General features: G+C 45.3%; 1 protein-coding gene across 4 annotated transcripts; it reads right to left on the bottom strand.

The window, feature by feature from the left end:
* Positions 1-1,390: 1,390 nt before the first annotated feature.
* Positions 1,391-102,396, bottom strand: TLL2 (tolloid like 2). 4 transcript variants are annotated; one of them, XM_042802391.1, is made up of 21 exons: positions 102,243-102,396; positions 66,510-66,620; positions 46,214-46,288; positions 41,357-41,527; positions 39,218-39,335; positions 38,625-38,803; positions 38,245-38,350; positions 32,949-33,073; positions 27,267-27,382; positions 25,260-25,362; positions 22,071-22,187; positions 18,266-18,411; positions 17,123-17,318; positions 12,918-13,043; positions 11,016-11,176; positions 10,070-10,250; positions 8,644-8,769; positions 7,663-7,790; positions 6,673-6,886; positions 5,367-5,617; positions 1,391-4,223 (listed from the first exon to the last, which is right to left on the bottom strand). In XM_042802391.1, exons 1-21 carry the CDS (start codon positions 102,394-102,396, stop codon positions 4,089-4,091), a joined length of 3,039 nt encoding a protein of 1,012 aa, XP_042658325.1. In that variant the 3' UTR covers positions 1,391-4,088. The 4 variants fall into 4 exon arrangements, with proteins under 4 accessions (XP_042658325.1, XP_042658381.1, XP_042658422.1 ...); XM_042802447.1 differs by lacking the exons at positions 32,949-33,073; positions 38,245-38,350 and having other exon boundaries at positions 102,243-102,341; XM_042802488.1 differs by lacking the exons at positions 41,357-41,527; positions 46,214-46,288 and having other exon boundaries at positions 102,243-102,341.
* Between the last annotated feature and the right edge of the window lie 2,332 nt (positions 102,397-104,728).

The following is a 104,728-nucleotide window of genomic DNA, read 5'->3' as shown; positions in this document are numbered from 1 at the left end:
GACAGAGTGGAGGATTTCTGTTGGATTGGTGCTGAGACTAACAAACCTGTCTGTCTGAGGAATTGTTCTTTGTCTGAAGTGTGCTGTATCACTGTGTACTTGTGCTTTTAAAAGATGAAGAATTTCCTATCAGACAAACGATACTCCCTTCAGCTTCTCACAAGTGGTGACTGGATGGTCCTTGGGTGCTTTCAGGAAAATGAAGACCCGTTTCTAGAAATAAGCAGAAAAAATGAGGACTGGCCACCTCACACAGCACTGGTAGCAGGCAGTCAGTGTGGGAAGAGACATTAAGGGAACGTGGTAGTTAAACAGCAGGGAGGATATAAGCTTGCAAAAGATCTTTACACATAAAACAGATAGTCTGTGCACACACTAAGAACCTATCTGACTCCAATTCCAAGTGTCTGTGTGTTTCTCTAACAGCTATGACTCCATTTCATATTCTACCTTCTATTTTACCTCCTATTTCCCACCAGCTTCACTTGGGCTACATCATTTATAATATTTCAACATTGCTTTGGACTGTAACTCTCTGTGTGACTGAAGGCTTCTGGCTCTCACTTTTGAAATTATGTCCACCAGGTGATTTGCCAGTTTTCAGGCTCATACCAGCAATATACTGTGCCATGATACTCTGGTGCAGGAGGCTACATGGGAATGCTTATTCCTTACTTCATCTCCAATGCTGCTTTGCCTTTGGGAATGGCTGGCAGGAAATTCATCAGCACAAAGGTTTGAGTGGCCATGTCAGATGCCACGGGAAAAGTTCTGGGTGATGGGATATGCATGAACTGGGTATGTGGTGGGGAAAGAACACAGACATGATCCCTAGAAAGTAGACATCAAGCAGTGGACAAAAAGAAGAAAAGCATTTTACGTGCTGCCTAGCTACTGAACACTTTTCTGCCACAGTGAGAGTGCAGACCACAACTTTTCAGTAAGGAACATCTGCCTCATGTTCACCCTGCTGTCCTTTGCACAGAAGTTTCATGTCCCAGGGTCTTTGGGACCTGCTGCTGAAGGCCATACCCTGTAGTGTAGTGAATGAGCTTCCTCTTCTGAAGTCTACTTAAGGACCAATTCCTGGATCCCTAATGTTTATCACTGCAGATGTGCATCTCAGCCCACTAGAGCATGAGCACAGAACATGAAACACAATGATGTAGCCCTTTGGCTGACCAACTTGTTCCTCTGTCCCACTTCTTAAATGATCAAAAAATGATGCAAAAACCAAGACAAAGCTAAAAGCTTGAGGGAATATTGCTTCCTGCAGAGAGTAAATCCCACCCGCTATTAGCAGTAGACACAAACAGTTGGCAGAACAAGGAATGTATTAAGGAATTTCCTCCTCTTGAGGAAGTAGTAAATGCATGCATACAACAGAACGTGCAACTGAATCCACAGTCTTTAATGAATGCAGAGACTCGATTTGGGCACAGGTACATTTCTGATTGCCCCCACTTCCTTCCCTCCTTCCCCTCTTAAAAAATTATTTTAGTTAGTGAAATGTAAAACCACACAAAGACCAGAATACATATACACACCTTAGAGAGTCAGACATTTTTTTCTTAAGAAACGTTCACACATTTAGAATTATTGACTGTTAAGACCAGTCAGTACAGCAGAAATGTTCTACATAGATCATTGGTTGAAATGCACAGTACAACAGGTGTGAGCAACACCGTCACAAGAGACACCTGCATGAATGTTAACAAGTGTAGTAGATCCATCAAACCACATTGCAAGCATCTGTAACAAACCAGTCTGTGGAAGATGGGAAATTACCAAAATGTGGAACAGAGATATTAAAGTACACGGGAAGCTCCTACAGTTACTTCTTTCCAGAGTCAATGCTCTTATTAGAGAGTCAGGAAACCTGAACTGCTGCTTGCCACCTGAAACTTTCCTTCTGTTTCACAGGGATCAGTGTCACACTTTCATTTCCAGACCTGAGTCACTGTGATTTTGCTTGAATTGGGGGCAAGGAAGAGAAGGACAACTGCAGACCCCATCTAGCAGAGCTCACTTCCTCAGGTCTGCGTGGTCAAACAGCTTGAGATGAGAGGTCTTGCCTGTAAAAAGGCCACAAAATTTGAAGCAGAATAAAACAGAGCTAAAAAACCAAAACAGAAATAACATGGTTTTATACAGCCTGCAACAAAGCTATAGTCAACGGTACAGTATTGTTCACATGACACTTATTAAGGCTTTGACTACTGGTTTTCTACATGCACATTTTATATACATATAACCTTGTGTGTGTGTGTATAAATTAATTTATTATTTTTGTTCTAAGCAAGAAAATATTTTCATGCATATGCTTCTCCTAGTATTCACAATACTTGGACCATATTCTGTTCAAGGACTTCTGGAGGAGGCGGGGTCTATTTATTATCCATCTGGAAATGCCCTCATCTCCAGGGATGTCGTCTGTGCCTGACAGTGGCGTTGGCCCCACACTTCTCCACAGTCATACACCAGAGAGGAGGTTTCACCCCGGACCCTGACAGTACATTCGTTATGTAAACATAGTAATCCTTGGATTATAAATATTTTATTAAAGCTAGCATACCTCAGCTTTTAGCTCATAATTGCCCATGAGTGCCTTAATGAAATATCATTCAAAATAAAGTTTTTTCTTCTTTCTTTTTTTCTTCCCATATTAACAGCTCAATTACAGTGGTTTCCCCAAATGCACAGTTTTCCCTAATTTTTCCCAAAGAAGTGCCAAGCTACCTGTTAGTTCTGCAAGTCCATGGCTCAGCAGCTTCCATGTACATAAATAACTGCAACACAGAGCATGTCTGAGCCTTATAGCTCAAAGTGCTTAAGTCACCGTCTCGCTTGCACCCCTGCCATGAAGTTAAGAGACTAGGCCATAGGCCAGCGAGGAACAGGGAGGAAGCAGAAACCGGCAGAGCTCTCCCGTTCCTAGGCCCATGCCTGGAGCTTGAACGTGTTTCACAGATTCCCAGAGCTCACCAGAGCTGACCTGTTGTATGGCCTGTGTCCCTCTGCCTCAGGGACACCCTGATTATCTGTGGCCCAGCATTTCCTTCAGTGAGACGCTCAGGCTAGCTGATGTTGCAGAGCACTAGGTTGTGGTGGGGAGCCCTGGGGAGAGCAGCTCAGCTGTGAAAAGGAAGTGCTCGCATGGGAGTGGTACTAAGGAAAGGAAGCAGCGTAAAGAAGACTGAGAAAGCAAACGTGTGGAGCGAGGAGAGGTTCCTTATTTAAGATATGGCCTGGACTGCTGCCACCGCGCTCTGAGCTGCCTTGCCTGGTGGTGTAATTGGAGCATTCTGTCAGCGCTCCAGTTGTTAAGCTCTCCCACCATTACATGGCATCATGCCTTGCACCCCACCGCAGCACTACCCTGTCAGCTACCACCTCTCCCTTGGCCACTGCATCAAAGTACTTCCATGCCACATATACCATGACAAGTACTGCAGATCAGGCTTGGGGCCTTCTTGTTCACTGTGATCCAAGTAGCTAGCAGCCCTAAAGAGACTGTTCCTGTGCCTCTGCCTACTTTTCAACCCACAATAACCAAGACAATAAATAGATGGGACAGAGGGAGTGATGGAGTCCCAGCCATCTGGTTGTTCACTTATTGCACAGAGTATTTTGGGCTGGTAGAGCAGAGTGGGCAGCTCCCAAGGTCCTCTGAGAAAATCCTACTGGGTAGCTGTCTACATCATCTACTCCAGAAAATGTGTTCAGACAGTTCATGTGTACAGGATGTTTAGGAAATGTCACCTAGAAACAGGATATGCAAGAGATGAAGGCTTTTCTCAGTTCAACCTATGTCTTCACTCAGCCCCATGGCAAGCTGTGCAAAATACAATGTTTATGCCCTGGCAGGTATGATTAGAAGACAGTTTTTGGTCCTGGGTATGTTAACAAGAAAGGGTGATGCTAATAACTTTAGAGGCAAACCTTTGAGACTGGATTTAGTTTTAGTTACAGAAAATACTGGACACTGATTTTGGCCAGGTGCACAGAAGCTTAAAAAAAAAAAAAGACAAAGATCACAGTTAAATGTCTCAATCTTCAGATGGAAATGTCTGTGAGGAGCAGTAAAACTACTTTCTCATGTGCAATGCATCCTGAAATTTGGTACTTATGTATTGGGCATGAAAGCCTTTCTTGTTGATGGTGTCGTCTGTGTGGAATCGAATCATGATGGAATCCCCTGCAGAGTAGATTTCTTCCAGAGGCTGCAGAAAAGTAAAGAAGACATCATGGAATGGTCAAGTCTGGAGGCTAAGTAACTGTCTGCACTATGATGCTAGGGCCAGTAAACACAAACATTGAGCTCTCAGTACCTCCTGCACTCCTGAACATATTCCCTTGCTCTTTGCATGCTTGTCCTTTATATCTGAAGACTGATGCCAGCCCACTCTACAATCTCAGTTCTTCCAGTTGCTTTTTGTAGGTCACATTCACAGGACTTTCTGGATGTTCTTGTTCCAGTCTTCTGAATTTTCTATAATTTGTCATTATCTTTTCGCAGGAAATGACACAACCCAAACTGGACCCTATTTGGTAGCTGAGGCCCTCCCAGGGTTCATTAGGAGCAAAATAACTTAGCCGCATACCATACACGATAACTCTGGTTATTTCCCCCACTGCTGTGACCTGCTACAACCTCCCTGTGCTTCTCTGCAGGACCAACATTTTCCCAGCCATTCTCCATTTGTCATTGTGCAAGTAGGTAGATTACTACCCTGCTGCCCTGAACTTCTTCACACCAAGCTGCTATGCCTTTGTTTATTTTCCAGACCATTTCCCCAGTTTGCAAGGACTGCTCTGGCACACCTGCTCCTTGGATGTCTTTCTTTAAATGCAATAAGCACTTCTCCATTTAATTGCTGAAGTCCTAGATAAATTAAACATAGTCCCTCTGGTTTTAAATACCACCCACTATTGTTCACGCTAACAGAGTCACTCCTCTTAATGGGGATACAGATAACACTTGAGGAGACAGCATGCCACCCTGGAGTCAACAAGCAGCTCTGCAAGTCCTTTCACCCTCACCATAGCATGGCCTCAGTGTGACTTGGCTTCAGGCAGGGAGTGACTGAGGGTGAAATTGACCTTTGGAAACTGTTTCCAACACTTTTGTGGCAGAGTTGGGGCACAGCAGTGTGGCAGTCCCATTCTGCTGCCCATGGCCTTGGGCTAACAAGGGAAAGTCAGTCAGCAAGGTTTTCAGACCAACCCTGCGCATCAGATAAAACGGCTGTGATCTCTAGCAACAGGAGAAGCAGCAACACCTGCCCCTCTCCAAAAAGGTTATGCAAGTACCCTTCTTTGCCACCCTCAGTTATGTCTATGAAATCCCTGCCACCACAGCTTACCCCTGAGCCACAGAAGCGTCCCAGGCGGGGTGCAGTGCTGTCGTAACCATCATAAATCTCCATGTAGTCATATCCACAGTCGGCCTCCTCCTCAATCTCAAATGTCTGGAATATCAGCTCCACCCCATAACCATCTTCGGCTACAATCACCCATTCACAGTTCACTTGACCTGGGTAGTTGTTGTCCCCAAACTGAGCATGGGAATACAGCTCCTTAGTTCGTACTTCAGCCTTTAGGAGCCCACCACACTCTGGAGGAAGAAAAGAGCACAAAACAGAGTCTAATCAAAGGCCCTACCTCACAACAAAGAGTCACCATCCCAACTTTGGGCCAACTGCAGCGAGAGAAGACCTCCAGCATGAAGTGCACGTGCAACAGAGAATGTAATTAATCACTGCAGCAAACTACTGCAAACCAATGAATTCTCCAGTCACCCATAAATCCATTGACTAACACAGTATAGAGAAACTTGGTTCTTTTGGTACAGAACATGAAGGGAGAGAGACTATCAGTTAAAACTAGCAGGATGGGATTCCTGCCACATAATTCTCTGGAAAATGTATTATTTTACAAAGCAGTTGCTTAAAAGGAAGACTTAACATGTTCTTTGCATTTGTCCTGCAGCTGGAATTCTGACTCTAAGTATTTTACCAACAATAAGTTGAAACACATTAAAAATCTGGGGATCAAAATAATTCTTTTCTGCCCACACATTGCACAAAAGTAGCCCCATGCTTGTGAAAAATGTGTGCTTTGGTGCAGTTTCCCTGCAGCCCATCAGGAAGATGCCTCCTTACCAGTCTCTCATGCACTGCTTCTCAGAGCATCTTTCATCTACAGTGGCAGGGATTTTAAAAAAAGTGAACTTTGGTACATCACACCCACCTCTGGGCTGCCTCAGATAGAAGATCAAGCTTGCTGTATCTGTCCACAGCACATCTCTGCTTCCACCATAACCAGGCTGTTCCGTGTGTGGGCCAATACATGGGCTAAGTTGCATCACCTCATTTTCTGAGGGTGGATGAGGAACAGAATGGTTTGCTATTCAACCAAACACCTCCAATTTAAACAAAAGAACTGAGCAGGAATGTCTGACATCAAGAGACCTCTGAGCTGATAAAGAAGCTGGCATTTATGGTATGGTGCCAATAATGGTCTGGGAATTGGTTACCACAATTTAAAACCACTTAAAATTCAGGCTAAGCTTCTGTGGGAGAAAAGCACGTCTTGTTTTGCCTGGTAAACAATGCAGTGAGATTTGATGACATCTTATAGCACTGGAGTACTGGCAAGCAACCATCTTACCTGTGCTGTGCTTTGCCTGGAAACCTTTTCTTTGCACAGAGGCATCAGAGTAAAACCTGAGGAACATCTTGTTGGTAGAAGCCACTACAGGGTCTGGTTTCTTGCTGCCACAGAAGCGGCCAAGGATAGGTGACTTGCTGTTGGGCCCATCATACATTTCCAAGTGGTCATAGGCACATTCTTGGTGCTGTTCAATCTCAAACTCATTGAAGGTCTACAGTACAAATAAGGAGAATAAAGACAGACATTTGTAAATGTGAGTACGCAATTTAGCAGAGGATGAAATGCCAAATGAGAAACAGGTCAAATGGTATGCCTGTTTCACTCATCCCACAAATTAGAAAAGAATAGTGCACTTTCAAGTGCAGAGTGGCAAAGCTCAGAAGTTCATATGAATGTTCTGTGTAGGCTTAGGTTTGTTGCCTCACATGGGTGCACAACAACAGTTTTCAACTGCAAGCCTTATATACTTTTATTTTTCTGCCAGGAACCCTGCCTAGCACACCAAATGGGCAGTTCTTCAATACTACTTCCACTGAGCACAGGGGTCCAGACATTATTTCCTGCAGTGAATGGGCCATCTGCACAGCTTTGGGCATGTCCTGCCATAAACATCAGGCCATGCTGTAAAATGGGCCTGATGCTTCTCCCTCAGAGGGTTTGGGGACTGGTCCTCCCACCACTTTATGCAGAGATGGTACCAACAGAGCAGGTCACCAGGAGGGGTATGGGTGGGAAAGCATGTTATACCTTCTGCTAACAGAGAGAGCAATGCTCCACAGTTGTCATCTGCTGAAGTCTCCTCCAAGCTGCCCCTCCTCAGCCTTTTGCAGGCCAAGGGCAGCCTCCTGGGACACCCTCCTCTGAGCAACCCAACACAGGACCTATGGGGATCAACCTCCCACTCACACAGTGGCAGGGGAAAGTCACTTCAGGTCCTCACAATCCAGCCTGCTTCTCCCCTCATGCTCCCACTCACTGGTTACTCACTACTTTCACTCGGTGGCCAGGCATTGCAGAGATGTCCCAGGTGCACTCTTTCCGGCTAGGGTACTTGTCGGGCCAGTTTGGACTGCTCATCACTCCCTCTGCACCACTCAGCTTGTGCTCGCAACCAGCTTGAGAGAGAGATCACAAGATGGAGGCATCGAGGCAGGTCTCACATGGGAACCACGTAACATCCTACATGCTCCTCTCTGCCCACTGAAACCCTCAACAGGGCAGAAACAGGGAAGGCTTCAGTCACTGAACAAGACTTTTTAGTACTACTGTGTATTTCTGGTGGGTTTGTCCTATACTTTTTTGGGCTAACATGGCAGCTGGTGAAATGGACCATCTTATTCCCCTGGGCCTCATCAACCTCATCCACCTCCTCACTCCCAAATATATTCTCCTGCTCCTCCATCTCATCTGCCCAGTTCTCAGTGACATGGTATCCAACGCCTCCACTGTGTTGACTGTGGTGCTATCTCAGCCTTGAGTTGTTTTGCCAATTTGAAAGCTGAATCAGCTCATGGAGAGATCAGACAAGGACCAGAGACCATACACAGGAAGGCCACAGCAGCACACGGCACGGGTAGGACTGCAGGAAGAAAGGTAACTTTGGTAGTAGCAAGCAGCTAGATCAGCTCACCCTTTCTCTTCTGACTCAAATCCAATAATTAAATGAAGCAGCAGTGACTAGTCTAATGGCCATGTCCCACAACTGTTCCTTTCACTAACCCAACTTCTTGCCCCGACTCTGTCCATCCCCCATGGCCATACAGAAGGCCAGACTGGGGAATGGATCCAGATGAAAACAAGACCTCTACTTCCTTTTTCTAGGTAGCTTTCCAGCTAGCTGAGGCTTTTTCAGTGCCCTAGTCTGATATACTGTACAAACATTCTTCCAACACTGGGCAGGAAGCACCCTGGCTCAAACTGTGTTTGAAGTACCTTGTCTTTCCTGAGGGTAGGGAGTGGGGACCTTACCTTCTTTACAATCATGGCCATTTTCATGCAGCATGAAGCCATTTCTACACTGGCATATGTAGCTCCCAAAGGTGTTGATACAGTCGTGCTGGCAACCACCATTGTCTTTGGAGCATTCATCCTTGTCTGGGCAGGATCAAACCAACAAACATTGAGTTGACAGTGAGAAACAGACTACCACAGTCACCAGTCGGGAGTCCCATACCCCGACTAGCAGATACTAGTGCAAACCTCCAACCTCTGCTGCTGGATTAGTCCTGTCAGCTTTTTAGCCCAGATACATTCTCTTCAACTATCTTTCATTCTGTAAAATCCATTACAAATGTGTTTCATTATGTAATGTAGGTTTTGAATGGTTAAAGAGTCATATTTAGAAGAAACCCATAGCAATGACTCATTGTTTTAGAATAGAGCCCAGGAAAAGTATCACACAAATTCACTAGCCTAGGCAGAAATCTACTGGCCAGTCTATACTTTCAAGTTCCTACATGCTCTGATGAGCCTCCATCTTTAAATAGCTCTGTTCAAGAGAACAAGCAGCCAGGTGGAGAAGAGGATCTAAGCTATAAGCTGCTCCCTGAAGCTGAAATATGACCCAGTTCATTCCTGTGTGTCCAGGACTATGCATTCTTGAATCTCACTGTTCTGAGCACAGGATCTGCTCATGGTTTCCAGTCCAATTTAATTTATGAGCAGTCTATCTCCACTTTTTCTTGGGCCAGTGGCCTCCCTGGACCTCATTAACCTCATCTGTCTCCTCATTCCCAAATGTATTTCTAGATTAAACATACCCCACCTCATCCTTCCTCTTGCTTGATTTAATAAGCCAAACCCCTAACCCTGATTCTACTCTGCAACTGTCTTAATTCAAGGCCATTTTGCCTGATCATCCTTCTCAAAAACATTAATACTCCTTTGTCTCTGCTGAAAACCCAGCATGAAATTGAATTTCCACTCCCATATGATGTACAGTTAACCTCCAGAACTGCCTGACAACAAGGTACATCACTGACACCAAGAACTACAAAGAATTCAGAGCAGAGGTTTAGCAACTTCCACTAGCATGCACTGCTTTGATGGGAAATTTTCTAATTCCTAGAGTTTCAGAGGAAAAAGCTTTTATTTCTGTCCCTGGAGTCATTAAAGAACTTCCAGGATTGGGCTCCCCATTGCTTCCTGCTATGGGAGTACTGGAGGCACTGATGAAATCCATGCATCTTGCTGACACTGCGCTATGAAACTGGACCATATGCTGCACTGAGAAACCAAGATGAAAGGTGACATAGCACAAAGAAACCATGCTTTTTTGATGTAACTGACCATGTTAGATTGTGCCTGATTTGACAGGAAGTTGAAGAAAATTCACCAAAGACAAGAGGTTCAGTCAGAGGAGACAGCTAAGCAAGTGAAGAATGCAGCCACGTACCAGAGAAGTAGTGAACTTTAAATCCTTTCTTGGAGACTGTGTTGTCTGATTTGAACTCCAGTCTCATGTTGTTGCCATACGATGTGATTACTTCAGGCTTGTCTGAGCCACAGAACTTGCCATGCAGCTTGGAGTCAGAAGCCAACCCACTACGAACCTCAACATAGTCATATTTACAGACCTGCCAAGAGAGGAGGAGATTTCTCAGCTCCATGGACTTGGAACAGAGCATTTCAGAGGAAGGGGACAGAGGCTTGGCTGAGAGGGAACAGAAACAGCCTTACACTCAAACACACTCCTAAATTCCCCAAATTCTCCTCCGTCAGTGTTCTCACTCCATTCCCTTGCTGCCCTGGTCTTAAAGCATGGGTGTGTTTATCAGAATAGCAAAGGTCCCATTTAATTTAGCTAAAATAATTACTCGCATCTTCTCCAAGAACCTGACAGTGTTGAAAGAACTTCAGCAGCCTGCTGAATTAAGGAAGAGCCACTACTCTCATTTACAGTGGGGAAAGCAAGACCAGAATGCTTTGTTCAAATTCCACCCTGGCAGGGCAGAGAACAAACTCTTTTACTGGTTATTTTGTTTATCCTTGAGGAACTCTACTTCCCTGTTCATATCCAATTATTTTCCTGCAAAGGCAGCTCTGGGGAAGGTGGGGGATGGACACCTATTACGGATGGGAAACACCTACAATTATGCAAAACTGGTAGAGAAAAGAAGCCTGTTTATAACAGAACAGCTTTAATCCTTCTATTCCATAGAGAAAGCAGATCCAGACTTCAAAGAGAACAATCACTGTTATTGGTTTATTATATCAAGGGTGGGGAAACAACCAGAAGCTCCACCAGTAAGACAGTCTCCTCTTCCTTGTACCCCAAGGATTCATCCAGTTCTGAGTTAGCCAACAGTCACACCTCTGAGATGCAGGTACTGGTTACGTACATCATTGCCTTCCAGCTCAAACACTTCGAACTGCAGAGAGATCCGGTACTGGGCTGGAGCTACCACCTGCCAGACGCAGTTTTTGTTAGTAGGATATTCCTTGGGCCATCCAGGGCTAGTAATGGTCCCATTGAGCTTGGTGATGAAGCCCCCACAGGCAGCTGGAGAGGCAATAAATGAACACAAGTTTTACTTGGTTCTGTTCAGACACACAAATTGGGCCACACTGTTAGTCAGGAAATTAATTGGATCCTGGTTGGTGGCACATTTAAAATCCTGACCTCCAGAACAGGTTTTAAATGCTGGGAGCTGCAAAGAAGACAGAAACTTCACCTGTTGTAAGACACCAGTGAAACACACCCTGCCAGGCTATGGCTCTGAGAGCTGTTTAAACAGTGTAAGACTGCTCTCCTTTTTACTCTCTAGCCTTGGGCTTCCTATGGATCAGTTGACTTGACATGCACAATACAGTTGTAAAGGCCAGCTTGGTAAAATCACACACACTCAGTCCTACAAACCTTACTATTTCAAGTTTATCAGCAATGGAATATTAGAAGATAATGCAATTCTAGGGAAGACACCCCTGTCAATTCTTCAGTGGCTTAGTATACGTGGACTGCATCTTCTCTAGGGAAAATTGAAAACAAAGCCAAGGACTTAGCTTTATTATCCCATTTCCTTCAAAAATGTAGGACATCTCAGCTTCATCCTCTTGTGGGAGGGCATGGATTTTACCTCAATGGAATTGACCTCAGTATACTCTCTTGCTGCAAAATTCTATTTGCAGTGAAGCAATTTTTTCTTGCTGTTTCTTGGGAGTAATGAGATACATCCAGATCTTCAGAACACAGGGATAAAATCTGCCTGCGTCTTGTTCCCAGCATTATTTTGCATAAAGAGAACTAACCCAGGGGAACAGCTTCGATACAAAAACTGTAGCAAGTGTGTCTGGAGAAACAAAAGCAATTCACTCTGATGTGCATCACTACAATTTCAAAGACTATCCTTCCTGTATTGCCCACAAATTAAGTTTAAAACAGAAGGTTAAGAGTGTTCAAAAAAACACTTGCCAAGTTATGCCAACTGGCTTGCTCAAAATTGCAAGAAATTATTTAAAAAAAAAAAAAAAAAAAAAAGTAAAGCTTCCAAAAGCCTTTTACACACAGCTAACTGCCCTCACCAAGTCGATCGCAGCCCTCCCCAAACAGTTTGGCAAAAGTAGAAGTCAGGGCAAATGGGGTGACATTGAGAGCACCACTCACAGCATGTAGAGCTCCCTATGGGTCTCAGCTGAAAGGCAGAGCTATGAGACAAGAACAATGGGTAGACTCTCACCACACCAACAGCTGTATTGTTGGTGGGAGCAAACACTTGTTGCAAGAGATTAACTGCATAAATAGAAAGCTGACAGCAACTGTTCCTATCTAAGACATGGGTTTTTTCCCCCATAACAAAAGAAGGGAATTTGCTCCTCAGTATGGATAATGTCTGTTTTGCATGCGTGCAAAACATTTATATTTTATTCTACGAAATAAATTTATTAAAAAAAAATAAATTCAGCCTTAGATTGAAATACTTTTGGGGTACTCAATGGTTAGGTTGTAATGCCTACCCTTCCTTTTATGCTGCACTGTAGGAAATCTGGTCTGAACAGGGATCTCTGGTCATGAAGAACAACTGGTTTTCAAGATGTTTGGCAATAGAGAATCAGAGTATTTTCAGTTTTTCAACCAAAACTTGATTTTCAATGGAAGATGTTGACAAAAAGAAATTAGTGGGGGAAGATAAACAGAAACAAAGAGGATGTAGGGGCAAGGAAAATAACCTCCAAGATGGTTCAATTTCATTATTAGCTGTAATATCCATCCTATAGACAGATGCCTCAATCTGTATGTTACTCACCTTCACAGCTCTTTTTATCAGCTGTCAGCTCATAGCCAGGCTCACAGGTGCATTTGTAACTGCCCAGTGTGTTCTCACAGTGCTGCTCACACCCACCATTGTCCGGCAGAGAACATTCATCCATCTCTGTCAGGAGAAAACCAGAACAAGTCACCCTTTCCTGACCACCCAAACCCCCTCACATTCCTCATGCAACAGTTCTGGACAGAAGGACCAGAGCACCAGCCGATGAGCCAAGCCCACAGAGTATTCACCGCAGCAAGCCTCACAAGTGCTAAAGCAATTCTACCACCAAAATCATAAAGGACTACAACTACTGTCACTAGTCAAGAGTGCTTCTTCTGGACAGGAGCAGGAAAACATAGCCTCCTGTAAAGAATTAATTGCTTTTTGTTCTCATTTGCCCCTGTTTTTTCGTTTTGTCTTTTAAATCCCTCATGCTCTCGAGTGACTTGAGCTACCAGGAACCAGCCCATTATGGTTCCCACAGTAATGGAGCTGCAGGAGGCCATACCCCCTGAATGGGGTGCAGCAAAGGAGATGAGAAGACACACAAGTAGTTCTTCCTTTTCATAGACACATGAAGTCTTGCTACCCTAGACTTTGACATCAGGTTCTTCCAATCACATCTCAACAACCTGAACTGACATTTTAATATACAGATAGCCAGATGTACTGGCTTCTCACCCTGATCCCTGATTCCATGTGCATCCCTTAACAGATGGTTTTATTAACATGGTTGTGGTGGGTTGGCCTCAGCTAGCAGCCAAATTCCCACCCAGCTGCTTGCTCACTCCCCAGCCCGTCACTCCAGTGGACGGGGGTAGAAAATAGGAAAAACAGGAGCAAGAAAGCTCCTGGGTTGAGACAGGGAAATTACCTACCAATTACTGTTGTGGGCAAAACACTCAACTTTGAGGAATTGAACTTCATTTATTGCCAACTAATATAAATATTTGAGTACTGATTCAGGTATGGGGAAACAAAAACTGAAAATAAAATCAATAAATGTGAAAACACTTAGGGAAAACCTTTCCACCCCCTTTTGCAGTCTCAACTTCACTCCAGACTCCTCTCTCCATGCCTTGTATCACCACAACTTATACTCAGTCCCTTCAGCAAAGCCACGATCAGGCAAAGGCAGGAGGGGATGGGAAGCTGCAGTCCGTACATGACTCTACTTATCCTCTCTTCTCATACTTCACCCCTGCTCCAGCATATGTCCTCCCACAGGCTTCAGGGAATATCTGCTCTGTCATGGAGCACCTCTAACTTCTCCTCTGATCTTGGTGCTACCTCTGCTGTTTCACTTTTTGTTCCCTCCTCCTCTCTCTCCTCATCATTTCTGACCTTTTCTTAAACATGTTTTCACAGAATTTCTCAGCTGATGGGCTCAGCTGTGTCCTGCAGTGGGTCCACTGTGGAGCCAGCTTGAACCTGGCATGGCGCAGCCCCTGCAGCCTCCAACTGCCAACACCTTGATACCTACACCCAATATAATGTTCCAGTAACAGTTACTTCTACATAGATCAAATAGGAACAGACTTGACTAGATGATCATTGTAAGTCTCTTCTAACAGAAATATCCTATTCTCTTCTATTGATAACACTGTGTTCCTGAAGAGCCTTCTCACAGTCAGGAACCCCCACTGCAACAGTTTCAGTCCAAACAGATTTTATTTTCTGGTTTCTGTTTGTGGATTCACTATGAAGAAAGTAGAGTATTTCTTTGCTGCTCCATGCTTGGGTACAGGTTCACAAGCTTCTAATACGGCTGTTAAATCCCTTGCTTGAGAGAAGAGAGAGGCTGCAACTCCTACAGATCATCAAAAACTCCTGTGATCAGTCTTCACCATGGGAAGGACACGTCCTGACTATGAGCAGGTATATATCAAGAAGAAAAGCCCAACAATGTGAGTCTAAGACAAGCATATCACTACTAACACTTCATATACAAAATAGGCTTCAGTGGTACAAACAATTTGATACAAAAATAAAGATAAATAATAAAGAATAATCCTAGCACTTTCCCTTGAGATATACATGATCGGATGGCCATGACGTAATTGCTCTTCGTATCTTCCTGACACTGTCTCTTGGATGTGACCAATTGCTTACCCTCTCTGAGCTGTCTTACTTTCTCTGAGCTGTTTGCAGGTTTATTTTCTCTGAAAAGTTAGAAGTTACCACTGAAAGTTTTCATAAAGCACAACATCCAATTCTATCCTTAACTCTTGGGATTTTTTTAAGATGAGTTATTTTCTTTCAATGTTGTAAGACACGTAATTGAAGCGCTATTCCTTTCATAATTCATTAAGGCAAAGCTGACCCATTGCTTAATGAACTGTGAGTGGCAGTCTGAAGAGTGCCTGCACAGCCATTTAATCTGCTCATTTATTTTGCTCATGGAATAGCTGGTAGTCAAAATCCCTCTGGATATGGAGGTACAGGCTGTAGACTTCAGATCCCAGCTTGAAACTCCACATGTTGCCTGCAGGTATGTCTACCCAGCTTTTGAAAACTGACATCAGCTGTGCCCACAATGCAAGCTAGCTAGAAGTTGTGTAGCTATGGTTACTGTGCTGCTTGATCCAAGCAAATACACTTTACTCCTCAGCTGGAATTACTGGCATGGATTTAGCAACAGCCTAACTGTGCACAAGTTACGTGGTTTCTGCTTCAAATATTTGAAGTCTGAGCAGACACTCCAAACTCTAGCCTGCCAACAAAAACTCCACAGACAATACCTGTGTCTGCAATTGTACGAGCAGTGTAAGTTTATGCATTTTTACATAAAAAAGAAATAAATTTATTTCTGACTATCTGTATCATAAGGAAAGCATCCCAGGTTCAGGTGTGTAACTTTCTTCCCCAACAAACTTGCAGGAGAACCTCAAATTCTAGAGAATGACATGCTGCAGGCCAAGAAGTCTCCATGTAGTGCTAATCCCTGGAAGATATCTCTGTCACAGTCAGCCTGCACTATCAGCTCATGAAAGAAGCCAAAATGGGTTTAGGGAGAAGTATTCTCTGTGTTTTTATGGAACCTGAGAAATTTAAACAAGGAAGTTTAGGCACTGTGAGAGTCGTTTAGGGACTCAAATTAAACATCACCCTATTTGCCAGTGATCTTGCAATCGTCCTTTGTCATGGTCTATTAAGATCTCTCAAATTTACAGGACAATGTACCCTGTGAACTAAACTTTATTTAACTAATTGTTTTCTTTGTGCATAAGTGCAGAGATTAAGAATTATGGGTTATAAGTTATGAAACCTTATGATTTGCATGGTGAATAAGTGAATTCATGTGATAGACTAGTCTGAGCAAAGGGGATTGAACCCTGCTGTGTTTGTTTGTTGTACTTCTTAATGAGTTCATGAAATAAAGCCTAATTCACAGAGTACATTGTCCTGTAAATTTCAGAGATCCAAATGGACCATGACATACTTAACGCAAGACAAAAGTTAAAGTAGACATAAATAAAGGACTTATGCAATCCAAATACTGACATTTCTGTCCAGCTGTTGTATATTATTTCTGTACAACTGTCACTGACCCTAAGAGAAACATGACTATCTACCTTGAAGCAGCTCCACAGGTATTTTCCCAAGTGGTTAGTTATTTGGTTCTTGTCTCTATCAAGTCACCAGGTCTGGTAAAGGACCATGTATTGCGTCCAGCTTTTAAGACAAATCTTAGTCTTATTCACATCTTCCTGAAGAGGATCTCAGTTCAGGAACACATTTGTCTCCTAAAGCACTCAGAATTTTCCCATGGGATTCTACTTGCATTCAAATTTACCCTCTCTCCAGAGGTTTCTTTTGGAATAGAACTTAAGCAGAGAGTTGTTTTTAACACTCTCTGTGCAGTACTAGTACCTTCTTTGAAAATGTCGATGTCTCCTGGCATGAATACACGGAGGTCATATTTTGTAGAGCTGTGCAACATGGAGCGTTTGTTCCTGTGCTGGTACTGACCTAGCAGGCTTGCTTTCTGTCTTAATCAGGTGTTCATGCTTCAGCATCAAACCCCAGTACACTCTCAAAGCAATTTGAATATAAACTTGGTATTGGTGGTTGTACAGACAAGTCTAACAGCTCTTAACTACAAGTAGATACAATGGTAACTGAGCACTTTGGGATGGCAGTAGATGAAGAGATGAATGGTCCCCAGCTTTGACCTTGAGAGGCACTAGATCACATACCTTTAAAGAAATTTGCTGCAAAGCCTGCTTTATTGATGGTTGCATCAGATGCAAACTTCATCCATACTTTATTTGAACTGGATTTGATATCTTCTGGCTTCTCGTAGCCACAGAAGTGACCGATCAGTGGGCTGTATTCAGTGAGGCCGTCTCGGATCTCCAAGTAGTCATAAGAACATGCATCGTGCCATTCAATCTGCAGTGGGAAAAGGGTGTGCCCGTAGCTCACTAGTCAGACTCGCTACCCAGTTAGACTTTGGCCAGAGATCAACTTCCAAAGCAGCATCCCAAACAACTGGTCCCAACTAGGTACTTGCCTCCTGGCTGCCACTGAACTCTCCTGCAGTTGAAATCTCATTCAAGCCCAGGCACATCTCAGTCCTACTGCTATTTCATGGCTACTCTCTGGTGAAACCCAGTCCCTGACTATCTACAAGCTGGTTTTCCATGAGAAGCTGTAAGAAACAGAGCAGAACAACTACAAACAAAAAGGTTCAAGGAATAGCTGTGGGATCACAGCTAGGAGGTAGTGATGTCAGCCCTTTCCAGGACAAGCACAGTAAGTGTGCACAAGCCACAGAAACCTATGGGATAGATGGGACATATGCACCAACTCGGGTTCTGTCCATTCCTGTCTGTGACTTATACATCAGTAGTCAGAAACAGATCACTGGGCATCTAGCTAGGAGTGTAAGACATCCTATAACCAGTTAGAGGAAACTTTTTCTGAGCTCTTCAAAGACTGTCTGCCATCTGGGAGCATGATGTTTCTTTCAACAGTCACAAACACCCTGCAATCTGCCAAGCCCCGGTGACACCAAAAGAAGTTTTTTGCTTGGATTGTGACCATTCGATTTCATTTGACCATAGTGAAAAGGACTCATGAGTCCCTACTTAACATCATCAACAGTTTGGTGCCCCTTCTAATTCTTTCTGCCTAGAGTAACAGTTTTTGAAAATTTGTCATATTTAAAAGTTCTCTTCAAAATCTCTGAGCAAACTTCTGGTGAGGAGAAAGGATATTCTGAAGTATTAAGAAGATTTTATTTAAAAATTATTATTTACATTACAGTCTTCTTACTTTTAAAGAATCTACAGAGGCAAAATAATATCCATAATATAATATATAATGACAGTTCTCACCTCAAAAGCTTGGAACGTGATTCCTATGTGAAAGCCCTCAGAAACTGTGATCTTCCAGATGCACTCTTTGGAAGGTCTGTAGTCATCTGGGTAATTGGGAGATTGGATCTGGCCAGAATTTTTGTGAATTTCTCCACCGCAAATAGCTTAATAAAAAACAAACAGCAAAACCACGAGATTGCAGGTTTTTCTTTAGGTAAAGCCTGCTCCATACATAGCCTTCTTCCTCATTCAAATCTGTATCAATACCATTTGCTACACAAAGGCAACACACAAGTCATGAAGTTTTCACAAATCTAACACTTTGTCTTAGTGACAGTGTCTCCTGTCTTGCTGTGCCAACCTCCTTAGAAGATTAACTCACTGGGATAGAGAATTTTTACAGATTAGTGTGTTTCACACTCCCAGTCACCTTCATGACTGCTTAAAACCTGCTACCAGCACTAAGAACCAAGAGAAGTTAGCAAAAAAAATCCAAATAAAAAACAGTTGCAAATCTAATCCAGCCACATGATGGCAATATTAACAAGCATGAGTTGAGCTGTTCACCAGGAGACCATCAGGCTGACTGCTGTGCGTGAAAAATTAAGTTTTGTGCTAAATGTAAAAATGAGTAAGTTTAAAGACCAAGAACAGAAAATTTAATGAAAATCTAGTTTAATACAAAACTAACAGAGACCTCAAAGACAATAGCAGTTCAGCATAATTGTCTGTAAGACTATACAACAAATTAAAGATACAACAAATTAAAGTAAGATCATAGGCTAAAACCAGTGTTACCCCATGATACACGACACATATGTCTAAAGAAGGCATGCGAATCTTTGGCTGTGTTTAAAGCCAAGCAAACAAAAACCACAGACATTAAGCACAAGAGAGATGGCACTGCAATGACACCTACCAGACATCAACCACCTTCACCCTCAGGGTCTCTCCACAACACACTGCATTAGCAGTTCAGATGTGGGTCTCCCTATAGTGTCCTGGAAATTGCTTGCATTGGTAACATTGTCTTGGTTTTGCTTTGTAAGCTGCTAATTTTTAACTGCAACCTAGTTAAAAGCACTGTTTCACTACCGCAGTGCTAACTTATTTCTTAAGAGAATCGGTTCTAAGGCACAACCAAATAGTTGCATGCAAAATTCAGCTGCAGAGCACAATTTAGGTTATAGTTTGATTTCATATATTCAGAGCTACAAGTGGGGCTAGAGAGAACCTCTGAGGGACATTTTAGAGAACTGTCTCCTTCACCTATTAGAAAGAAGACTACAAGAGCAGAGAACTAACAGATTTTTTTTAACAGACATAAATTGTCAGCCAGCAAACTATTTTCTCTATCCACTGCAGTAGTTCACACCAGAATTCATCTGAGAACTAAGTATATTGGAAGAGCTTTACTGCAAAATGGAAAGAACATCTGCTGATAGAGCCTGAGAAGGCAATAACAATGACAAATCTGAGGTTGCCAGCAGTGCTGTAGGGCAAAACAATCAGCATCTTCCCATCTTGAATCTCATGGAAGAAAAGGAACAATATGACTGAACCATGAGGACATTTTCACTACATTAACTGTCATTTAGTATCAAGCAATTCTTCCATCATGTGGCTACATACTTCCGTCTCTTTCCTCCTATCTAACTGAAAACTTTAGGGCCAGAACCTGGAGGAATCCAAATCCAAAACTCAGTCCTCACCTACAGAGCTCCCAGCAGAGTTAAGATGCACGAGCGTTTACATGCACTCTCACTAAAGCAGATGACAGAGAAGCAGTGCTAAAGCCCACCTTGGCTTTTCAGTATGTGAGGGATAAGAGTTCAACAGAAAAAGAGGAACTAACAGCAAAACAGAGAGCTTTTGGAAAAAAAAATGGATAGAAAATTAAACATTTAAGGGTAATCCCTCTTGAAAATAAAAATTATCCTTATTGCTTAGACACAGAAGTCCCAAAACAGTTGAGCAAGCTACCTGACAACAGAGGAAAGAAATGAGCCCTTAGCAGAGCTTGCATCAGGGGGAAATAGGGATTAAGGAACATTTTTGGAAACTCTCTCATTTCAGCAAATAAATTATGGAGAGAGATGTAGATAATCTCACTACCTGCTGCTCTGACAAGAGGAGGCTGAGCTAAGAAAAGAACTATGCAATGGGCCATCACAATTTCTGCGGTACAAGCTGGCTTTCACCAATCATACTCTGCTTGCTCTCAGGCTTAGCCATAGATTTCATACCTTTCCAAAGGGAAATGTCTTGCAGGAAAGGGTTAAATAAAAAAACAGAGTTTTGAAGAAGCAGGAAAATATGAACAGTCAGAAAGATGCAAAGTCTGACCACTAGATGCACATTCCACTTTCATTTGCTCTCCTCAAAAGACAAGTGAAGCAAGTATCGTTCATGTTTACTGAACCATTAGGAGTCATTTATTAATCAACAGGAAATATAGATAATTGTAAAGAGAAGATTAAGTTTTGCAAAGTGACTTTGGCATGTAGTCAATGTAAAAATTTTTTTCTTTCAATACCATTTAGCAATATGAAGTATGATGCCATATTAACACACATGATGAAGAACAGAGAAGTTGCTTACCCAAAACAATCCACACCTTGCTTTTTTTTTCTTTTTCTTTTAAAGTTGAAGCAGATATCACTGGTGAATAACCCACTGTAAGAATTAAGCTGACTAGCCCACTAAAGTAATAAGCCAAAATAAAACATCTATTACAGACACACTAGTTTGATCACTTCTAATTCCAAACTACCATAAAAGGGATGTTACAAACCACATGGTTCATGCAACAGCTGCTTCTCAAGAGAGATGTAAAAAAAAAAAAAAAAAAAAAAAAATCAGGCAAGCTACCTCTGTCTCTGGGGCAACAATGCCTGCAGAAAGCAGATATTTCTCCTGTGAAACAGATTTGTTAGCCCCACACTGCTGTGAAATCCTCATATGATTTATTTGCACTTCCCCAACAGTCCCATGTTTTCTTCACTTCCCTCTGTTAGTATCATTATTCATTAATATATTGGACAATTGGGCACTGGGCTTCCAATGTCATGCTTGTTCCTATGGCTGCAGAAAGAAGATGATGCAACGTTGAATACCAATACAGTCAACTTCAATGCTGTTGACAACACCAGTACTTCTAATAAAATTCCTGCTGCTCAGAGAACAACGAAGGCTTTTAATACATTTTAGAATCATTATTGTAAAAATTAAGCATATACGGAGAAGGGATACTACTGATTTGTTAGTGGCTTTGATAGTATTGTTCCTCCTCTGAAGTAGTTTCAGCATCCCAGTGCCATGCAAGTCTCCAAAGTACCTGACCTGCAGAAGATCTGACATGCTAATTTCTAATCTTCTGCAAATAAAGCATACAAGGGAGAAATCAAAGAACAATCTTTGCGTTTGAGGAAAAAACCCTCCAAAATAAGATGCATTAAATGATATAAAATGTAAGAGCCAAAAAAGAACTCTGCCTGTTAAATTACTGGAAAGAACTCCTGCTATACCCAGCACTGTTGATTTCTGGGGCTAGTCAGAGCAACCAGAATCTGGCCTATGAACAGAAGCTATTGCTCTCTGCAGCCAATCTGTTGCCCCCCCAAAAACGTGATGATCTAGTTGGAAGATCCATGTCTTGTCTGCTGAAATAGCCCACAAAATCTGCCAATTCCCATGAAAACAAGAGCAGGGGCTGTATCTAAGCATGCAGTGAAGCAGAATTCCTGCTGATCTCATAAATCTCTGTATCCTGTTCTGGCTGCTCCATGCAACACGACAGATGACTTCTAGCAAAGGGCTGTACCTTCATAGACCACAAAGAAGCCTTTGCCCAGGATGTTACTGCTGCTCCGGAACTCGATCCACAGCCTGCTGTCCGTGGAGATTACTGGTTCAGGGATCTTGTCACCACAGAATCTACCTAGAAGGCAGGAAAGAGATGATAGCACCACGTAGCAGGCACCTGTGGCTCCAGGAAGCAAAGAGCCTGTGGTTAAAGGAGCTGTGCTTGTGTAAAACACCCTTTCACTCCCACCACTTGTGCTTTTGAATGATTTTCTGTTCACCACCACCACCATTAATTCATATTCTCTTCAATTATTAAATTAATAAAGGTTTTCTGCTGGGAGAAGAATCCAGTAGTCACAGACGCAGACTCTATTGCCCTGGTAAATTCAAAAGGTCTCTTGTTTTGACCATATAATCAGGCAAACGAGCTGGAAGGGTGAGGAACCATCCCCTATCCTTCTAGAGATGTGACATTAGGGAACATCCTTTCCATGTGCTAGGGCTTGGAAACTCCTTCAGCATTTTGCACCCAAGAGCAAGTTGTCCAAGTCAAATTGAGGGCAGGATGTGGCCATGCTGATGAGAAAACACCCCTTATCTCATCCTCTGCTCTCACCTCCTCCCAGTTAAGCCTCTGCAGTCATTCACTCTCAAGAGAAAGAGACCAAGAGCCTTTTTGCTCCATGGTTCACTCAGCTCTGAGCTCTCTGGCATGCACCAGCACTGGTAAACACCCAAGTCCTGCCAGCAAGGATGAATCCTGAAGCAGAACAACTGCAGATGGCATCTGCAGCCCAAAAAAAACTCAACAACCCTAACTTGGTGCTCCTCTACCTGTTCCAGCCAGAATGTCCTCAGAGAAACAGAGCAAACACCAAACATTCATGAAAGCACTCAGTGCAAACATAGTTTTTCACTTCAGCTGACACCAGAAGAGCTTTATATTGAATTCAAAAGGGCCTTGGAATCCTGTTCAACTGAATCCCCAGTAGGAATTTGACACAGGCAGAGAGCAGTTTCTCAGGTTGAATTCAGTCAGGACAGTGGTGATAGGGATCCTGGCCTTGCAACACCAGGCAAACGCTTCTTTGAACAACCTTCACCAGGTAAAAACCTGTTTTATGCCTTACCTGCAAGATAGCACCTTAGTTCCCATTAGCAGGCTGTATTGGTGGTTCCCTACACTGAATAAGGAGACAGATAGTTCAAGACTTGTTGGCTGGCAGGCAGAGAAGGCTGTTGTTGCTTTTCCTATGTATGGGAAACAGAGTATTTGGCATGAATCCTGTGCATTAAAAGCCTAAGGGCCCCCTGCTTAGTCAGCTGCCCAGTCATCTACTGCCACGTTTGGCTCTGCCTGACTCACCTTCACCACTCGGCAGCCTTGGGAAGGCTGTGACCTTCAAGGATGCAAGAGCTATGCCACTGTGACAGGCCAGTCAGTACAAATCAGAAGGTGAGTTGCAAATTTTGTTTCTCTTCAACAGCAGTTTCACCACTGATTTTTTCTCTCGTGGAGTCACTCATCCAAATACTACCTCAGACCCTAGTCTTATCTGGCTACTCAATTCTGAGCCCCTGTGCCCCCCAAGCTGCCCAGCACTGTTGGGGCAGTGTGACAGCCTGCAGCATACCAATAGCATCTTCTATCTCCACCCCCACAGTGGATGCTAACAAACAGCATCAGTGCTGCAGAGCTCTTTCCTCTAGGGTCACTGAGCAACTGCCTCCTGGATTTAGACTTGGAGTTTAACAAGGGTGTCAAGGAAAGGAAACGCAGATGAGGAACGAGAATGAGCAAACTCCTCGGAGTGTGATAAAGGGCCCATTCATAAAAAGTTATACACCATTTAAAGGCTGGGTTTTCACACACTTCCCTGGGAAAATATGCAGCGCACATGTATTTCTTCTCCCTGCAAGAAGCCCATGCTTTCACAATTCACACTAATCCCCCTCCCCGCCCCCTGCTGAATTGCCGTCTGTCTGCCTCTTCCGAGCTAATTTCATGGGCTCAACTCCTTGCGGGAGCTGTGGCCACTCATGCAGCGTCTCCTTCCAGATGGAAACACTCATGAGTCCACCTGCGGGATGGGGAGATGCTTGGCTTCTGAAATACCTTTAAATTACTCGGCAGAAAAAATAAATAACAAGGAGCTAAGTTGCAGCTGCTAGAGAAATGTTACCTGATGCATGTGCAGCAGAAAACAATAAATGCTGCCAACCCCAAAACAGGCAGGAAGCAGTAAAACCAGCTGCCAACTCTGCACTGAAAGGGAGGCCCACAGAAACCTCTGGAGAGCAGCACAGCTTCAGCCCCAGCACCTCGCCTGGTACCTGCACTGGGATGTCCAGTGGGGCCAAGGAGAGCACCCAGACCTCCTTAAGCCCACTGACCACATGCTGACTAGCCCAGTCCTGTGCTGAAGCACAGGACACAGCACCTCTAACACAGCTGGTGATGCTACACAACCTGATTCCTTTCAGGCAGAAAGGGATGTTTGCAGTGCAACATTTTACACATTGGGAGACTGAGGTTAGGGGATGGAGTCAGGATCAGAGCCAGCAGCAAAGCAGGTGGGACTCCTGAGTGCCCACTCAGGGTGACAGAAGACTTACAGTTATGATAGCAGGAGGCAGAGGAATAGAGAGGACACAGAGGAGCTGAATTTCCTTGAGATCTCTGGGAGCGGGAGCAGAGTAGAGCCCTTACACAGTTTGACATCTTAGGCATGGTCTAGCAAGTTCCCTGCTAGAACTACAGACGCTCAAAGTACATACTACTGTGTGTTTGTAAACACCAACACTTGAGAAATAATGGCAGTAGGCTGGCCCAGGACCTGCATGACTGCTTCACACTGACTGCCGACAGTTCCACTCCAGTCTTAGGAAAAAGCGATAATAAAACTCCAGTGACAACATTTTTAGTCCCAGTCATGCCCCTGGCTCACTTCCCTCTCTGCCTCACTTGTCAATCTGGAAAAGGAAGGAATAAAATCTTTGCTACCAAAGGCCTTGGAGCATGGATCATTTGGTGTGAATACAGCACTCTGACATCTCTGGAGACATTAATGGCTGGCCAGTGCACTGGCCAGATGTAGGCTCCTTCCAGGTAAAGGAAGGTTTGTTTCTGTTTATCTTCCCCATCCACCACTCTAAGCATCAAGAACACCACACGAAATGCAATTAAAATGAAACTGCTACTCACCCAGTAATGGAGCTTTCCTCCAGTAGCCGTCGCGTACCTCCACATAATCATACCAGCAAAGGCGACTTTTAAACAGGTCCATTGATGTGAAGTTTAACATAATCTGAAAGGAGAGAATACACACTTCTCTTTGGGAATGGAGCTACTTTAAAGTGAAGACCCTACAGATTATGTGCTTCACCTCTGCTACAGTGCTGCCTAAGTGAGTATGCAGGAACAGACAGTTGGACGGTTGGCTGGATTTTTTATCAGATTTCCTCAAAAAAGAAAGGCTTCTCGAGGTATTTTTATTAAACCATGAAAGTAAATGATACCAGACAGCACTTTACTATCCATTCTGTAATTCACAGACACTGCTCCTCAGTTACTAAAATGCCACTTAAAAAAAGTCCAGTATGGGTTTTTTAAAATTAAAAAGTGAATCTTTGGCTTTGATTAATGTGATCAACATAGAGAAACATATTGCCCCAAAACACAGATGTTTGGGGTCTATACACTTATATAAACTATGCTTGTAAGATATAGCTAATTTTGCTGACAAGTTCCACATTCTGACAATTACACTCACACCATCACCGCGTGTTCAGTGGCTTTGCAAAGCAGAGTTTAGCATTAAAATTTTATCCCTTTGGTCTCCTTCCTCTGTATCACAGACTACGGGCCTTGCTCTGGGCCTACAAAAGGCACCAATGAGGTGTACTGGTGGCATTTTTGTCCTTGCAAGATTTGACCCATGTATTAATTTACATCTGTAGTTTGCCACAGAAACATCATTAGATTAAAATAGATACTCTCCCTCAAAGTCCTGTCTGGATGTGCAGAGTGCAGTCTGTAATGATGTCACTTACTTTGTTCATACTTTTGCAGTTTTCTGACTTTGGATAGCAAAATAAGATTCATCTGTTTCTATGCAGATGAATACTAGAAGCCCAATATCTGTTCTAAGCTAATGCCTTGGTGCTATGATGCTATTTTGTACCAGTTTCTGCATTTGATTAAACAGATAAACTGAAGCATTTAATCTGAACTTGATTTTTAACATTAGTGGTTCAGCACTTATATGCTTGACCCTGTCTGACACAACTCTTCTAAAAAGGCTGAGAGACAAAGGGAGAGTTTACAGCAAGATTTACACTGCAAAACTCCCAAGTGCCATAGTTTCAAAACCTGGATGGTTCTTGGCACCTCTGCCCCTGGCGAAACTCTCTCTGCAGCTAATGGTGGAAGCTCAGCACTGCATGGGACTGGGCTTGCAGGTGACAGAACCAGGTCCCAGAGCAAGATGGCTGCTGCAAAACGAGTGAGCTCTGCTCTTCTTTGTTCAAGTCTGAGTCTTAAGTGCATCTCAAGGGTGGTCCTCAGCAAAGCCACTCTGCCGAGGAGCTCCCAAGCTGGGCTGCACATGAAAGGCCTGAAGGGCTGGTGATAGTGGATTAAGGAAAGATTTAATTTCCACAGGAAGATCAATAAAACAAAAGGAGCAAGGAAGAAAGTGGATAGGGTGGGTGACTGATGCGCAGCAGGGCTCGGCAGTTCAAGGCAGGAAGAGAGAGTGTCCTGACAGGGACATTATGCCTGTGTGACAGGGGCAGGCCACTGATGTCACTCATGGCTCCTCAGCTCCCTTCAGGACCCCAGCTTGCTGGCACACTTTATCTAACTCATCTGACTGACATCTGGCTTTGAAAGGTGAGCTTGGCTGGAGCCAGTGGGTGGCAGGAAAAGGCTATGTAGGGTTCAGTCTCAAATTGACGGGAAGGATCAAAGAACAACACACATCCCAGACCAGAGGGGGCTCTGCTCCAGCATTACCTCTTCCTGTCTCAGGACCATGTATTCCTGATCCCATCTCTGGGAGGACAGTGATGGTGCTCAGGAGCCTTTCCAGGCTCCATCCTTGCACTTCAGGCATGCAGAGATCTTTTGGCAGCTGCTAACAATGTCCTCACAGGCAAAACCACATCCAAGAGAAGTGCAGAATACACCTTGTGCTACTGTGGCACTTACCTTCTCCCCTGGGGTCACTGAGATCCTCCAGACACAGTGAGAATAGGAGGGGTAGCCATTTGGAAATCCAGGGGCTGAGAAATTCCCTGATGAGTCTTGCAAGGTCTCTCCACAAGCTGCAGGAGAAGGAGAAAAAAAAAGAAAACAGCAACAAGGAGTGACACTCTGAAAGACATTAGAGGCTACCAAAATGTTTGCACATGGTTGCTGTGTGCAGGCTGGTGGCTGGTACTCTAAGATTGTTCATTTGTGATACTGCCCAAAGGATACTGACCACCTGAGACCTTGCCAAAGGGGTTATGTGAAATTTGTCAGAATTCCCAAGGTAGAAGATGAGCAGTGCAAGGACACAGGGGAAACAGCTTTTAGAGGCACCTGTCTTCCTTCATCTTCCTTCCACACACCAGTACTTTCAGGTTTCAACCCTGCTGAGGAATATCTCATGCACTAATCAAATGCAAAATATTAACCCCGCCCCACCTTACAATCCCAAGACTGCTGCCAACAAATCTGTTTTCCCTTCATTACAAGCTGCTCAGTGAAGTTCTCCTTAGTTACCATTGTTAAGTGACTTTTTTGGGGGGTTAAAATACCCTAACAAAAGCAGGGTGAGCTCCACTGCCCTCATGCTTTGGCTGTCTTGCACCTACCCTGCTGTCACATGTGCAGGTTAAAACGTGAGCACTGCAGCTCACTCTGCTCTCTACCTTCCCATTTTTGTGATCTGCTGCAGTTGATGAAATGTAGATCCCAGAGCGACTTTTGGGAAGCAAGTAATAAGAACACACATATGCTCTTTTAGGGAACCACAGCTTCCAACATCTGTGAAAGCCTTAACTACTGTAGTTCCTGCTCTTTGAGCGAGGACTGAGCTGGAACAAGGAGTGACCATCTACATCTGCAGAGCAGCTGACTGGCTAGGTGGGAGGATCACAAATATCAAAGCTCTTATTTACTTTAGAGTGCTCGCTAGACACATGCAAATACCTATCACAAGGAACTGGGACCTTGGCTTGCCTGCTTTCCAGTTTTTTTCCGATTTCATAACCCACTGACGTTATAAAGCTGCTCTTGACCTGCAGCTTGGTTTCCTCAGTGACGACAAGACAGCTCCCAAAAATCCCTCGTTAAGCAGCAGTGCTTTGAAGATCTGACAAGTCCGAACATCTGGCTCCCTTTCTCATGGAAATGCTGAGGGATGCTTCTCTGCCTGATGCTGCTATCACACACTCACTAATTTTTCAGCCATGATTACATTTAGATAGGTGGGTCGGAAGTTGGAGGTGAAAAGAGGCTGGTCCCATTCACAAAGTTTAATATCTTCAAAAAGGGCAGAGGGGGTCACCTAGACCAGAATTTCTCAATTCCTCTGGAGCAGTTTGATCCACAGCTTGACAGATCAGACTACATACACAATAGACAGGGACACAAAAAGGGGCTTTGCCCAACCAAACAGCTCATAGGAGTGCTCTGGAAGGTGGAATCAGTCCTAGGAACAGGTTGCACATATTTCAAAGCACAGGTCAGTATGGGATCTGGCAAAGTGATTCCTGTCAGGAAAGCCAAAGGTATTTTGAAATGCTAGAAAAAAGCACCACTGAGCAAAACAGGCAGGTAAATTCACACACCTGCCCCAGAGGAATGAAGAAAATAAATGAAACATCAAAGCGTCTACACTGCTTCTTCCTTCTCGAGCAGTTTTGAGCCCTGAGAACTTCCCTTACTATAATGCAACTACAAAGGAACATTGCACAGCAAGTTTTAGTTTAAATTCCACAGAAATAGCTAATAACCTCTCCCAAAATGTTTGGTAGGTGATGCTGTCTGTATTCTTCAGGTGGACCGAGAGAGACACTTGTAAAAGGTGATAACCTGCATGAAGTGGAGAAGAAATTTGGACTTCTAATTGCAGAATAAATACACTTTCTTCCTTTCTACCTCTGGCAAAGATATCTTGCCTTGTTATCTGTGTCAGAATCTGTTAGGCTAATTCCAGCTCCCAGGATGCTCCTAGGACCCTCAACCAGGAAATGCATGCTGCCCCAGCAGACGAACATCTCAAAGAAGCTGAGTTCCAGCCATACTTATTCTGAAGAGAGCAAACCATTCTCCAGCTGATCATCTGGCATGACCATTGGTCAATGCATGGTCTGGAGTGGCCATCACCTTAGGATGGCTCTAGGAATGCCAACATCTGACAAGGTGTCCCAGTGAAGAGGGGATTCCAATCCATAACTCACCAAGATAAATAAATGTTCTTTTTCTCTGGTCAAAAATCCATTTAAACAAATATGAAATGATAAAGAGAGCTCTAAATCACTGGGAATGCATACTACATGACCATAATGACACAGGACTGAGGATTACTGCCCTCAGCTGTAACACAGTGAAGGTTTCTGACAGCCCAGGTTTAATTCTCCTAAGTGTAATTACACAGTGAGGAAACTCACCAGACACACTGGGAGAGGCTGGCCTTTCAGCTCAGAGGAAAGCGACTGCTTGCACGTGCTGGGGAAGCACAATAATAATGAGCAATGTATATTTGTGTGTAGAGCACAATCTCCTGCAGAGCACACCAAAAAGCAATACAACTGTACTCCACCTAGTAGTAAAGAAGCCAAAAGGTCCAATAAGACTATTGTTTGGTACTTCTGAGATCCAAGAAACTGAGCTGAGGTGGTTTTCGCCCATCATGAAGGGGCTATTGCATGTTAAAGCAGCTAGAAAGGAACAGAGGCAAAAAGCAAAATAGAAAAGGTGAATGCCTCAGAAGTCATTTGTAAATTAAGTAGTTCAGTGACAGGCACTTACTGCTCATCAGCTGGTTACTGGTACACTATATTTTTTTGAAAATGCACGGAGAATTGGATGGGATGATATAATGCAGGACGATTCTCAATTTATAGCTTAACCATTTCTACATAGCATAGACACACAGGCCTGTCTCCTTTAGCACAACACAAGACAGCAGGATGTGCTGTTTTAAAGCATTTTGTAGTGACTGTACTCATCAAATCCTCAACTATGCAGCCATATCAAATCTAGCATTTACTACTACATAGCAGAATGCAACTTGCCTTCCAGAAATTCCTTCAGCAAATTTCATTTGGTTTCACCTGGCTTGGCACTAACTTTAACCCAGCAGGTATAAGATTTGGGGAATTAAGAGCAATTTAAAACAGCAGGGTTTTAGAATGGAAAAGCTAAGCCAGCCCTAACTGTAGCAGCTACAAGAGCTCTAGTCTAATGAGTTGGAGAGCCCTGTTTCTTACAATAGATACAGCAGACATTCTCATTCATACCAGTGCATGCTTGTAACTTATCCTCCACCATGCTAGATCTTTTTTGGGGGATTTTCTCAGGCATTCTCAGATGGAGATGCTCTTTCTAAAAGGGAAACCACCTGTCTTTCAACTTCTGGATTATGTTGTTGCATTTTACCTAAAAATTCTCAGCTTGACTACTGAACAAAGTTGTCCTCAACCTAAAGACTCATTTAGACCCTGCTTGAACATACAACTGACATCCTTTGAATCCTGTGCTTTGCATTTTTCAAAGGAAGAGAACTTTTCAAGCTACATATTCAAATGGCAGCTGAAGCTGTTAGTGCGCCCCTTCTCTTCATATGCAACCCGTGTATAACTGTTGATAACTGTAAATAAAAAAAAAAAGAAAATTAAACCAAAACAATAGATATTTGAAGAAAATGTGTTTATTAGGCTTAAAGCTCTAATAATTCTGCTGCCAAGTCAGTTCTGAACTGCAACAACATCTGGTAAAGCTTTGTGTGAAAAAACCTAAAAAGTAGAAAAGTTCTACTTTGCAAGTGGAAAACTTGAGACTCAGAAGGGTCCTCACTTTAAAGAAAGTTGCTTTTGTAGCTTTTATTTTGACTCTAACCTCAGGCCAAAGTTGCTTTTCAGCTTGCCTTGAAAAATCTGAATCTGTAGTTGATGTTTTCAGCTATGGGAATGAAAAGCTGGCTTGGATTAAGTCTGACTCAATTAAAAAACAAGGTACAAGACACACCTAAATTTTTTTTGAGTATTCAAATGAACTAATCCCTAAATTAATCAGTGAGATAATTTTCCAAGAACTACATTTTGTTCAACCAAAACCAAGAGAAAATTACAAGTGGTAAAAAGAAAAGAAAAAGCTAATTATAACTAGCACACCTAAGAAAGTTATACCACTCACTATAAGCTAAGCAGTGATCCCCAAACATCCCAGACCCTGAAGTCCTCAGAATTTATTCTAGACCCTTATGAACCCATACTCTCTGACCTGTATCTGAATACAGAGAAGCAGCTGATTTGCACACTAGCTATCAACCACTTTCCACTGCCTCATAAATGGTTCTCAGAGCAGTGCTAGCCAGCCACTCACTTAAGATGCAAATTTGTATACTTGTAAAAGTTATTCCTCCTCCTCACCTTCTTCCCTTTCTCTGTGATATGCTTATTCCAAGAGGTTTAATCATTTATGATCATATTAGGTTTATGATCAGTCAAAGCCACTCTCAACTGGACTGTGTTGGCTAGACCAACCCATTTAGATAAACTCCTGGGCCATGCTTGCAAAAGTCTTTTTTTCCTTACTGCATTATTATGAATGTTACAGAGTCATTCTGCAAAATTAGAGCAACTCTCTCATTCTCCAATATCTTCTCATGGATGTTTCATTACTTGCAGAAATTCAACAGCGCTTGTTAAATTTTCTACCGCTGAGCATCACACCTCCCATGCTACATCAATTCTCAGTTGCTGCCGTCCATGCCACAGGCACCAGACTGAGTGCAACTTTGCTTGAAGCCTCTCTTTACATCCTCACATTCAACCTGTCCTCAAGTCTAGCAGATTGCTTCTCTGAAATCTCTTTTTCCTCTGTTAACCTATTCAGCTACAACTGTTGCATAAACTTTCACTAATACCTACACTTCAAAAGGATCCTTTTGTTTTGACGGGTAAATTTTGTCGCCCAATCACATCTGTGACCCCAATGCTCTTTTTAGCAGCTTTTCAGACCTCACATAAAGCAGAACCCAGACTACCAGTCTTTAGTATGTCACACATACTAGATAGGTTCTCTATCAAAGCTGTTCCCAGTCTATCAACTCTTCAACAGCAGAAAGAGGGATAGATCCCTCTCCTGAACAGCCCAAAGCACCAGCTTCCAGCACCCGGTTGTTTCACAACTTGGTTTCACCTTTGAGTTTTCTTGCATGTTACCTCCCAAGCCTCAGTGCAACACACCATCATCACAGAAATACACTTACAGTTTCCTCAAGGCTCATCTTTGGGACAACAATTATATAGATAACTCAACAGAAGTTTGATGGTTGGTGTGTAGAGGTCCCAGGCTATCAGATATCCCTCTGCCACTAACTCCTAGTCCCCACTCTGTTCGTGGTCTTGTATATCAATTTCTTTTTCTATGAACAGAGCCTACACTAGACCAACCTGAAGCCCTAAACCAACCAGGAATACTGGCAAAGCACTAACAGGAGACACATGTTAGGCAAGTTCAGTTCTCCCACATCTCCAGCCTGAAGCACTTGATGGTGGACATTTACTGAGTTTCTTTCGTCAAAGGGATTGTTAAGGTGCTCTTGAACTCCAATGACTTCCAGATAAACCATGTGTCTACAGTAAAGCTGAAGCCATCTCCACAAGCCATATTTACCTGGACATTTGTACAACTTCCTTGCCTGAGCGATGTCTCCCTGACTCAGGCGAATACGCTGACCAATAGTTGGCCGGACCCCGTTATCATCACGACGGGGAAGGATGGTGTCGAGGAAAACCCCTCTAAAGGGAAGAACAGAGAGACACAGAGCAGTGAAGTAGGGAAAGTGACACAATGCACTGAAAGCCATCCTGGCAGGCCTCCCACACCATCCCCTTGACCATATATCCCATGCTAACAAGCAAGAGTAATGCAGATTGTGATAACTACATATCTTGAGGTGGCCTTCTTGCTATAGCAGATAGCTTCCAAACGTACAGGCAAGTCTGCCAAGACAGTAAATTCCTCTTTTGATATATCTAGATTGCTGCTGCCTGTTTGAGTATAGACACATTCCTTGCCATAAATCAGAAAAGGCAATGAAATGTTCTTGCAGAAGGTTCATGGCACATCTGGCTCAGCAGAAGCACAGATTGGACACTTAAGCCAAAGGAGCAGAGGGAAGGGGAGTTTATTCAGTAGTAGATTGGGTTGGGCTGGCAGTGACTGTGGTTGCCACAGACAAGAGAAAAAGATCAAGTGCTCTACCTCTGTTCTGCATGAGTCTCCAAGCTAATAACTCCACTTGTCTGTCTTTTTTTTTCCCGCAACTACTTCTTCCATGTGGTACTTCATACTTAGGAGCTATTTACTGCACTTCTGATCTCAGTCCAGTAAAGGATTTAAGCTTGGGCCTCACTTCCATTAAAATGCGAAGTCCATGCATCCAAGCAAGAGCTTGCACACAAGAGAAACCTCAAGGCAGCATTAGGACTGCGGGGCTAAAGTGGGAGGGAGGAATCAGAAACTTGAACTCCATGTTAGTAAGGTCCAATTTCTTGAGGCCAGGCTGTCCACTCCACAGGAACCGTTTCACTGCACCCCTGAATGCCTAACATGGCACTGAGGTGCCAAGGCTGACAATGAGCTTGAAATTTCAGAAGGGAGACTTCTCTTTCTGAAGGAGAGGATACAACTATCCATAGATTCCAGTGGAAAATCAAGGTAGAAGCAATAATTTCAGTGCTACCTAGTCCTGATACAAGAGTCTTCAGGTATCGGTTAAGCTCTAAGTACACAAGTAATTCTGTTCATTGGGCTGCTCAGCTGTGTAAGAGCCTTGGGAATGAGTCTGAGGGGGCTATTTTGCATTGGTTTAATTTTAAATAAATACTGCAGGTGGAGTATTTGCATCACAGCTCTCCAGAGCTGTAGTCAGAATTCTTGAACAGAAAATATCATTCTATTAAACATATTTTGTTGGAGAAAATGATTTTGTAAATATTCAAACTGAAAGAGGAAATAGAAGGGAAAGAATTTAATCTGTTTTAAAACTAGAATCAACTCTTGAATGGGGGATGTTGGGTTTTTTTCAGTGGTAGGAAAATTCCTGATCAGCACTAAAATCGGTGCTTACAAGCTCTGAGGTGAGCCCATCAAATTTTGATTGACAAATTCAGGCTGGCATTCTACATGCCAGCTGCATGCCTCAGGCTGAATTAATTTAAATTTATGTATTGAAAATAAATCCTATTCCAGAAACACTACAGAGAAACAAGTTGGTTTGCTCACAGTAAGTTTTCAAGCCTCCTCAGGAGTTCACAGAAGAACTTGGCATTTGGCAGAGACATACTTCTGTGGCCAGTGAAATGCTTTCTGCAGATCTCCGGGCTCAACCAGGGAAGAATGACAAAGTTTAATAGAGAAAGCAGCCCTTCCACGTGCAAACTTTTGATTCTTTTTCCCATTCCAGCCCTCACAACTGCATAATTACAGCCCCCAGCCTTCTGCACATAGCAGACACCTAGGGTATTGCTAACACAATGCAAACAACACACAGCTTCAAATTACCCTTGTTACCTGACAAACACATTTTCTTCCACAAGGCTGTACCCTAGGTTGGGCCTGTAAGATTTCTGGTTTTGTTTTTTCCACCAACTGAATTTTGTACTCCCTACACATGTACTGATGAACATGACTCCAAATTAGGAGGCAGAGGTATAGTTCCTCTCATTTTACAGTCAAAGGAACTGAGGACAGAGGAGAGTCTCTCTGGCCTAAACTACACAGATGCCAGCAGTCCCATGTTGTCACCTAAACCCCCTCTGCTTAACAACACTTATGATGTTAAATTGCATGTTTGGTGTCTCTAATCACACCAATAGTTTGGCTCACAAATTAATAAACACCACGCAGACACCATTAAACAGCGTAGCTCAGGACCTCTAACACCAGAACCACTCCTGAATAAGATACCTAACCTCTCCTCCCAGAGGTAGGAAAAGTACCCAGGAATCCTGGATGCTCCATTCTTCTGCTCTCCAGTCATAGGCAGAACATGCATGAGCTGCCCAATGCAGTGGTAAGCCAAGCACAACAGCCCACCGTTGCTACCAGCTAAGAACAGCAGAATTTGAGAAGAGATGCTCTCAGGTCATTATCATCCACATAGTACACTGCATGTGTAAAGCATCATGCAAACATTATGAACTTATCAACTGATCTTGAGAAATGCTGAACACTCACCGGGCCATCTGAGGGCAACAGATACAGGTGCTTATACACCACTCAAGGAAGCAGATATTCAAAGCCGGTTAAGCACTCAGCTGCAGGCAGCTACATTCTGTCCCAACTCTGTATATCCCCACGTGCAGAAGAGAGACAACATTACTTCACATGCTGTAGAGGATGTATAGACATCTTGTGCAAGATTAGGATGGTGTGTTGCAAATACAAGAAGATGCCCATTGACATGCAGGCAGTGCTACCTGCATCCCGATTCAAACACGAGCATTGCAAAGGCCGTGTTTTGTAACTCCAGGCTGTCCTGCCATGTCTACTAGCAAGAGGCTTGGTGAATTAAGGTAACCCACTATTTGCTTAGGACTCTGTGGAGGTTTAAACTTTCTTATTGCTAAGCTGCCATTTCTGGGTCTTGACAGCTGTAAAATAAATTGTTTAATGAGACAGCAATATTCAATTTAATTTGCTGTCATGCCTGTGAGGAATGAACTAGAATCTACAGCTACACTCTGCAAAAAAAGCAACTTTCTGACATAGATAAGAACAGAAATTCCCATGATAAAAACTTGTTACTGCTGTTATTACAGTCTCTTCTGCCATATTCCTATTCCTATTAGCCACAAATGCAAATGAAAAATATATTTCACTGTGAACTGAAAATTAGGAGTGACTCCTACAGCAATGTGCAGAAGCACCACTGGAAACAATTTCCACTGCTAAGACTCCATGTGTCTCAGAAGAACTGTCCCTTTCTGTCATAGGTACAATGTCTAAAATAAAAAGGCTGCGGGATTTGCAGCAGCACTTGACGATGGCAAACACCATATGATTTGCTACCATCAACACTCACAGGAGTTGTGCTAAGTGCCATGTAAGAGTTGCTTCAGGACACTAGGTCACAGACACAGCTCTGTGTCCTTCACCTCTTCCTCACTCACACACCCCATCTCCACTGGTGGGGTGCCCATACCATCTTTTTCCTATGTGGACTTTCTGGTGTCTGCTAATGTATTAATGCACCCACTACAGCCCTTCCCTTGCAGGGTCACACAGGGGTTCTCTCCCATTGCTAGTCACTGATCTTAAGGAAATTCACTGGAACTATCTTCATGGGCTCTATGCTTTAGTCAGTTTGAGTTGCAATTGGCCAGCACTCACAAAACTCAGTAAGGTGAGATGGAGACATGCATACACTCACAAATCTCTACTGACTGGTCAAAGTAAGCATCATTCCCTTAGAGGAGCAGATGTCAAGACAAGTCTTGGTAAAGTAAAAGCTCGTTCCCAGGAGTGCCTATTTACAGTGAGAGCACAATCAGTCCACAGAGGCACTTAGTGCTCAGTTCAATTACTGCACAAAGACTGCTACTGGGGTAAGGGTGGGTCACAGAGACAAAGGGCTTAAAGAAAACAGACTTAAAAATCCTATTAAGCACCAATTTAAATTAAGAAGGACTCTTGCCATTTTTATCCCTTTTTGGCCCAGCAGTCTTCTGAAGGACCCTGGTTTTCAAGAGACACAGACTCAAAGGCATTTAAAAAATGGCAGTAATAACTTAATCCTGCTTTTGTGCAAGACAATTCTAACTATTTAGAGTCTATCAAATGCTGGAAAGGTCCAGCAGATGCCTCAGGGAAGAAAAATTGTTTGCTTTGGGTATCTCATCCAAAGAAATCTCTGAAGACTGCAAAACATCCTTGCCCAGCCATCATTTTCTCCTGCCAGAACAAGCAGCATTTCAGCAAGTTTGATAATTTTCCCCTGGTTGACATGAAGCTTCAGAAACAAAAGCACAAAACTCAGGCACTTCCATACAACTGGGGAGTAAGAAAATTTAAAAATCCCCAAAGACATTAATTTTTGCAACAAAAAGTTCTCTAAAGTTTGAATATTTGTGCTCTGCCTCCCATCCCCTTTACTCATGGTATGTAGTGAAGGAAAGATCTTGGGAAGAAGCAATAGTGGGATTTATGGAAAAAACTTCAAGAATTGCAGCAAAATGAAGCTCGTCATCCAGTAACTCTCATTCCAAATCCAGGACATAAATAACTATGTTCATTTCACCTCTCTATCCAGTAGAGCTGTCTGATCAGAAAATAGGCTCCATTTGGAGGGATGAGATTGGAGTCAAGTGAAAATGGCCTACACAGAAATTGGTCAGTTAGTTGGGACAGGAACAGGACCAAAAACTTCTCCATAAAGAACCCAATCACACAGAATCACAGAGTTGCAGAGGCCATGCACATGCATAAGTGGTTAAAAAAATAGACAAGTAATTAAAGATCACAATCTAGAGTTTAAATTCTCCACTAGTGAAGTTTCTAGAGACTCTGAAGGCAACATTGTGACTCCAAAGCATGAGCTAGACAACCAAGAGATCCAAAGCTGGTTTTAGCATTACCCTCCTTGCACATGGGCAGATACACACACACATACATATGTGCTGCCTGGAAAGGTTGCAAAACACGTTAACATGGCTTTGGAAGGTCTCCGAGATTATCAGCACTGGGTGACTATAGTGGGGAGGGGAAAACAGGAGTCCACCATACTTCTCTTCAGCCACCTTGCTTTTCCAAATATTCTTCAAGCTTTGCAATTCAGCAGAGCTCACTGCAACTGCCACATATCTCTGCAACGGATCACAGGTCTCCTCCTAGGCTCCATGTACCCCACAGAGCCAATCGTAACTACTGAAAATAGTCCTAAGGACATGTAACCTTCGATTATCACCTGGAGAATGTGTTCCTAGCATAGTGCATGATGCTGTCAAAGTCATAGGTCTCTCCCAGTGAGTTCACTTCCCCAGCTTCCATCTTTAAAAAGTTGTACTCCTGACCTGTGATGCCAAATACAAAGGGAAAAAAGCAAATCACTTAAAAAAAAAAAAGCCTTCCACCTCTGAGAGACTAGAATGAAAGGGATATACTCCTACATTGTAACAATTTCAGCTGGACATCCAAAATCTCTATTCACCCAACTATTTTTACCCTTATTCTAGGTAATTCCAGCTTCATCCCAGCTCACAGACCACTAGGGTTTTCCACAAGTCCAGCAATAAAGGTGTCCACCCACCCAAAAGCCAGGTGGAATAACCTGAAGTGCTATTTTACCTTGTTGTATGTTCTCTCTGATGATCGTGACATGCTGGTCCCTGTCAGGCCGTGTGTGCTCATGCCAGAAACCCACCACATGACCCAGCTCATGAGCCACAATACCAAACTTGTCACAGTTCTTTCCAATGGATATAGCCTGAGGGCCCCCTCCTCGGCGACCCACGTATGAGCAACACCTGGAAAAGAAAACCCACAAACTCATGCAGCACATCAGTGAATTGAGGAAGTCTGAGACATAGGACACCTGGCAGGGTCCAGGACAGGCCAGCAGTTGCATACACTATACGTATTTACATGTATGTGTGCGTGTATTTATAAAGAAAACACATAAGTGCATATCTATAAAAATGTATATATAAACTTAAGTGCTATCCCAGGAAAAAGAATCCAGAAAGGCTTAGTAACCTCTTTTGAGCAAATACTGATTTATCACAACAATTCTCACTGGAAGTGACCTGATGCATCTCTTTGACAGGTTCCCCCACGTAGCTATTGGTCTATTCTGACCAGAGTTAGACTTACAAAGCCATCTATCAATTAAAGGGATGTTTGCTACACAATCAGCTGCAGGAAATGTGTGTGTCACTTACCCACACGTTCTGTATGTGAACACAATGAAACTCTCTTCATCAGTTCTCTCCACAAATGTCACACAAGTGTGTTTCTCCCAGTGCCTCATCGCTTGCTTAAAGATAGCTCTTTGGGTTCCTGAAAAAGAAATACAAGAGCAGCAAACAGTGAATGCCTGGATTTCAGGAAAATCTGTAACGGACTTCATCTGCACAGGAGAAAGTCAATCTTTCCAACAATCAATACCATACCTGAGACACCTCTAGGAATCTGGGACCCGCTTCCAACTATAGCACTAACTTACTGTATCATCCTTTCCTCTCCTTCTGCTTTATGAATTAATTGTTCTAATTAAACAAGTAGCAAACTTGGTTAAGCACATTAGTATTCCTGCATATGAGAAATGTCACCTCACTAGGTAGAAGTCATTCTAGCAGAGATGCTGGGTGTTCTGATCTGTGCACCAGATACTCAGTGGTGTGCCAATTTTGCTGTCATGATGCAATGTAACATGACCACACGCATCTTTCAAAATCCAGTAATTTCCTGAGTGCTACAGATGACCCTCAAAACTAAGGCAAAGCTGTCGTCAAGTAGTTTATATTTAAAATTAGAAGCAAAAACAACATAGGAGCTAGAGGCAGTCCCAGGGCAGTTTAAGAAGGTGTAGAGACACGCTGCTGCTCTGTGCTTGAACTGAGGGACAGCTCAGGACTTGAACAGAGACACCTGAGAATTAGGGTATTAAACCTGTCTCGCACTAGCAAGAAGACAGGCCACCAAACATGCCCTCCCCAGGGAGTAGGGTACCTCCAGCAGTCACTCAGCAGCATCCAGAACAGTCAGACAGACAGCTGGGAAGCAATGGCCCAGAGCGGTACACAGCCTCAGGCGGCTTCCCTACAGTACCGCCTTCCCAGCATAGCCCTGGTACACACAGGGCTACAGAGCAAGCTGCCACTCTCAAGGGGGACTAGAGAGTGGAAAAAGGCCAGAAGTACATCAGAAAGGCACAAGGAATACAGAGAGGAACTCCAGGGTGGAATTAAATTGAGGGAAAACATCAGGCTGAATGCAAGGGAGAACTGCTATGGCAAGAGCTGCTTCTTGCACAGTCCCCCAAATGGAAGGATGGCATTACCTACTCTGGACTGGTTAGGGCAGTTGGACACATGGAACACAGAGAAGACTCTTTCATCAGGCCCTGAGTGATGGGGATGACTGTTCTCTGACAAATGTAGGGGGACAGCTGTGGCTAACAGGCTACTCAATATCCTGCCAGGTTGCATCAGTCACTCCCTTTATAGGAAGTGAACAGACCCTTCCACTGGGGCTTCACAGACTCTGGGCAGTAGTGTGGGTGCTGGGACAAAGTACATCCTGGGAGCCCAAGGGAATAAGGTCTGCTGGATCTAAGTGGGACATCATGGAGGCAGCCTTGGGTGAGACAGGAAGGAGCTGGCTCCAGTGAGGCGCAGGGCATTTGTCATCCACAAGTCAAGGAAATCAATCCCATGGCAAACCACTGAGCTACAGAGAGGTGGCTTTAGAGCAAGTTGTCTCTCTGTTTCACATGAGAGACTTGCAAGAGATCTGCTGCACCCCAAGAGACATTTTAGTTTGGACAATGCCCAGGGAATGTTATAAAGATTCTAAAAGGATACTTTGGAGAGATCCTCATCCACCATGGGACACAGCTCACTGTTCCTCCCTACACATGCCTACACGAGACCCTGAAGTTTGGTGCCCAGAAAACAGCAGGTCAGGAAGCAGAGTGCACAGGGAAGGTTCTCTGCGTGGGGTTTCAGAAAGCAACCCAGGACACTTCTGCTCCTGCTCTTCCAACAGCAGAGAGGATCCCTTTTTGGAAACACAGAGGGTCAGCACAGCTCACAGGTGCTGGCCCCTGAAGCAATCAAGAAAAGTAACCGAGTCACCCAATTATTTCTTGGACTCCAAGGGAAGAACCATCTCACTGCACACTTCAGCCTCAGGCTTCCACAGTGCACAATTCCTTGTGCAACCAAATGCCCACCCTGCCTCAGGAGAGAGGTTCCCAAGGACGTGAGTTATTTGTGGGAAAACTGCTCCTGAGCTCTCCCACACATTTTGAGACACTCGCCCCTGAGCAAAGAGGGAGCAATGTTTTCACTACTGACCAGTGAAATTTCCTCCAATCACATAGGGGATCACCCCCCCTGGCCAGATCCTCTCAGCCCTGGATGTCGTTGCCCTGCGGACTCTGGGAGGGGAGTATGCATCCATCCCAGACCCATCTTTATATTCGTTCCTCTTCGGTCTCCTCGCAAGCGTTGTGTTCTGCCTGCCATCTGCAAGACAGAGTGGCAACACTGTTTAAATCCTCTTTAGTTCCACATGCAGCCCTCAGGCAATACCCTGGAGCTTCAGAAAAAGAAAAACAGAAAAAGCAACATGTTAATCCAAACCAGAAGCCATAGCTAGATTTGCCAATGATTGGTTTGGGGCTTAGAGATGGTTAATCTGTAGCAACCTGACCCTTCTTGTCTTGGAGTCTCCATACACACTATGCCAAACCTCTTCTCCCAGAAAGGTGTAAAGGGACACCCTCCCTGTCTTTAGTCACTCACTCTCTCCAACAGCAACTTCATAGATGGGGACACAGTACTTAAACAAGGGGAACAGGAGGGGGTCAAATCTCTTCCTAAAAAGGCAGAGGAGCCCTGTCTGTGTGGTGCTCTGTGCTGGCCATAAAACCTGCCTGAGGATTCACACGGGCTTCTAAACAGACCCTGTACCTTGTCCTGCATCTGTGCTGCTGATCAGATATTGGTTATGCCTACACAAATTGCATTTTTAATGTGGTGTGGGTCTGACGCCACAGAAAATACCCTCCGTTCAGAGCTTCCTGGCTGTTCACCATCTATTTGCTGTGCGATAGGTGACCCAAATTCTCAAAGCAGCCATAGTCCAGCCGGGCTTTACTAGCATTTGCAAGACTGCATAGACACCACTTCTTACCTAAGTTACCTGTATCACACAGCCAACACATCAGCTGGACTTGGGCAAAGGTATCATATAGTACAGGGATTGTCACACTTGCAGAGAGTGCTGGCCTAAAGAGTCACACCAAGGGGAACTCCTTTCTCACCTCAAGAGGCAGCATTGCTGGCAGTGGCTCCTCAGTGCTGGTGGACCTTTCCGAAGCTCCAAGTGGTCTTGTGATTCACATGGAAATCAGCAAGACTGGCTACAGCTTTGCTTCCCAAGTCAGGGACTTGGACTGCTGGGTTATGAAAAAACACAAGCCCCTCTGAGACCTTCCTCCAGTTACTAAAGGGGCTGCTGAGAGCCTCTTCTCCCATTCATGCCTCCAGCGGAAGCACCAGTAAGCAAACCACTACTGTCAAGGCTGAGGGGATCAAAACAATGGGAAGGAAATGAAGGCACTGCAGGAGGATGGAAGAAATGAACTTCAGACCCTCTCTCCTGCTTCACCAGGTCCAGCCCTTCCTGTTGAAGGCCTTGTTCTGAGCTGTGGGATAAAGCCAGGAATTTTCCTTTTGTTCCTCTTCCTCCTGAGCACCTCCCTGGCATGACAGCTGCACCTGGCATTTCAGAAGTTTCCCCATCCACAAGCCAGCTGCTGGACCCTGGAAGGCAGATGCACCAAGCTTGAGAGTTCCCCAATTAAGAACCACCCTCCCCTTCTTTGCATACACCTACCCCACAGAGGTACTGCTGTGGCATTACAAGGGCCACAGCTGGAAGAAGGGAGACAGAAGTAGTCTTGCAGACACCTGTCTCCCAGTCACAATCTTCTCCTGGGGCTGCCCAAAATCTCCGTGGATTTTCACACAGACAGATGCTGCCAGCAAAGCCACGTGAGGAGCCATCTGCCCCACACTCTCCTGCCCCTGGTGCCGTAGGAGCTCTGCAGAGACAACCCCAGGTCCACACTTGTGTACCACCAACGCTTCCATTCCTCACCAGCAACACACCTTCTTGGGTGAACTTTCCACACCAGTCCTGCAACAGCTCTTGACTGCTCCTAATTCCTGCTAAAATTTTCCGCCTTTAACAAATTTGCAGTGGGTCCTTGAAGAGGTCTGACACACCCTCCCTAGCAGGGATTTGGGGAAAGCAGGCAGCAGATGCTGTATCACCAGGGTACAGAAGAAATCTGGACAGCATCCTTGAAGAAGCACTGCTTACAGCCACTGCCAAGTTGCATGTATGTTGAGGGTTTCTTTAATAAAGATAAAGCCACGCAGCCTTGCTAATGCTTAGTCTGCCTGGACAAAACATCTCTTACTGATTTGTACTATTGCTAAGCATGGCACAACTGAGATCCTTTCTAAAATCCCCCTCCTCCCTCCATGATGAACATCACTCAGAGATTTCTGCACACCAGCCATGGGTATGAGACTCCTTAGGCTGCCCACAGTCCAGGCAGCATTATGCATCTGCGACATGCCATGAAACAGTCCCTGCTGCCCTCTGAAACTTGCTCAGGAGTCTCCTAGCCCCATCTGGACAGCACAGACAGCCTAGCTTTATGCCAACAGCAGCACCAGCCCATCTCTAAGTGGAAACAGGCCACCAGAAGCACCAACAAAACTTTGCAAGCAGAATCACCTTCCCTAAGTGCTCTTGCCCACTGCTCCACTCCCTCAGACCTCCCACCAGCTCAGGAGACATAAGTAGCTCCAATGACAGAATACGGCACTGGACTATGAACACAGCAGCCAGGAGCGTGAACATCTGCCCTGCAGACTGACCTGCTGCATGGTCTCTCTGCCTCAGTGCCTCTGTCTGTACACGGGAAACAACAGTCCCTCCTGCACACAGTGGCTTACAAACACCTTGTATAGAATGCTGTAAGATCACAGGTTGTCTTACTTTGGGATGAAATAGAGTTAATATTCCTTTTCGGGGACTAGATGAGTGCTGTGGTTTGGATTTAGCTTTGGGTTTGGTATGAGAAGAATGCTGATAGCACACTGATGTTTTCAGCTGCTGCCGAGACTTCAAGGACTCTCCGACTCTCCATGTCCTGCCCGTGCGCAAGGGCACAGGGAGCAGGGAGGGAGCACGGCCACAGCACCTGACCCTAACTGGCCAGTGAAATATTCCATATCATGGAACGTCATGCTCACTATATAAAGGAGGGGTGGTTGGGAAGGGGCTCTCTCTCTCTCGCTTCCGGGATTGCGATTGTGGGATCTTGGTATCTCGGGGTCGCTGGCCGGGAACGGGCTGGGTATTGGTTAGTGGGTGGTGAGCAATTACGCTGTACATCGCCTGTTTATATATCTCTTTTTGTTTTCCCCCATCATCGTTATTGTTCTCATTTTATTGCCATTATTAAACTGTTCTTATCTCAGCCTGTGAGTCTCCCTTCACCCCTCTAATCCCTCCCCCATTCCCAGCTGGGGAGGGGGAAGGGAGGGTGATTAGCTGCGGTGGTTGGTTGCCGATCAGGCCCAAACCACAACACAGGTCTGGACTGACCCTGTGAGCAATAACTTACCTATACAAGTGGGAGAAGCCAACTGCAAAACTTTGCCTGGGTGATAGCCCTAATTCGAGCAAACAGAAGCTTAAACTGGTTTAGCTGAAACATCCCTACAGCAAGGGGCAGCCAGCTAGCATTATACTCTCTGCCTTGGAGTAAAATGTTTTTGCTGTCCCGGTGACTGTCATGGCTACCTGTATGTACCTGGTCTGGCAAGGATGGAATTAACTTTCCTCATATCAACCCATAAGGTACTGTTTTGGATTTGTGGCTGAAACAGTGTTGATAACATACCAGTGTACAGGTTATTGCTGAAAAGTGCTTGCACAGCATCAAGGCTTTCTTTTTCTCACTCTGCTGAACCCTGTCCACTCCCCAAGTTAGTAGACATGGGATAGGCAAGAAGTTGGGAGAGGATGCAGCTGGGATAGCTGACCCAAATTGGTCAAATAGATATCCCATACCATATGTCATCATGCTCAGCAAAAAAATCTGCGTGGTTTTGTCTTCCAAGGTAGCCATTGCTCAGAAGCTGTCTGGGCGTCAGTCTGCTTGTGAATGGGAGTAAGCAATTGCCTTTATATAATTTTAGTTTTTTCCCTTGTCCTGGTTTGGGCTGAAATAGAGTTAATATTCCTTTTTGGAGACTAGATGAGTGCTGTGGTTTGGATTTAGCTTTGGGTTTGGTATGAGAAGAATGCTGATAGCACACTGATGTTTTCAGCTGCTGCCGAGACTTCAAGGACTCTCCAACTCTCCATGTCCTGCCCATGCGCAAGGGCACAGGGAGCAGGGAGGGAGCATGGACAGAGCACCAGACCCAAATTGGCCAATGAAATATTCCAAATCATGGAACGTCGTGCTCACTATATAAAGGAGGGGTGGTCGGGAAGGAGCTCTCTCTCGCTTCCGGGATCTTGGTATTTCGGGATCACTAGGCAGGAACGGGCTGGGGATTGATTAGCGGGGTGGTGAGCAATTACATTGTGCATTGCCTGTTTATATTTTTTTTTCTACTATTGTCATTGTTCTCATTTTATTACCATTATTAAACTGTTCCTATCTCAGCCTGCGAGTCTCTCTTTACGCCTCTAATTCCCTCCCACATTCCCAGGTGGGGAGGAGGAAGGGAGGGTGACCAGCTGCGGTGGTTGGTTGCTGACCAGGCTCAAACCACAACAGCCTTTTCCCTCACTTACTCAATTGTCTTTATCTCAACCAATGAGTTTTCTCACTTTTGCTTTTCCTGCTCTGTCACCTATCCTGCTCTGGAGGAGGGGGATAGTGACCAAGCAACTGTGTGGGTGCTTCACTGCTGGCTGAGGTCAACCCACCACACTATACAAGGCAAACCCACCCTTGCAGAGAGTCCACCAGCAGCAACAAATGCAGACACCTGGGCAGGGCTGGTCTCCTAGGCATGAAGGCACACACATGTACACAGGACAAAATGCATTTTTGCAGGGAATAAAAAAGTAAAAAAAAGATACCCAAAGGTCTGGGTGGGGTACCACATTACCCTTTTTAACTGCTTTGTTACTACAATCGGTTGAAGTGTTTGCACTCGACGCAAGAGTCTGTTCTCCCAGGCCTCCTGCAAAGGAAAAAAGAGCAGAGATACATTTCCTGGTGAGTTGACTGGCAGAGCTCTGACATGTGAAGGACAGCAGTTATCAGTGATGTAATTTGGGGATCTGCTGGCCACAGAAATTAGCTGCTTTCCCTGTACAGGGAGCAGGGACTAAGAGCCTGATAAAGCTATACTCTTCTCCTGGATTTCTTCCTAGCCTACAGTGACACCTTGCAACTCATTACCATCCTGTGCCTTAGTTTCCCAATATACTGAATAGGCAGAAAGTCTCTTCCAGGGAAGGTTAACTCCACAGGGGTTTACTGAGAATAGGAGCTATACAAGGAGGATGGTAGCAATAGTAAGTTAAATCTCAAAGTAAAAAAGGTACACTGTCAAGGCAAGGCATGATCTACATTCAGACAAATACACTCTTATCAACTCTTACACATCTGGCCCGAATTCAGCTTAATCTGAAAATAAAACTCCTCCTCTGTGATGCTAATACCCACTGGCTACCAAAGCAGGAAGAATTGTGCTGTGTTTCATCCAACGTCAGCTATCTCTCCCTTTTGGAACAGCACTACCAGGCATAGGGATGTCCCCAGCTTGACCATGGAGGTGGCTCCCTCCAGATCAGTCAACAAAACAAAACAGGTTGGTCCCACTCTGAGTACCTCCCTCCCCGGCTTCCCTATTTCCTCATGGAAAACAGACTCATGGTCTTTTGACTATTTAGGTACCACAATACTTGGCAACAGTCCAGTACTTGATTTTAGTTTTTCTGATGTATGACACAAAAATAGGATTTTCCCTCAATACTGCATCCATTCTGCCACAGAAAAAGATTTTTCAAGTCACCCAGTGTCACTGATTTAAAACCAATGATAACTTTTTCACACTTCTGTTTCAAATATAGTTTTGCCCGCTATAAAGGAAAATACCAACTGTGCAAACTCACTGGTGCTGCAGGAAACAGAGATCTCCCTCCCTTACACAATGTTACCACCAAAGTCTGATTTCTATAAGCAGCATTATGTCCACACTGGTACCTACAATCCTAAGGTTTACAGACAACCCTCCCATGAGCAGCATGTAAGAATCACAACCAGGTAGCACAGGAGGAGTGAGTTAATTTCATTTTCACTTGGCTACTGGGCTAGCAAGGTGCCAGACACAGTGAAGTTCTGAATGCCCACACGCAGTTCATGGATAACTGCTTTAATCAAAGCAGTTTTCAAAACACTGGAAGGACCCTGAACTACACATCTTCTGTCTTGATTTTGTAATTGTATTTTTCTGTTCACAAAATATTTTCTAATCTTTCTTCCCACCACCATCATCTTCAACTTCTCCTAAAATGACTGTTTCTAAATGAATTCCCCCAATATTAGCCAGCAAATGAAAAAATAAAGTAACGAAAACCAAAAAAAATCCCAAACTCAAAGACGCTAACTATTTTAAAAAAGGTAAGAATAAGAAGTATTTTCACAATATTGGTTTTCTGTGGTATTTTTTAGTTTCTTAAAAATGTCTAAATGAATAAAAAGTTCAGAGTGCTTAATGATTTTGCACCCTACCATAAAATCTATCCAGGTATCTGCTGATTGTCCCACTAAGGGAGAAGCAAGTCATACAGTCTTGGATTTGAATTCCATGTAGTAGCAGCAGGTGCTGAGTGTGGGGAGGGAGGGAGCACTAAGAGATCATCCAGCAGCAAGACGACCTTCAGGACAAAGACAGTAGAAGAAAATGTAGTGAAAGGGATAGAAAAATGGCTGGAAAATGGGGGAGGGGAAAGAGAGAAGAAGGCGGCTGTTTCTTCTATAATTGTTTGTCTTCCAGGTTTCCTGGGCCTTCCATTTTGCAAGGTCCAACTTGGGAGCACCACGGAAGCCAGAGAGCAACTATAGAGAGTATAGAAACCTGGGCAGCAAGACACTGAACAGTCACAGACCTAACATGGAAAACCAACCAGCATCTCTTGGGCAGGAAAGCTCTACACGGGGACTGTAGTAGGAGGGAGAACTCAAAAATGGTCCCTAGGGTCAGAGACCACAACACATGAGATAGCAAGATGTATCATAGATAAATAAAACTGGCACAGACTGCATTCAGAGCCTTAGGAAGGTGGTGCTAATACCACCACCATTGTCCCCCTCCCTCATTCCATATCTTGTTACTGTGGGTCCCTTGTGAGCAGAAGAGAAGCTGAATGAGCTGATCTCTACAGAGGTATTAGCAAGTTTCTACAGTCTTGGTGGCAAGACAAACCACAAACAGCATGGTCAACCACTAAACGCAGAAAGGCAGATACTGTTAGTCATACAGCACTGCTGGAAGTGTCCACACAACATCCAAGAGGGATGTACCACTTTCAAGACAGCTGGATATCTTTCAGCCCCTGAATCAGTCTTGCTTTGCCAGCTAGAAAACTCTTATTTTTGCTCCGGAGCTGGCTTCTTGCAAATCCTTCTCCAGCCCCTCTCAGGGGGCAAGGACAGGGGAAAAGGTACATCACTGACACCTTGGAGAAGGGCTGAGAGGATGGTATAAAATTCTACCTCTCCAACATTATACTACTGTAGCTAATTAGAGTATCAGGAAAGGGATGATGAAAGACAGGAAAAAAAATGAACCAGAGGAAAATAAAATACACAGACTCTCAGCTGACTATAGGTTAAAGCTTCCTGGTCCAAGAGACACACTAAATCAGGGGATTGTCTCCCAAAGGAAGTGCCATAGTTTAACAGAGCTTGACTGGACAAAAGCCACTAGATGTGTGAACAGGAACAAGCCTGATTCAATAAGATGGATTGCTCTGAACTCTATCACTCTTTTCCAGCCCCAATGTCCCATCCTAAGATTTCCTTTTGTTTTCTTTCATGCCCGGTCCTCGTCACTTCCTTAAGCCCAAGCTCAACAAAAGTTCCTCTTCTCAGTTAAATTTTACATCCCCAGGACTTCCGACCCCCCCAAAGTATGCTATTCTTCACACAATATTCCATTCCATTTAAAGGAAACCCCAACCAGCCATTCACCACCAGAATTATTAAGGCTTGTGGTCTTTGCTGAAGCAAAGGATAATTTTGTATTTCTAAATAAATGCAGCTTGCTTCCAGTCACCAACAGATTGCTCCTTAATTGAACTTGGGAGGTGAATTATATGGTGAATTAGAAAAAAAGAACAACTCTGTATTTAGTGAATTGTTCCCCTAAGAGGGAGCTATATGGGATTGAATTGCAAATGATGGACCAAACCCTACAGCCGGGCCCCCTCTCCTGCACCCGAGCTGCTGACCTCTGCCGTGCTGCAGTGTCATTTGCACAGACCGCTTTTCCAAGCTGTGAGCACATTCTTTCCCAGAGATCAGTGCAAGCCTTGGTTTCTTATGCAAAGGAGATGTTTGAATAAACTAGTGTGACTAATGAAGTCTACAACATCTTTGTATATTTTGACTCATTGTAGCCGATGGAAAGGGAGAGCACTACACAAAGGCCATATATGGGTGTGCAGATATACTGGATATTTTCAAGTACTACTAATCTCACTAGTACTAGGGAGCATCCATATCCTTTTCTCCCGCAGAGGTGTTTTTGAATCATACATGAACATTTTCGAGGATCCTGTTCTGACTCCCTTGGGCTTTTAGATATTTCCTATCGTTATGATACCTAAACATATTCCAAAGATTAAAGTGACTTGACAGACATTTAGTCCTCTCTTCTGATTCTTCCCAAGAGAAGACTAATGCAGGATCTTAGCAAAACAAAGATAAGTAACTGGTGTGCCATAATCGATAAATAAGGAAGCCAAGAAATGTACCTTGAATCTGGAAGCAGCTGCAAATAGGTTGCAGAAAATGTGCCAGTCCTGTTTGCCCCCTCAACACATTCCTGAAGTTGTACCTCTCTGATGGACTATTCTGTTACGTCTGAGAGCAGAGCGGATTCCACCATTACTGCTCCAGAGCATGAAATGCCCGTGTATATACTGAAGCCTATTATCATGAGAAACACTGAAGAGGACAGTGGAGATTTTTAGTTTGACACAGTGCTCTGTGGAAAGCCAATACCATAATAAAAAGGGAGGCTTGGTCTACCATTTACAGTAACTTGTAATGAGATGAGGTAAACAGGACTAAGTTTCTTGATTTTTTTGATGTATATCCAGCAGTTAACAAGCCCTCCAAGATCACTTTCATCCTCAGTACTTCTCACCTGCTGCTGTGCCAAACCAGACATCGTCTTTCTCCAGTCTGACTGTTCAAGCTTTGTCTGCTTCTCCCACAACTAGGGATGATACAGAATTTGTTAGATCATGCTTCCAGGTAGGGAGCTGTACTAGAACTCCTAAGCTTTTTTAACTCCCACATTTTTTGGGAGTTCCTAACAATTTGTCCTGATTAACAGCTACAACCCCAACAGGACACTGTTGGACTCCCTAACTAGATCACTTGGTTTCTGTGCATGACCTGGCAGAGAACACAGAAGAGATTCTCTGCCCAGTGTGGGAATATTTCATCTTCTGCCTACACTGCACTTGTACAATAACTCGCTTTTCTGTTTCCCACAGACCAGCACTGCCAAGAGAGCTTGGCTGACTGAAATAAACTTCCAGTAGCTTAAATGCACCATAAATCTGAGATAAATCTACCATGCTTGCAATCCTGGCTGAAGAACAGGTGCCTAAATTATTTGCAGGAACTAGGGAGGCAGACTGAGGTGGTAGGTGAGGGTCCTGCAAATTAGAAAACAGCAGGCTGTGGCATTGTTGGGAAGAAAGCACTTTCTCCCACTCTTCCAGAAGAGGAAAATAAAAATCCAATTTTGTTAAAAGAAGTCCAAGTTGTGCAGCTGGAACCAAAATAAGAGACAACATATTAAGAGAGAGAGCATGCACAAAGCATGCCATCAAAACTGTACTGTTTGCTGTTCCCTTGTACCACTAGCACAGGATAAAAGATGTGCAACCTGAGGAAAGAGCAAGAACCAGACTACATTCAGTACCCACACTTCCCACAAGAGAGGGTGGGACTAGGAGAAGTAGTAATATATTGGACCCCAAAATTTGTATTCTACAAGATGCAACTTAGGGTTGAAGGTATTTATTGCTGGACATGTTGTGCCTTTTTTTTTTTTAAAGCCCAGGTAGTCTGAACCACCAAAGAGGGGACAATCAGGTCCCTTACTAAATAAAGCTTCTGTGCTTGCTTCCGCCCACTGATGAATTGGGACACACGCAGTGGGCCTACAAATACCCACCACCCTCCTATCGAGTTCCTCTGAGACCTCAAAGCTGCTTGAGAGGCAGCTGACTCGTAAAACATTTTAATACCACCTGTCTTCTAGCTTTTATCTGAAAACACTACTCTGGGACAAGATGAGTTACCCAACTGAAAGTAAAGGAGAAACATCAGTCTATCTCAAAATATGTCAAGCTTCATTCTCAGAATTTTTAGAACTTTAGTCTAAAATGCAACTACTGCCAACAGGAATTCTAGGTGTCTGGAAAACTGCAGTTTGAGAACACAAAATGCTCCTACATGTGAAGCTGGATGGCATGAAGCTTGCAACATCTCCCTTTTTTCCAAAGTGGGAAACTTCCCATTAAAATCAAAACCTCCCACTTTCAGAGCAGTTCCAAGCCAAGATAATTTTTCCTCTCCAGATCAACATAGTCTCCTGTGTTCACTGCTTCTCCTCTTACTTTCCTGGTTGCTGTCCACACAGGGGAAGGGCTCCATAGTTGAACTTGGAAAGTAGCTGCCACTACTATGTTCATCACCTTCATCACCACAAAAGAGTCCCCAGTGAGCACTGAGGGCTTTGCCAGGTTCTCCTGTTTTTCTGATTTAGCAGAGAGTAACTTAACTGTACACATAATTATCTGGTCTCAGGTGGATCTAACTGCAGCATGACTGACTCTAATATGTCTCACTGTGGCAGAAAGGACATTTCAGAGCTGGGATACAACCAAGAGAAAAAAGCGTCATAAAATACTTTTAAGAAATTATTAACAATTTCACCTCCCTTGCCTATGCCTTAAAACACCTCGCTTTCATAGCTTCATTCAATATATATGCTAGTCACATGCCACAGCTTAGAGACTGGATTTCAAACAGAGGCCACAATGAAGCATCAACAAAATCAAGAACTCATCACTGTTCAGAGCTTCAAGTTCTGGTGAACTCTGTCATATTATGACCATCAGAGAAGTTTCTAGAAGAATAGGGTAAGTCAAACTTGATGTTACATGATGCTTTTTAACTTCCTCATTAACCAGTCGTCAAGAACTTTTTAGAGTAGAAAAAACACTTTATTGAACTGGATTTTCTAACCACAGAGAAAGTGATGATTTTATTAAAACAATCTCTGCTGGGAAAACACATTCAGAATGTGGAACAGATGTTTCCCAGTGCTGGTGGAAACTATACAGCAAAAACCTTTCATAAACCCCTGGGCCCTGGAGATCTGAGTAAATGATTTGAGATAGATCCTTCAGCATTTCCTGTCAGTGGAATAGCTGAAGTTCCCTCAAGTTATTTAAAGAAAAATAAATTAAAGAAGAGAATTCTGGACCCCAAATTCTCTGCAGGAATCTGTTTTTCATATTCAGAGTAAGCTGCTAGCTGGAATAACTCAGGAGAGTCCCAGGGTCCAGAGGCTTGACAAGCAGATGTGTCATCTCCACATCAGCTCTGCAAACGGTTGTGCAGGACGAGGACACTGGCCTCACAGGGAAATTCACAAGAAGAGGAAGGTGAACAGGTGAACACCACTAAGCAAATGCAGAGCTGCTAGAAATATGAGCTGCAAAGCACTCAGTGCACCAAGCCCTTCTGCTGGCCATCCACGTTTGGAGCAGCATGGCAGGCAGAGCAGAAGTGTAGGCAGCACCATTCCCCAACACCCTGTGTTTTACCTGGGCAGTCCCTGCTGTTCTGGAAGTGACACCATCACTTTTATCCTATGATGCACCTTCTTTCTTAGGAAGGCATTGCAAGAAATGAGACAACCTGACCTAACCTCTCCACCAACTTTCAACCAAGAGTCAATGCCTAAGGGGAGCAACACTCTCTGGAGTCAAGGAAGGGGCAAGACAAGATTGGAAGGGGCCTTTTCCTGCAGGCTGTAACAGCCACCTCTGTTCCCCGGGGTAAAAAGACAAGCAGATGAGCGAGCAAAGATGTGTCACGTCACCAATTTCTTCCATGAAAAACAGTCCCACAAGTCCCTGGTTTACCGTGCTTGTACTGAGTCACTGAGGCAAGCAAAAATTAAAAGTTAAATTGAGTACGTAAGTACTTTGGCCACGTTTGGCCAGGCCCACACACACAGTGTGCAACTTCTCCCCTCCCAGCACATCAAAGTAGTAATGTGTAGCACCAGCTAGCCCCCTACCCCATTGTACTTGATTTCTCATCAATCTGATGGATCAAGACCTACTTCTATCAGGTGTCTTCCTCTCCACTATATTCCTCTTGATTCACGATAATCATCCTCCTCCCCTGTCTCTCCTTAGAAAGGAAATAAAACCACAAGTGAACTTGCAGGTGATAAAGAAACTGTAAGAGCTGATTTGGGTTTGCCCATTACTGTTCTAGCAGGCAGTACAAACCCTCCTGGCCCCCTCTGCTAACATCTCCTTCTCTCTGACCTGCACAGTCTAATTGCTTCAGCCTCAGTCTGCTCTGGGCATGGCCACGACCAGCTCCCTGCCCTGCCTTGCAGCACCCCCCTGCCTCATTCCAGCCGTGGGCTCCCAGTCAGAGCCTGGGGCTCTCCACAGCCCAGACAGACTGCTCCTCCCACTCAGCCTTCCTAATCCCTTTGTTTTCTCCCTACCTTGTTTATACTGGATAAAAATTAACTCAAAATGAAAACACTACACGGGAAGCTAAATTATGTTTGAATGCAATTAAAACTCCTTCCATGCAGAGTGTGTAGTGCCAGAACAGAGACCTTTCTTCCGGCTTGCTTTCTGCCTGGATATTCAGATGCTCCCAATCCTGGAGCTTCTTGGAGAGATTTTGGTGCCTTCTTATCCCCCAGGAGCTTGTAATATGTTTAACAGGCAGTTGAGCACCCTAAGTATATATAGCTGAGACACCTTGTCTGCTTGGTTACCTACCAGCTCTACCACAGCTCATTTAAAGGACACCCCAAACTGACGGCCAACAGCAGAGAAACTGAGGCATGAGACAGCACTGAGGCAGAAGGACAAGTGTGGCTTGAAAAGCTCTGGGAGCACAAGCCAAATGTGGCCACTGCTGGGTAGCCTCAGGCCATGTCCAGTCCCAGGGGCCCAGCTCCTTGGTGAAACAGATGCCCAAATCATTTGCAGACATTAAAGAAGCCTCAGGGGAGCTGGCGGGGAGTAAGGGGCAGAGGAGTTTTCCTCGCCGCAGCAAGCTGCCCACTGAGAGCTGCTGGCAGAGAAGCTGCCCTGACTGTCCCAGGGACAGCTGCAGTTGAATGGGGGAGTCAGGTCTCAAAACAACTCTGCCGCAGACTGATTCCAGGATTCAGCAACACCAACAATGGCAAAAAGAGTGGCTAATCCCCTCCCTAACACAGCCTTATGCATCTCACACTAGTTCTCTGCTCTAGGAAGTGCAACAGCAAGATGATCTAAATATTTCCTTTTGCCTCTGATCTTTGCACCAGAGAAACTTGTTACCCATTCCCTAGGGCTGCCCAAGTCACCATCTGGCCTCAGAACTACAGCAGCAAACACAGTCCAGCGTTTCAGCCTAAAACTAATTTGCTTTCTTTTCCCACTTGACAGCTGAATAAATACTTTGTCCTTGCCATTTGAAAAGGGGAGCTGCAGTGAAGGTTTTTTTTGTCCACTGCAGCTACAAGCGCCAGCCTTCTTTCCAAATTAGGACTAAACAAGCAGCTCGAAGTGAACACATTTATTCTACAAATGTAACCCCTTTCTGTTCACAATCAACCACAAGCAGTTTACAACTTCTAATTTATTTGCTGTTTGCTATTATCCATCAAGCCATTTTGGCTACTGATTGTTTCTTGGGCCTGACAGCTATTTTGCTGAACAGAGCAGGCAACTTTTATTTTCTGGGCACAGCAACATACCTTCTTGAAAGGATAATGCCTGGAGGTCAAGGCATCCAAACCAGCTTCGTGGAGTGACCATTCTGCAATGACGGCTCTCAGAGCTTATTAGACTCTACTCTTTCACTGACTCTTTCTGCCTCCAAATTCATTTGCTAAAACACTCTTGGAAATGACAAGGTAGCCTACACAGCTGAGGTAAATTCAATTTTTCATTTGAGCAAGTATTCAAGGAAATTGGGCATTTGCCCAACGCTGAAACAAATGCATAATTTAGGCAATTCTGCAGTTATTGGCTAAGCACTGTCGAATTTTACAATTAGGGTAATGGATTTAACTTCCAGTGTAATTTCCATATGGATAAATTGATCTCCTCAAGTACATTTGCCCATGTGTTCCCTCGATCACAGTTAATTAATATAAAGCTATTTAATAACCTCCACTTAAACACAAAAGACTATTCAGACTCTTCTGGCATCAGTAAAAGGAACAGTCTCACAGTGTGTTACACCAGCTGTAGACAAGAGTGAAAGAAAATTTAATTAAGAGTGATCAAGAGCAAGACAGTTGCAAACAGAAATCAGATGTTATAAATGCTCTATATGGTGACTACCCCAGCTCCTTAAAGGGTTAATAATGCCATCTAGCACCAACTGCCAGGTGCTTGAGATGTGCCCAAGAGAGAACTTAAGGGATGGGGAACGTGGTGGGGCTGGGAGCCAAAGCCAGGCAAAGTCAAGCAGGGAGCTGCAGGGATTCAGCACTGTCCATTCAGTGACACTGCTGCAGCTATGCCCAGAGCTAATGGTGGCACCACGTTGAATAGGAAGGATCTATACAAACAGGCTGTTTGGAAGCAGCTTCAAGAATGGCAGCAACGTATATGGTGTCTGTAGATGTCTTTGGGTGCTTAAAGAAAGTTAATTGCTCATTAACAAAATCAGAGCTGATTAATTTCTGATGTGCAGCATTTGACAAGAGTGAGTCTGAGTTCCAGCCTTCCTGGTTGATTTCTGAAAGATGCATATGAATTGGACTCACAGGATAAACACAACCAAAGTTTCCACTAAGAATGAGTAAGTGGCGGAGTTTGAAATAGCTGGGGATTTTCATTACAATGGAGAAAGCTTTATTGCTTGTGTGGATTAATTTGAGCAATCTTGCAGAGCTCATAAAATCACTAAAATAAAAACTATGTAAGGCTGAATGTTGGCTGTGCAGCTGAAATAAGATGACTTATTTTGACAGGCAGGAGGCCACCATCCAGAAAACTTGATTTCAGGGAACAGCGCATTTACAAAACAAACTTTGTGGTGCATGTGACCAGCTGCCATCGGGAACCTAGACAAGAGGAAAAACTACATCTTACTCCACTGGGAATGCAGAGCAAGTAGTAGGGCTGTGTCATTCAGGATGTGCTCTGGCAAGGACCAGACAGTATCTTCACCTGTTGCTTGGGACTCTATCCTGCCCTGCAGAACCTTTATCACAAGCAAAGGGGAAAGAGGAGATAGACTTTATTTCTCTGAGTGAGGCATTTCTCTGCTTGTCACAATACAAGTTTGGAACACCACAGGCCACTGTGTGAAGGAACACTGCAAGCCCCACTAGTCCCAGGTGGTTTTGAAGCAACATGTCATACTGGAAAGACCCTAGTCCAAAGAAAATGGGAGTCTGCAATACATTTTGGTGGGGCAGGTGGAGTAAAGACTCTAGCATCTCTTATTGCTACACAGGCACATCACAAGCAGCACCTCACTGCTTAGGGAGGCAGTGGACAGCCCTCCATTAACATCTGATGTTGACTCAAACGTTATCTAGCACTCAAGGACCACTCTCTCTCCCACATCATACTGCAAAGTCACATAGGGACTGTACAAAACACAGCAAAAGTAGGAAGAAAATCAACATTGGGAATCAGGTATAACTGTAAGATGGCATTTGTCAGCATGTGAGACAATTCTCCGTGGGTATCACCTAAGGGAAGGGTCTGAGGAGGCAAGTAAGGAAAAGAATGAACTGTCTTTGGTCAGTGCAGAAAGGGAAAAACAGCTGAACACACCAAACCCTCTTCAGGCAGGGGGCAAGGTGAAACTGCCTCCTGAGGGAAGAGAATACAGCACTCTGGGCAAGGGGGAAGGAGCTGTGGGTGACCCAAGCATGACTGAGAATCTCATGATCTCATGAGTGAGAGATGAATGTGCAACACACAGGGGCTTGTGGAGTGAGGAAATTGGAAGAATCCCTCACATATACAAGGGGAAGAACAAAGAAATGAGCTGCTTCTCTGCATCTCTCTTGTGCCCTCACATTAAACAGCTAGGGGATTTCTTCCTTACTGAAAGCAAGCAGTGTGGAAAGGACAAAACAGCCCAGCCAGAAGCACAACGCTGGCCTGTGCTGTGCTTTTGGAAGTGCAAGATGCAAAGCCCTCCAGAGCAGAATCTACGCCTGTGAACTGAGCCACAGCTCACTGGATGGGCCAGCACATGAACCATGCAGCACGTCTCTAGGTCTCTAGACACGAATCCTGTGCAATCACCCCACAGGCACTGTCCAACTAACAGATCAATCCAGAAGCAGTGGCAGGATAAGAACAGGCAGACTTGCCTGACAAGCCAACTACCCTGCTTCTGACAGCCACACTGTCCTGACTCAAGGCTGCTTCTCCAACCTTGCAAGGGAGATCTATCTGTCCTCTTTGCACATCTAGACCTCCCACGCTTTGGCACCTTGACTTCATCACCTTCTCTCCTCTCCTACTGTCAGGCACCAGAATGACAAGCTCTATTCCTGTGACTAGCAAAAGGGCATCCCTAAGATCAGCAATTAGAAAGAAAAATCCCTCTCAACATTTTCCAAAAAGGACTTCAAATTGGCACCCAGGTATCAAAAAATAAAAGCAATTGGAGTTAAAATATCAAACCCAAAGATTAGCTTTTGCTAGCAGGAGAGCCTTAACTACAGGGGGAATTAGAAGGTTTATCAGCAACAGCCCAAGGGTCACGGGCTCTCTAGGCAATTATCTTTATCAGCAGGTCTGAGAAGGTTGCAATAGGATTGCAATACTCTGGGCTGGAAGTTAAAAACACAGTATCTGCCTTTCTGCAAAGAGAAGATCACTGGCTTATTGCACAGAAATGTGTAATTGACAAAGCAGGCAACTCAAAAAAGCAGTGTGAACAAAAGCACTCTCAGCCCAAGAGGACTTACCCAATTCTTCCAAAGGGGAGCTCCTGCCTTGCCTTAGCAAACTCCAGAACTACGGGAAATTCATTTCATGGTTGTCTGCTCTGGTAAAACCCCTGACTGAATGGACTCAAAAAGGTAAACACTGGGGCTAGTCATAGGAAAATCATTTGGCACAACTAAACAAACCTCAGCATCAGGCCAAGCCTCAGGCAACTGGCACCTACCTTCCCGCAGCGTGGGCTGAGGCTCCTCTTCCTGTTAAGGGGCTGCATGGACTGCAAAGAAACATCCCTAGGGTGCACATCATGTGTTGTGGAAAACTGAAAGGAGGTATGCAAACAGATGGACAGAGCCCTCAGACAGGTCTCTTGGAACAAAGATGTTCCTCTACCCACATAAGAGGAAGCAATATACACTAAAGATTTCCCAGTGGAAGAACAGACCCCTGTAGAAAGTTCACAGATGGGGGTTATGTTACAGCACGTACATAGTTATTTGCATTGCTCCTGGCCAGTTACGACCAATACAGCTCAGATTAAGTTAGCACAACCCACATGTTTGCTCTAAACCTAAATGAATTGAAGGTTGGGCCCTAGGCAGCCCTGAATCCACCAATACTGAAGTCCACTCCTATCCTGAACCAAGTGCCACTACAGCAGAGCACCAAACATGAGTTACAAGGGGAAAAGAACTCTGAGTTTGGCATGCATGTGTCAAGTCAGCTAAATTTAATAGTCTCTCCTTCAAGTCCATAAATCACATCTTCCCTGGAATCTCAGTCACAGTCTAAAATCCTGGATTTTGCATTTTTCTATAAGTGTGTTTTGCACTAGAAACACATCAGTAGCATCAAAGAGGATTTGGAATCCACGTGCAGCACTACTACTGGCCACAGCCCCTAGATTGAGCAACCTTTTCCAAAGTGAAGCAGCAGAAGCCCCACATTCCACTGGAGAAGTCATCTTACTCTCCACCCTGAGGCTAAACAGCACAAATCTTTGCAGGAGAGCGGCAACCTGTCCTGCAAGCAATCCCAGCTCATGTGGGAATCAATGCCTTGCCTCAAGAATGTAACCAGAGAGCAGTAAAACATGTTTCAGCGGCTGACATCCCACCTCAGGTGAATGAAAAGCTGCTCTGTAATTTGAAAAGCACTGCGGCCACCACCCCTGCACCATACAGACTTTCAGGTGTGGACTCACACAGGATTGCATATCCTTCTGCTCCCTTCCAAATCTCTTCAAAGTTTGCCACCATGCCCCAAAACAGTTTATGCACATTGCATTGAAATCTGTGATTCCTGGGTTGTCATGATACAAAAAAAAGCTATGAGCCAGTCCTGAAACAGAAAGAGTCCTGCGAAACAAGGTGACCACAGGCATCCCAAAGCAAGGAAAAGTAAAGCAGCCTGCTGCAGATGTGGGCCATGTGCAGATCTGGTGAAGCAGCAGAATAGCTGCCTGCATTTTCACAGCACACTCAAGAACAGCAGAGCTAGCATGTGCCAACAAACCAACTCCCTGCTCTTATTAACAGAAGGTTTAATGCAGAAGTCCTGCCTGCCTCATTTGCCAGAGAATAACTTGCATGAATTTGCTGTCAGAGCCTCCAGCTATTCATGGAACTCTCTGTATCCCCTCTGATTTCAGGGGAAATCCTGGGATCTAACATACCCCTGTCCCAGCTGCACTGTTATCTGAAGCATTACTCACTCTAGCTAGCAAAGATGTTCTACAAATCCTTCCTGCCACTCATTTGTGGCAGTGTGAAAGTCTCATCAAGACCTTCCAGCCATGAGTCTAAAAACCTCTCAGAAACAGAGGCAAAGAAAACCTGTTTTTACTGTTCTTGAAAAGCATTCTTGGCAGCAGAATGGGGATGCAGAGTCAGTGCCTCAGCAGCAAGTCCAGCACAGCATGGCAAGAGCGAGGGCAGCCAGGCTCCCGTGTCTTCTGATCCGCTGGTGCCAAGCCCAGGAGAGACAAACTTGCCTTTCTCACTCACAGAGGTGCCTTTCAGGACTAGAAACTGCCTCTGTGATACAAAAAAAAAATCAGGAAAAGAGGTAATATATCAGAAAAATCCTCTTAATCCCTAAACTGCTTGAAAAGACTTAAATTAAACCCATTAGGATTAAATCCTTCCCATAGGCATGGCAAGAAAAGCAGACGTCTTCTTCCTCTGTGGATAATACTTCTGCAGATGAAGCAATAAAGCAAAGCCAATCACCTTGCACCAGTGGACTCATCTGGGTCTAAAAGAGAGGTGACACAGTGCAGTTTCACAGCCTGCCTGTGGATCTTCTTGTTTCCCCTTTCAAAGCCATCCAAGGGTTCTCAGCAGCAGAGGAATCCTCAAAGCTTTGACTCAAGTTTCTTCTAAACTAAAATTATATTATAAAAGCCAGTATTTTCACAAAAGTTAAAAAAAAAAAAAAAAAAAAGGCTACAAGAAACTTTTCAAAACTGTAAGCTCTTTGAAAAACCTTTCATCAAAGTGATGAGGAGTTGGTGAAGCTTGCTGAGGATAGCACTTACTGGCAGATCTCCAGGTACTGGATTAATTTCATTATGGTTTGAACCACTAGTGTATCTCTATGGGGCCAAATCCTAAGGGTATCCACTTCAACACCACTGCATGAGAACAACTGATTTTCATAGTAAACATGACATCTAAACTTGATCCCATAGAAACAGACAGGGAGGTAGCTAATTTAAACATTTTAAATGCAAAGTAACCTTCATTTTAACATTTTAACAAGTACTTTCATTTTAACAACATCCCTTACCTTTATCCCCTCTTCTAGCTGCAAAACATTTTTAAGGGGGAGGAGGAAATTCCCTGTTTGGCAGATTTTTACATGGCATTACAGATGGTAATAGCAGGATGAATAGATGATGTGGAGGGCAGTTCAGCCTGCAGAATCTTTTATAATACGAAAAGCAGCAAATAAAAATATCACAAGGAATTCTCTGAGCTTATGTCTTAGGTTCAAAGGAGAACAGACAATAAGGGGAAAAAACCCAAACATTTTTTTTCCTGGTTTAGAAAATTAGAAAAATCTTATCTGAACTCAAAGAAAGGTCAAATGTGCAACTTTAAACAGTTCTTTTACCAGATGACTGATGAAAGCAAAACTGAGCTTCAGATAAAGTTGAGCTGAGGTTAAGAGACCTGTGGAAAGGAGCACAGAAATCATATAACTGGAATGATTTAAAATTGGTTTGAAGGAAAGCACTTTGGAATAAACCTTCAGGGAAATTGTGGAAGGGTCCAGACAAGAAACTAATTGGTAGTCCTGAGCCCTCTTAGAAGAGCATGTCCCCTGGCATTCAATCCAAGTTACTCTGCACTGCATGCAAATACTCTCTACTAACTCATAGCTCAGAGTTTTAATTGAGTCAACAGAGATCGACATGCAGACACCTAAAAACTACTTGGATTAAATGGGCTACACTTAGCTGTAGACTGCTTCCACACCTGGCTTTCCCTCAACAGTGTCTAAGAAACCCCCACTTCTATAAATGCATCCCACTTCTATAAAAGGCACCAAAGAAGGATGTTTACATGAATAAGGACTATCAGGTCATATGCTGCACTCCAAAAGGCTTTAGATACATAACAAAAGTGATGCAATTCCTTGCATAATGCCAATACCCTATGTGACCACTCACACAAAAGAATCCAGGCATACCGGACAGAGACATACAGACAAAGCCAGAGATGGACATTGCTGCTGGAGCTCTGAAGCAATGTACCAAGGAGGGTACCAAGGAGACAGCTACCGCTAACTGTAAACCCCACAAGGGCAGTCTTCAAGGGGGTTACCAGAGAGCTCTGAGCCAACATCCCTCTCAGAGGGAAGGAACCATGACCCTGCTCTGTGACTTCAACAGGAAGACAATGCTATTTGATCCGTTGCTTTAAGTCCCAGATACTAGGAATAAAACACTAGCTCCAATATTTGCTGAGAAAATGCTTGGAAACACTGAACTTCAAGGCATCCCACTGTCAAGCAGGCTCACAAATTTGCATTCCTGAGTCCTGAAGGAACTGGCAGATGAAGTAGCTAAGCCACTACCCAATATATTTGAGAAGTTGTTGCAGTCCAGCAAAGATCCTGCTGACTGGAAAAGGGGAAACATAACCTCAATTTTTGAAAAGGGAAAAAAAGAAAACCCGGGGAATTACCCGCCACTAGTCTCATCTCTGTGCCCGGATGGTGTCACTAAGGGCAAATCATGCCTGACAAATCTGGTGGTCTTCTACAACGGGTTTACAGCACTGGTGGATAAGGGAAGAGCAACTGACATTATCTACCTGTACTTGTGCAAAGCATCTGACACTGCCTTGTCTCTAAATTGGAGACATGGATTTGATGGACGGACCACTCAGTGGATAAGGAATTGGCCAGATGGTCTCACTCAGTTGCAGTCAATGGCTTGATGTCCAAGTGGAGAGCAGTGACAAGTGGCGCACCTCAGGGGTAAGTATTGGGACCAGTGCTGATTAACATCTTTGTTGGCAACATGGACAGTGGGATTGAGTGCACCCTCAGCAAGTTTTCCATCAACACGGTTGAAGGGAAGGGATGACATCCAGAGAGACTTTGACAAGCTTGAGGTGAGCCCGTGCAAACCCCATGAAGTTCAATAAGGCCAAGTGCAAGGTCCTGCACATGGGTTGGAACAATCCCAAGAACAAATACAGGCTGGGTGATGAGTGGATTGAGAGCAGACCTGTGGAGAAGGACTTGGGAGCAATAGTGGATGGAAAACTGATTATAAGCCAGCAATGTGCGCTTGTAGCCCAAAGCCAACAATATCCTGGCCAGTAGATCAACGGAGGTGATTCTCCTCCTCTACTCTGGTCTTATGAGACCCCACCTGGAACACTGTGTCCAGCTCTGGGACCCCCAACATAAGAAGGACATGGATCTGTTGGAGCAAGTTCAGAGGAGGACCACAAAGATGATCTGGAGCACCTCTCTTGTGATGACCAGTTGAGAGAGCTGGGGTTGTTCAGCTTAGAGAAGAGAAGGCTCCAGGGAGACCTTACAGCAGCCTTCCAGTACTTAAAGGGGGGCTACAGGAAAGATGGGGAGGGACTCTTTATCAGAGAGTGTAGTGATAGGATAAGTGGTAACGGTTTTAAACTGAAAGAGGGTAGATTTAGATTAGCTATAAGGAAGAAATCCTTCACTGTGAGGGTGGTGAGACACTGGAACAGGTTGCCCAGAGAAATTGTGGATGACCCCTGCTTGGAAGTGTTCAAGGCCAGCTGGATGAGGCTTTGAGCAACCTGCTCTAGTGGAAGGTGTCCCTGCCCATGGCAGCGGGGATGAAGCTAGATGATCTTTAAGGTCCCTTCCAGTCCAAACCATTCTATAATTCTATGAAATTTTGAGGGTCTGAATAGCAACTATGGCATTTCTGCAAGCAGGAAATTAATGCAGAAAACAAGCCTGGAGCATATTAATGCTGTGAAATTGAACTCAGCACAGAGGTCTGTGGCAGAATCCAGATGGTTGTCCGATCAGATTCCTTCTCTCTCTCTTAAGGGCCTAGAGAAAGACATAGCTATCTTTCTAGACAAAGACTGGAAGAAGGTGAAGGAGGGTAAAGCTTGAAACATCTGACAGTCTCAGCCCTCACCAGCCAAGGCAGACCTTTTACAAAGGCAGATGATCTTCAGTTGGATCCAGTGAAGAAACATGTCCTCTGTCACCCACAAGTACATAGGAACCTCATTCTTCATCCAGAGCCTGACAGCTGCAGATGCTCCACACAAGCTAACAGAGTGTACGTCTATGACCAGCCCTACAGTGTCAAATGGCACGATTTTCAACCCTCCTAGCCAAACAGCGTTTTCTGGGAACAAGGAAACAGCACAGGGGAATAAAAATGCCTGGCCTAATAGTATGTTCAGAACTTCAGCTCCCAGATACGAAGAGCCTCTGTGTCTGTATATACATATTAAGTACTTCCTCCACTATACAACTAATCCGATTAACAGCTTTAGGAAACTCTGAAATGTTATAATTCAAGCGGTCCCATTCATAAAAGGTCTTAGGCTGTTTCTGTAGAGAGGTTGCATTCTTCCCACTGGAAATAAAAACAGCAGAGAGCAGGACTTTCTCCCAAGGAATAATGGGTCCCAATCCCCACCATTCCGAACTAGACCACCCTCTTACAATTCACATGAATGTCAAGCAAGCCCTGCAAGAGAAGAATCAACCCTTCCCGTCCCTTCAGAGAGCCCCCTCACAGGGCAGGTGAACATAGAAATCCCTCTATGCATGCTCTGCAGAAAGCCTGACAGTCACAGGGGCTGCCCAGTTTGTCAGCTTGCACTTCAGGGGCTGAAAGCCAGAGAGACAAATAAAGCCTGCCGGAGAGGAGGACAGGGCCAAGTGAGTGATGCGACATCACCATTTGCCTAATGAAAAGCATCGTATGATGCACCAGCTTTGCCTCAGTCAGTAAAAGGTGCCAGGAAGAGACTAGTCCAACCACACAACATGAGCCATGGTTATGAGAGACCAGCACCTGCATTACACGATACAGATGTGGGTTATAAAATTCAGTTTATTTGCCAGATGGCACAGGTCTGGCACCAGTGATGAGTGAAGGAAATGCTAGGTACGACAACTAAAAAAGCCATGAGAGCAAATACAGTCAAACACCATCCGGCTTTGCTTCCCCAGTAATCTCCTCATCTAACTTCAGGAACTGACAAAGGGATATGAAAGAGATGAATGCTGCCTGTCCCACTTAGTTCTTATTTTCTGATTTACCTTCTGCTCTGAAGGCAGCCTTCTCCTAGTCACCTACTGAGAATGTGCCACAGCCCAAAACATGATATGAATGGGCTAAGTGACACAACAATGAAGAATAATTGTGTTTCCAGGGAACAATCTCTAATCTGAAGAACTGGGCAGCCCTCCTCTGCCCAGAATGTCAGCATCTTCATGAGTTTAATCAGTTACATTGGCATCAAAAGCATGCTTCTGTGTTGGATGTGTCATCTTTCACACTCATCCCAACAGGGAGCTGGAGCACTGATCCCCAGAACAGGACCTACACAGTGCTTAGATGCTCTAGAACCAAAGCTAGGCAGTCACAAAGATACAGAACCAGCCACCAGTCCTTACAAATGATACAACAGGAGCTGATACGCACAGGGGTCAGATGAACATATTATTTCAGTGATTTCTGTCTCTACCCAACCTCTCACCCTACTTGCTAACCTAAGAGTCTAACAGCAGAGGGGAGAAAAAAGTTTGTCCTGAGATGCTGTCTCCAGTCCCTCTGGTATCTCTCAGAGCTCAGACTGCCAACAATTTCTCTCTTGCAGCATAAAGTGCAATAGAGGCAACAATACTGCAGGGAGCCCTCCAAACCCCCCCCCCCCCCAAACCAGCTGCAGTATTTCAGAGATTGTTAGAGCTGGAGCCCAGTCAGAGCTCCTGAGTCAAGAAACAAGTCTGTCACAAGACCGAGCATATATAAGAGCTGTGTAGGGGGCCAACATAAACATATGTTACCCCACCTATTGGCTTTACAGAAAATCAACACAACTGTTAACCTATTTCAGATATAACATCACTTCAAGGGTAGTTTGCATGCAAGACTACAGTGGGTTTTACCTAAGTAGATAACTTAAAAAATGCATTATTCCATTAAGATCATGCACTGCATGAAAAGGGGGGGGGAGGACAGTAAGAGTCAAAGGTAATGCTGTAAATTTGAAAATCTTCTCCCTCGGTCAAGACAGGATTGGCTATATCAAATTATGAATCATCTTTTGTTTAACAATGTTCAGAGTTTGATCCCACCCTCAGCCACATAACTAAACTCTGCATGCACCTCCCTGTCTGTGGGAATAGGCGTCATGAGTGAGAGGGAACTCCTTCCTCCCTAAGAATAAAAGCCAGGGAAAAGAAGGCATCACCAGCTGGGGCTGCCCTTACCTGAAGTGTGTCTTGAGTTTCCATCTGAGTGCTTTGTTAAGTCAACAGTTCTGTCTATTTGAAACAGCTTCAGATCATCTTCATCTAAAGCGATATCTCCCCAAAAGGCAGCTGGAGAGAAACAAACTGCAATTAGTTTATTTTTTATTTTGGAAGGAAAGTACAGTTCCTATGTGGCCTGTATCACACCTAAAAGGTGATTACACCATGGACCAGAAAAAGGTAACACACAGCAGTAGTTTTAAAAGTACACACAGAGTAGACACCAGTGGAGGCCAGGCGACAGCATTTAAATGAAGCCACTGTGCAGATCCACCAAAAGGACCTGATTAGCTGGGATTCCTCATCTTGTTACAGGTTTGGCTCTCAACCAGGCACTAAGTTGGTGGGGTTCACTCTTCATTAAAGCCTACAAGGAAGACAACCACTGGCATTTCCATAGTTAGTGTGAACAAGTTAGCTAAGTTGCAGCTCAGATCCTGAGATGTTGCATCTGCACAATCCCCAGGCCAACAACTGGCATAAGACAGGAGGACAGTGGTGAAGGACTGAAGCTCAGCAGCGTACATATAAAGGCTACAGTTGTCAGCCTGCAAGACCTCACACACAGGGTTAGCACTCAGACATACTGCATCGCTCTAAATCCAAGCTGAGAGCCATCCTACCATTTCCACTCTGGTGGAGAAATGCCAGTTATTTGTCTCCTTGTGGATCAGTTACCCAGATTTAAATTTGCAGAGGTTTTAATTTTGTAAAAATCCTTGAGTTTCAGCCAGAAGTCATGAAAGTAAGTTAAACAAACTGATATCTCAACATTCGCAGCTCAGAGAAACAGACTGGAAATCATTGGAGTGGAAAAAATTACACCCTGGGAGTATCCTGACCAAGTTGACACTGCAGCGTATAGTTACTATTTTGGGAATTTGAACAAAATAAACACAGGCGATGAAGCAGTTGACCAAACAGAAGAGATCTTTCAGAGATAACAAACAGGTTATGAACAGAGCTGTCAGAACTCATGTGAGAAGCCTGCATAGGTTGTTGAACAATAAAAAAAATAGCAGAAATTAAATGGTGATACAGTTCAAGAGAACTCATTAAGACAGGCAAGGAGCAGCGTGAGTTGCTGTCTGCAACAGTGACCAGATTTGAAGGAACCATTTTTTCTTCTCTTGTCAAGTCAACATTTACACTACTTGGGGAAAAACATCCCATTGCTACACTAGGAACATCACTGATCAATGTTAGGCCTGAGAAACCAATGGGTTTTGCTGATCATCTCACTTTTATTGTCAAGACCAAATGCAATATGGACCGTTGCCTAAATATCAGAAATGTGCAATCAGATCTGTAGCAAATGAATTATGAAAGGTTAACTCAGGGTTTTTTCTGATACAAGATGGCACTGGGTCTGATGCAGTGCTTGCCTCCTCTATTTTGCATCTCAGCACCTCAGTCGGTGCAATAGCATTTGCCGGTGACACTGTTCTGGGACATGGGAATGGCAAGAAGTTTTTGCCCGCTACTGGACACATCCCAGCTATCACAAACTGCCTCAGCCAAGAGCTGCTGCAAGCAGCAAAGCCTTGGTATGAGCAGAGTGGGAGTCCAATGCTTCCCCCTTTCCCTGTAACAAAGCTCTCTCCCCCTCGTTACCTGGCCACAGCAGAGGAATGGGAGACAGCCTTAAAGGAGGCTGGCTCTGGCTTTTTAGTTGGCTCTGCTTAATACTGCTAACAAACCCCAAACTACAGAAATATGGCAATGGCTCCAGAAGAGAACATAGTGCAGACCAACCTATACGCAGACTGACATCAATTATAAGTAGGACAGAGCTGCTGTTTGCTACACAAACACAGAACTCGGGCTTTCCCCAACTCCTTGGCAATTCAAGTCTTCATGATGAGCAGAGAAGAACCTAAAATACTTCCATATCCCTACCAGCTAACAAGTCTACCAGAATGGCCAAACATCCCAAGCTGATTGGGAACAGCCAGTAGAAGAAAGCAGAAACACAGGCTCCTGTGACTGCAACTTGAAGAAAAGACATTTTATCCATCCAGAGAATTTGTTTGCTCAGGACAATGTAGCAGTCAAGGGGCAGAGATGTAAACAGTACCCCATGCCATCTAATTCCCTCCCCAGCCACATTTGGTAAGTCACTATTGCACTGGCCAACTAGATATCCATTACCTACATTCCTGCCAAACCTACCATCCCATTTCAGCCCCAAACTAATTGCTACAACATTGGGCTCTCACTGTCTCTTTTCCATTAATACCACACAGTTTGTTTCTCAGGCTAAGGTAGCCCATGCCAAAGCACAGCTTTCAGGGCAAGCCTGCAGCATGGATTTACATAAACAGAATTATTACATTTTCCTTCCCAATGGAAAGCAGCAGTTTTCTCCCAGCCCTAGCAAAGGAATCTCTTACTGTTACAAAGCCATACATCATCCTGAAAGATGGCCCACTACAAAAGCTGAATTTCCCTAGCATTTATTTTCAGCTTTCTGCAGTCCCAGCGTGCTCCAGAGGAACCATGATTTATCACAGTCCCAAATCAGTTGAATAACTTTCCTCACTTGAAGTCCCAGCTGAGAGTGCTATGCTGCAACTTCTCCTGTGCTGTCAAAGGCTCCTTCGTAAAGGCACACAAGCCTGAAAGACACTTGCTTCCACCCCAAGGGAGCCATCCCACAGGAAAGCCCAAGTACTTTATTTTAAAGGGTCACAAGTTCAGAAACTGCTGGCAAATGAAGCATCTCAAAGCATCCCTTCTCATTTATCTTTACCAAGGTCTCCTTTTTAATTTGATGTGGGAGGATTTCCAAAAAATAATTAAACAAAATCAACCAAACAAAAAATGTAAATCTCCAAACAGCAGGCTAACAAACTTGGAAACCAGTATTTCTCTTGGCAGAGACCTCTGCAGTGTACAGCTAGGTGCAAACCCTTAACACTCAGTGCAACAGCATGCCAGCTTTTCTTTAAGATGATGAATTAATCGCTCTGGATAGTAAGAACAGAGTAGTTATTATTGAGGTTGATGGAGCCAATATGACAGAGTTTGCTTCTACGCTGGACTAACCTGCACCAACCACCTCGAACGTTTAACTTTACCACCTCCCAGCATAAGCAACCAGGCAGCATTTGTCTGTTGGGGCACAGGGGAAGGACTACAAGTCCAGCACCCAAATGAAATAAGCAGCCCGGCAAGTTGTCTTCATTTTCAGCACATTTCTCCCCAAGGAAAACAGTTCACATGCTGGTGTCTGCACTGTGTGCTGAGCACAGAGGTGAAGGTATGGCAGATGGCACCATAAAGAACACCTTCTAGGCTGAGGACAGGCTGAACAGTTTCTCCTGGTGCTTCACACACAACCACAAAGTCCAAACTCACCCATGCCTTCACAGTGCCCATTTTGCACAATAACTTTGGGGAGCGGGGCGGGGGGGACCTCTGGCAGGCTCCCATTGCAAAGCAATGCGACAGCCCAAAGTGTCTTCTTTCTAAAATCTTTACCACTCTTCCCTGCAAATGACTTCCAACCTGTTTTTGCCCACAACATCCCCAAGCAATTCCCTTCTTCCATAACCTGCTTGTATTTTCTCCTTTTCCTAGTTCCAAGTAGCACAATCTGATTTCACAGGAGAAAAATCATTTTGCTCTTATGAGAACTCAATACAAAAGTGTTCACAACAGTTTAAAATATGCCTTTTCCATGAGAAGTGTGTTTCCATCAGGCCTTTTAACAAAATTCTTGTCCTTTTTTTTTTAAAAAAAAAATTTCTTTTTTTTTTTTCCCCCAAAGACACCAAGTAGGAAAAACAAATCACCAAAAAAAACTTATGGTATTCAGCCAGAAAATTGAATGACACTGTTCCTATAAACACATCTCAAAACAAAATGCAATATTGTGATTTATTAAAAACAGGCTGATCTCTAACACTTCATGACAAATATCCGGGGACGGGTATCCTTCACCCTCACCACAGTCAGCTACAAGTTTATATGAGAATATGAGAACCACATGAGCTAGCAGAAGAAGAATATAACTCTGTGTTTGAGAAACATCACCCAATGTCTGTGTTTGAGCTGATCTCCAGCCACCAAGCTGGAGCAAAACTTCCACCCATTTGTGTGTCACAACCCCTTGCCAGGAAACCCACATTCCTGCACCAGTGTAGGCCATAGATTTACCCTGATGACAAGGATCAGCAAAGCAGTCACCCTCTGGATGCTGTGGGAGACCACTGCAATTTTCCCTGTAGCACTCATCAGGACCAGCTGTGACAGAGATTTACAGAAAAAGAGGCCTTGGAAACAGGCATACCCTGCCTGCCAGGAAAGCTCCCTCCATCCCACTCCATCTCAAACATAGACTCCTTCACCAACTGAAGCTTTTATTACAAAATGGCAGGTTTTAGGCGCTGAATGGGACCTGAACCTAGCGTGAGGACTATGCCCTCTAACTTGAGCCACAGGAGCCCTCTTTCAGTGGGGCCAGAGCCATGCTAAGTTAGTGTATGTCATCAGCTTGAGGGTCTCGTCTGAACTCGCAGCCAGCTGGCACAGCTCACACTGACAGACTTCATTTCAGTTCTTCCAGCATAGTTTTAACACAGTTTTGCTGGAAGGACTTTACTCTCGCTCAGCGGGTTTCTCACAGTGCAGTACAGCAATGAGCATAGAAAACAAATAGCAATGTGAACACAAGTAGATGCTTCAGACTTGCTTCATCAATACTCATGACTCAAACTCAGTTTTTGCTACTGTTCACAACCTCTGTGTGTAGATGATACCTGGGTTCCCAAGCAGGGATGCCTCATGACTACTCATACCTTGGCATCTCCAATTTTGTGAGCATTAGCAGATGCCACTGTCAAGCAGCCCAGGTAGCCTGCCTGTGTCTGCCTGACAGAGACTCAGCTGTATCACCCAAGTGATGAGCTGCACCAGCTGTTTGTGTCTCACAGTGCCATCGAAGGATGTGCTCTGAACCCACCCATAAGATCAATCACACGTATAAGGGCCAGTGTCTATCCCCACCCAGATCTCTGCTCTCCATCACCTGCATTACTGAAAAATCCCAGGGCACCAGCTTCTCTTGTGCTAGAGTTGATTGTACCCTATCCAAATAGTACAAGGGAAAACCAATGCCTGGTCCCACCTTAGCAACATAAGCTACGAGCAAGGACTGCTGGGCATACAGACACAGGTAAGCAATTATGAGTGCCACCTCCTGGCAAACAACAATATGACTATTCATGCACTGGCAAAACCATGCAAGTTATTTTTGAGCATTTGCTGATGCTTCTCAACCTGACAGGTCTGAGTGCTGAGAGATTTAATCTTCAGGGCTGGCCACACTTTCATGAGAGCTAACACTCTGCAGCCTAACAATAAATAAATCAACACAAAGTGCATTCCCAGCACCTCCATATTTCTTTCTTCACAGGAAGACAGGTCTGCTGCTGCTTGCTGGCACAGGAACCAGCAGAATGGTATTGTGAGGTATGCCAAGAAAGATTTATACCTTGAAGAAAAAAAATCAACACATTCCTTTGGGCAAAGTAACAACCATGTCAGAGAGAAGAGCAAAACCTCGAAATAAGGCAGAAACCAGTGAAAGAAGAAAGAGAAAATATCCCAAACCAACACTTTGGGAATAGGGCCAGATCCTGAGCATCGAATACTCAAGCCAAAGGATGGGAAACAAGCAGCAGTAATGAGTAAAAGAAAAGCATCAAGACTGCCATATTCAGCCATTACATTTTCATTTGGATCAGTTTGTTTCTCCTCAGTAGGAATGATCAGAGGTTTCCCACTGGCCAACTTTGGGGGTAAGCTGGCTTGAAGGCTCTGGCAGTAAACTGCTCCACACTGCAAGGGTGTCTGGAGCCAGAGCTGGTGTCTGGCATCAGCAGGGTTTCCTGGCAATAGAGACTCAGCAATTCAGTTTTCAGTGGGCAGGAGTTCCCCTGCCCAGGGAGAACGTTTCATTTCAGAAACAAAATCTCTGTTTGTGGAGGAATGTATAGGAAGCTGGTCCACTTCTAAATAGCAACAAATATATCAAAAATGTCAAAACCTCCTGGAAATCAGAGTCTGAGTTCCTACATAGACTCTGAAGAAAACAGAGTTGCCTAAATTATCATGTGCAGTGCTCCCACAGCATCCTCTCTTGGGAAGTTACCTTCAGGAGACCAAATTAGTCCAGAAATTCTGATTCAGCTTCACTGAATTTTCGTACCTGGAAGGTGATGATGCAGGAACAAAGAAATACTTTGGGCTTGAGTTTGTCCAAAGCTGCAAACAGACATATGAGCCTACACAATGACCAGCTTTAAGGAGCAATATATGCTCTCCCTTGTCTGAACGCTATGTTATTTTAACCAAGAACCGGACAACTCAGTTGCATGGGTTATAGTGTCTGCCATAATTAGGTTAGGAGAAAGATCTTTTCATTTTAACATCCATAATTCTCCTGCTGATGGTTGCTTCCTCATTCAAGGTCTTCATCTTTTCCACATCAACGGGGCAGTCACTCCAGTCCAGTGATCTATGAATCCATTCCTGGTACGATGAGCAATGCAGGAGGGCACATGTGAACACAGAGCTGAAAATCCAGGCCACCGACAGCAAAGCAGCTCCCTCTATGGGCTGTTAAATCGTTAAACACTTGACTCTTCATATGAAAGCACTGCAGAGGGATGTCTGCTGCCCAGTACTTCAGACCACCTTACAGGGTTAAGGATGCTACTACCCTGTAGTGTGGAGTGCAAAACCCAAGGGACTCGCTTAAACCCTCGTTTCCATACGAAGTAAACAGAACTATGTGAGCTTCATAACATTTTTGCTCTCTCTGCTTTCTGTTCTAGGCAACGGTGCACATCCCATGTCTATGCTGATACGAGATGGGGCTTTGGCTGTGCATCTCTGAATTGTTCTCCACAAAAGCAAAATGCAGTCTGCAGAGTGCCTCTTGGCCACATTTTATATGTTGGCAGACAACAGACTTTAGAAAGAAGCTATCACGGACACACAGACATATGCAGTTTGATCTTTACTCCCCAACACAGACAGGCATGCACAGAGCCACCCCACAGGCAGTTAAATTCACTTGAAGACCTCCCTCCCATGCAAGAGAAACCAAGCTCTGTGACTCACTTGGATGTCCTTCTGCCCAGGCAACCCTGGCCCCCTCCTGCTGCCTGAGGAACACAGGTACCCTTCCCAGCTCCTGTCCAGCCCCACCACAGCCATGGATGCTCCACTCTGCTGAGGAGGGGGATCAATTTCAACACCTTATTTTCTCACAAGCCAGGAAGGGGTCTCAGATCCAGCTTTTCCCAAGTGCAAGCAGCATGCCCCCACCCTGTGACGCCACTGAAGCAAGATTCTTCCTCTGGAACTTCTGCCAACTCAGCATTTCTTCCCTCCACCCTCATGTCAAGCTTGCAACTGGATATCACCCCCATCCCATCCTTGCGTGGACATCTCTCCACTTGCTATTGCTCAGTGTTTGAGGAAGCAGTCTGCATATAAGGTAGTCTAGGAAAAAAAAAATCTTTTACTGAACTGAGCTAGTGCACTATGAAGCAACAATCTTTCTTTAGAGCATCCAGGGATGATGAGAAAGCACACTTTTTGTGTCTTTAGCCACCTACATCCATAAGCTGAGCAGCTGACACCTTCCCAGTCTGTAGAAGAGAGCGCAAGGAAATTGCTTTTAAACAGGGCTGGTGTTCATAAGTCTGTTTGCTCTCCAGGTTACACAAAGTTCAGAGGGAAATCCAACTGTGACTCAGAAAAGGCATGGTATCTTCTCTTTAAGCCAACAGCCTGGCAAGATGCCGTTGCCAAAAGCAAAACAAAGCAAAACTCAAACCCTCGATTTGCCATCTTCGTGTAATTTAACCAACTCAACCATTGTTTCTTTTGTCCTAGCTGGTTTCAGAAGTGCTAAACCCAACATTTGCACTAAGTTGCAGTCACTTTCCCCTCTTCTTAGCACAATCACTTACAACTGATTTTAGGAACGTTTTGTGCTGGCCTTGCATCAGGAGACTGTTATACATACATGCATTTTTTAAACAAAAATGTTCTTTTCTGCAGTATCCCACAGCCAGGTGCCATCAGCCATCACAGCAATAATGCACAAGAAACAGAAGTCGGGCATAGTCATGGTGCTCATATTGCCAGTAAAGACTGAAACTGCTGCATCCAATCAATCCAAAGCTTCAGTCTGCTCTACATCTGCCAACCCTGCACTGGTGAGCATATTCAGTAATTTATTATGGAAATCAACAGAGGAAACAAACTTCCAGAATTGCCAGACCTTGGACTGCTGGGCAGACAGCAGAGCTTTCCTCTTTTAACAGCATGGTATGTAGAAACTCCTTCTTGTACCACAAAGAGTTTAAACACCCTTAGAGAGGACTGATGCAGCTCCTTTTCAGAAGGACAAGAGCAGAAAGCTTCATATTCAGCCAGATTCAAGGGAAGCTCTGGCATCAAACCAAGTGAAGATCATCAAGGGAAAATCTGGGAGGAAATGCTCTAGTCATAGGTAGAACCTGGCAGGTTGAGCTGCATCTCAGCTTACAGGAGTTAGCTTCTGAAACTCCATCACAAAGGCAAAGCCCTGGTGTCTCCAAACCCTACACCAGAGAGGTAGCGAGAAAATAATATACAATAGCCCCAAAAAGCAGCTTGTGCAAGTGCCTATGAAGTGATCCCTGTTAGCTCAACCTGCAAGGTAGTAGCCCTGACTTGGAAATCCAGCATTGCTTCAGCTGCCCTTTAAGAGCAGAAGATGTCAAGGTTCTGCATAATGAAATCCAAGAATGCCTTTGTCAATTAATTATGGAGAAAGCTGTACCACGCAAGCCCCATCTCACACCCTCCATCATTTTTGCTGCTCAATATAACTTTAATTAATCTTTCCTTTGGCAATTTGAAGGAAGGGTGAGCACGCTGCAAACACCCACAGAGTATTAAATTGATTTCCTGTTTTATAGTCCTCTTTGCCTCCCTATTGGCCCAGCTATGATTTGTGGCCCTTCACTTGGAGGCATTTTTTCCACGCTAATATAATCCAAAGCCCCAAGCAACAATCGCATCCAGAAAAGTAACACTTCATACAGCCAAATGCTTCAGCCCAGCCTCTGCCAGCACAGAGCATATTCTCTTCTGCCCCCTTTTCTCTTCCTCCCCACTCCCCGCCTCTGCGAATTCAACCACCTCATCTCCACACCTTCCGCATTTTTGCCTAAAAAATTGGCAACGTTTTTGTCCTAAGTAACTAAGCAATCAGGTCCCCATAGTTTCCTGCTTGCCATTTGTAGTAGTGCATCTTAATTACCAAAGCACTAATGCAAAACCTATTCCGCTCGCAAGCACCACCTCCTGGCTGAGGTACCAGGCTGGTCTTGTACTCCAGGTATCTGGACCTAAAACCAGAAGGTAGGAACACAAAGCTCAGCTGAGCTCCCCACTAACTCCACCTTCCCTCAGCGAGGGACATCACCTCACCTTAGGCTTGTGGGGCTGAAAGCACGATCTTTAGCAGCAAGCACACCCCAGTGCACAAGCCAAGTCTGGGGTAGTGTGTGGGGTTTGTGTGTGTGGCGGGGAGTTTTTGGTGGCAGGAGAGGGGAAAATAAGGACACCCGAGTGCAGCCCAGCCGTGCGGCAATCGCTCACTCACCCCAGCATCACCTCAAGGACAGGCATGGGGACTGGCTGCCAGCAGGATCTGTCTCAGCCATTCAGGTCCTTGTTCAACACTGTTGATTCCATGGGTTAAGAGACCCTGACCTAAAACACTGCACCCCCCTCAGCAGCTGTCCCACAAGAGAGACTTTCTGAGCCTTCTGGCCACCAGCTTCAGTCTTCTGGGAAGAGACAATCCAGGCCAGACCTTCTCCACAGGTGATCTCCATACCACGTCACTTGCCCTGGATTTACTCCTCAAAATGAAGTTGAGAGATAATAACCTTACAGATGGAAGAAAAAAAATTAAGACTGAAATTGCTCTAACCCTAAACTTCATTCGGAATGGTTCAGTGGCTAAGCACTGTCCCCCCACTGAGGACATTTCACCAGCTATGCCCACAATGCAAAGTGAACACTGCAGCTTATTTAATTACATTATTTGGGGAGGGGTGTTCTTCCTTCAGATGGTCCAACACACTAGGTGTCAAAACCTCACTGTTCTCACCCCAAACACTGCAGCAGGGGAACAGGTGACCCCAAAATGACCAACAGGAAATCCACTGCCACCTGCCCACTGCAGAAGAAATTGGCTCATGGCAAAAATGAACAGAAGCGGAGCCATTAACTGAGCTGTATCCTTGAAAAAGGAAGGTAGCAACCCAGGCCTGCTTGGAGCAAACTTCAAGGCAGGCTGACAATTTAAAACCACATGGTCCTGGATGAAAGGGGGCAGTTCATGATAGATCACATCTATTCAAGGGCCAGACAAGGAAAGCAAACATAGGCTCATTTTACTCATTGTTCTTTATCCACCAACACCAGGAGAGGAGTGTTGCAGCACTGTTGGAAGAGAGAAAAGAAATGGACAGCAGGCAGGACAGAAATGGGAGCTGTTTAAGGAGGATAGCTAATTTGAGCTGTTTACAGACTTCCCCTGCGAGATCTTCGGGATGGGAGGGTGGCAGGGGGGTGGTTTCAGCCATTAAAAATACAACGTGAGAATCCATTAATTTTCCATAGAAACAATGTCGTCATAGAAGCGAGACAAATCCGATCAGTCATGCAAATGTGCTGATGTTAAATTCTCAGGCCTGGGTGGGGAATTTGTGTTGCCAAAAACACAACAATGAAGTGATCAGAATGAGATTAGCAGCCAGAGCGGCTGCAGCACTGAATGGCGTGGGGGGGGCATGGGATGTAACCAAAGGCACCCCCAGACTATAGTGAGGTTTGTGCCCTAAGCCAGGCATAGGTGTTCCAGCAGAACAGACCAAAAAAAAAAAAAAAAAAAAAAATCCATCCTTTCATGAGATCTCAAGAACTATGCAAATGCCACATTCCTGCTCTGCAAACCAGCAAGGACCTGTGCAGACCACCGAGCTCACCCTAGGGAATTCAGTACCCCACAGGACTGGCAGCCTCACAAGCTGCAAAATCACAGCGTCAAGCTAAAGCTAGAGGTGATAGCAGAGAAAACGAGTGAGTTTGTCTTGTAGCACAACAGAGCGAAGCAGTAGACACCACTAGTTTAGGAGAGAAACCAAGAAGGATCAGGTTGGCACCAGTACTGTCCCAAGCACATGCTGAGCCGTGATGCAGTCTAAAACATGGCATTTATGTTGTGTCAATAAGGGGCAAGATATAAAAAAGTATTTTTCCCCTCCCAAAATAATAAAACCGAAAACACACAACAAAAGGAGACCAACTGATTTTATCTCCTTTCCTCCCTCTTCCCTCTACAAATCAAACTTTATAAGACTCCATGGAGGGAGATACTATGCACAGAAAATTACAGCAGCACCCCAAGCAGGAAGAGTGGAAATCACTCACCCTGGCAGCAGAGCACAGCCCTTCCTTGCGAAGAATCCAGACACCATCCTGGACTGGCCTCGCCACAAGTATTTAGGAGTTAATAATAACCTTGCAAAATGAAGTGCTCCACCCCCTGCAGTACGCAAAACATTACTAGAGTAACGCCTGTGACAAGGATGCTTCTGGCTAAGTCCCATCCCCCGGCCAAAAATGGTTCAAAGAAACATATAAACAAAACTAAAAAAAAAGGAGAGGTCAAACACATCCCAAGAGATGTTTTACCCAGGTTCATTCATAAACCAGATTATCAGTATTTCTCATCACAAACACCTGTTTGGTTCACCTCTTCGGTTTGAAAACACACTGGGTTTACATTTGAAGCCTTTGATGCTACAGCAAAGGGAATCTCCTCCATAGAGGGGCTGTCTGTGCTCGTGGGGTGGCTGCTGGTGCCCATGAGCCTGGGGAAGAGCTCAGCCCACCAGTGCCTCAGAAGGGGCACTCACATCTGCACTATGCACCTCAGGGAAACTCCCTGTACCACCATCTTGCCCAGAAACAGGCATTTGCCAAGTAACTCACTTTGGTTACAGAAACCTGACCTCTATTGACATGTAATCCAAAGAGGTGGCTTTACCAGAAGGGGACAATCCTGCAGGACATAGCAGTGCCCCAGATGGGAACTGTGCTGTTAGCTCAGGGTGACACAGCCCAAAGCACAGACTGCTGCAAGGACACTTGGTTCAGGGAGAAAACTAGAACCCTCTAAATAACCCCATACCCCTCTGGACATTCCCTGCCTGTTTGAAACTCCTACAAGAAAGCCTGAAAAAACTGTGATTTGTATAGAGTAAACAGGATCTCCTGCTTCCTCTTCTGTAGCTCATAAGCCTTGCCAGTAGCCTGTGCAAACACCTCTCTGAATTTGCACCTTTAGAGACACATGGCAGAGGATCCAGCCAGTCAGCCTGCCTCAGCAGTCACTCTTCAAGTCTGCCTTGCGATAGTGAGCACTACAAGACTGCCAGCAGCACATCCCTTTGTGAATACTGCACTGTGCAGACATCCCTGTGAGGCACACAAAATCACAATGCTGCCCTCATAGAAGCGATTTGTATCCTGCTGTGGCCTTCCTTCAGATGGTTCCTTCTGATGTCCCAAAACCTCTTCCTTTCCAGTCAGCCCTATGAGCAGTACTCCCAGTGCTCCACTTTCACTGCTTCCTCACCCTTTTCTGAACCTCACTGCCATGAACTCTCCATTCCTGTCTTTCAGTGTAACCATCCCACATCAGCTAAACTCAGTTACCCAAACATTCACAGCAACCATCACTGCAGTCTCAGCAACTCCCACCTTGGTCTATCCCATCGCAGTTGGCACATATAAAGTCAATGCTTTCAATATTCAAGGCTGTTTTTTATTGTCCTATCCATACACACCACAGCGAGCATCTAGGATTGTGTAGCAACACAATCCCCACAGTATACATAGCTCCATACGGATGTAAAGTTCAGAGGCTGTCACAGCTCCAGTTATGGAGGCATCAGTTTCACGTGCAATTTCTCCCCATACAAAATTTCTCTCAAAATTCACATCCAGAAGCCACAGAATTCACAATGTTTTGCTTTCTTCAACAAGATCTTATTACTCTCTATTTACTAAGATTGCTCAGAAACGCATAGAATTGTGCTTTAATCAGACCTCAGAGCTTTAAACTAGTGTGTCGATATACTAGCTTACAAGTGAAAGACACTAGCAAGAGAGTCATGAACCTACAGTCTTCTGTTGACACAACTGATCCTGCACCAGTAGTGAGCAATCAGGAAAGCAGTGAAGGGTTAAGTGTAATTACATCCATTCATCTTATTTGTGCAGTAGGTGCCCATGAGAAGTTGGTCTTTATCAACACAAATCCTGTAACATTCTGGTTCTCTGTTTCACTTCAAGCACTTATCTGGGTGAGGACATGCTCCCCACTTCCCAAGCAAGCCAGCTGCACCCTTCACTCGCTCAAACCTCAGTGACAAAAGCCTGCTCAAGAATATGCATCTGTTTCACGTATGGCTCATACGGCTATTTTAAACAGTTTCCATATGTTGCCAAAAAACTGTGACCAAATGCCACTTGCAAATAAATGGGGAGATTGTCTGGCTTCCACAGAGAAAAGTTTCATCACACAGCTCAGAGAAACAGATCCTTTGTTCCCAGGTCTGCCTGGGCTTGCCTAACCCTTTCCACAGTCAGATGCTGCTGACCGGTCCAAATGCTGCCTCCTCCTGGGATCGTGCCACCGCAGCAACACACTTTATGGACCACAGTGAGCAGACTTTGGAAAAGACCTGTAATGAACACCTCAACGTGTGAAGATATATCAGGCCAGGCAGTGCAACCACCCACTACATTCCTGATTCCAGATAAGTTATTTACCCACAGGACAGGCATGCCTTTTGCTCAGCACTCATCCAGACATTACCATCAGGCACCAGGCTATAGCTGCTAGAACTCCTCAAAGCCTAAGTGAAGCTCTGGGGCTCCGTGTAAGCTATAATTTCACATTTCCACATTTTGCCATGCCATCTGAAATTAGCATCTCACTTTTAATATAGCCACTGTGGCTTCCTACTCAGTTCCAGCCTGGAAATAGGTCATTTGCCATATTACAGCTGGACCATATCCAAACTAATGGCCTGTAGCTGGGTAGATGGGAGGACTGGGCAGATAGACAGGTAAGGCCTTCACTCAGGGGTACTGCTCTCCAAAAGGTAGATCTGCTCAGGGAAGCAGACAATAAATATCTCTAATTGGAAATGCAGGGGAGGCTATTAGAAAGATTTAAAAATTCAAAGTGGAAAGTACATGGATGCCACTATTTTCCTTGTCAATAATGGCATGTTATACTTGCACCCCTAGAAATCGCAGTGCAGAATCTGTGCCTACTGGAACAGGCCTTGCATAGTAAAACCTGCCTCATCTCTTTAGACAAAGCTTGCTGAAGCAGGCACCAAACAGATGTCCCAAAGATCCATCCAAAGATATGTTTCTCAGCCTGTCCTGAAGAAGTGAAGCAATTTTTTTCAGTCACAGAATCCAAGGTAGAGCTGGATGTCCCAGCTCCCCATCCCAGTTCTCCACCATTAGATAGACCACGTGCTGCTGGCCAGCACCAAGGTGCTGGAGTTACCTTCCCTCTCTTGCGGCTGAAGGGTTTCAAGTCCTTGCAACTTCACAAGGCAGTCATGCTACAGAAAGGGCAGTTGGACCAAGGAAAAGATGAGAGCATTCAGCTTCACGTTCACTTGCACACTGGGCTGTCTCCCATTGCCCAAGGCAAGGGGATTCACATTCACCAAAGCTATCCGACTCCTACACCTAGTGGCCATCCCCAAGCACCTCCTCACTCTTTGGGGAAGCTGTAGGGAACCACGGGCACAGTGAACTGCAAGTCCCCCTCAAATCTGACATAGGGTGAAGCACATGAAAAATTACTCATGCAATTGATTCACATGGTTTCCGTCATTCATAAATTCCTATGCATAAAGGAGAGGCATCAGATTTGCACACAACCGATCCAGACAGCTGCAGATTTCCATAGGCACTAAGTGCCTGCAGGCAGAAGCCGCTCCTCCTGTAATCCTGTTAAACAGCTGGAATGAATGGAAATGCTGTGCGATTCAGCATGTTAACGGCAGCCACCTCTGCTTCCTCCACCGTCAGTGCAGGGTCTTCTCCAGTTCAACCTCTTCCCATGGGTCCAAATTACAAGAATTATTTCATGCCCTGAACTCTGCAGGAAGGCTGGAGCACCTGCAAGTATGATGCTACAGTAATGGAAGGCTGTCCTCAGAGAGTGATAGGAACATATTCAGGCTCTCCATCGCAGTCTGTCTCCTCATGGTAAAATGCAGCTTTTGGGGATATCACTGCAGAACACAGAAGTCTTCTTGTGAACAGAAATCAACACACTCGAGATTGGGTACAGAAGGAAAAATCAACACACTGCCATCTCCAGAGGCAAGGTAGTGGAATTCATAAAAAATATAATTTCTAGTAGACCCAGCTCCAAACTGGAATCAAAGGTTCTGAATTCAGGACGATCTCAGGTAGAAGCTGTTTGCCATTTAAAGGCCCTTCATGGCATCCAGCATTGTATCACAGAGCCAACATAAAACTACAGTGCTAACTGATTTGAAGGAGGCATCATTAATCCTTCACCTCTTGGGGAAGGCCAGAAAGAGAGGCCAGCCTAACTGAGCTCTGTCCCCTTGTGCAGCAAGACTGACTTAAAGCACCCAGCAGAAGATAATGTTCAACAAGGCTTATGCTTCATACATATTCAAATATAGTCTACTTTCCACACCTCCAATGAACTGCTAATTCATTCTTAGTGCTGTCCAGCCACATTTGATCATTAATACATAAAACCTCCTATAACTTCATGGAAACTGGAGGGTCTCTCAGCAAAGATTTAACTACGGTTCTGACTGTCCAGACAGGCAAGCATGATGAGGCAAGCACATGCACAACGGAAATACCATCTCACTGTGCATGCAGCTTGTAGAATTGCTGGTTTACACTCCAAAAGGCAGCTGGTTTTATCTCCTTTCTCTCCTTCCTCCTTTCCAGTCACTTGTTCCCATTGCCTCTCCTGTGCTACCACAACCATGCACAGAACTGAGAAGCAACACAGTAAAAACCAACTTGGTTTTACCAACTCAGTAAAAAACAGTTTGTTCTCAACCAGATCAGTCCCTCTCTGCGCTCAGTTCCCACAGCTCACTGATACTGGGAGAAGGAAGATGGGAGGGAAGACTGTCTTCCTCAGCAGCAGCCCAGACTTAAGCTAGAATAAAGTGGCCACAACTGCAGCATCAGTGGACATGGCTGGCTCAGAGAGCAGCTGCTTAGCCCCCTTTCCAGCTTTGTCCTGAAAACAAAGCATCACCCAGAGTTACTCATTCCAGGCCTTCACAAACATTTACAAGGTTACATTAATTATACAACCATATAAATACATAAATATACACCATAACCAATTCTGCTGGCCATCCCTCTCTGAAACACCCCAGCTGCACCCTGTGCATTAGCCTAGTCCTGTCTGTGCCAGAGCTCTTCTCCCTCCTTTTTGGAAGCAAGTACTTGGTACTTTTGCAAGTGATCTATATGCTCCCATGTCAAACACCCAGAAAAGCACAAAGGTAGAAAGGAGTCTTGGAAAGACTGGTGCCATAGCTCACTGAAGACCATGTAGGAACATTGATGCAGAGCATTGGCACACACTCTGTCATGGGGCCACTCTGCTGTCTAACAGGCAGAGGCTTTTTTCATCCTTGCTCAATGTGCACCTCCCTGGCTCTGCAAAAGAAGAGAAAGGATCCCTGTCATCATCAGTCCCCTTCATCCCACAGCTGGATCTATTCCAGGAGCAGCATCATACAATCGTTTAATTAGCAACTATTGCAACGCATAAGCAGAGTTGGATTGAAGGTGCAAATGCAAACTTCAATTTTGACATTTCCCAGCCTTAATAAAATGTCTTTACACAGGGAATGAAGACAACTTCTTCCCCTGACAAGCTGTTTGTGCCCTCTGGATAGCAAACAGTCTTGTGTCAGGAGTGTGCCTGTCTTTGAAGTGGGAGGTTGCAGTTTGACAAAAGCAGGGAGCAAAGGGGAGAGAGGACAGAGCTGCTTTGAGGCAGTTGCCAGGATTTAACAGTGCCAGTAAGGTCTCCCTGCATTAGCCTTGTTATGAGGCAGAGAAGCCCTTTGTTGGCTGTGGCTCTGAAAACACCTCCCAGCCCCAGGCAGACCAATGTCAGAAAAATCTCCAGTCCCAAAAACTGCAGACTAGAAAGTAGTTCTCGTTTCCCACAGCCTTAAACCAGGCCTTACCAGGAGCACCCCTGGGCATCGGCAGGAGGCAGGGTCACCAGTCCCGCTGGAAGAAACAAAGGTACCAAAAATGGGAAGTGGCTCATTTATTGCAGAAGGACATTTGTGCTGGGTCAGAAAGAGGATTCAGTGTTTGGGCATTTGCTCCAGTGGCTGCTGGTTTTCAACATCTCCAGCTCCTCCAGAAGATGCCACTGACAGGGCATTAGCTCAGCAGAAGAGCCTGAGGGAGCTGTAGCAAACCCCCTTCCCTCTCATCATTAGCAGAAAGGATGAGCAAGGAGATCTGCCCTGGCTCACCCTCCCAGGGAGCAGGACTCCCCTGTCAGCTCTGGATCAGTGGAAAGCAAAATGCAAGCACTTTCCAGAAGGGCTATTGGGCTATTGTAACAACCCATCAGCAGCAGATCTGCTCCCCCTCCTGTCAGTTATCCCTCTGCAGCCACATCAACAGCGCAGCTTTTAACCCATCAAATGCCAGTGCTTCCCTGCATGGTACACACCAGTACTTTAATATTAACCTTGCATAAGATTAAAACCACCGTAAAGCACCATTGTCTAGCATGGAGGTCTTCAAGCTGTACTCTTCTGACTGCCCTCCAGATTTTCCACAGACCTGAAGTATTAGCAGGGAGCAAACCTTCATCCATTCTTCATGTAACTGCAAGACTCAAACACTGAAGAGCTGAGAGCAGGCAAATCAACTGGTAAAAAGTATTACCAGGATCTAGAAGCCTGAGGAAGTTTAGAAATATAATATTTAAGGTAGTCCAGAAAATATAACTCAGTTACCTACATACCATTCCTCCAACAGAGCAACTGCAACATGACAATTGCTTCTCCACACTCAACTATACAAGTAGCCTCATGTCCGTGTTTCATTCATTTATCTGGACAATGCTACACTGCATCAGTCTTCATCACACACATTCAAATACTCCACACTCAACAGTCATGCAGTATACACGCCACTCCTGAGATGTTGATATGATGGAGGCTGTTGAGCTAGAATGCTGACAGAGGGATGATTTAAACACACCAATCCAATTTTTATTTTACTCAGTCAGGAAGAAATTGAGAGCACCAAGATCCTTAAATTTCTTGTGTCCCTAGCAGGAAGTGCTGCAACAAAAGATACTGTCACCGCCACAAAGAAAAAGCTTGCATCCAGCACAAAGATTTATACTTTGTATTTAATGCCGGTTAGGCAGGATGAGTACAGTTTGCTGTGTCCTTTCGTATCAAAGGTGTCAACTAGGTGTCTAAATACTGCAGGACATGGCACAGATGTCACACAGGAACTGAGTATCATCAGATGGGGATCCAGAATTTCCATGTCTGCCAATGGCTTCACATGCTAAGGCTGGTTTTGTCTCCTCACCAGGACTGACTGCATGGCAAATGTTACAAGATCAGTGACAGAAGGTGGCACAATGGGTCAGAGAGCAAGGAAAAGAGGGAACACACCAATGTATTTCTCTGGGCTTATTGCTAATAGGCCCTTTTACATCCATACACTAGATGTTGAAAATCAGTCATGACTCATGTGAAACCTCATCTGTTCTGCTAGTCCTACATACAGGGCAAACAGCCATTGAGAAGTTTAGGGAAGACAATCCAAGGAATTGCACAGATCTAGAAGCAATAAATAAACCCCAAAATATTCCCCCAAGAGAAAAACCAACACACTGCACAAAATACACATACTTCTGACATCAGCAGAGAATAAAGTACCTGATGAAGGTACACTGTCACGGCATGTTTTCCAGGTGCCATCAGAATGAGGACAGGTTTTGAGCTTTCACAAGCTAGGAAGCGGTTCTATCAATTGCTCTTTAAAGATGCTCTTCCCTAGCTACCCTTAGTTCCTAAGCAGAACCCCAAACTAGCTGAAAGCCAGTTATAAGCTCATATAATCAAAGCTTCACTCTGGACCAGCATGCGCTGGGTTCAGGGCAAGGCACAGAACCAACTCACTTATCAGCACTGCCTTCATATTTCTTTCTGTTGACAGGGGTAGAAAACACGTGTTTATTCTCATACATCTCTACTTCTCTGTCCCATCCAACACAGCTGACTGAGCACTACTAGAGGTCTGCTACTGACTCCATGAAGAGTCCCTTTTTTATTCTTCTTACCCTCACTGCTTCACCCACTGACTGTCCACGTGATGAACACCACCAGCAGCCATCTGTCAATGCCACAACACAGAGCTATCTGTCTATATCCACCAAACAATATCACAGCAGCCAAATGCTTAGCTGAGATAGGGTAAAGAACAACTTGTGAATCATCTTTCTCAGGGGTCCAGTAGTAAAGGCACAGTGTGCTTTCCTGAAATCAGGCCCATCACAAATACAAGGTGCTTTCTGAAACCATGTCTTCAGCCACAAAACCTCACCAAAAAACTCTAACAAAGTAACAGGAGTTTCAGGCTTCCAGTGCTAGAAGATGCACAGATACTACAGTGGTCAGTACATCCCCTTCCTACACTATCCTTCCTTCCATTACCTCTCACCACAATTTGTTACACACCTCCCTGGAGAAGACAGGCAATGGGGAAGCAATGGCATGCACCTCCATTGGTCATCCCCTCTCCACTGCAGGAAAATTAATGGGCACATTCAAAATGTTCCCTCAAACCCAAGTGGTCCAATACTCACCTACAAAACCTGCAGAGAAGCACTAAGCAATTTCCACGAGGTGGGGAGCATGGATGCTACTGGCCTCAACATTTCCCCTCCTCTTCCCCAGCCAGGGTGATCTCGGAGTTCTTAAAGAAAGGATTTTCTTGCAATAGCAAAGGGTGAGTATTTTCTGCTATTAAAAACAGCCATGCTCCTCTGAATCTCCCAAAGACAGAGACAACACATGGGAAGCTTTGGTCTAAAAGGAGACAAGAATGGAAACTTGTAGGCAACACTAACTAAACCTCTGCAACACCTGATGCACTGACTCACAACTGAGTAAAAGAGTAAAGGGATGCTGCAGTTAAGATCTGGCACTTATCCTAGGAGGGTGTGGATGCTTAAAGCTTGTGCATGTTCAGAAAGAAAGAAAATGGAAGACAAAGCTATCCAAGATCATTAAAGGCAATGAACTATCTCTGGCTCAGGAAGCGTGGAGTCTACCACAGTCAGGGAGACTTTTTGGACATATCACTCTTTTACCCTGCTTTTCTACACCTCCCTTGGTATTTGCTGCTGGGTCCTGGTGCTGTTGCGGTGCCTGTGTATTTCATAGCTACACCTCTGCTTGGTGTGAAATGGAAGAAGCTGCCGGGTTTGGGCTGTCCCACTGGCTTGTTGTTAGAGAGGCAGATTGTGGCAAGTGTGAGGGGATGAGGCATGTCCTTGGAGAGAGGCCTGAAACAGGCTACTGAGTTTGCTTTGAGGCAGATCAGTTATTCTTAACAGTATATTTCTGAGGGATCATTTTACGTTTAGCAGTGCTCCAAATACAAAAGAACAGATTTATAAAAAGCTTTTAGAAAGTATTTTCCAAGTGCTCATCCTTACCTTTAGGCCCCTAACTAACTTTAAAATTCTGGTCTGAACTGCCTTTGGTGGAAAAGAAGAATTTTTATAAAGGGCATTTAATAAAACTGCAGGACGTAATCATCTCTCTGGGGTATTCCTAGAGAGAAGTCACAGTAAAATATGCAGTAGGTTGAGCACTGAGTGACAGGGCGAGGTATGAAAACAGAGAAGGAATAATGTAGTTACCAGCTGGGAAACTACTGAACATGCAGAGTCACGGGTCAGTCTTCATGGCATGAAAGTCTCCCCGATTCCCCCCACTTGTAGTTTTTCCCTGATCCAGTTCAGAGAGCGACAATAACAGGCTGGATCATTCCTGCCAGACCCCAAGCACCAGAAACAGTTTCAGAAATGGAGCATGTGTTCAGAAAAGCTTGCTTCGTAGGGCCCAACTTCCAGGCATTGAGAGGGCAAGAGAGAAAATGCTAGGCTGAAATCACCCCCAGACACATTCAGCTCCTTCGAAGCTTCCAGCAGGGGGATTTAGCCGCAGCTTAAAGCGGTTCTCTGTGACTCTTTGTCACAGGAGTGTAGGTACAAACAAACAGGAGCTGGGACAAAGCGAGTCAACACACATTTTATTAGTAAAAAGTTAATCGGCTTAAAGTGTGCAACTAAATAAGCAAAGCTTACATTAAAGTGACCCGCCAAGAAAAGATGCCATGGAAATAAAGTTATAGGAAATACAATATAGTCTCTATGTTCTTTTGTAATCCACCATGATAAATATTCATGATTCTGGGTTAATGGGGTACCCAGCTCTCAGCCACCACAATAGTTTTTTGTTTATTCTCAAGACCATGAACTTTGGAACCATGAACCTGAATTTCAGGACTCTGCATTCATGCATGTTAGCAAAATTCAGGGCAAGGCAGGGGGATAGAGACAACGCCAGGACCTTGGCTTGTGACAGTGTAAGGGAGGTTGCTGTCAGGTTTTTGATAATGAGTAACAAGAGCCCCAGGATGCACAGGACTTCTGATGTATCCGGCACGCTCTCTGCCTCACCACCAGCAGAAGGAGAGAAGAGGCACCACCTGCAACACAACCCCACCTCTCACCTCCAGTCCCTCCAGGGCATGGCTCATTCCAGAGTTTCTCCCTTTGGAGGACAACAGCATCCTCAGGCCTGCCCTTGAGAAAGCAGCAGCTGCCTGCATAACATAGCAGCACCACAGAGCAGAGGAGAGGTCCATTCCTTACACAGGAAGACCTGAACAACCCTAAACACAGTCCTTTGAGCCTAGACTGACAGGGCACTCTGGCATTCTGAAAACAGTACTGTAGGGAGAGGTCACCAGGCTCCAGCGCTGCACTCACACCTGCGCTGGGTGTCTGTGGCGGGGGTTTTGGTAGTGGGGGAGGGGACTACAGCAGTGGTCCCCCATGAAAAGCTCTTCGAAGCAGCCCCAACACCAAGTCAGACCCACCTCTGGCCAAAGCCAAGTCAATTAGCGACAGTGGCTGCACCTCTGCAATAACATATTTAAGAAGAGGAACCTGGGAGGAGGAGTTGGAGTTGTGAGGACACCTATGCAAACAGCAAGGTCAGTGGAAGGAAGGGTGTTGAGGTAGGGCGGAGGGGTGCCAGAGCAGAGACTCCCTGCAGAGCAGAAGCCCACCTGCAGCCCATGGAGGACCCCACGCTGGAGTAGGTGGCTGTGTCTGAAGGAGGCTGGGACTCTATGGGAAACCCTCACTGTTGTAGCTCAGACTGCAACATGCAGGAGGGAGCCATGCTGAAGTATCGCGGGAAGAGCTGTATCCCATGGGAAGGACTCCTGTCAGAACTCCAAAGTTTGTGGAGGACTGTCTCCTGTGAGAGGGACTCCACGCTGGAGCAGGGAAAGAGTGCGAGGAGTCCTCCCCCTGAGGAGGAAGGAGCAGTAGGACTGACCGCACCCCCGTCATTCCCCACCCCCTGCAGCACTGGGAGGGAGGAGGTAGAGAAAGCAGGAGTAAAACTGAGCCTGGGAAGAAGGGAGGGATGGGGGGGAGGTGTTTTTAAGATGTGGCAATGCTTCTCACTGTCCTACTTTGTTAAGTGTTGTTGCTGTTAGTGTTTGAATTAAATTTATGTTCTTTTTCTTCCCCTAATGAGTCTGTCTTTTGCCTACAACTGTAATGGGCGAGTCATCCCTCCCTGTCCTTATCTTGATTCCCAAGACCTTTGCTTTATTTTCTCCTCCTCATTCCCAAGAGGGATGGGGTGAGTGAGAAGCTGCACGGTGCTCAGTCACCTATCTGGGCTCAAACCACAAGAACACAGGATAGCAAACATCCTTCCAAAGCATATTTTAAAGAGTCCCAAGCCTTCCTAGCCAGCCCCACATTCAGCTGCTCATTTGACAGTGCTGCCTTATACTAATAGCAACATTGCCAGCTTTCCCAGTTTTGCTGCAAGACCTTCCAACTCCTCTCCTCCAACTTGTATTAACACATACAAGATTACTGTTGCCCCTTTCAAGGTATGTTAGAAGTATTTGGAGTTAATGAAGGACATAAGGAAATTAAAAAAAAACAAACAAACAAAAAAAAAAAAAAACACATAGAAAGTTCAAATCCTTGAAAGCAGTATGAGAAAAACAACTTTAAATGCTGAATTGAATGCAGTTTAAGACTCTTGAGCCTGTTGGTTTGTTTCCCTACATCTGCTCACAACTAATAGCAAAGACTGATCTGGTAAGGTCTTCAGGAGTTTCCTGGTGTACTCCACTCACCGAAGTATCCACCCTCTTTGCCTACAAAAAATTCCCGTTTGTTTTTCCCCCCTTCTCCCACATAATGCAGTGAACCATGAAAGCAAGCCTTCAAACAGCCTAGCACCAGACAGCCAGGCCCCTTTTTGCCAAGAGCTAGGAGCACACCTCTCTACTCCACATCATCTGTGGACCAGTCTGCTTAGTCTGCAAAAATAGAGCTCGTATCCCTTCACTAGCCCCTCAGGGTTTAATTGCCTATTTTAGGGACTCAGATTTGTAAATTAATGGGATCTGTTCTTCATGCATCTTCCTTCAGGACAACCTAGATGACAAACCTTGCCACAGCAAGCTTTATTTCTACTTTTGGGCAGAGGTCCTCATTCTGAACAGCTGAACCTGAGCAGCAACAGGACAGGCAGTGCAAAGGCCAACCGTTTCTTCAGAATATGACTTCCTGTAACAATACAAAAGTCTAAAAGAAATAGCAATGCTCCCTTAAAGCGTTTGATGCTTCAATTGCAATACTTCTACGTGGGACTACCATAAAATATTCATACATAATGTAGAGGAATTCAGCAAGAACAATGAAAGTTGAAAAATTAATACAGAAGGTGAAAGTGTTCCTTTTTGAAAGGAAAACTATTGGTCCAACGAGTGAAATATCTGCCTTGAATCACAGAAAGGCTCTGTCTAAAAATCCAATACATTAGTAAACATCAACAGCCTTCTCAAAACTGAGGTATCCTGCTCAGAGAGCATGTATTTAGTATTTACCTTTATAATATTTTATCTTTGCAATAGCTGCATTAGCATAAAGATGACTGTCCAGAGGGAGGAATACATACATGCGCACAGAAGGAAGGGAACTTGTTGGAAAGAAAACACTTTCCCTATTCCCTGTGCAGAGTTTTCCACAGAATGTCCTGTTCCCCCTGAAACAAGGGACACCCCCATGCCCTCCCACCCAGCTCCAAGGACATGCCTCCTTCCCTCACACTTGCCACAGTCTACCTCTTTAAGGACAAGCCAGTGGGACAGCCCAAACCCGGCAGCTTCTTCTATTTTACACCAAGCGGAGGTGCAGCTATGAAATACACAGGCACTGCAACAGCAGCAGGACCCAGCCGCCCACAACGCCCAGGAGCACAGAAGGAGCAGGCAAACTCGATGGTTTGAGGATCCCCATTTCACGCATGCTTGCAAACCCCATGGCAAACACGTCACACCTCTGCCAGGAGATGAGGGATTCGTACAATGGGCAAAGAGGGCAAAAAGACAGAAAATGCTCTTCTCAACGTCATGAAAAGAGGGCAGCCAGGAGGTTTTACTCCTCGTGTCAACATCCCATTACTAACCAGCAGTTTATCTTGACAACAAAGCTTTCCAAGAAAAGGCAGAGACTTGGGCACTCAAGCAATAGCCTTAGGAGATCCCAGCTCTCTGCCCGGGAAACAGCAAAATAAAACCCCAGCATATCACATATCACCTTCCTACTGAAGCATGACAAAGAAGAGAATATATGTGGCAGAAGAGGCCAAAGAGGGGAAAAACAGAAATCAATAGGATCTAACAGAGCGTGACAGAAAATCACTTCCCCCATAAAAAGAGGTTACTTGCCAGGTTAATGAATCTTTTCTGTTCTGTACTTAGACACCCAGGAAATGGAAGAGGTCACGGGAGCAGTGTGGGTGGGAATGCAATCCCTAGAACATGCTTTCAAGAACAATCAAAGGTTAGAGATTAAATCCAGGCAGCGGTCAACTGCACAACACATCAGCAGCTTGATACACGGGCCAGCTGCAGCTCAGAGCATCACTGAGCAAAATAGACTTCGAACATCAACAGCACAGCAAATAACAGGCTTCTCTTCCAGAGTAAAAACAGCCCAAGAGGCCACCCCAGCCCCCACAAAGGGTCAGCCCCGAGAATCAGAGCATCACTGCCTTCTCAGGTCAGCAGTGCCAGCATGGACAAAACAAAATGGTCTGTGGGTCTCTAATCTGAGTACCTGCAATAGAACCACAAAAACCAGACTGCACCAGAAATTACACTGTGTAAATAATTCAGAAAGCTCTTGGCCCATCAGGCAAAACTTCTCCAAACTCACTTTTAGGTAAAGAGCTATGCTTTACTCTTGTTGGGAACGCACAGGCAGCAGACAAACCAACAGAGAAGCATCTGGACAACAGCAGGGTACAAGATCTGGTGAAGCCTGAACTAGACCTCTGGAGTATCAAACACATCCAAAGCCAGGTGCATGTAACTTTGAACTGCAGTTTCCTCTGACTGGAGCCCTTCTGATAGGCTCCATAAAAGTGCAGACCCTTGCTGGTTTATTACTCCCCTGCCCAAATCCATCTTGAGCTACTGACAATAGGTCACCCAAGGAACAGCTCTACTTAGGCCCAACATACTCAGCAAGGGAAATGCAGACGCATGATTTCCATCCTTTTCAAGGCCACCTAACTTGTAGGTCACTATATTAGATTCCCCCACTGCTGGCCAGAATCATCTACCAACTACTGTTCACAGCCTGGGGCCTCTCAACTCCAGTACAACTCAAACACCTCTGTCATGCAGCTGTCCAAGCTCCTCCTGCAGCAGTTGCCTTGTTTGCTACCCACTACCCCTTCTATTTGACACAGTCTCAGAGTAGACTCATTGCACAGAACAGCTATTCAAGCCAGAGTTCCATGTCACATCATTCAAGTCTACATTCATACCCAAGGAGCTACATCACAAGCTCCAAAGTAGACCTAATGCTGGCATTTCTGCAAGAAGGAGTTTTCACTTTGCAAGTCCAGTGCATTTAAATATTTTACTGTCTGGGGAATTTTAAAGCACATCACACAGCATCCTGCCAACACACACACCAGTGTGGACAGTTCTCTACTTCCACAACAGCCATCTGTCCCTGAAGCAGGGACAGGCCCTTCTGTCAGGTACAGCCACTGCTAGCGGGAGGCAGGGCACAGTTTGCAAATAAATCTCTCTCCTCCAAACTCTTGTCTCCAAAATGAATGAACAACACCCACCAGCAAGTCTCACCTGAAATTCAGCATATGCAAAATACCAACCAAACCAGCAAATTTTGCCCAAGTTCTAAGCAAATGAAAATGCTGCTGATTAGGCAATGCTATTTGCAGGTAATGCTACCTAGGTTCAAAGTCACACTGATGAGGAGTGGGAGACTGGCAACACACGCAGCTATGACATGAGAACCGGAGAAGGGTAATTCTCGGTGCCCTCCAGGACCATATCAGCCAGCTTCTTATAAGGAGACAAAGGGATTCCACGTACTCCAACACTAACTCTCAACAGGAGGAGATAAAATGCTCAGCAGACTTGAACTTCTGTCTTATAACACCATGGTACAGTTTGCTCTGCAAACAGCTTTGGGGTTTGTGGATGGGGAGGTTAAACAGATGCTTTTTGCTTGGGTGCTGACATTTGCACGAATACAAAATGACTTGAGAGGATGCAAATTTCTGATCAGGTCTAAAGCTGAGCTGATTCAGGGACTGGCAGCAGCTGCAGGTCTCTGACAATTTGTATCAGTCAAACCAGAGGGTGATTTACCAGTGGCTGGGGTTTCACATGGGCTTTCTTCTCAACACGCAGTTAAACATTTCTCTCCGTTCCAAGCTGGGCTGACACAAACTGGCCAAGAAAGAGCAATCAATCATTGGGAGTTCTTTAATCAAGGGCTTCCTTGCACATTTAACCAGTTTCTACTGACAGAGAACCTTCCCATTCAGGCAGTGCTAGAGTGGATCTGAACATCAAAGTACAGGCGCCCTTGGAGATCAGCATTTCTGGGAGCTCAGCTACAACAAAGGAGGAAATAAAAAACAAAACAGAAGACCTAGTAGCTGAATCAAAACAACAGCCAGTTCTGCTCAATCATCCATCCCTTACAAGCAGCAAAAGCACATTTCAGCACTAGTTGAAAGCAGTTTTGTTGCAAGTTCATACCTGGAATACTCATGATCCAGGATAACCAGGTTGTTCAGTGTCAGAGGTGCCTCCTTTCTTCCAAGGTTACCCATCTCCAAAAAGACCACACAGACCTCCCCATCCTGTCAGTGTTCTCCCCAGTCCCAGCACCATCTCCTTAGCACAGAAAGCTCCAGACTCTGATTCACAGAAGCCAGCCCCACCATTTCCCTCTGCTTTTTCAAAGGAAAAGGGAGATTGGCACAGCAGCCCACTTCTTACAGCAAACAGCCTGTTGCACAGAACTGGTTCATCAAGCACAGCACAGCAAGTAAATACACACCATAGTACAGGGCTGCTGTTAAGTGAGCAAGGATGGAAGAACCTACTGACCACTGGGAGAACAGCATGAGTTACTGCTAGGGTGGGAGAGGATATGGAATACCCCACAGCCTTGGGGAGAAAGCATCGTAGAGCGCCTGAGGCAGAAAGCAGAGGAGGATTTGATCAATCCTCCAGGCAGGGACTGGAGAGAGCTTCAGGAAAAGGGAGACAGGGAAGCAACTGAAAAGGCTCTGTAGGAAACACAGAGGGAGGCAGGCAGACAACACGTGAGTCTGCACCAAAGGCAATGTGAAAAAAAAGGGAAATGGACATATTAGAGAAAGGAGGCTAGAAAATACAGTGTATCAGGCACATGGCACCTACAATTTCCCAAGTACAAACGCGTGAGCCTGAACACACTGCAGCAGGTATTCATGGTCACACAGCTCTTCCCCAGACTGCGGCAGCAGCCACTCACCTGGGACACCCACAGGCACACTTTTAGCAATGAGAAAGAGGCAGCTTACCAGTAAAATGCAGCTCGTTCTTGCATTAACCATCCAGCAAGGCGCAGGCACACTATGCAGGAAGTTAGGACAAGAAGAGAATAAAAACTCCAAGCACAACTGCAAAGGTAGACTATAATTACATAAGTGGAAAGTGCCTCAAACAAAAATTGTTGGCTTTGTGAACTTTTGAATCCTGGAAGATGTGCAGTACAGTTTTACATGCCTTCACCTGGGGCTCTGTAACTTACTCATCTTATGCCACAGAACACCTGAGGAATGAGCAGTCATTGATCAAACCTGTGCCATCTATGGTCAAGGGCATACACCTGTGAACTACATCCAGACTACAAAGTTCAACAAAAGCTCTATACAAGGTCTTCGCAGAGGAGTATCCATGACAACTCCAAGTACCTCTTCCCCACCCTACCAGGCTTCTTTAAGGAAAAAAGAAGTCCCCTGTTCTAAATCTGCCCATCCCTTGTCCTGTCCATTGCTAAATCCCAAGGTGTACGTAGAGCACTGAGTATTACATCTCATGCAGGACAAGCAGATCCAACACACCCCAAGAAGTGTCAAAGATCGAGCATTTTTTGACAGATCCCAAGTAAACAGCTAAGCACTGGAAGGTCTTCAGACCTGGATCTCAAGTGCTTCTTTTCCCAGTGATCATAAGGTTTTGCTCTCAAATCCCTCAGGCCAATGGCTTCTTTACCTGTGAATCTCAGCTGCAAGAAAATGTCTGTTGGTTATTTTTTCTTTAAACCAGTCATTGGATTGTGCTTGGCTAGGATTATAGTAAAAAACATCTTCAACCTTCCCTTTGAGAAGGAAGCTTCTGCTGCAGCTCTACCTCTCTGCAAAATACAGCCTCCCCAATGGCAAACGGCTGCAATGCTGAATGCGCACAAAGACAGTGTCTCCAGCAGTCCTCACCCACCTGCTTTCCTTTCTGTAACTGCCGTCACCTCCCCAGAGCAGGTAAATTAGAGACTGAATAATCTGTTCTCTCATTCTTTCCCAGACCACCCAAAAAGACTCAGTCAACTTCCTCCTTGAGCATTTAACCCTTCCTGCAACCTACTGGGGAAAAAACATAAGGGGAATGATCGCTGGTGAGAGCTTTCTCCTTCCTCCATAAATGTTTGCATCAGCATCAAGGCATCCACAGACTGTGTTATGTCCCAGACTCTTCCCTCAAAGCACACATGTAAGCATTTGTGGCAAAGAAAGGAGGAAAGAAACTTTATTTTCTGGAAGCCCACATGGCTTCTAATGTCAGGAGACCAGGATTCAGCTGTCACGGCTCCCACCACCATCTTCTGCAACTCACAGCTCCATGCCGGAGGCACTGGTACTTTCACCACAGTGGCAATGCAGCTCACTTAGGCTTTCCACGCCGGCTCAGAGGCTTCAAAGCTTTATGGAAAATCCGTACGATGCAAATGAGATTCCTCCACAGCAATCTGGGATTCCCAAGCAAAGGGCAGGATGGCAGATGCTCTGCCAGTGCTCCTGCCATTGCCAAACCAAACAGGACAACTTGTGAGATTGCAGGAAGGCCCTCAGCAAGAGCTGAGTGGGCTGGATCCACAGAATGGCCTGAAAGTTGCCCTGCTAATATGAGAGATCTGTGCTTCCAACAGAGAAAACAGCATCTGCATCCCACTCAAAACTTGAGCAATATTCAAGTGATCTGGACATTACAGATCCCCTCTCCACCTTCTCAGTTGATTACCCCCTTAAGGCTTTCAATTCCTAACAGCAAATTCCTCAGCTGCCTACAGAAGTGTCTGCATGAGATTTCAGATGTTTGCACCACAACCCAAATGAAATTTGCTGCCTCCAGAACAAAAGACACTGTGCCTATACAGAAGGAGAGCTGTGAGGAAGAGAACGACAGTGAAGCACTATTTAGGTCTCTCAGAAAGCTTCTCTCAGGACAGCACTCAGGGTGAGAGCCCTCTGGCGTGAGGCATTTAAAAGCTGGTGGATGAAATCTGTGGATGAAGCAGGACCAGGGATGCACAGTGGCACCCTGAAACTGGGCAAGGAGCATCCACACTTGAAGGAGCAGTGGTTTCTCAGGAAAAGCTGCACTGTCATTGCCAAATCACTTCTCTAACAACTTTTCTAGTGATAAAGAAACAGGAGAGATGGGATTACCGCTCAGTTCCCTAACGGTGCCCCCTCACACCTCTTGCCTCATTTCTTCCCCTTCTGAGATTGCATCTTGAGCACTCCACAAAATCTGTAGGGACTAATTCACCTTCGAGGTGCTATCTCCCTGCCAGAGCCCTGCTCCTGTTCTGCAACCTCCTAACACCAGGCTCTGCCTGCTCTGGAGTATTGTATCTCTCTGATCTCATGGAAAGAAGCTGAACTTGATTGCAAGGCTTGTTTGTACCCATATGCAATTCCTCAGTCTGGCTCTCCTCAGCAATACAAACCCTCCTGAAGGGTACTTGAGACACGCACAGGCAGCAGGAGCCCTAGACCCTTTGGGCCTCTGCCTCAGGAACATGTGGGTAGGCAAGCAGATCTGCCTGCCTCCTAATGCAAACACCTGCATAGAGAAACACTGGATCGCCTGTTTGGCATGGGAGTCAAGACTTGCAGGTTGGCCCCTGTCCAGACTTGGTCAGCCTATAGACAGGACACGTCACACAAGAATAAACTGCCTAGCTGGAGCAGACAGAAACAGGGGATTCCAACACAGGACACCCTCAATGGACCCCACCCTGGAAGATGAGCTACTGAGGGAAATGCCAGGCCTTGGGAAGCAACACTGCATCTCCAGCTCACAAAGGGCAGGAGGCACCATACTAGGAGCCGAAGTATCCAGGAACCAAGATGCTGAGACCAAACCACAGCCTTTTCTCCTCACCTGCTGATCTGGCAAGTGGAAGAGTGCCTCATCACAGGCTTGCTGCTGGAGGGAAGGAGTCATCGAGCCTGTAAACATCCAGGGGACAAGTTACTCAGTGCCCAGTTCTCCTTCCTATTTACATCTCCCACCTCCTCTTGCTGACATAAGTTAGACTATAACATCTCCAGAGGTCACTTTGAACCTCAGAGACTCTGCTCTTCACCTCAAATTAAAGTTCATGTAAGCTTGCACCAAAATAACTACTAGAACAAATTACAGCTTGTTTAATTCCTTTGGTTCCAGTTAGCTTGAGGAGCCCCAGAAGGATGCACTTGTTTTGTTTACCAGGCACTCATAGTTCCTCCTACTCCCTGCCTGTCAGGCAGCCTCACTCATACCTGCACCCTGGCCTGGGTATCCTTAGCTGGACCCTCTGAGCAGCAGACCTATCCAAAGCACGTATCAGGCTTACAACATTTTTCGACCTATAACAGAGCAGATGTGGGCAGGAACCTTTGTACCATTCCATTTGAAAAGCTCCAGTGACCTGCCACAACAGTCAGCAAAACCCACCCAGCAGTCAGCACTGTCAACCCTGGCAACTCAAGCCAACAGTGCAGCCGTGCCTCAACTGCCCCTTTATCAGCCATTCGTGCATTTTCCTCTCTCTTTCTACCCTATCAAAACAGCAGGAAAGCAGCCACAGATCAGCAAAAGGAAATCCTGGATGGCTAGAGTTAAGAGGTTGAGCAGCAGTGGAGTTACGGCCCATCAGCTGAGCCCTGGTAACTGGGCATGTGTTTATACCGGTAGTTCAGTAGTTGCAGTGATTTAGGAGGTTACTGCCCTGTGCTGTCCATCCTGCCTTGCTGCTCAAGATTATTATACCCTTAGTTAATGCAGAGAGGAGCATGTGCCAGGCTTTTCACTCCCAGTCTAGCAGATCAACCATCGGACAGTCTGCACTCAACCTCAGGGCATGAGCTGCAGGGGTGAGGAACTGGCAAGCTTTCACTTCATAACCTGCCAGATCTAAATCCATCACGGCCTCTGGGTCACAGCCATTAGCCTGCAGCAAAAAAAAAAGAAGTAAAGCACTATAGTTTTAACAGCTTTGGAAAACATCTAAGTGGAGCAGCAGTTTGTCTTCAGAATGGGCTAAGAGCCTGCTTACAATCTGCAGTCACAAGACAATGTATAGGAGCCTGTGCCTACAGCAGCAGTGGAAACATCACCACAAGTCTCACTTCCAGCTCTGTTTTCACAGACCATCAAAAACTTTCCCTTGCAAAACATATCAGGCACCTGAGCTTTTCACAGTAGGTCTGCAAATATTGCCCTCTCGCCAGTCATGCTTTTAGACAAATGCTGACACTGTCCCACCAGTGGAGAAACTCGGGTCCAAGGAAGTTAAGAACACTTGTCACTACTATAGCACATCAGGAATAGAGCGCGATAGACTTCCTATATATGCATTAGACACTTGCCCTGACATAGCCTGTCTTGGAGGGACAACTGCATTAGAGATGTCTTCACCTCATCTCACTTACAGAAACAGATCTCTTCACTCATTTATCTGGGCTAAACTAACCCTTTGGGATGGTGTTTGCAGCAGCAAACCTGTCTAGCTGTGTTGATAGTCTTGTACTGGAAGAGAAAGAAGGCTGCAAATGCAAGGCAGGGGGAAGAGGAGAGGCAGGGTCTAACATGGGTCCTGCTTGCTTTGTTTTGGGGCTGACTGAAAACTGGAGCTATTCAGTGGCATGTAAGACCTGCCTTGGTCCCTAGGTTCTCTGCACTTTAGGTTGATAGAGCCCACATGGAGAGAAACTGGATCAGAGCACCAGTAAGCGCAGCCAGACAGGACAGACTGAAAGAGCCAGAGTCTCTTTCTTCTACAGAAAATAAGACTGCAACTTGAAGAAGCCGGTAACAGCTCTCAACAGTGAAAAAGGCAGCATCAAAGAAGAAGGCACCATACTGTCCTCCACACCCACACAGACTGGGTGAGAAAGGCAAACTTAAACTACAGTACTGAAACCTCAGGTCAGACAACAGGAAAGCCAAAGCCATGCTGGGCTAGGCTGCTTGGCAGCCTCCACCCCAGACAAACGTGTGCCAGCGCTGACAGAAACACCAGCCTGGTCCTGGGCTCCAGAAGAAGACTGTGTGACCTCCAGAGATTTTGTTCACTCCTTCCTTTCTATAGGAAAGAAGACACTGGAAAAGTATTAGAGGCAAACACTGAGAAGTCAGAATATAAAGATCATTTCTGCGATTGATCCTGACTGAACTGAATTGAGAGAAATAACACACATAATGTTTTTCAGCCCACCAGGAGGGGAGGTGAGGAAGTACTATGAAGGGAGGCTGCTGTTGGCAGTGCAGGCTCTTCTCTGTGTATGTGCAGAAGTGAGTGGTAGAGAGCCTGGAAGATGGGGGGACTGCAGGAGATAGAAAGGGTCTTACAAGAAAGGCAGATAAGTAGCAGGTTGGGGAATTTTTTTTTTCCTTTTCTTCCACGAGTTCTCTGTCCAACAGAGGTAAGTCAATTAAAGTAAATGTTCTCGATGTGGTCCTTAAAGGAGTATTCCTCATCCTCCATGTACTTGACCTGACAGTAATACCCAACAGTCCCAAGTGCAAGTGAGGCACGCTGGAGATGATGCCGTACTTTTGAGGAAAAAGCAAGGATAATACATTTTCAGACAGGAGGGCCAAAGCACCATATCTGAAGCTCTCCAGCTCTGAACCATAGCTATATCACCAAAAACTAGTTTCACCAGAGAGAGACGAATTCATTACGATTTAGAAGTAGACACAAATACAGTAAAGCATGACTGGATGGGCTGGGTCAGTACTGATTAAAAAGAATTTTTAAAATCCCACCAAACCAGGTATCAAATCACAAATGACTCACTGATCAAGGGAATGTTTTGTGCAAAAAACACTCTGTGGAAAGAACAGGACTGAGTTGAATTTTGGAATAAAATCCACCAGTCACAACACAGCCTGCATATGAGGCCAGTTAAACAACTCACTGTACAACACAGGGGGCTCTGATAGACATTGACTTGACAGAGCTCATCTATGTGAGCAGATACAGCTACAAGTCCCCTGACAGCAGTCAGGGGAGAGCTGATAACAGGGGACGCTATCATGAAGGGGCACAGAAACAGCTAGGAGAACGTTCGGGGGGCAAAGTCCCAACTCAAAAGACCAAGAACACCACACACAAAGGAACTCCTTCCTTTTTTTGATTCCTACAGTATTAAGAAAATAGGACTTTGCGCAAAGTTATCTGTAAATGGAACAAGACTAACAAGGTATCGATTGCCAGTTTCCCAGCACAGAATCAATTCACAAGACCTCAACATTTGCTGATAGCTGGAACCAAAAGGAGCAACAGTCACGTCAAGAGTACCGCCCAGTTTGCCAAAGAAAAAAACCTGGGTTCATACTCCCTTCGAGTTAAAATATTAGGGATGACAGCAGCTCTTGGAGAAGTCAAACGGTTAAGAAGGGTTACCACGAGCTCAGAAACGGCTGAGTGCAGTCTGACACAGGAACGAAAAAACTCTGAAAAAGGGATGGAGGGAGCAGCTGGTGGCTTCCCGGAGAGGATGAGGTAACTTGCACAGAGGCAAGTAGAAAGTATCTGGGTACAGCGGGGGGGCTCGGCCGGTGCCCGGGGCCGGCCGCAGCGGCTCCCCCCCGCCGGGAGCCCCGGCAGAGCCCCTGCGCCAGCGCCCACCGCCGCGGGCAGCGGCAGCCTCCCCGGGACACGCACCGCCGCTTCGGGCCGGACAGACCCCGGGACAAGTTGAAACAGCTGCCAACAAGCTGCAAAAAATGCACAGGAAAAGCTGGGGGGGGGGGGGGGGGGGGGGGGCGTGTGTATGTGGGTGTGCGTGGAGGGGGGAACCCCCAACACCGAAATGCAAAGCACCCCTGGGCATTTCCCTGGCTTTGCAGAAGAGATCTCGCGTGGGAGGGGCGGGTAGCAGGTGGGTGAGCGGCGAGATGGGGGGACGGGGGGGATAATTTTTGAAAAAAAAACCCTCAAGCGTAGCCTCCTACCCGGGGCCGGGACCCGCAGGTAACGGGGGCAGCGGGAGCGAACGCAGGCTGGGGGGGCAACCACAAACCTCCCGCACCGGCGGGACGGGGAGCACCGGGGGAGCTCGCCGGGTGCCCGCCGGCGTTTGGGAGGGCAGCGGGATGGCGAGGCAGCTCTCGGTCGCGGGAAGGGAGGCGGGGGGGGGGGGGGGGGGGGGGGGGGCGAGGGAAACACGGACGGGGACGACTCCCGCCGCGGCTAGGTGAGCCCGGGGGGCAGCGGGGTCCCGAGGAGCGCTTCGCAGGGACACCTGTCCGCCACCGCCGTGCTTGCAAACTTCTCCCGGAGTTACAGCCCGCCCGCTCCCCTACCGGCTTTGCAAGGGTCGCGGTACTCCATCAGCTCCTCCGCCGCCGCCTCCGGTTCCCCCACTCCGAAGGCGACTCCCCACCCGCCCGGCCCCGCGGCGGGCAGCAGCAGCAGCGCCAGCAGCAAGCGGCGGAGCGGGGCGGCCCCGCGGCCCATCGCGGCGGAGCGGGCGGCTCGGCTGCCCGGGCTGCGGGCACTGCGCGGCGCCAGCAGCCCCGCCGCCGCGGGAGGCGGCGGGGGCGCCGCCGCTGTCACTCAAGGCGCGGGCAGCCAATCCTGTGTGCGCCCGCGCTTCCGCCCCGCCCCCGGCGGACCCCGCAACCCCGCCCGGCCCGGGGCGCGGGGTCCGCCGGGGCGGGGAACCCGTCCGTCCGTCCGTCCGTCCGTCCGTCCCCCGCCTCCGCCGCTTTTGGGCAGCGCTCGGCTGTTTACCCAGTGAGCGTTGGCAGATGCCCGCAGCCCAGACACCTCGCGAGGGCCAGCGCGCTGCTTGCGTGGGAATTCAGCACCGCGCAGGGCGGGCGTTACGGGCGTTAAGGCTCGCGGTTACGGGTCGCTCACCGCCCTTCGTGCCGCTCAGCAGGCGCAGCGTTGGGCGGGGGCAGTACAGACGCTATTACCGGTGAGCGGAGGAGTGGCGGACAAGTGGACAGGCTCCGCAGGGGGCGGTTCTTGGGGTGAGCGTGCGTACCCCAATCTCCCAGGGCCGTAACTCTGCTCCATCAGCTGCGTGCTTCCAAGCTCCTAGAGCAGGATCTCTGAGCGGTGTTCCAGCACCAGCTTCACTCAGATGATGGCTTGCCAACAGCTATCCATAAATTAGTCACTTCTAGCCTCCAGCAGCGAATGATATCTGAGCATAAAAAGGCACAATATGATTCAGGCATCTCCTCAGCAGCAACACCAGTGTCCTGCTTTCAGCTGGGATAGAGCTAATTCTTCTTAGTAGCAAGAATAGTGATGTGTTTGGGGTTCAGCATGGGATTTGGTATGAAAAGAATGTTGATAATACATTGATGTTTTCAGTTGTTGCTAAGAAATCAACTTCCCATGTCCTGCCCCTGTGCAGGTGTACAAGAAGCTGGGAGGGAGCACGGCCAGAGCACCAGACCCCAGTTGGCCAATGAAATATTCTATATCATGTAACATCACATTCAGTATATAAATGAGGGCTGACTGGGAAGCAAGGGCTCTTGCTTACAGAATTGCAGTTTCTGGGATCTTCTCTTCCCTGGGCTTGCTAGCCAGGAGCAGGCTGGGCATTGGTCAGCAGATGTTAAGCAACCACATTGTGCATTACCCATTTGTATTTTCTATTCTTATTAGTATTATTATTAGTCTTTTAATTTAAATTACTAAACTGCTTTTATCTCTGTGCTTTATGAGTCTCTTTAACCCTCCAATTCTTTTTCCCATCCCCTGGGTGGGGGAGGGTGAGTGAGCGGCTGCGCGGTGCTTGGCTGCTGGCCGGATTTGAACAACAGCAGGCTACTACAACCCCCCCACCCCCCTCCCAATCCCCACTTTATCTTTTCTGGGAAGTCAATATTAAGTCAGGAAGTTAACATCCTCTCCAAACCTTCATGGAAGCCAAAAAAGCTGCATCAAATCCTGGCATGAAGACCATGGTCAAAAGCTGATCAAATGTGCTAGAGCTTTCTACAACTGGTGAAAAGCCCATCGGTTAAAGACAAACAGCTGGCTGGGGAGTGTGGAGGATACTCCTTCCCACAAGAAGGGGAGGCTGGCACAAGTTACCCACTTCCCAGCCCAAGCATCAGGTTCTCCACCTATCTTCTGTACCACACAGCACTGAGGAGACTTGGCCTGCATAGCTACCCAGGGGGAGAGGTCAAGAAAGATAAAACCCAGGTGTCATATGAACAACTACCAGCACGGTACAAGACATAACAGCAAGGGCACTCTGAAAATCTTTATACCATGAGACATTTTAGTGCACGTGGTGGATGTGATCCTACCCTCTGCACAAGAAACGCCCCAAGGAAAACTTCTAACACCAATGTTACCAATGTTTTTCTGTCTAATCTGCATTTTCTGGGGGCATTAATCAAGGTGATGGCAGTCAGATATTTGCCAACACCTCAGAATCTTTCTTGTTGTCTTTTGAACTAGGATGTTGGATGGAGCAAGCTGGCTGTCTATTTCTGTGGCCCAAAGAAATGCTGCAGCTGGTCCATGTTAACACCCAAGACCTGCATTCAGCCCTTAATACCAGCAGTTCTGGCAATAGCTAAGCAGAAGACACTCTGCGTTTCCTCTACTTTGTGCTTTCAAGAAGGTCCTAGAGAACCAGAGGAGAAACCTGAAGGACAGGGATCAGCAGGTGAGGGAGTCTGGGTCACCCATGAGGGAAAGTCCCAGGCTACTCCAGGAGCCGTCACTCACAGGGAAGGAAGAGAAAACATGCATGGCAAGGTCTTGGATTTTCACTGGAGGAGTGAAACACCCTTTTGCTGTACCAATCTTG

Source organism: Tyto alba, unplaced genomic scaffold (genome assembly GCF_018691265.1).
Source record: "Tyto alba isolate M040663 unplaced genomic scaffold, T.alba_DEE_v4.0 Super-Scaffold_1, whole genome shotgun sequence".
Taxonomy (NCBI): Eukaryota; Metazoa; Chordata; class Aves; order Strigiformes; family Tytonidae; genus Tyto; species Tyto alba.
This window is presented reverse-complemented; position numbering and strand designations above follow the sequence as displayed.

What these genes read in the sequence shown, in the direction of transcription:
- TLL2 (XM_042802391.1), bottom strand. Translation starts at nt 102,396, where the DNA reads ATGGGCCGCGGGGCCGCCCCGCTCCGCCGCTTGCTGCTGGCGCTGCTG. An exon ending in CAGTGACCCCAGGGGAGAAG is followed by an intron (nt 25,363 to 27,266) that starts GTAAGTGCCACA and finishes CTCTCCTTTCAG; the next exon opens with ATTATGTTAAACTTCACATC. An exon ending in CTGGCCACCGAGTGAAAGTA is followed by an intron (nt 6,887 to 7,662) that starts GTGAGTAACCAG and finishes TTTGTACTGTAG; the next exon opens with ACCTTCAATGAGTTTGAGAT.